This window comes from Cygnus olor, chromosome 18 (genome assembly GCF_009769625.2).
Source record: "Cygnus olor isolate bCygOlo1 chromosome 18, bCygOlo1.pri.v2, whole genome shotgun sequence".
Taxonomy (NCBI): domain Eukaryota; kingdom Metazoa; phylum Chordata; class Aves; order Anseriformes; family Anatidae; genus Cygnus; species Cygnus olor.
This window is the reverse complement of record NC_049186.1, coordinates 3,116,499-3,258,212: the sequence shown is the minus strand read 5'-3', so window position 1 is coordinate 3,258,212 and position 141,714 is coordinate 3,116,499. Positions and strand designations below refer to the sequence as shown.

Genomic DNA, 141,714 nt, shown 5'->3' with positions numbered 1-141,714 from the left:
TGGTCGGAGATGTCTTTCCAGCTGGGAGGTTGACCCCCGGTCATGCTTTGCTTTGTGGTGTGTCACCTCTGACAACCAGTGAGGATGATGGCTGCGTCTCGCACCTCAGTTTTAGTGCTATCCCTACAAACCAACCCGGGAGAATCAAGGTTTGCCTTCCTTGGGGCCATCCTGACTCCAGTTTGCTTTTGGGATGGGGTTCTTTTGGGTCCTTCCTATGAGGCTGGAGGACAGGGAGGGTGTCAGGGGAAAGTCTGCACCCGACTTATCCAGCCTTCTCTCTCTGCTGGCTAAATCCAGGCAATAAATATTTGGCTGATGTTGTCACAACAAGCAAAAACAAAGATTGACTGCCAAGCTCTGAGCACCTTTCCACTCTGAATTTAGCTTTCAATTCTCCCTTAATTTATTATTTGCAGTTAATTTAATCCATGTTGAGCTGCCTCAAAGAGAAAAAAGCTCTAGATTTGGTGAAAAATAATCTATTTTTAATTATTTCTGATGTAGAACACTAGCCCATAAATAAATTCCACTGCTACCCAGTGGTTTTTTTGTCGTCAGAACTGTCTTGCTGGAATCAATAAACAGTTGATTAAAAACCTTGTTATTTAATATATTCAGTAACCCTAATCTATTCATTAGAAACTTAATCACTTTCATGTCACCAGCTGCTGTGATGGAGAAAAGAGCTGTAGCTAATTATTAGCAATTTTACAAAGCTAATATTGAATTTCTAATGGGTCCTCTGTGGCCTCTATTTCAAGCGGTTTGTATATCCCACAAACATGTGTTCTGGCTCTGGGCAGGGCCAAGCATCTCAACCTCGCAGCCTTGCAGATCAGCTCGAGACCTACCAACCAAACCTCCCGTCAACTTGCGAAAGCCACACGTGCACAGTGCTGGCCCCGGACAGCTTCACCCTGGGAGCCTCCGGATGCTCCTCTTTGAAGCTCCAGATGCTCCTCCACAGCTCCAGATCCTCCTTTCCACAGGGGCTGGCGAGGGGACCAGGGGCCACTGTCCCCAGCACCCTTGCCACCAGTACCAGGGAGCGACTGGGCTCTGCAAGCAGGAGCCGTGGGGGCACGGGTGGGAATTTGGTGCCATGCGTGTTGCTGACCCCTCTGCCAAGAGCTTGGTTTTATTCCTCTTTGGTTGATTTTGGGCTTTTGTCTTAGAGCGAGCCACTGGTTTGGCTAACGTGGCCTTGGGAAGCAGCGAGGACACTCCGAATGAGGCCGAGTTGGGATGTTCCTTTGGGCTGGGTGAACTCGAAAGCTGCTCATCTGGGCTCGATGCATGCGCTATTGCTGGAATTTCATCCTTATTACCTGTGTTGTTAGGAGCACTACTCTTACTTCTGTTGGGCAGCAGCTCAGGTGTTTTTTGTCGTACCAGGCAGGGTCTGGGTGTGCAGTGAAAAGATGGCATCTCCCATGGGTGCTTGTGTGGGACGCAGGGTGTGGAGCCCAGGGCAGGGAGTGCTTCAGCGCAGCCCCAGTGCGAGGCTAAAGGAGGTGTGGCTACAGGGGCTTGTGCTGCTCTGAGCTGGTTGAATTGTTAAAGAATAAATAAAAGTCATAAAACGTTTGTTGAACCAGCCAGAGCTTCCTATAGATGATGGGAAAAAGTCCTTGGCTGGTTTGTGCGGGGATGAGCATTGCTGTACTCAGTGCTTGGGGTGGGGCACGTCAGAGCAAGTGACAGGCTCAGGCACAGGGGGCTTAGGAGGCTTTTCCCTGAAAAAAAGGTGGGTGTTTTGTACCTGTCTCCTGGGGGTTCCCTGCCCTCTTTGTGGTTATAGGAGCTGATATATGGGCTGGATCAGGCCTTGGACATCCATCAGTCTGGCTGCTCCTGGTGTAGCTGCCCTTGGGTGCCTCCTAGGATTTTCCAGGTTTCTTGTCTTTGCAGCACTTTCAGCATTGGGACATAATTAAGTATGCTCTAGGGTCATAGCCTGAGAGATTTAATACGCTGGCGTCCTTTGCCTTCCTCTTCCTGCCCTGTTTTGCTATGGGATGACTGCCCATGTGAGCTCTTGGCCAGGTTCAGTTCAGCATGTGCAGCACCAGCACGGGGCTGGGGGTGTCCTGAGCCTCAGGACACCGTGGCCATAAGAGCACATCCCGTGTTGCCTTTCTGGCACCTCCAGCCTCAAGCTCTCACGGGGCAGAGCCCATCCACATGCAGGTACCTTACTGAGGTGCTCAGGTCTGGAAGGGTTTACAGGTGTGTTTGTGGGTCGGGAGCCTGTGGTGGTGTCCTTCCTCTGCAGAGCTCCTTCAAGCAGCCTTAAGGGGAGAGAAAGGCTTGAAATGTGCTGGGGTTTTAGCACCTTGAAAGCCTGCGAAGCTGCCTCAGTGGTACGCTGGAACCAGCTGCCCTTGAGGTCTTCACCCAGCAGACAGCTCAAGGTGCTGTTTTCCTCTGAGTGCCATCAAAAGCAACAGCATCTTCTCATCCTCTCTGCAGTTAGAAGTGGTGCGTGAATGTGCTCTAGCCAGGGGGCTGACAGCAATCCTGCTTCGGGAGGGCGTTGCTGAGAGGTGGCTGCATGCTAAAGCTTCCTCCCTTGGGCATCAGCTCTCTGCCTTGGGTGAGAATTGGCCAGATGGAAGGAAACAAATGCACAAACATATACGTAAACTCTTCCAAAATGGCTTCGTGTTCTCGTTTTCAAAAATATGTGATTGAGCTTGTTTTATGGGCTTGGCGAACTTCTGGCGGCATCTGGCTGAGCTAAATATTATACTTAATAGCCCAAGACAGCAGTGATTGCAGAGAGCTGTCTGCTTTTCATGTGTGTTTACAAATGTGCCATAGTAATTCCAGGGAAATTAGCATAGAGCCTTAACAACAGAACAGGGGATGGAGAACAAAGGGAAATGTCTCCCTGCCTCTCTCCTGGCTATGTGTGAACCGGTCCGTGGGCCAATGTCCTTGTGCACAGCACAATCTCTGCAAATCTGTCTGTTATCGGTGATTTTTCCACCCCAGTCTCCCCAAACGGCTTTTTCGTACACATCAGATATTGGCCAGAAGCAGCGTTGGCAAAGAGGTCGTACCTGGTTTCTTTTAAGGGAGTCTGTAACATGAGGTTTTTTTACCCTCCTGTATGACATTGATCTATGGAGCTGCTTAGTAGTAACACTTAAAAAAAAAATATTTAGGGGATGGAATTTGCCGTTTTGCCAAAGGGTCTGGTTAGTGAGGATGTTTCCGATTTCAGAGGTCTGAGGGAACCTCTTGAGGTCCTCGCAGTCTCTGCCCAGGAGCCTGGGGCTGTTGGGCCGTGGCCGCAGCCCACAGCAGCTCTCCTGCGCTGCCTCTGTTCTCTTGGGCAGGGAATTTCAACCAGCTGAGTTGTTCGCTTGAGTCTGAATGATAAGAAAAGGGGGACTGAAACCCTCTACAAAACAAAGTTGCGTTCCTCTAGACAGCTCTGATCGATGTAACACGAAGTGAGATTTGCCCTCGGTGTGAAATGCCCCCCCTGTGAAATGTCCGCCGGTATCGGCTGCAGCAGAGCTGGGCTCCGACACGCTTTGTGCGGGGCCGGTAGCAGCTTCAGGGGCTGGGGGATCCGAGCGTTTTGCAGGGTGGTGGCAGGGCTGCCCGTGGCAGGTAGGCTGGGGAAACTGGGGAGACATGGGGAAACTTTTTCCTACAACACAGCCCATGCTGAGAAGGGTGGTGGAAACGCACCACCGCAGCAGACTGTGTTTTCCCATCTGGGTTTTTCTGCCAGGAGCCATAAGGCTGTTTTGGGGTTATTTTAAGTGCTCTGCAGCGTGACACAGACGTACAGGGCACCCTGTGGTGTGACGCAGGGAGCATGGCAGTGTCACCAGCTGACCTCAGGTTCCCAGCCTCCGTGATCCGCAAGCAACGGGCTGTGCCTGGGGCAGCACCGGGCGATAGGGACGGTGGCAGCTGGCCAGCGTACCCTGCCCAGGCAGGTGGGCTGCCTCGGCTGCCCCGGGCCGATGGCACGGAGGAGCTTGGGGGCTGTTCAGTCCTGTGCTGGAAGCTGTCCCAGATTGCAGCTAGCCCAAAGCTGGGGAGGAGCCATCAGAGGAGTTATTTAGGTGTGCACCCACACCCCGTGCGCAATTAAACGCACCTGGCCCAGATCATCAGCTCATGTAAATAGGCAAAGCTCCATACCAATCTTCTGAGTCTTTGCATCTGCAGATGATGTATTATTGAATTATGCTTGATTAGCTGTTTTTCTGTTGCTTAACAGAAAGCAAATCTCAGCATAAATGAAATTAGTGTGTGCCCTCCATGTATGCCAGCTCTTGCTCCCAAGAATTTTAACATTCTTAATAGAATGATTTTTTTAAAGGAAGAGGGGAAAAAGGAGTCTGTGAGGCCCTGTTTCATTTGTCAGATTATCCGAACATTAAATTAAGCAAGTATGGAAATTCAAAATATAGCTGTTCTACAACATGTGCTGACACTGGCATAACAATATCAGTAATCCCCCTTGACAGCCATTACAGCTTAATGCTCTAAGAAAATGAACTACTTATTTTCTTTACCCCACATACACAGTGTCTCAAAATCTTTCCCTGTCTCCCAGCCAAGATGACTCTTTGAATTAATCTCCTCCAGGTACCAGCTGTGTTTGTCTCATCCTGCTGAGCAGCACCGATTGCTTTGAGGCTGTGTCACCTTGACAGCTCCGAAAATCCCCGGCTGCTCTTGAGGACTTCATTGCACTGGGTGTTGTCGTGTGAGAGAGGTTCGTAGACACCCTGAACTCTGGTTCGTGCTAGGGACACCCACTGCATCTTGGAGGTCTTGCCCCATCGTCTCCTTGTGCCTCAGTGCAGCTGAAGGAGGTGTGGAATCCACAGTCAAAAAGCTCGTAGGCATTTTCAAGCATAGAAGTGCTCCTCTTCTGCCTGTTTTAAACCCTTCAAGAAACCACAGGATTTGGTCTCTGAGTGATGTTAATCTGCAGCTGTGATTGTGAAAGCCTTCTGTTGAACTGAGCGTTGAAAGCAGCATTGCGTAAGGGTTGGGGAAAAGACAAGTTGTGTTCGTTGGAGGTGGCAGCTGAACCTGTTGCTTGTGCTGAAGTTTGTATCCTTGTCTTGTCTTCTCTTCTTCAGTAAAAAAAGGTTGTACTTCCTTCCAGCACCTCATCCTGGGTGCCTTTGGGAAGGATCTGGAGGACTTGCTTAGAGGCCTCTTTTGGATTTATAAGGGCAATTCAGCAATTTCTTAGCCAGGTCTCTGGATCCCAGCAGGTCTTTGGCCCTCCGGAATGGGATAGGTCTGGGAAATCCTGGGAACTTCTGTTAGGAAGTGAGCAGACCAAAGAGAGGTCACTTGAGAGCCTTAAGGGCTTCTAGGAATAAGCGGCTGTGGATACAGTGACTTTCAGATGTGCTTTCATGAGAGGAGGTGCTGAAATTCCCCCAAAGTCCAGTTTGTGATGCCGAATGTGTTTTTCCAGCATACACCACTAGGCTCAGATTTACCAAGACATTTAGGCACCTGAAGGCACAGCTGGGCGCCGGCTGGGCTTCCTGAAAGCCTCTCGGAGAGCTGGGCTCCAACAGTGGCCCAGGGCATTTGGAGCAGCCTGCGGACACAGGTTATATGGAGACCTAACTCTGAGCCATATTAGGCCATAAAAAGGTCTTCAATAATAGTCTCTTCTATCAAAATTTTACTAAACAGTATCACTTCTCAGCAAAAGGCTATCTATTGGAGTTGAAGGCGGCACGTCAGCTTTAATGGGCCTGATCTCAGCCAGTGTAAACTAATTTCCCTCCTTTGAATAAGGCAGAGCCCTGGTGATGTGCATGAGGACTTACCCCTTTATCATCAGGTGCGTTTTACAGCTAATTCATAACGAGAAGAGAATTTCCACTGTCAGATCATTGTGCCGCTGAGCAAAATTGGAGCAGCTGCCTTGTAAAATGTGAAATGGCATCAATATACTGCGCTGCGTCTCGGAGCATGTGACTGGGAAGGTGATTGCGCTCGTTAATAATGAGCCACTAAATTGGATGCAATTGCAATAGCTCATCATCGGTATAGAAATATTATGCTTTATAGGTACATTACTGGGCTGTATTTTATAAGGCTGTTAAGCTTACGCACTTTCTCTTGCAGTAAATGTCAGCAAGGTTACAATAAAATTTAATACAATATTATTAAAGCTGAAGTGCATCAGTATGGAATGATCATGTACACACACTAAAAATTCTTTATTATTGCTTCCCTAACCTTCTTAAGGAACTGCTTGTTTTAAAATACGGCCATGAAAAGGATCAAAGCTTGGAGGTCTCTCTGTCCATCCAAAGGTTCATTAGTATTTCCAGCCTAGATGGGAATTTTGTGACCCATTAGTTCAAGTAAATTAAACATTAAAATTTCAGCTCTGCCAGGAAAATTTCAATACAGCTGCGTATTATAATACAGGTGGCGAGGTCTCCTCGCGTTCACCTTAGCTTTCATGGGGTGGAACTGACTGGCAGATCGCTGCCCTCCGCAGCAGCAAGGCATGCCCTCGACAGCGTGGTGGTGGCCAGGGCTGGCATGCCTAACGTGCTGCCGGGCTTTTGGGTTCTGCCATTACCATGACAATGCAGGCATCCCTCCCCTTCAGAAGAAATCGATAGGCTGCGGGTCTCCGAAAACAATTTCCCTGACCCCCCGAGGTTGTCAAAAGCAAGGTCAGGCAGCAAAGATCAAAGGCCCAGTGGAAACAGGCATCGCCCCCTGACCTGCTGGCTTGGGAGAGGGATCGGACGTACCTTGAATTATTTTCTTAATTTAAGAAGCTGGTGGTGTTTGCACACACTCTAGCCAGAGGAAATCAGAATTAATCCTGGTGAAATCTGAGGCATTGTGTCCCAGCTGATTAGGTTTTGAGTCATGTTTTAGGGTGGCTCTCGTGGCGAGAAGCAGCTTGTGGCACCAAAGGGTGGCGTGGCTCTGGTTGGGTTTCGGTGCAGAAGGGGAATGCAAAGGCTCAGCTGGGGAGGTCTGAGAAAGCACGAGTGCTTAAAGCCATTCTTTTGGTGCCTGCAAAGCTAATCCGTAAGTATTTGGAGAGAGCAAAGTAGACCTTGGCTACGTGAATTTTGCTGACAGCTTCTTCAGACTTGTCTGGTACAAGTAGCTGATGTGAAAAATGGATTGTCAGATAGTCTTATCTGGTGTCTTATCTGTAACCTGCAGGCAGACGGATCTCAGGGGCTCCTCCAGCAATCACCCTGCTCCTGGGCTGCACCGGCGCTGGGACTGGCTCGGGCGGTCTGCGCTGTGTTTGCCTTCTCATTAGGCGCTCTCAGTCTTGAAAATTGCTTCTTAATTTCCTTTGTCATGAAATGGGTTTGGATTCTTATCAAAGTATATTTGCAGCTCACAGATACTCGCGGACACTGATCATTCAGCAGTTTATTAGTGGGTTGTAAGGCTCTGGCTGAGGTGGGTGGAAGAGATTTAGCACTACGTTGGGTGTTCCCATGGCCTGGTTGGCTTTGTGCAGCGGGGTTAGCACCACAACTCTCCCTGGTCCTTGGGAACGTGTCCGTCACCCGTCCTCGCTGCAGAAGGGCCTTACCATGCCCGGGGGCAGTGGCCCAGCACCTGCGGCCGTGCTGGGTTGGGGCCAGCTCTGCAGAAAGCCTCGCTTCATCCAGGCAGCTCTGATGAACCGCCAAGGGTGAGCAGCATCTGTGTCCCCAAGGGCCTTGTGTGCGACCCTGTGCCGGTGCCATTCACCATTCAAGGGGAAAATAGGGACTTCTGGTGCTTGAGAGCTCCCAAAGAGGGTGGATTTCAGGGAAGTGCCTTCTTGGTGCTCGCTGGAAATCTGGTCCTCGCGGAGGTCTCAAAGCAGCAGCCCTGGAAATGCTGTTTGGGTTCACGGGCTCCCTTCCTTTCCAAGCTGCCTCTCCCAACTCCTGGAAGTGGCAGTTTGCTTGGGTGAGTTAGGTTCCCATCTCTGCCATTTCTGCTTTTGGTAATGCTTTTAAATCATAGTTTAAGAGTCGGAGACTTCATCTCCAGAAATGTATGAGGCGCTGTTGCCTTCCACACGGACACGATTTCACCATGGCCCCACTGCAGAGCCCCGTCCCTCCGGCAGCCCTGTGCTGCAGCGGGCTCTGCTGCGTCCCCGCGGCTGTGGATGATGCTGGAGGAGAGCAACGGTCCTGGAAGGAAGCGGTGACAGCTTCTCGTGGAGGTGAAGGGACCTGCACCTGTGCGGCGAGGCCAGCAGGCAGCGGAAGGAAAGCAGGAGGTGTCACAATGGGGCGGTGAGACCTCGGTGCCGCGTGTCACAGTCTGCATGCAAATGCCACTTGTGCAGCTCAGGCGTGTCTGCACACACAGATCAGCGTGTGCACTTGGACGTGGAAGCACGTGTAAAACTCGCTCCCTCTAGCAGTGCTATTTCAGATAGTTGTGCCAGCCTTTTCAGCTTTTGGAGTGTAAACCTCCTGGAGGACACCTGGGTATGTAGTTGCTGCCCTTCCTGGCGTGGGCTGTGCGTTGTGGAAGGGCTCCCTTGGAAGGCAAGCACAGGTTTGGATGTCCTGCAAAGTCTGTCAGTCCTTCTTGTGTGCAGAGCTTGTGCTAGCGGCCACCTTGTGTTGGTGGCATCAGCGTGCGGTGGTGATGGGAGGGTCGGAGGGGCATGGTGGGTGTGCTGGGGAAGGGCCTCGCTTTCCAAACAAAACATTTTGGTTTTCCTCCCTTCCCTCTTGCAGAGGGACCTCTGAAAAATGGCCCAAAAAAAAAAAAAAAGGGAACAAACTTGAGTGAGATCAAGCCCAGAAATCTTACTGTGAATGGATACAGGGCATCCTTTTGTTTCTTCACCTTGCTTGCCTGCACTGGCCACTTTCCCCAGTCCCTCCTTTCTCCTTTCCAGGTCATCTCATCGACGTGTTACCAACGAGGCACATCCCTTTCTTGCCTGTGGCAGGGGCGTTCAGCGAGCAGTCGGCCGCCCGCCTCGCAGCGCTGCCCCGAGCCTCCCTCCAGCTCCTCGCTGCTCGTTCTCTCCTGCAGTGACCCTCCGCTTTCCCGTCCGTAACTACTTTCTTGAGGTTTATTTTCATCTCTGTGCGTGATGTGACCAAAGTACATAAGTCTGTGTCTATTGATTTCTGACAGCGGAGTCTGCGTGTTCTCCACTAATATTTCTAGCATCAGCATTCGTCTTCCCTTCCATCTAAAAGATCTGTCAGTACCACATCACTGCCGCCTCGGCTTTTCCCCCTGTCAGCACCGTTCTTTCCCTGATTCATAGCCATAAGTTGCTATGGGAAAAACTAAGCTTTTTGTCAAACCCTTGAACATTGTCAGTTCTTCCACACTTCCAGGAGGGAGGCCACAGCCGAGGAAGCTATTTCTAGTGATCTTTGTGAGATTTGGGTGGTGTCTCTTTGGTCTGGTGTCTGTGCCCCCATACGGTCGGTCATTAATTCCTTCGGTGTATGGACAGCTTGCATCCATAGGCACGGTCTGTTTTCGCCGTGCCTGAAGGCAGCCCATACTCACTGATAGCGTTTTTCTTTCTTTATACTAACCGACATTTCTGGGGGTTGTAGCGATGAGCCACGCGTCTGTCATTGTCATGTCTGGTGTAGGCTAAAAGGTGCCCGTCAGTGCCAGCTGCTTCCACTCCAGCCGGGGTTGTTGCAGGATAAATTCAGTGTTCGTGCTGCAGAGGCCTGGTGGCAGGGCACGTGTCACTTCTACCCAGTGCAAAACCCCTTGTTCACTGCTGCTGTTTATGCTACTGGTTTCTGTTTACAGTGAAAAATCACAATGAATTTGGTGAGATGCTCCTGGAGTTCCTTTATCTGCTGGCAGAGAGGGATGTATCAGATACTTTGAGCAGCTTGTGAAATGCACAACCAGTGGTTGCTGGAACTCTTATTTTTCCAGTGACATGAAGGATGTTTTTAATTTCCCCGTAGGTGCCTTTTCCATCTCAGGAACCAGCTGATGGTGGCATTAGTTCTGCTCCTATCATTTACTTCACACGCCTTGAATTATGCCACACTTGACCATCGGAGGGATGCTGCGATGGTTACACTGCTTCACGTGCCCCTGCTCTGGAACAGATGCACTGAATTGGCTGGCTGCTTTCCAACGTGCCTCTTTACAAATGTTTCATGTGAGAGAATACCACGATCACTGAGCACTTCAAACAATGCTGCTGACTGGCCTTGGTGCTTGGTGCCTTCCCAGGGCTCTTGTTCAAACTGGAGCAGTTTTTCCCGCACAGCTGACGGCTCCGAGATCTCTGCTTTGGGTGGTGACTGCTGCATGCACCAGTTGGGTCAGGGGTATCTCAGGTGGTGTTTGGGTCCTGCTTTTATGATCTTTTACTGTTTTCAATTGGAGGAGAATGCTTGCAGTAAGAAATGTGAGAGGTGTGACAAACCACTAGTGAAATGGCACAGATGGACAGCAGTGAATCTCTGACCTTCTCCCATGGAGAAGTGGAGAGGTACCACAGCAGAGCACAGGTAAAAGTAACCTCTGTAAAACATTTTGCAGGGGACTTGCAGGCAATGAAGTAGGGCGGTGAGCAGGCACTGCCTGGTAAGAAGAGCACAGCTGTGCTTTGGTGGTGCTGGACTCAGCTTTGGAGGAATTACGGTGCGTGGTTGGGAAGGCCAATTGCATTTGAAGCTCTGTAACTAGGTACTTGGAGCTGTTGTTGGGAAAATGATGAAGGGACGCTTGCTCCCTGTCCCCCTTCCTAGTGCTGTGTGAGCACTAAGCCCCGCACACAGCCGGGAGAGCCTTGAAGCGAGATGTGGTCATTTGGTGTCACCCTGCTGAAGCCCACACAGAGGTCGCAGCCCTGTCCCCGTGATGGAGCCGAGTGTAAGCGGCTGGAGGTGTAGGCAGCCTGCGGGGTTTTGAAGGCTCTGAAACATTTGACTGCAGGCTTCAGGAGTCTTAAAGGTCTGAAAGAAAATCCTAGACAGTCGTTGACTGAAGAAAGCCATGAAGAGCCCGATGCGGTGTGCTGTGCTGCAGCTCGGGGCTCTTTGCAGGGTCTCCAGAAGGGCACCGGGAAATCACCGACCACTTCCTAAACCCAGCGACAGGCATCTGCAGGGAATATGCACCCAGCTGCAGAGTCACCGCCGTGGAAAGGAAATTGTTCCCCTTTATTCAAGGGATATAGCTGCAGGACAAATAAAAAGTGAGTGCAAGTTTTAAGTGCTTGCACGGGGAGGGGTTAGAGGGGTCACTTGCATTTGCGAAATGTCCAGAGCCTCTCGTCCTCCCTGCAGCCAACAGATGGAAATCATTTCAGCTCAGGGGAGCACGAGCTGGGGTCAGCGAGGGAGAGAGGCAGAGCCTGTAAGGAACAACTCATTAATACCCTGGGGCCAAAGAACCACCTTCCTGAGCTGTTTTCTTTGTGTTGGTGTAAAACACAAAGGCGAGCAGGCAGACCTGTGAGCTGTAGGAGTTTAAATCAATGTGACAAAGCCATAATTACACAGCGACTTGGGAAGTGAGAACATCATGGGCTTCTAAGGAAAAACAAATTCCGGCGCAAAGATGCAAAGGTATAGATACAATCCAGGTATATATTTCAGGACGTAAAAGCATATTTATCTTATTTTGGGTATTGTGTATGTGAGTATTTTTTTTAATGCCTCTGATCATTCTGCCTAATTCATAAATCATAACAGGAGATGAAATGAAACGAATTAGGTGATCATTAAAGTGGCATGCACTGGATATATTTTTTCTTTCCTGTGTTGGTCTGAGAGCTCATTAAAGCTCACTTGCCTCTTGAAGTATCTTGACACTGAAGATGATGATAAATAGAGCTACAAAGAGCGTTAATAATTTGAAGTGCATTGTTAGAATCGCACGATGATGCTATAGGAGCGTGTTACAGTGGAGTTATTTGTTTGTTTTATTCAGTTATCCTCTGATTAACCAAGATTAGAAACAGAGCATTAAGCTGAGCAAGTATTTATTTTCTTCCTTGAAGGACATTTTAATTAAAAATAAGCCACTAAAAAGAAGTCTAAGCAGGTGAAAATTACCGGAATGACAGCATCATGGCCAAGTTCACCAAACCATGCTTAATTTCAATCCCTTGCCAGAGTCTCCTTTGCTTCCCATGCTTAAGTGTTTTGTTGGCTGGGGGACAGTTCCTAGCATGCTGAAACTTAAGCATGTGCTTAAGCGCTTTGCTGAGCCTGTCCCTCTGCAGCTGGAGCCATCTGCTTGTCCTCAGCGTGGGGGGCAGCAGGCGGACGCCCCCACTCCTTGCTGCTCTGCTCACCGCTCCTGTAGCACCGTTGACTGGGCTCTTACCGTGGGGGAGTTGCTTGTTTGCTCTCCTTGTAAAAAAATAAAAATAAGAATCTCTGTGAATGCTGATGGAAGGAGCTTCTGCTGCTGCTGGGAGGGGATTTCTCCTCCAGCCGGAGGAGTGGAGTTTGGCCCATCGAAGTGGCATTTCAAAGGAGTCAGGACAATGAGGGTCCCTGTGGACTGGTGCCATCTCCCCCTGTTTGAACCACTGAGACTCATCCTAATGGGGTTGTTTAATGTATTTAGGAGGCCTTGTCCTGGGGAGAGGCGGCATTTGCTCCAGGGAGCACAGAGGTAGCTGCATCCCTACGTAGAGGTGGCTGTGGTTTAGCCTCATGCACCCCAACAATAGCTTGGGACTTTGTCCCTTGGGGTTGGGCTGTGCAGGGGTCCAGGCCATTTAAATTCCTTAGGGTGCTCATTTCTAACAGCTCGAGTGTCTCCTGATGATGAGAAGCAAGTGCCTAAATCCCCAGTGCTCTGACTTCCAGCAGATTTGGGGTACTCGGAGAGGCAGCCGTGCTGCCCTTTGAGCGCTTCTCTTCCTCTCCCTTCCAGCCTCGCGTCCTGCAGCAGGGAGCCGGCGGCTGCCTCCCCGAAGCACATTATTCATGCCAGGCCAGCTCTTCATTTTCCTCCATCACTTGATGCTCTCAGATAGAGCATCCTGTAAATCATATTTAAAAATACATTAGTGTAATGTTTCTGGAGTTGATATTAAGCGAGCTTTGGGGACCCTGCTGGCTCCAAATTCCCCTGTCTCAGACTAATTTACAGTATATTTCACCAGGACAGGCATTTCCATACCCAAGGACCCGCCCCGATCCTTTTCTTTCTCTCTCTTTCTCTTTTTGTTCTATTATTCAGCTGTTTTTAGAGGATGATTGATGGCTTCTGATGTCGATGAAAGATTGCTCTTCTGTTTTCCCACCTACCACTGTAAAAGGGGAGGGAAAGAATAAAAGGGAAATGCATTGCACAGGGCGGGCGAAAGCGCCAGCTGATCCCCACCCGACGGTAGCTCCTTCGGGGAAGTGCCGCTCATGCAAGGGGCGTGAAGCATTCGGCAGGTGCAGTTTTTGGGGTTCAGGGCTGCTCTTTGCTGCTGTGTGGTGAAATGTGTTGGCAGGGATGGTTCGCCTGCTCCACACCCCAGCACTGGGAGCTGAACCAGAGTTTGGGGGCAGCCAGGGGCTCCAGGATGTGGGTACCAGCGGGGAGAGCTGGGCAATTCTGGGTCATGTTGTCAGGCAGGGATGTTGTTGGGCAGTTTCTGCATCCAAATGAAAGCTGTTTCAGCAAGAAAGTTAAAGCAATTTGGTTAGGGAGACAAGATTTCCCCCTCTGATGTGTGTGTGTGAGGAGTCAACACCCACGAGTCTGGCTAGAAATGCTGAAAGCTTAGGAAAGGTAACACAATAATACTGCTTTGCATTTATATAAAGCCTTTGCAGAATGGTTTCAAAGCGCTTTGCAAATAATACTGCCCTGAGCCTTGCAGTTCCCCTGTGGGACAGGATAGAAATTCATCAGGGCTTGGTGCTGCTAAGAGAAGCCTGCAGCAGGAAGGGGGCTGTGCTGCTCCGTTCCCTCTCCCAGACGTGTGCTCTGCTCCCTGGTGTGGCAGGGGGCAGCTAGGTTTCTGAATGTAAAGGCTGATCTTCAGCAGCAAGCATTAATCGGCCTGTCAGATGCTCAGACCATGAATCTGGGCAGTGCAACCACAGCCATTCTTCAGAAGAAATCCTTTTAAGGCACATGAGGTATTGGTGGACGGGCTGAAGGCTGAAGCCTGGTTTGCGAAATGTGCTTGCAACTTGGTCACAGTCATTGCCTTACCGAGTGCACGGATATCAGGCGTAATAGTGGTTCATGCTCCCCATCCCTTCATCCCTCTTGACTATCAGGCTATGCATTATTTAGAGAAAATACCTTAATATAGGTGAAAATCATGGTGAATTTGGTCTCTTTTTGATTTTCCTGGCTGTCCCTCTGTAAGACAAGCTTTTTACCCACTGAACCATCTGGGGGAAGGACAAGCCGAGCAGACGTTATTGCTTACGAATGCTCAGAGGAGGCCATGGCTTGTGTCAGAGAAGTCCTTGGAACTGTGGTCCCGGTGCCCCACGGTGCCTTTGGGCAGAGATGTGTTTTGGGGTGAAACAACAGCTCGGTGCATGCCCAGGTGGTCAGACCTTCATGGGACGCCCTCACACCTCATCTCACTTCTGCCCTATTGAATTTGAAGTCATCCCAGAACACATCAGGAGCCTGGGATGGTCACGTTGTTTCCACTCTGGTTTGGGGGCTGGCAGTAGAAGCACCACCATCCAAGGATGCTCTCCGGAGACAGAAAGCTGGCAAATCAGCCAAGCTCCCTGCTGGCAGGGCCCAAAGGCTGCTGCTTTTGCTTGGTCTCCACTGCAAGTGATTGGCTTTGAGTGAGCGATAGCTGCAGACTCTGCAACTTGATCCTGGAGTCGTGCACTGTGTGAGTAACCTTGAGATAGGGATAACTTATAGCCTTTACCTGACCCTGGCTGTGCATCTGCTGCAAACAGGAGCTCTTTGTCTGAGGTTTTGGAGCCATGGGAGGTATATTTAGCTTCCAGTCATGAATTGACGCTAAACATATGTGCCCGGAAGGCTGCTCCTTTGTTTAATCTATGAATAAGTATTGATTAATAGAGGTATAAATTTCTGCATGTATTGAATTGTTCTGTTGAGTTGGTACCATGCCATCAATAGGTCGGCTTGGTCTTCTTTAATAAAGTGAAGCGCTTCTTCTGAGGGAAGAGGCACTTTGGTCATTGTCAGGTGAGTGACGCAGCGAAGAAAACCAAGCGCAGCCCATGCCCTACGTGTTGTGAAACCATCCACAGATGGGCATTCATCTGGCACGTTTTGGACTTCTGAAACACCATGCAGATGAGGAATGCTTTGGTGGTGATGGGGTGTGCTGTGCCCATTATACGTGGCCAGGCTGTGGCAGGAAAACACTTGCTTTTGGGGAACAGGGGTAGTGTCAAACCTGTTGGGAGCCACAGCCATGTTAGGAGGTCAATGAAGTGCTGCAAGGCTGCCCTCCCAGGTGATCACCCAGCTCCTGTGGGAGGAGTGTTGATGGGTGTTCCTTGAAACGTTTGGTTTTAATCCAATTTAATCCAAATTTGATCTAATCAGGGCACGAGGACAAAGCATTTACGATTTGAAATTCCTCCTGGATCCTAGAGTTTCTCAGCAGGAGTGACTTCCTTAGCAGTGTCTGTGACAAATTCAGCTTCATCGGCTCTCTGCCTGTCTGAGCTCTTGAGCTTTTCTTCTGGAAGCGCAGCCTTGGGGCTCCCTGCTTCATGGGCAGCCTTGAAAGCCCCAGAGCGTGTGGGGGTGTCCTGGCCTTGGGCAAGGCCTTGGCCTGTCGCTGTGGTGGGTCTTCCTCTGAGCTGAGGGTGGCATGGCAGGAGGTAGCCCTGTGAGGGACAGAACCATATTGCTGGCAAAGGAAAACCCTGGTGTAAGATGTGAGTAAATGACATGAGCTGTGTTCCTGCTCACCTGCACCAAAATGCACGCAGAGTGCGTATCCACAGCCTGGGCCTGAGCTGAGCGTGCAAGTGGTGGGAGGACACAGACCGACTTGTCTAGAACTACAGGGAATGGCCTCAAGTTGTGCCAGGGGAGGTTCAGGTTGGAAATGAGGAGACATTTCGTCTCAAAAAGAGCGGTCAGGCATTGGAATGGGTTGTCCACGGAGGTGGTGGAGTCACCGTCCCTGGGGGTGTTCAAGGAAAGGTTGGACGTGGTGCTTGGGGACATGGTTTAGTGGGTGACATTCGTGGTAGGGGGGTGGTTGGACCAGATGATCTTGGAGGGCTTTTCCAACCTTAATAATTCTAGGATTAATGATTCTATGATTTATGATCTGACTTGGCATGGTTGCATGCACATGCCCACGTTGCTCTCTCTACAGCCACTGCAAACCAGTTGTCAAGGAAAGAAGCCAATATTAAACTAAATGTCAATGTTAAAATAAAATAAATATGTATAAATAGCCAATGTTAAACTAAATATCTAAACCGATATTAATCGGAGTAAAATTTTGAAACTGTCTCCTATTTTTTTTTTTTTGACAGTTTATGTTGTAGTCAGTTCAGGTCTCATAACACCTATCGGTTTCAGTTTCTGAGCTCCCAGACTGAAGGCCTGATGGTGCGCTGGTAGGTTAAAAATGGATTATCGCGGGTTTGTCTGCCTGATTTCCACATGTTGATACTTTTAATCCTTTGCGTCAGCCAACGGAATAAAAGACGGGGAAGAAAAACAATTTACATGAGCAAATACTGGGACTATATCCTATCCCTATTTTAAAACATCTCTGGGGAATGCAATGTTTTCTGTAAAAGGCAGGGTGCCTGGCTTCATAAACCCTGCTAAATTGCAACTTCACAACAGTCTCCAGCAGCTGTCCTAGTTCCCCAATTCTTCTTTTTTTTTTTCTTTTTTTTTTTTCATTTGAGAATTAACAAAATACAAAAGGCCAAACTCCCAGTGAATCCCACGCTGTGGGGAGGGGACACCCACCTTCTTCTGCCTAGGGAAAAGCTGACATCAGCCAGCCCTGGCAAGGAACAATAGGATTTGGGGAAGAGGGATTTGTTAAAGCAGCTTTAACTTGTGGAGCCTGTGTGTATGTGCATTTGCTTCCAGTGGAAACCAGTGGTGATACTAATGGAAAAAAAGCTAGCTTTAAAAATAGTCTAATGCTATCCACATAGGAGAAATACAGGAGGGGGATTAATGCAGAAGCAGGGAAATTGTCATGCAAAATGCCTCTCTTCTGCCAGCAATATTCTATATTTCCCTCTGCACTTTACTGAGTTTTGTCTGGGGAAAAAAGCTTAGCCTCTTCTACAAGTGGAAGCGTAATGGTGGGCAAGCATCAGGAGACGTGCAAGTGTGGTTGTTTTTCAGCTCAGTACATAGTAGGCCTGGCTCATGTCTTCATTTTGGATTAAACACAGAAGAGGTGTAGGAGATGCGCAGGTGCCTTCATCTACTTTCCAGCAATCCGTAAAAATCAAGCCTTTAAAAAATGCATCTCGTTTGCATGGTAACATGAAGTCATTTGGAAACATTAGGATCATTAATGAGGTTTAGCTATAGCATTTCTTTAATACTGTTTCGCTGCTGCTGCTCACAGGAGTTTGCCTTTAAAGTTGCCGTGTTGTTTCTGATTGTAGTTTTGCTTTTACCTGTGTGCTTCTTTGTAGGTATCGCCCCACCTGCCTGTATGCTGTCTAAGGGAGACTGCACCCTTTACAGTTGCTGATGTTGGTTGCCTCTAGTCTAACATAAAAGTTCGTCATGTTGAATATAGAGATGTAATGAAAAACATGACTGATTATCCAAGAAATAGAAAAGCTTGGTCTATGCTGAGTTCTGTATTAAAATGTATGAGTTCAGCTTTCCCATTAGAACAGGTCTTGTGTGCGGTCTGTGTTTGAGTTTCTGTGCTCCTTCCTGGTTTGCCTGTCATTAGCGGTATAATTAGCTGGATCAGAAGCTTAAATGTTCCCTGTATGATCACTGCCTGTAGTCCTTATATATATTCTCTTGTATTTAGCACCGACAGTATACTTTTTCAACAAATCACTGATGTTGAAAAACATCCTTTCCTAACAGCAGCTCCAGTAACTGACTGTGAGCAGTAATTGATTGCAGTGGGTCTCTGATGCTCGTAAGTATTTAGTCACTCACACTGTGCTCCTTGAATCAATAACCTCCTTTGGTCTGTAGCCTAATAGAGTTGCTTAATGGGTAGAATTTTGTTTGTGTTTCATCCAGTTATCTTTTTTGCTCTTTTGATAGATTTGCTCCATCAAAATAACTACTGAAAATGATCATGCACTTGTCATGTGCTTGTGACAATGCACATCGTCATATTTTCCCAAACATATTTCAGAGCGCTAGTGTTCTTTATTATAATCCAAGCTGGGATAAATATGCCCTCTGCAGAAAACCAGGGCCAGGTGGAAATCAGCAGCTGCTGCTGGGGCGTGGAAGCGGGGCTGGGAATGTCAGGTGCAGGACTGCTGCTGGGTAAACCTCTCCCTGTGTCTGTACGGGCACAAACCTGCTCTGCTCTGACGTAGGGCTTGATGGGACTGGACAGCCCGGTGTCTGTGCACGAAACGAGGTTATTCTCAATTAGCAGCCACATCACAGCAGAGCCCAAAGCTCTGTGCAGCACTGAGAGCATCCAACTTGTGGAACAGAGGGGATGGTTGTGTGCGTAGGTACTAACGGAGGAGGGCAGATGTGAAGATATAGAAAGCTGAATTTGGAGAAAATGAGAAAAAGAATGGGGTTTGGGCATGGCCAAAGGCTGTTTTTGATGAAAAGGAGCCAAAGGGCTAGATTCTGCTGACGTGGATGTTGGATACCTGGGCACAAATGTGGATGTTCAGGCATGAAGAGGTTAACCTGCTGCTCTTTTGTTTTGCTCTGCCTCTCCTTTCAGAAGAAGAATTGCCTATAAAGTTATTTTTAGATGCCTTGTGAGCAAGTTTTGTGGGAAGACAAGCAGCCAGCAGCCCCCGGCGAGCTGCTAAGCCCACCCATCTCAGCTTACAGCATGTAATTAGCAGATAATCATGCCAAAATCACAGACTCCAACAGGCTAATTTTATCACATGTGCTGACATCGGTACGCTTGTTGAGAGTAAGTTGTGGGTTGTTGGTTAAATGTGTTTCCTCGCTTGTTTATGAGCTTGTGTTCCTGCATTTACTGCATAAAGGCGAGATCAAATGCAGGTCTTGTCATTTAGCAGCCACTGGTGTTTTGATTAGGTTCGGTAACGTGGGGCTTTGCCCAGCATTAAAACTGTGTTTTATTAAGATGTGGTCGCTGCTAATCGCAATTCCAATAACGCTGTTGTGTTTTGCTGCAGGGGAGGCACGGAGAGTGTTTGAGCTTTGATTCAGCGATATATTCAAGCATGTGCTTTGAGGTGTGCTTATCCAGATAACGTAATCATACAGTTGTGAATGTATATATAAAAGACCATAAGTGCCTGCTGAAATTGAACTGTAATTTCCCGTGATCCGATCGGGACCTGGGCATGTACTCTTAAGCTGCATTTATACTCGTGAGTTTCCCTAATTTAGGGCCCTAGTAACTCTGGCAGTTTTCTTCAGTGAAGAAAAATATTGTGTGTCTGATGGTCGGGCTGAACAGACTTCAGGACCTGCATACCTCTCTTATTGATGTGATAAAATAAAGATACTTCTTAATAGAAAACACAGCCCAGAGTCATCCATCTGGGTACAATAAATCTGGGACAGGTAGATACAATAAAAACCATCACTGTTTCCTTCTCATAGTAGAAAGATTAAGTTGGCCGAGGTTATGGGGTCAAAAATAGGCTCAGTAACAGAATCTTTGGGAAAGATGGCCTGAAGAATGTGAGAAATGGGGCTGACCTGCTGGTGCCTGGTTCCCTCCCCCGGGCGGTGTTTGGATTGGAAAAGGCTTCGGGAGAGGTGCCAGTGGGCCCAGGATGGCCGGATTCCTGGGTTCACAGGGCTGCCTCTCATAGGATGGGTTTTCCTACTTGAGAGAGTTTTAAATAACTGTGGACAGCTGAAGGTGGCCAGAGGAAAGGTGGGGGACCTAAGAGGTCTCTTCCATTTCGGGGTGCCTCTGGTTTTGCACCAGGATTTTTCAGGACTGGCATCATCCACGGAGAAGCTGCCAGTGCCTGCCCAAGGCTCTTCCCCGTGACATTTTGGATTTGGCTTTATTGAAGCAGACGTCAGGAGAAGGAATCGGCCTCCCTCAGGTTTTAGTGTTTTATAGGACAGAATAGACCTTTGTAACCTGTTTTCATTTTCTGGGCACTTACAGTGACAAAAAGTGTTTGTAGCTGAATTGGACAGACCTTGAGGATTTGCTGCGATATTTATCCAAGTCTGCATGTCTCTTGGCTATAAGGTCTCGTACATAGTCTCACCTGTGAGCTCCAGATCTTTGTAGTCGTGTCTTGTGCTTTCGGGCTCTGTAGGAAAAGCAATGGGGCTGTAATAGCTCAAGCTGAAGCAATAAAAACCCAAAGTGACCCTTTGCTGATACGCCCGCAAATAAATGTTTGCCTAGGAGATAAACTTGATTCCTTTCTTTCTTTTCCATAATGGAAGCTGCATGCATAGAGGAAATAATGAAAGCAAGCCAAAGTCACTGGGCTCCAGGCACATTTAAGTAGTTTGTCTGCCTGTCATGGCAAATTAATTCAATGGCAGAATATGGCACCGTTGCCTCAAGCAGGCAAGTGCCATTCTGCGGGAAGCATAATTCATCCTAATAGCCACCTCGTGAGCAGCGTGTCGTAGCAGCAGTGAGGTAACACCCTGCATGCAGGAGCCAGGGCAGTAGCTCCAACAACGAGATTTGAGAGTCTGCTTCCATCACCAGTCCCCATTTTCCTACGCGTCCGTCCGAAGTTCACTTGAAAACAATCACACGGCTCCATCCGCTCAGACTCGGGCAGTTTGATTTCATGAATCTCCTCCAAGTCTCCTTAGACACTGGTTTTGTTTTCTAAAAGCTGCTTGCTGCTCTCTAAAGAGAGACAAAGCCCCGACAGTGGAAGCACATCACCTTCTCTTCTCTTGGGCAGGTACTGAACAGGGTGGGACAGTTACCAGGCAGGGCACGTGTCCCATAGCACCGTGGTGTGATGTCACTTGCTCCTTATTTGAACATACAGATAATTTTTTTTTTCCAGTTGCTTGTCAAAAAATTGACTTCTTCCATGGAAGAGGAAGGAGGGAGATGGGAGGAGAAAATCTCTCCCAGCACTCTCATGGGCGGCATTCAGGTTTGTTTCCAGAGTAGTTTTGGGGAACAGCACATCTGTCACGGTCGGAGTGCTGGTTTTGGTTGCGATCTAGCTCCGAGGAGAACCGCAGCTTCATTTTGCCATGACCCTGCCCTGGTGCAGCCACATTGTGTGTCCGGCTTGCTGCGGGGTGCTGGGTGCGGATGCTGTGATGCTGTGGGGTCCGGGGCAGGCTCTGGGGCAGAACTTGCTCAGTGGGGCACAGTGGGAGCCTTCGCTGCCACCCTTCGCTGAAGCTGAAGCCTCCCTGTTTGGAGAAAATGGAGAGCTTTGATAAGGAACAAGACTCATTAGAATTTTTCCAACTGGAACTATTTATTGCCCTGCTTTGTCAAGAATCACTAATTATTAAAAATTAATTACATTCACCCTTTTGACTTGGCTTCTACGTCAGATCTGAAGACAGACAGCGAAGCTACTGTTGGTGGTTCAGATCCTGCCAAAATCCTCATGAGAACCAGCTACTGAGATTTCTGTGTCTGAGCGCTGACAGATGGAAAAGGTATCTGATGCTTTCGCGTTCTTTAATTGAGCACTCAAAGGCATGACAAGGTCCAATGGCTGGAAACTGAAGCCAGAAAAATTCAAATTGGAAATAAGGTACAAATTTTTAACAGGGAGAGTAATTAACCTCTGGAACAGTTTACCGGGGAATGCGATGGATTCTCCATGGTTCGATCTCTTCAAATCAAGAATGCGTGTCTTCCTCAGAAATACCCCTAGCTCCAACAGCAGTCAAGGGGCTCGATACAGACTTTTATTGCTGTTGTGTGACCCGTGCTGCACAAGAGGTCAGACTATTGTATCCGAAGAGATAAAAATCTGTGAATCTGAACCCAAACAGGATCCCTTGATTCCAAGCCCCACATTTAAACTTAATCCGGACCTGAGTTCTCCCCCCCTTCATTCTGTCTGCTCCCAGAACAGAGGGAATTTGCTAAGGCAGTGATGTGGAGGGTTTAATGCAACCCTTTCTTCTCAGCCCAGGAAGGTCTGTGGGGATTTGAGCGGGGACTCTGAAGAGCCCGAGCAACTTCAGGCTGTACAGAACAGCTCTTTCTCAGCCCGGACCTCGGGTGGTTGTTAAAGACCCAGCTTTATGGGGTTATCCTAGAGCCGCCCTGTTGCCAGAGGTGTTGCTGAGCAGCTGGGCTTTTAGGAGCCAGGTATTCACTCCCCATTTCCTCGTGGTTCCAGGAACACCCCTCTCCCCTGTTTGTAATTATGGGGTTTTGCTCATCCTCGGAGTTACATTCATCTCTGTGTCGTGCGGCCCCTGTGTTCTCAGGAGTCAATTAGTGGCGTCGCAAAAGCTGCGTCATTAGGAGGGGTGCACGGGTTGGAAATGAACACGTCCGGCAGTGTTTCAGGCTGCTCCTTTTTGCCGAGGTTACACGTGCTATTTCCCCGGTTCCACTGTTTAATGGCACACTGTAACGACCGGTGTCTCAGCCACGGGGACGGGATGTTGCTGCCAAGAAAAACTGGCAGGACAGGAGGTGGAAGAGATCCATTAATTGGCTCCAAGTACCAATTTCTCTAGAGGGGCTTTTCTTAACAGAAAGAAACTGTTTGGCACTGCAGGGGCAAAGCATACCTGCAGAGCAAATGGCTTTTCTGGGTCTGAAGACATCTACAGACCGTGGTAATAACGCAGTAGAAATATCAGAGCTTGATTTTAAGGGACACCTGAGAATGCGAAGGAATTGCTCTTTTATTAAAAAGCGCGGACCAGAGTCTCTCCTGGTGCATATTGAATACAGATTCTTTCACGAGGATCCTTTCGCTGGAGCGGGGAGGAGGAGGCAGGGAGGGAATTTAACCCTTAAGGACCTTCCCATGGAAGCCCTGCTTTGTGGAGAAGTCACGGCCGGGGGCATATCCTCGCCCCCCAGTGGGTCCTTTGCGGGGTCTGCCGGGTGAGCCTTTTGCTGTCTGTGTTCCTGCAGAAGATCTGTGTGCCTGCCATTGGGCCCCGTTGGCGTGGGTCATCCTGTGGGTTGTGGGCTGGAGGGACATGGTACGGGACTCCGCTGGGCTTGGTCCTACAGGGCAGCCTGGGGACTTGTCATGTGTCACCTGCTTCTTGCCATGCCCAGAAGTACCTTACCTGGGGGGGGGCACTGCCTTCAGGGCCACTTCTGTAGGAATGCAGGTCCTTGTTCCTTTGGATGGTAGCCCAAAGGTTGGAGAAGCCAACAGGATTGGGTCCGGCCAAGCCACTGCTGCTGCGAGTGGGGTAGAGGGGCTGCAGGGTGGCACCAGGGGACTCCCAGCCCCAGCGGGTCACCTTTTGGGGATGCTCACTGAGTGTAGACATGCTTATAGGTGCCCATGGCTGGGCCTTTGGACGTTCTGGCTCTGAGCAGCACAACGTGGGGTTGGAAGAACTTGCCTTTTTTTAGTTCTTATGCTTCGGCTTTCATTTGCCCTCCACACCAGAGCTGCTTTCAGGCAGCGCAGCCGCCCCTCGTTCTGCAGGATTGTGGTTCTCCTACGAGCCAGTGAAACGGTCTTGAACGGTTCCCAATTATCATTCACAAATTCCTGCTCAAATTCTTTCTCCCAATTGTTTTGCTTTGTAATTATTTTCAGCTTTGTTAAGCTGGCACTTTAAATCATCAAGTAGATACATTACTCGTTTGGACTTTATTCTATTTGCACATAACAAATGTAATCAAATCAGTCTCTTGTACCTAAGCTGCTACTATATTTTTACATTCTGTCATCAGTTCCCCTTGATCTGTAAAAATGAGGCCTAATATAGAATTTCTTCTGTGTTAGATGCGATTGTTTTTGTGTCTGGATATTTTCAAGTGTGATTTTAGGAATTCCAAGCACATTTTTAGTATTTGCAGCACAAGGCTCCAACATATGGCTTTCAAAATGAAATCCCCATAGAAATGCAGCTATCTTTCTTGAGTGATATAATTAAGTTTACAATAGATCACTGCTATGCGAGAATGATAGTGCTGTTAGTAATATTGTACAGAATTTTGAAGAGTTCAATAAGTATTCCAATTTCTTACTTATGGGGAAAAACAAGATTGTGTGATCATGTTTTGTAACAATTAAAAAAGCACCACTTTTATATTGAAAGAATATTATATAGCAGCTCTTAATTAGAGATAATGAATACCAGCAAGTTCCAGCTGTGTGGAAGAAGTTTAGTTTAGTGCTGTTATTTTTTTAGGGGTAAACAAGGTGGCTCACATAACTACAGATTTTTCTGCCTGACATTAATCCTAGACAAAATAATGGAATTGCTGATAGTACATGTAATTAGTAAAGAATTAAAGGGATTAATGTAAGTAGTGTCAATCAATGTGGGCTTATGGAATATGGTTCTTGTCTAATTAGATTTTTTTTTTTTTTTTTCAGGAAGATTACAAGTTGCATTGATAAATGTAATAGTAGTGAGGTGATGAGCTTCTGTAGAGGGTCCTGAGTGTCCTGGTCCAGCCTTGTAGCTGACCCCGCCCTGGGCAGCGGGTTGGACTTGGAGGCCTCCTGAGGCCCCTTCCAGCCTGAATTACCCCCTGATCCCGAGGAAGTATTGGCTATGAGTAACATTTTATGTAGAACCGGAATGATAGAAAACCAATTAGGCACTTCTGAAATGGATAAAAAAAACCTGCTGTCACCTCAAATTTTAAATGGGAATTCATCAGCGAGTAGACGTGTTTCTAATGGAGTCCAGCAGTTAATGCTGATCTATCTTTGAGGTGAGGTCAAAACACAAAGAAGAGATAAATAAATTAAAAGGCAGATCTCTGGTGCAGAATGATTTAGATTCCATTAGTAACCTGGATGAAAAAAAGTGATGTGTTTTAATAGGGCCCGTATAATGCTGGGCTGTATTTTGAGAGCCGATGGTTCTGAAAACATGTGTGAAGCTGTGGGGACCGTTGGCCAAGTACCGACCCTGCCTGGGAGCATGCCAACCAAGGGAAGTGTCCTCTTTGGCTGGATAAAAGTGAGGAATATTTGAGACAAGGAGAAAGGTGCTGCTTCTGCCGACTCCAGTTGTGCCTGGTAGTTTGAGAAAGATGTTGATAAATTGGAGAGAATCGAGAAAAAGGTTTTAAGAATTATTCAATGATTGGAAAGCACGTCTTCCCACTGGAGGCTGCAGGAGCCTGGTTTGCATCGTCTAACAAAGAGGAGGGTGGCGGTGAGACTTGAATGCTCTGGTGGAGAGACATAAAACTGGTAAAAAAGTTGACTTCAGTCCAGCAGACAAACATGTAATAAAATCCAGTAGAGAGATACTGAAGGTACGTAAATTCAGATGAGAAATAAAACACATTTTCAACAGTGAGAGCAACGAGCCACTCACAACAGCACACCAAGAAACATGAACCTTTCTGTTTCACTGGAAACTTTTACATGTTTTTCTTTTCCTAAAATATCTGCGCTAGTTTTAGGAGGAATCAGTTCTGGGAAGTCTTACGGCTTGGGTTATCCAGGGGGTCAGGAGTGAAAATCACAGCGGTCTCTTCTGGTTTTGTAATCAATTAATCCAACAAGCCCTGACATTATGAGTGCTACCAGCACAGCTGCCTGCATTTTGCAGCGTAACACAAAAGGTTGTTTTGCAAAACTAGGCTGATCTAGAAGTGAATTAGGAGCTTTATTTATTTCTTACCAGCTTAGATCAGGGGTTCCGGAAGAACCAATGAACCCGGGACTGAATTTTCTGAAAACCTTGTTATTTATTAAGGCCTTCTAGATCCAGATTAATTCACTTGGCTTCATATTGATTCCTTCACCTGCCTGGAAATGAGAAAGGCAGATGCAGATGAATGGCTCAGTGGGCCGCCATGCGCCGCGGCCTCTCCTGGGAGCTCCTCATAGGGGAGATCTCCCAGCCATTTCTGCAGCATCTTAACTCCATTCAGAAACTTGTGGGGGATAAATCAACCCAAATCCCACCAGTGTGGACATCTTAAAATCAAGTTACGTGTCTTAAATCACTTGGGGCTTTATCTCTTCGTAATGTGGCTGGTTGCAGCAGTGTGCTGGGAGCAGCGGGGACTCTCGTGGCACACCTACCTGTGTGGTTTAAGCTCAGCTGTGCAGTGCAGATTTGCCCCCTGTCCACCCACACAGTCACCTGGAGGTAGCGATGCTTTCCCCTGATTAAGGAGACACCTGAGACTATTCAGAAGATTAAGTCAGGAGAGATGAACCCCTCCTGGGATACGTGCCTGCGGGATGCTGAGCCGATGAGTCCCCACTGGTGAGCTGATGTCCTCAGGGACCACTGTGGCTTTCCCTTTCCACCCCTAGGTGGCTGTTAGTTTGTGTTGTGATTTGGCCTGAAAGCCCAACGTGCTTTTAGACTCCTGAATAATTTGAAGTATTCATCTAGACACTTGGAAACAGTAGGGAAAAAACCAGGAGTGAATGGGATTAACAGGTCATGGTTGTTCACAGATCCTTCTCTTAAATATAATTAGTTCATTACAATACATCCATGGTACAGAACTTCTATAAACAAGCCTTAAAGTCTGTCTACTCAGACTCTTTATAGTGCAGATCTTGGAGGGGAAAAAAGATTTGGGATGGAGAAAAAATAGCAATTAGAGTTAAACGGCAAAATGGGGAGTTAATTAGTAGTGAGCACAACTCCTTTCGTGGAAAATGTTTTTTTATGTTAACTTTTGTAAGAAAACAGTTTTCCACACTTGTCAGGCCTGACAGTTAAAGTTAATGGTGTTAAAAAACAGAGTACTGAAAAATGTACCCTTCAGTGTAAAAGATTTATTCAATGAGAATTTGCTTGAAAAATTATTTTGGCTAACAGTGCTGGCTTTTGCCTGGCGCTGGGAACAAAGATCCTTGCTGTGTTACCAGGATGAGGACAGCCCCAGATTCATGATTTCCCAATTAAGATGACATGACGTATTTTCTTGTATCGTTGACCTACTGTTGACCCCTTTTAAAAAAGAATGCTACCCTTCAAATGATTTTTTTAAATCCCCTTCTGGAAAAACACAAAGCGAGCCCTGATTTGCTTCTGCTTGGAGCAAGACTTGGTACGCGCTGGGATGCTCGGGGACAGAAGCTGCGAGTTAAACTGCCCAGCAAGTTGTCTGAAAAAAGTGTGTTGAACATCTTTTACCTATTCCATGCTATTTTGTGAGGTCATTATTGGATGAAATTTCTTGTGCTGTATTTGCACAAGAAGTGCTGCCCGAGAGCAGAGCTGGCTGTCCCTGGGCACCAGGGTGAGCACAGGCACAAGTGGCAGCGGGGGCCTGCTCGGGGTTTGGGGGCTCTTTGGCCGCATGCTGGACCCCACCTTGTGCAGGGAGAGGATTTTCACAGCTGCCCACCCAACGTAGAGACATGAAGCTGTCTGAACTGACAACCAAGTTGCTCCTTACCCACCTCATTACTTGCTAAAAAAAAAAAATAATAAATTGACCCATATTATTGTAAAGCCTGATCCAAAGTGGATAGAAGTCAAGGGTAACTTTCCTCTTCCCCCTGAATGGCTGTCTCCTAAAGCTTTTGCTGGATTTTAACCTATTTATGACAGTGATAAACCATGCAATGAAGTGATATCAGTGTTCCTGGCACTGGGCTGCAGGGCCGTGAGTGTGGGTCTGGCCGCAGCCCACGTTCTTCTAGAGGTATGGCTCCAAAATCGGTCTCTTGAAATGTCTGCCTGTCACCTCCTTTACTCACCCTCCTGATTTAGTGCTGCTTTTTATAATCGGGAGAGATTGAAAGCACGTTAAACACTTTGACCTCTCAAAATCTCTAAATTCTACCTATTGAAAATCCTTGTAAATACAGAGTTCGTATGGATCGGCAGAGCTGCACTGGCCTCCATGAAATCTGGTTGGCACCATTTGGGAATCTAACCTGGTGCTTTGAATAAATCCATCAAGGCTTGCTCCATAGAGGCAGTGATTGGAATCAGTAGTGTTAAAGAGCTGGTTTGGAGCCCACCCACGTCAGCAATTATATTTTCTTGTGCTACCATGGAGCAAGGCTTCCTTGCATATCTTTTTCAGAAGAAAGGCAAAGGCTTCCTGAGATTTTTGTGCTCCCTGGGTGCACACGAGCACAAAAGCACCCCCACTTCTGGAATTGCGGCTCCCTCCAGCTCGCCCATTTGCTCCTGGAAACCTTGTTCTGTGTGCTGGGTGTTACAGAAACGACTCCTTGCTGCAGGATGGTCCTTGCTGCCTGATGTTCAGGCAGAGGATGCTGCCAAGTGCTGGCTGCTCTCTTGCCCCCAAGGCCTTTGCTCTTTTCCCACCTATACTCCGGCTCTTGGTGGCTCCTCCAGCTGCCCAGTGCTGGGATAGCACTGGTGTGGCTGCAGGTTGCTCGCTAGGAAAGCGTGCAAACAGAAAACAGATCCTGGAGTCCTCCCTGTAGAGCATCTGGGAACGCAGTGTGTGCTTGGCTGAAAAGTTTCCCAGTGATGTTTTTAATCCTTCAGTAAATCGAACCCCAAACACCACCCCTGTGACCCTGGTGCTGTTGAGGGGAAGCAATACCCTGCAGCTTCTGGATCTGGGGAGGTTAGGAATGGGCGTTTGCCTCTTCAGTGGCAGGTTTGTAAAGCAGAGTTGGAGCCTCCACCCCTCCTGCAGCTACGTCTCTTTGGAGGCATTGTGATGCTGCTGGGATGGATTCTGGGCTCTGCACCAGAGCAACAGATTAGACCTGGGGAAGAATGGTGATTATGTCCCCCTTCTTCACCTCTGTCCAAAAAAAGGCTTTGCTAACATTCCAACTGAGTCAGATTTCCCTGACCTGGGAGCTGCAGTTGTTTTTTCTGGAGGACATTCAGCGTTCCTCACGCTGTGAGCTCAGGAGCCACACTTACTCTGTGAGGGCCTGTGGAGAGCACGGAGCAGCAAGATCCATGCGGATCGAGGCGTTACCTTGCCGTTCTGACACACGCTGCCTGGAGAGCGGTGGGAGATTATCAGACGGACAGAGGATTCAGGCGAAAAGGTTCACAGCGTTGTTCCTCAATGGCTCCTAAGTCTACCTTTAGATCCTGTACGAGAGAAGGCCGATTTTTACTGGCACTGAAACCTGTGTCTTTGAGTTGCTTCTGGTGCAGAGAGCCTGAATGCCCAGAGATGGAGTCAGAGCCTCGCTTTGCGCTCCTATAACTCAAAGCCAGGCACCAGATGATCGTTTGCTGCAAACTACTTTGCGCGTGGATGTTTTTGCTGGGATGAAGCCTTGCTAGCAAGATTGATTTCAAGTTACCCTCCTACTTCTCCTCGGTGCCAGTAGCCCTTAGGACAAATAAAACAAACCCCGAAATGAACTAACTTCCTTGTCCATGCAGAGCTTTCAATTCGGTTCAGTTTATGTTTATGGATTTTGACTGATTATTATTGTGCCTGACTGGGTACGGAGCCATCTGCCTTGGATTGGGTTTCCACGGGCTGCCTCCTCAGACAGACTTCAGATGGCCGTTCTGGCAGGACAAGACCAGGTTCTCAGTTACATGCTAGCACCAAATGGATTTTTAAGTGGAAGGAAATTTTATTGTTATCTATTTGGAAGCAACACTGCAGTGCCCTGTGTGGGAAGGAAGAAGGTGCCCAACGTGTTTATCTTTATTATTATTATAACCTACCATTTTCTGTTGAAAGTAGAGGTGGCCTCTAAGGAGTCCAAACTGCAGGGAATTCAGCTTTTTTTTTCCTCTCTCCTAGAAATATGTTTGCTTTTAATGACATTTTCATCTATAAAAGTTAAAAATAACATGCCTCATTAAGTTCAAAGCACTCTGGGACCCAGCTTGCACGTTTTGGCTGAAAAGTTGAAATTTCCCCCGGAGAGGATCACATTTTCTGTTGGGTTCGGTGTTTTGTCTGCCTGCCTGCCACAATTTTGCGTGGCTGTGGAAAAGGCAGGGGAGCTGTGTAGCATAGCACCTTTCCCAAACCTTGGGCGTTACAGGAGCTGCAGTTTCATTCCCAAGCGGAGAGGAGTTGTTTCTGTCTGCTCTGCTTGCCAGGAGGAGGGTGAGTGATGCCAGCGTGGCTGACAGGAGCACTCGTGCCAATCACACCGGTCCATACCTGGGCTGTGTCCAAGCCTTTGGTTTCATCAGGAGATGTTTGTACCTGCAGTCTAACAGACGCCGCATTGCAAACATCAGCAAGAAAGCCTTTTCTTCTTGTTTTGATTTGGGAAGGGAGGGAATGGCTAAAAATACAGCTTTATCAAACGCCTGTGGCACTTCACTGCACAAAGCTGCCATTTGGTCCTCGGTATAGGCAAGAAGTGTCATTTCCTCTCTATATGATCTCATCCAGATTGCTCCTAGAACTATATCTGAATAGGAAAAGAGACACCGTGCAGCCCAGCCTGCTACGGCTTAGTGAACGGTGTTGCTTAATAAATGGTGTCAGCTGTGCGGGTGCAAGGAAGCCAGGATGGTGGCGAGCGGCCCAGCAGCGGCACCGAGGGCAGGGTGCCTGAGCGGCGGGCTGAGCGGGGGGCTGGGGGCTCGGAGAAGGGGTGATGGATGGAGCCTGCGAGGCTCCTACCCAGAGCAGTAAAGGCTGAGCTGATGGCCTGCAGAAAGGGCTCGGGCTGCGGGGCTCAGTGAGCTGGAGGCGAGGTTTTGTGTTGGCACTGGGTGAGCAGGTCAGCAGCAAGGAGGGTGCTGAACCACACTGCCCTGCTGCCACCTCCTGCCTCGGGAAAGGCTGAAAACTTAGCAAAAGCAGCGACAGCCGAGTGGGAAAGCTTGTGCAACTCTGGTAACGAGTTCTGCTGTGGCATTGTATGTGTGATGTTTCCAAGCAGGAGGTGAAAGCCATTGTGCTTAATGCTGTGTGTGCGGGTAGCAAGAGACATCATGCGTCCTGAGAAGTTCGCAGTCTAAGTGAAGCTTGCATCCTTCGATGCTCAATAATAGTTTTAGATTCATTGCAGCCAGTGTTACACTTGGGACCCAAGCTAGTGGCACAACAACACTCTAGAAATTGATGTATTTTGTGCTGGGGCACTGCTGGAGCTAGCACATCCTTAGTAGGACCACAGTGCCCAGCCACACCGATGCAGCTCCTCCAGATAAAAGCTTCTGCTTTTGTCCAGCTAGCATGGGGCGTGGGCAGACGGCATGCAATCTGCTGGCAATGCCTGCAGGACGTGGAGCTGGGACAAGCCCCTGCTGGGAGCCTTCATCTCGTCCTGAGCGGCGGCACTGTGGAGTCCCAGCTGGCTGCCGCGCAGCCGCAGAGGTGTGCACGTGCCTGCGCTGTGCAGCAGGCTGCTGCCAGGAGCTGTTCCTTCGTTGTAATTCATGGGGAATGCATTTGAAAGATCTGCAGTGAGACAGTGGGAGCTGCAACAGGCAAGACGTAGTATGTATGCACTAGTAGTGCGTATGCACTCAGTTTTAAATGCTCTTGTGTGGTTCGCTCCAGTGGCCTTTGAAAATGGATCACAAAAAAAAAAGGGGGATAGAAAGAATCTCGCTGGAGGGCTGCTCCAAGCAGATGATACCAGGGAACCACACCTGCAGTTCTGGGGCCTGAAGATGTACTCTGTGTGTGTTTTATTCCTGTGTGGTACTGGCTTTCTTTTTTTTTTTTTTTTTTTTTTTTTTTTTTGACTAACCAAAACCCTTTGCTAATGCTGGAAAATGTCACGCTCACATCCAGAGAAGGGCTGTGCTGAGCTGACCATGCCAGTTTAAATCCCCACCAGTTTCCATTAGGAAGCTTTGTCGCACACACCTGGGCTCGGACCACTCCAGATCAGGTGCTCCCACGTTACCGAGATGCAGTCGCGTCCATTTCTGAGTCTCCTCGTGACTGTTCGAAGACCCTCAGACACAGCCCGGGACGTCACCCATCTGCTGGACAGCAGGAAAAGGAGCTGTGCAAAAGCTGCGCCAGAGGAGGCTCAGGCTGGTCATTAGGAAAAATGTCTTTACCTTTTGGGTGGTCAGACACTGGAACAGGCTTCCTAGCAAGGTGCCCCAAGCCTGTCAGTGTTCAGGAGACATTTGGATAATGCCCTCAATAATGTGCTTAACTTTTAGTAACTTTTATGTAACTTTCATTAATGCTATTAATTAACTTTTGGTTATTCCTGAAGCGGTCTGGCAGTGGGACTCGATGATCTTTGGAGGCTTCTTCCATCTGAGCTGTTCTGCTCTGTTCGCCGGTGAACTCTTAGCCCTTCCTTTTCCAGTGCAACAACCGAATGAGTTTTTAGGATGTTAAGACATTTTAAGCTGTCCGAAGTCAAATATTAATCATAATGGGGTTATTTTGCTATCGATGTGATCTCTGAAATATCCTTCCAGGATTTTCTCTGCTTTCAGTGTTTCTTGCTACATTTTTTCCAGCCCCATGGGGAATGCAAGTCTTTCTCAGCACTGCCCCGAAGCAGTGAGGTGTCTACATGCCGATCTGTTGAAAGCTGCACATGGTGACTAGACAGAGAAATGCCAAATAAATAGCCGGGGAGGTTTGTGAGGGACGTCTGCCAGGTAGCAGGTGGTTGCTGGTGGCATTGTGTGACACCGCCGCCGGTGTAACTGGGCTCTTGTTGGCCTGGCGAGCCCTGCAGCCCTTTCCCCTTTTTCTGAAAGGCTGTGCTTGGGTTTGTAGTGTTTTTGCAGCTGACCTAACTGCAATACCATCAGGTTAAAGGAAAGGAAAAGCCATGTTTGTTGGTTTGTGGTTTCCAGATCCTTCATCTTCTCGAGCAGGTAGGGAGGGGAAGGGAGAGAGGATTGTGACTGGAGCAATCCATCTCGCTGCGGCTCGGGCACCGTCATCACAGGATGACGGTGAGCTATGAACAGGGCTTTAATGTTTTTCTACTCTCTTGTCTTGTGCAGGAGCAAAGACAGATCTTCTCTGCTATAAACTGTCATTGTTCCGTGGGAGCTGATGGTCTGTCAGTCTTTCCGTGTTGTCTCTGGGTGCCGTGAATAATGGTGCGGGCCTCCTGCAGCAGGAGGGGTGCTGGGCAGGAGGTGCACAGCAAGGTCCAGAGTCATCCTCGCCGCTGGCTGCCCGTGAGCAAGAGGCTGAGCTGAAGTCACTGAGGTTCCTCTTGTGAGTTCATGGTTCAGCTGCGGAGAAAAGCACGTCGAGCCGTACAAAGCCACAGCTGTTTCCCAAGAAGTGGGGTCCTTCCCTGCCTGCTCCGCGTGGCGTCAGATGACTCCCCCGGCCTGCTGCCAGATGGCAGGAGCCGAGGAAGGAAACCCCCCCTCAGGCTGCTTCCTCCCAGCCTGCACATAGGTTCCCACCACTGCACAACTCTTTAAATCAAATATTTGCTGCACGTTTGGCCTATGGTTCATGTTACCTTCTTGGTCAACTGAACTCTGACAGGTGCTGGTCAGCCGTGCACAAGGGCTCCTCGTGGTCCTCTTAGTTTTGGTGGGGTCGGTTGTTGTGTTGGATGGGGACGTGAAGAGAGCTGGGGTTGGGGGCCATACGAGTGGATGTACCCATCGGTGGCAGGGAGAGGAGCTGCTGGAGCCTCCAGAAACACCACGCGGATGTTGGGCAGCCAGCCTCCTGCTGCCAGGGAAGGGGTCGATGAGTTAAATCAGGCTTCCTCTACGGACCATTTACAGCCACGCATTGCTTCGGGAGGATTTTTACCCCGTTCAGAGTGAATATTGCACGGTCGTTCAGTTTGCAAGTAGGTGGAGGAGAAAATTATGTTTGCGGCGCTGAGGGCTGAACAGTAGATCTGATTGCTCAGCTGGGTCTTGTTCTTTGCCTGTCTCTAAATGTGGGTGGTTAGAGCTTTCCCCAGTTTGGACTGTGACTGCCGCAGTGCGATGGCGTCTGCTCAAATGCCACCCTCTTCAGCCATTCCATAATTCAAGATTGCTGAAGCCTGCTGCTAACATACAAGCTGCCTCCTTCCCTCTAATCTCCTTTGTCCCCTGAAGCTGCCCTTATCTCCAGCTTTCATCCAAACCCAGACAAAACCTTCTACGAGGTCTTAAGCAGCCTTGGGAATGTTCCTCCAGGTGATTTTCATTTCCACTTGTCTCTGCTCTTCTCCAATCTAATCAGGAGCTGAAGTTTCAAAATACCTTGAGGAAAAGCTATTCTTGTGGTTTTTCTACATGCTGCGGAGAAAGAAGTGTGGAATGTTTCTCAAGGGCCTGGCTTTTGGGGGATTTTGTCTCATTTTCCAGATCTTGCAGCTTTAGATGAATTATCAAAATGTAGATGCTGAACTGAATCAGAGACAGTTTTGAAGTTTCCTGTCACTAATAATACACTTGGTCATCAAACTTGGGATTGCTATTTTTTTTTCTTTTTGAAGGCTGTTTCTGGGTTACAGGTTTCTGTAACAACACGGGGTGGTCACAGCTCAAGGTGGTGGTGAGCATGGGGTGAGCAAGCGGCCTCAGCCTGTCTCAGCTCCGGCGGCCCCTGGAAGCCAGGGGACAGATGTCATTCAGAGGTGAACTCAAGTCAGTCCCGGGCACATTCAGAGCTCCTAACCACAGCTAAGCCAGCTGTAACTTTCCTGCCAAAACTTTCCTTTGATTTAAAACAAATTAAAAAAAAAAAAAGAAATACAAATTTCTCTGGAATGTGTCTGCTGTTTTCTAAAACCGTCCATGCTGTATCAGTAACTCGAAGCTAGGCCATCATGGCTGAACAAAACTATTTACATTTGAAAGCTTTTCAGCTGAAAATGTGTGTGTTTTGGAATTGAAAATGCCTTTTTATGGCTTTCATTTTTATGGGAACACTGGAAAATTTCTGCTTTGGGAAGGCCTATTCTGACTGGTAAGCTTTTTGTTCTCAGAAGCCAAGTGGTATTTTCTCAAACAGACATTTCTACGTTTTTTTTCCTCATGTTTTTTCCTCTTTTTTGCTGCTCAGACCTTTTCCCACAACTTGCCTAACTCCACTTGCAAACCAACAACGAGAAACGAGGCTTTGTGCTGCAGGCCTTGTCACCTGGCTCCCTGTTCTGGGCCTGCTCAGCACTCATCCTAGATGGCACTCAGGACTCATTGCCGCCACAAAAATGCAAGTATTACAGGGTAAGCTATTTGAAAGGTTATTTTTCAGGCCTGAGATACACGCCAGCACTTCATCCACCTGAGCCCAGCCTCAGCTGAGTGATAAGGTGCTGTGGGCAGGGCAAGTCCCAGTGTTTTTAATCTAAGCGGGCACGAAAAGATGAGAAGCCAAATGCCGAGTGGGTTTAATCATCTGACAAGTGCAATGAATAACCTTAAAGGTTTCCTATTCAGTCCCAGGGTGGAACTTCTGCATAGAAATAAGGCGATTGGCCACCGGCACATATTTGCTGGCTGCCACGGTTGTGATGTGAGCAGGCAGTGAGGAAGTTCTGGCCGTGCGTAAAGCTGCGAGGGGTGACAGATGATGAGTTGTTAAAGAGCTGCACAACTCGTCAGGCAAGGGAAGGTGCTTCCAGCATGAAGTGTGACTTCCCTGTCCCTGGAGTGGGCTGGGGACACGACCGCTCTCCGGGAATTGTGCGATTTCACATGGTGGTGTTGCTGCATCCACAGCCTGCCTTGCTCTTGGCAAGCCAGGGGTGTCTCCCTGCTGCCCTCTGCTCCTCTCCCTTGGCACCTGCTGCTTAAGAGGCTTTTTTGTTTTGTTTTGTTTTTTTGTTTTCTATTTATTTATTTTCAGAAATGTGAGCTGGCTATTTGTGCAGCGAAGGAAAGGCTCAAGGTGAGAAGGCAGAACCAGATTGCACCCTGGTGCGGGGCGTTTGGGTCCTGGATCCATTGCATTTCCCACAAAGCTGAACTTCCAACCCAGAGCAGGGAGCGAGCTCAATTCCCAGGTGACTTCAGTAGTGTCACACAGCCTCATCTCCCAGCCTGAGTTGGGCACAGTGAGAGGCTTCCAGTTGTGCTGGAGGGTGGACTGAGATGGGACACGTCCTCATCTGAGTCGCAGCGGGAGGGCTCGGTTTCAGGAGGCTGGTGCAGGGAGGAGGGCTTGGTCGTGGGGTTTGGTGAGTGACGGTTCCTGCCTCCGTTCTCTTTTCACTGGGTTTAAGCTGTGTGCACTAGGTCTGATGCAAGTGTGAAGGTGTGGCTTCAAATTTCTACCGAAGGTGTTATTTTGATGCCGTTGACACAGCAGATCCTGCTCGCCTTGTATGCCAAGGCAATTTAGAAGTGGCTCCAGAGAAGGAGAGGTGAGCTTGTATGAGCTGGCTGCCAGCAAGGGGAGAACAGGCTCCAAGGCTGTGTTAAGCTTCTAGGGTCACAAATGATGCCAAATGCAGCAGGAAAATAGTATGTGATTAGCTGATGAGGTGGCATGGCTATTTCCTTGCGTTTGAATGCTCGATGTTTTAAGCTTAATAATGGTATTCTAATATACACTTTCTGTGAGGGAAATATGTTATTTGTGTATGCACCTCACAGCTTAAACTTTAGTATGGGAAAGGTATTTCTTCTCTCCACCTCTGGATGGTTAGCTGTATAATAATAATAGTTAGCATTAAAAGTTCATAACATTTTATCTTTAATAGCAAGACATTTACCTTTTACCTGGAACACTGCTAAAATTGCACATTTCATACCCGAGTGCAATGCTGATGATGTTAGAAAATGCTAGCCTGGCTTGAACCAAATTATACACTTCTCCCCAAGCCTTTAGCTTGTTTCCTCTGCATCAGAGGTGGCAAAAAGTAACATAAACACAGGAGAAAGAGAAGAAAGAACAGATCAGAGGCAACATACAGTACGTAAGTTTGCGTGAAATACTGGTATTCGAGCTACAGCAGTTTAATGGATGTTCATTTAGTTTCTGTATTAACCCAGTAACTTGTTAGTGTTAATCAAATCCGTCTCATGTTGAGCTTCTACAAGTGTGGATGTGAGGAGGTGTCAGTGTGGGGACGAGGAGCTCCATGGGTGAGGATGGTCGTCCTGGCACAGCACCGCTCGGCAAACACCCGCACCTCGGCCTGGCGGTGCTCAGCGTTTGGCAGACAATGCGAGGAAAGCTTGACCAACGTGATTTGTTGGAGCAAGAACTGCAGAAAATCTGGGCCACAAAAAGTTTAAGCCTGATGCTGATTATTGATGGTGTGCGGGGATTTCCTGGTGAGGCATTTCAGGAGCGCTGTGTGAGCTGCCTCGGTTAAAGACCTTCACGCAGCAGCATCGATGAGCTCCTCTAAATCCTGAGGAGGATGAAAAAATCTGAACTCTGATGGTGCCCTGGAGGCTGGAGTTGCATCCCCTGGCCTGGGGACCATGTCCCTGTCCAGAGCTGGGGAAAGGAAGACAGCCAGTACGAGGCAGGCTCTGCCACCATGCAGTGGGATGGAAGGGTGGAAATGGCTTTATTTAAAAGATAAAGCACATTGTCCAAATCCTAAAAAAGACGACTATTCTGCCAAACCTGTGCTGGCCATATTGAGTCTGGAAACCTGGCTGCAGCCATCCTGAACTGAGTTCATCGAATGCCTCTCCTCGATGGCTGGGCTCAAGCACCCCGCGCCTGTAAGGAGCCTGCGGGGTGACGGATGCGCTGGGCTTTCCCTGCCTGATCACAAAATGCTCCTCTTCACCACCTCCCTGAGAACCAGCCGTCGCTGCCTCTATGTGACAGGAGGAAAGTATGTTTTAAAAGCAATATGAATAATAATAGCAACATTAAAGCGTGCGGAAGGATTACAAAGGTAATTCTGAGATCTCGCTCACTAATGCAGGCTATTAACAAAAGATAATCACCTTTAAGTCAGTCACCTTTAGCCCTGGAGTAAAATGGAGGTGCAATTATTCAATTCAGTACAAAAGACATTTAAATAGAGATGGATGAACCTCTGGCTCTCACGTCTTGCTTGGGAAACCAGCCAGGGCCAGGTTCTAAGGGAGGAAAACGTGATGTGAAAAGGGCAGCAATAAGCAAAAAACTCCTGGTGTTCTCTCCCTTTTTCCACCACACCCCAAATCATTCACCCTTTGGAGTGTGAAAAAGGGAAAGGGAGAAAAAAATAGGACAAACAAGTTGGAAAGCAGCTCTTTGTGTTCCTTTTGTGAGTAGCATTCGGAGGCTCTTACGCTCCGGGCTGCCCTAAGAAGTCCAGGTCCATGCCTGGAGTCAGAGCGCATTTTTGTTGTTGCTCCTGTGCCCTCGTGTCGGTGCCTGGGGAGCAGCCTGGGCATGGCCCCGGGGTTTACTTATGTGCCTAGGAAACTTTTCTCTGCTGAAAACCGAAGTCTCTTTTTTGCTGCAAGTGCTTTGTAATCCCTTCCCTTGTGCTTGGAGCCCGCGCTCTTCCCTGAAAGCAGCCTGTTGTTGCTGGAGCACAGGGCTTATTTTTGTAGGGTTGCTTCTGAGCGCTACGCTGCTGGTTTTCTTGTTTAATAGGGTCATTGGCGTATTAGATTGGGAAGGAGGAGAGAACAGGGACTCTGGAAGCTTGTGTGAGATTGCAGAAGTGACTTTGAAAGCCTTTTGGGCTGCACAGATGAGCAGTCGGGGCCCTTGGAAATGCCACACTGACTTACCAGCTCAGCTCGCCTTCAGCATCCTCCTAAAATGCCCAATGCTTTTTCTCCCCCCTGAAGCACCGGAACTGAAGCATCCAAATGCCATTGCCTTTGCCCTATCCCTGTGCGCGTCGTCATCATCACTGGCAGCAGGGAGCCTGGCACACAGCGGCTCCACGAGCCTCACGGCACGTGGCTCGGGACGTCCGGGAGAGATCAGCAGGTATGAGAAATTACAAACAGAAACGAGTTTTTGGAAACAAAACTGAGAGTTGTCATGAGAGGTGTCATTAGTGGCTGCTAATCCACCGGGTGGGGAGAGGAGAAGCCCCAGTCCGGCCCAGTACAGAGTGGAATGAATTCCCCGTCTCTGTTTTACGTCCTGTCTGTGCAAGCGAGGGGCCTCTTGCGCGCCTTCCTGCTCCGCTCCCGTGTGGCTCCGTCTGGATGGCTGCCTGCTTTGGCTCTATAAACAACGTGGTAGGAGCTCGGTGTGTGATTATCCTCAGAGATATAACCGCAGCGTTAGCTCCAGTCGCTCGTTTTCCACTGCAGGGCTCATGCACAGGCTTCCGCGCTGGTGGCTTGCCTGGATGTAGCCTGTGCGGTTGGGCAGCCCCAAATCTTGGTTTGTAGGGCGCCGCTTCTGGGGGCAGCCCGCTGTGCCCCAGGGGCTCGTGTGGGAGCAGCGCTGTTGGGAGAGACCTTTGGAAGACCTTTAAGGATGTGGGAGGGCCCATGAGCGCCCACCAAGGGACTCCTCGTGTCACAATGGGGGCTGTCACAAACAAGACCTCGCCCTGCAGTGGGGAGTGGGGAGCAGGAGGCGGCAGGGAGCTGCGAGCAGCTCTTTCAGCTGGACGCCTCTGAGGGCAGTGGTGCTGCCTTTGGGTTTCCTCCGTGTGTTTGGAGGCCTCTGGGCGAGACCGGAGGCTAGCGAGGGGTAAGGCCGCAGGCGGAGGGAGGCTGGGCTCTGTCTGCCTGCTGCACGGCTCCGTAAATCAGGGCGGGCTGTGCTGCTGTCGGGATTCCTGCGCCGTCTGGAAATTCTCTGTGTGTCCATCAGCACCTGCACCGTCGGGGAGGCTGAACCTGGGGCTCCAAGCGGAGAGGTAAACATTTCGGACCCCAAACCAGGATGACAATAACCAGAGCAGAAACCTTTCCATCCCGTTGCAGGTCAAACCTGGTTTAGGCATTTCAACCCAGAATTTCTCTCCAGGGTTAATCGGAGAGAGCGAGCTGCCTGCTCGTGGCCCTTCACTTAGCCCCATAAAACCCTGCTCACGCACTCTGTCTCTGTCCACCCCCTCCTTCACATTCACATTCGAGACCCTGGTGGAGAACACCTTGAAAAGGTAGACAAATTAGCCTTGTAAAAGCCAGACTAAATTGACAGTGTGTTTATTGCAGTGCTCTGATGTTAACCCCTGCTGAGCTGTGCCGGGACAAGCTTCGTGCTCCAGCGATGCGTTGTAGTAGCAGTGGAATAGGTGGCACTGGTTTGTGCTGGGCACTGTGCTGGGGAGCCCTGCTGGTCCCTGGGGGTGGACGAGCTAAACCAGTGCCTGGACGGCTGGTGTCAGCCTTCCTGCTGGGTGAACACGAGGGGCTGGAGGTCTGGGCAGGGCCTCGTGTGGGCTGTTTGGGTACCACATCCCTGCTGAGACCAGTACGGGTTCGGGGAAGGAAGAAAAGTGAAGCAGCTGAAAATCAACTCCTTGTGCTTTGTTCGTCTGAAGCCCTGAGTAATTTGTGAATTCTGTTTCGGTATCTTTCTGTTAAAGCAGACCTTTTCCCATAGAAACTACTCACAGGTTCTTGATCAGCTGAGGTAGGCACAACGCCTTCCCTTGTCAGATAGCCCCACTTCGGCTTAAACCTGATGCTGGGAAAGGAGGAAGGAGGCTTCTCCCCTGCTTCTCAGCAGCACAGAGAGAGGAGAGAGACGTCCAGGGAGCGCTGAGCCTGGCGCTGGGCAGGTTTGTCCTTCAAGTTCCCGTTTGGTTCGTGGTGGGTGAGCCGAAGGAGCTGCAGACCGAACGGGGCCCTGGAGGAGTTTAGCTCTTCTGCATTCAGCTAAGCCGAATGAGATAACCACGTCTCGTGTCACTCACGTTTTAGTGGAGGAAAAAGTGTTTTCCCCTTTCAGGAGCCCTAGAAGAGTTGGGGCGGTGTCTGCCCTGTGCAAGGTGCAAACACATCGGTGTTAGCAAGTCCCAGCCACTGCCTGCCCCTCCTTGTCTGGGAGCCAGGACTGCTTAAAACTGCTAAGGGCTGGCTCACAGCATTCATTCTTTACCACGACAGATTGAGCATCACCAACTGCTGGTGACCAAAACACCATGAATCAAGGCCTCAGCTCAAGAGGCAGCTTGGAAGAAAAAGTTAAAAAAATATTAACGCTGAACTTTTTGTTCTGCTTTTGTTAGCCTTACAGTTCTTGTTTTCAAGCCTTCCTCTGCAACCACAACATTTAGAAGAGCATTTAAAAAAAAATCAGAGCTGAGATACTCTTAAAATCACGTTTCCAGACGATGGGGACTTCAGAGTAAAGCTGTAGATATAATCCTGAGATTTGGCAGTGCTCTTTGTATCATATTAAGTGATGGTCTACAGCACTCGTTAATTACTGCAGGCTGAAAAACAATTCTGCCTCCCGACAGAGGTCTTCTGCTCATTCTCAGCATAGAAGTTTTTCCAGTTCTTGTGGGTCAGAGGGAAATATCACTTTCCAAAGGGCGTAGGTACAAAATTATGCAGTGAGGTAACCTTCTGAGTTGGGATTTAACAGTGTTTTTTATACTTCAACAGAATGAACCAGCATCAATTTTATTCAAAGAGAGAAATTTGAGCATATTGGACTGAAATGATCTCCCTTCAAAGCTATTTCTGAATAATCGTGCAGGTAATTTTGTATTTCTAAGCTCCCGTGTCTAATCCAAAGCCTCTTGAAGGCCAGCAGAGGAGGGTGGGCTGCTGCTTGGAAGCAGACGGCAGGGGCAGTGATCTGGGCTTTACGGATGGACACATCCAGGATCAACCTGCCCTTCCCCTGCCAAAGCTGGGCTTTGTGCAGGCGCCCGGGATGTGTGGTATTCCCTGGCAGTTCTCAGCATGCAGCAAGGTAAAGCTGGGCTCTGCTCCTTCCCCAGCCAGCTCCCAGCCAAAGCCCTGAGTGTTTTACGAGCATCCTCCACCTGCTCCTGGGCCTGGCTCCACAGTGCCAAGGATCTGCACTTGCCATCCTTCGTAGCCGAGCGTCGATCCCTGCCCGTAGGTGTTGCCTTCTGCTTTTAGACAGCATGTGAGGGAGTAGCAAGCTCAAAGAAAGGCAAGAAGCCTTTTGGTCCCAGGGCTGATGCACTGGGAGAGCATCGGGGGCCACCTCTTCTCCCCTGGGTCATCCCTGGAGCTTTTAACACTGCAGAAGCAGCAGCAGCAGCTCACTGCGGTGCTGGGGGTGCAGTGTGGGGCGAGCCCCTTTCAAAAAGCTGCAGAAAAAAGGCTGCTTTTCTTGAATGGGGCTGGGACGAGAGCTGGGGACCTGTCCCCGTTCATCGTTCCTGCCCTTATGCCCCCGGCAGCGGGCGGGTTCAGGGCTTTGTCTCTGAGCACTGAGCTCCAGCAAGCTGCCGCACAAACACAAACATCAAAGCGCTGGCATGTGTGTTTTCTGAAGCAGCTTTCTAGGTTTTACTGGGCTATAAAATACAGCGACGAGGATATAAAAACAAAGCTGTGATGGACTTAGCAGAGAGCCAAAGCAAGCGGGGAGAGAAATGATGAAAATGAGAAAAAGGGTTATGAGCAAGGAATGATGTATCAGCTCCGTGTCAGGAGGAACAGATTTTGGAATAACTGTGAAGAGCATAAAACTGGTTTAGTCGTTAAGGGAAAAAAAAAAAAAAAAAGAAAAAAAGGAAAGGAGAAAAAAGCCTGATAAAAATGAATAAAGGAGGGAACTTCAAAGCATAAATTTCCTGACTGCATGACACTGATGTTTTGAACAGTTGTTCTGTGTGAGATAGCAGCAGTGATTTTAATGAACTTTAAAGAGCAGTATAAATAGGAACAAACAATGAAAGGCGATCGCATTAGCACACAGCTAGGCAGTGAGATAATTGCCTGAACAGGATTTAAAAGGCAGTTTATTATTTTTTATTTATGTGTATAAACCTATTTTTCTATTTGAGCTTAAGAAAATAGAATGAAATAAACTCGAGCATCTCAATTTGGATTTTCAAGGGAACCAAATTCAGGCTTTATTTCCGTGAAGTACTTGAGCTGCTGAGCCAAAGGGCAGCGAAATGGGTGCAGCAGAGAAAGGGGAAGTCTTTTGTCAGCCTATAAGGGGGTGGGTGGGAAGAAGAATTTATTTGAGTTTGATGCACAAGCTCTCTCTGATGTTTCAAATGGATTTCACAGTGCAGATGCATAGGGACTCAGAGGATCAGAACCATCAGAAATGGGAAAGAACAGGGCACCTTGTAGCTGCACTGGGTCAACTTATTCTCACCGTGGGCTACAGCGGTTTTTCTTATGCTTTGGATTTTCAGATTAGAGCGTTTGTTTGTACTCGGTCCTGCTTCTTGCTTTTCTGTGTGCTGCAGCACAGGGCTGGATGCCCCGCTGCAGCTGGCAGCAGGTGTGCAGCAGTGCCTTCAAGGGGCCACGCTTGCTCTGCTGAGGAACCCCTATACGTAGGTGCTGGAAGACGTTTGTGGGGTCAGATAGTGAGCCCCAGAATACCAATTTCTGGTTCCTGGCCCAACTGGCATCTTTTTTGGTCCCTTCAAAATCTGCTGCGATTAACGGGACGATCTGCAAATGCAGCAAAATCACTTATAATGCTTGCAGGAACCCTGTTGTGATAACGTGGCTGTAGGAGACACGAGAGCCAGATAATACCATCAATGCCTCCTTTCCTTGCTTGATACACTCACCTGTAAGATATTCAGCTGTGCCATGGACTGGATTCACTTTCAGGCCACACATGTCTAGTTGAACCTCTCTCACCTGTTCTGTGCTTGGCGGACAAAGCCACTGCTGTGGTCTGTGGAGCTGGGCAAAGGGAGCCAGCCCTGCATGTCTGCAATGTGGAAAGCCTCCTGACATGTATAATAAGAGGGTTGTCTTGTTAGAGAAATTTGTGGTCCTTCAAGAACTGCTAAGGAAGTTAATTAAAATTTCTAATCTCTAATTGGGTACATGACTTGCAAGCCAATGTCCCGTGTACCAGAGGGGCAGAGTAATACAAATTCAGATTGCAATCACTGCTTTCTAATTCCCATCCTCACTTCCCCCATGAAGACTTCAACATTTTGACCCACCTCAGGCATTAATGAGCTCATCAGCTCTCCCCGAGGCCCATCATCAGCCCGCTGCGTATGAACCAGATTGTGTCAGAATGGGGAAGGAGCTCATACGGCGCGGCCACCACTCGCAGCACCGCATGTCGCCCTGCAGTGCAGCCAGCCTGTCCTTCACGTGCCACCTCTCCCTGGGAGAGGTACTTGCCATGCAGGGTGTTGCTGGGCTGACCTGACCCCCTGTGATCCTTAGATTATTTGCCAAAGCACCACAGCTGAAGGAGGAATTGTCTCACTGATACGGGCAGAGCCCAGCCTGGCCCCATCAGCTCTCCCCACCACCCCCATTGGCGCTCTTATCATCAGATTAAAGAGCAACATGGGTTCAGATCCCCCCACCAAACCCAGCCTTCGATGGCAAGGTGATTAATCCTCAGTTGACTCCCTCCTTGTTTTAAATTAAAATTCTGGAGCAGTCCGCGTGCTTTTTCTCTGTTCTGGCTCACCGCAATGGGACTGGCCCAGGATGGACATTTCTGAGCTGCGCAGGTGGCCACGGATTAGCGCAATTACAACGATCAGTGCTGACATTAAGGGGTCTGGGTTAGGAAAAGAGGGAATGGGGGAAGAAAAAAGCAGGAGCAGGGTAGAGGGAGAAAGGAAAAATCCTTCAGTACGTTCCCTTGCAGCCAGAAGCAGCTTGCCTTTCGCAGTCCATTAGCTCCTTTGCCTGTCTTGTTTCCAGAGCCCATCGACTCCGAGACAACAAGGAGCCCTCTAAAGTGCACACAGGGTTGGAGAAACGAGCCGGCTTAACGCAGAAGGGAGGGAGGCCCTCCAGTTTTGCCAACTTATAGAAGGCAGCCTCAGTTGAGTGCTTGCTGGAGGTTGCCGAGGGTTCAGGGAATGCAAAAGCTCCGGCGGCGCAGTTTGCAGAGCTTTAACGGGCCGGGCTGTGCGTTTTGGCTGGCTGCACGGCGCTTTTCTGAGCCAGGCGCTCCGACTTCTTTAGTGCCAGACTCCTGATCCAGTCAATGGGGCTGACTTTTGGGAAGTGTCTGGCCTTGCCTGGCTTCAAGCTGTTGATCCCCCTCCGAATGTTTCAGGAGGGTCGCAGAGGATGGGGACATTGCGGATCCCTTCTGTGGAGCTGAGCCCGGGCGCGCTTTTGTCTGTGGAGCCTGGCAGCTTCCCACCGCTGGTCCTCCTTGTTCCAGCCCATGTTGCACCTTGGTGCTTGTGGCCTGGGTTTTCTCATTCATGCCAGCAGCGAGGATCAGTTTGATACGGGTTTATTCACAAGGACTGAACACCTTTCCTCCATGTGCCTGCCCGGTGGTGCTCAGCCTTTGCTCTTACCTGATCTCGCTGCCATTCAGTGTAGGACTATTCGGAGCTCCCTAGCACTTCCCTCTCCTGTGGTAGCAGGCACAAAGGTCTTTTTACGCTGAGCTGAAGGGCAGCGAGCTGAAACCAAGTGGTTTGTACCAGGAGTACCAGTCCACCCTCAGGCAGCTGCGCTGCCCTGCTCTGCTCCCGGCTGGGGAAGGGCCAGCTCCGCGCACTGAGGTTTCTGCGAGCGGAGGTATTTCTGAGCCTCTGCAAACTCAGACTTCACAAAAGCTTGTAAATTTGCCCACATTTTCTCAAGGACGACCACAGAGACACCCCCAATAAAATGCCTGCTCCGAAGTGTGAAAGGCAGCGAGGAATTTTTAAGGGAAAAGTTGCTCAAACAGTTTCACTTAGCTGGAGAATGTTATTTTTGTTTCTGTCTTCATCTCAGAAAGGGGTAGGTCATTTGAGATATAAATTAAAAAAAAAATGTCGCTGGAGGCAGGTTATTCACCTGTAAAATCCCATCTCAAATCGTTAAAGTTTGGCAAAGTTGTGTAACCAAGTGAGAGCAAAAAGCATTCAGCAGCTTTAAAACTTGATAGTATACTGCAAATATTCACAGGCAATTACATCAAAATAACAAGTTTCAAAGATATTAAGAAAATTTATGATAAGACCAGGCCAGAACTTAAGTCGTTGCCTTGTAAACGTACACGATTGCCTTTCTTTTCATGGTCACCCACTAATTTTTTCAGATACCCCATCAGAATATTGTCAGGTATTCCGTGGTTAGACGTGACCAGCCTGGGTGAAGGATGTGCTATCAGATGTTTGTGCTGCTCCTAGAAACACTCCATCGTTCACTGACTGTAGTATCTTGGGACTCTTTATCAGAAATGTAATAAGCCAGGTATATGGTAAAATTCAAAACATATTTGGTTTGGGCCTCTGAGATCTGGAGCTCTGCTAGTCACTGCCAAAGCAAAGCTGTCCCAAAATTGACCTGAAGAAACTCTGCACATTCTGGTGAAGTCCTGGAGGTTCAGAAGATCAGAGGTGAGAAGTTTGCATTTGCTAAATGGTCTGTGCTTTCCTCCCTGCCCCCTCTTCCCTCTCCTCCTCCCCCCCGCCCCCCCCCCCCCCCCAAAAAAGCAAACCATGACATGAATACTGAACCTGATGAATTCTGAACGACTTCATTGTTTCTTGCTCTTTTTTTATTCCTTTCCACTCATTATGATCCTTTTTGTCCCATGAAGACTGGGTCTGTTCCACTTGTCAAAATAAAGCAGTTCTGTGTTATTCTGACAGCAAAAACATAATAATGAAGTGAACTGAAATCAGATTTTCTTCAGTGGATTACCAAGAGGCAAATTTAAAATGATATTACAAATAATACCTCGTAATTACAATGGGAATGATGAGCACCCTTAATCATGCCTCGCAGATATGTTTGTTAATAAGAAAGCAGTGTAGAGCAGTGTTGTGACATTTTTCTTATTATTTTTAACGTAGTCTTCGGTTTTCAGGCCAGATTTTAAGATGGAGCAAGTAGCCTTCATTGCCTCCAATACAAATAGGCTGCTTTACCCCGGCCAAGTCTCTGACTTTGTTTTGCTTTAAAAAAAGCTCTTTATCCCCCAGAAGTCTTGCAGTAGGGAAGGAGAAGCGGATCTGCAGAATCCTGGTTCATTTCAATTAAAACTCTGTGCATTAATCATATGTTTGACACACTAAATGTTTCCAATTAACATCCAGCTTAAAACCACATGTGCTCCAGCCCATGTTCAAACGATCGAGCTGCACAGGTAACCTCAGGAAAACCATTAACAGATGGCCGCACCAGAAATCAGGCGAGGTTTTTGTCTGCGTTAGGCAAAGCAGAAGCCCGAGTAGCAGCTGTGACTGAAGGCTGCCGTCAGGGCCATGTCCTGGTGCTCTGGGGACAGCCAAGTGCATCGCGACGGGCATGAGGGCCACCGCGGACCTCTCCCCTTGCCTGGGTGCTTGGCTGGAGGAGGGGTGCTCGTGGCCAACGCGGCTTGAACAGATGCAGCAGTGAGCCCTGAGTTTTCTGTGAGGATGGGAGGGATGTTACAGTAGCCAGCAATGGGATGAGTGACATCAGCAAGGGTGGGTTTGTGAATATTTTATTGGAAACTGCCAAAAGTTTCCCTCTCTTCGCTCTCTAAAATAGAGTTTGCTTGCAGTCAGGCTCGTAGCTTTGCTGGGCATCGCCGCCTCCAGTAGCAAAGTCTGCCTTGCATCCTTTTAATGCTTTTAGTGCTGTTCCTGGAACTGCAGTGTCTGGGGAAAAGCATTTGAAAATTGCACATCATTAGCATGCTGAAGAGGAGGTAATGTATGTAAAGCATTTGACCTCCCTCTGGCTCCTGTGGCTGGGACAAATTCTGATCTCATTTGCAGCAACGCAAATCCAGAGTATCTACATTAAGCACATTAAGTTTAGTGGAGTTACTCTGAATTTATACTACCGCACCTGGTAAATGGAAGATGTCACTAACAGCCTTTTTGTGACCCAAGGGAAGGAAGTAATGAAGGCAACCTGCAAATGCAAGGATGAAAACAGTTCCCGACAACAGGACTTTTGCAGGGGTGTGAAATTTATTGGGAGCTGCTGCGTGCTCAGCATTTTTTAAAACCAGCTCACGTTTTTTGGTGCTTAAGCATGGAATTAGGAGCCTTACTCTAGGCATCGAGTTTTTAAAACATGTCAAAGGCTACCTGGGGCCTACCTGGAGGAGAAGTGGATTATGGATTGACAGAGCGGTCTGAAAAAACTTGCGGTATGGGGAAGGTTGAATTCTTCATTTCTCATTTCCCCTCCTTTTTCCAAGAAGGAAGAGAAGAGGATAGAGAAGAGTTTAAAAAGAAAACCAGAAAAAGAGGAGGGAATGAAAACTAAAGCCAGTTTCACGCAAAATTAGTTGGAGGGATTAAATATCCCACAAAATAACAATTGCCACATTTTTTATTCTCTCCCTGGATGAGTAAAACACCCGTGAAACATCCACCATGCATTTCCGTTTGGCTAATCCCCCCCATACACACTCCAAATCCAATATCACCAACTATTCTTGGTGTTAAAGAGTCGTTTTACTTTTTCCAAATACATGGAAAATTCAAAACATCTGGGAACGAAGGATTTCTTTGTGTGCAAGTCCGAGTCCCAGCAAACTGGGGAGCCTGGCGGTGGACGCAGTGCAGAGAGACGATGAACGCAGCAGAGGAGCCCAGCGTGGTGCTGGAGGCGCCTCGGAGCCACTTGTTTCTTCCTCACTTTTCCATGGGAGAGGACAAACTGTGCTGTGCCAGCTTTCTCAGAAGAAACATACTCAGTCTGTTGCCTGCACGTGGTGGATGTTAATATGTAGATGATCGACTGTGAAAATAGTTCAGGTTCCAGCGTGGGCCCTTATCATTACGAGCGCTGCGGAGAAGGACCTGGGGGTCCTGGTGGACGACAGGTAGGCCATGAGCCAGCAGTGTGCCCTGGTGGCCAAGAAGGCCAATGGGGTCCTGGGGTGCATTAAAAGGAGTGTGGCCAGCAGGTCAAGGGAGGTGATCCTCCCCCTCTACTCTGCCCTGGCCAGGCCTCACCTGGAGTACTGTGTCTAGTTCTGGGCTCCCCGGTACAAAAATGATAGGGATCTCCTGGAAAGAGTCCAGTGGAGGGCCACAAAGATGATACGGGGCCTGGAGCATCTTCCCTGTAACGAAAGGCTGAGAGACCTGGGTCTGTTCAGCCTTGAGAAGAGAAGACTGAGAGGGGATCTTATTAATGTTTACAAATATCTTAAGTGTGGGAGACAGAGGGATGTGGCCAACCTGCTTTCAGTGGTTTGTGGGGACAGGACAAGGGGCAATGGCCACAAAATAGAGCCCAGGAAGTTCCACACTAACATGCAAAAGAACTTCTTCATGGTGAGGGTGACGGAGCACTGGGACAGGCTGCCCAGGGAGGTTGTGGGGTCTCCTTCTCTGGAGATATTCAAGGCCGGTCTGGGCGCCTACCTGGGCAGCCTGCTCTAGGGAACCTGCTTTGGCAGGGCGGTTGGACCCGATGATCTCTTGAGGTCCCTTCCAACCCCTACAATTCTGTGATTCTGTGATCATCCATGCAGAGAGGCAAGAAGAGACCTGTGGCTCCTGGGCAGGGTTTCTCCATCCCGCTGGATCCCAGCTGCCTCGTGCGGAGGACGAGGGAAGAGCTGCTGAGCAGGGTGGTGGTGCAGAGGCAGCTCCTCGCTCTTCATGGTGTCCCTCTGGCTTGGGCTCAGACGGCCGGACACGTGCAGACCCTTCACCACGTCCCTGGGCAGCCCTGCCTCTGCCAGGCGCACGTGGAGTGGCAAAAGAAACTGCCTTTTAATTTGTGATGGGAGGATGTGATTCCTCATCTCCTAGGGTGGATGCCTGAAGTAAGCAGATATCGGTCCTTAAAGTGCCCATTTTTCAATTTCATGGCTCTGTTTTCTTCCAGGTGGTGCCAGTGGCTCAGCTGCTGTGTGTTGGTTTTCTCCTCTGCTTGTTGTCCCGGGGGGTTTGGTGTCGGGGCAGGCTGACGCCTCCACTGCTCTCTGCATGCTGTCTCATTCCACAGGTGCATAGCACCCCACATTTGTTGTTACTAGACTTAATTTGAACAAAAATCCCACAGATTGGATCTTCCTCACAGGACCCAGTCATCAAATAGTTTTAACTCACAAAGCAGTCACCTTACTTGAGACTCTTAGAAAATCCATACTGTGCCTCACCACTCGGTAAGTTGGGAACATGCACTGGGATTTTCACGTGTTTTTCATTCTTTTTCCCGTGTATTTTTCATTCTTGCTCTCTCTGCAGGAGGAAGTCTGTAGCTGGTGAAAATCAGAGGTTACATTTATGAGAAAACTCTGCAGCTCAGCCTGCGTTTCCTTGTAGTGGCCGCAGGTAAGAAGGGTCCAGCTGAAAGCGATGCAGGTGTGGAGAGAGAAAAGGGGGGTGACTGAAAATAATTCCTGAGTGCAAATATAGAAATGGTTCACACTGGGCAGCACAATTCTGCGTCCCATGGGATGCCTTGCCATGGGCTGGTGGAGCACTCTTTGGCGTGCACAGTGATGGGAGAAGCTGACCTCATGAAGGAGGGAAATCACATTAATTTGCAATAATCAAGTGTATGAAAATTAGCAGGCATTTACTGTACAAGTGTTGTTATACTGAATTTCCTCTACAAGTGAACTCGACAAGCCTGAAAGACAGTATTACACAGAAGTGCTTCTGTTTGCTCCCTGCGCAGCTATTTGCAGCAGCTGCCAAAGACCTGCCAAGCTCTGGGCATGGCTAAATTTCTTCCACGTGCTGGTTTGTCAGGTCTCATACTGCGGGACATGTCAGGAACCAGCAGCTGCCCACTGGAGAAGGGGCTTGGTGGCTCCTGTGTGCCGTCAATGGGCATTTAATGTAATGCTCGGAGAAGTGAGGTGTGTCTAGGCTGGCCCTCCTGTGACCAGTCCTTTGTATTTTTTTACCAGGCTGATGTAATGCAACTCCCACTCCCTAATTGATTGAGACGATCACGTTTCCTTGCAAAGAAACAAAAGAAAACAGTCAGTAGTGCTGAATAAAGGACAATTTACCAACAGCCTTCTAATGTTTAGCTGTTCCATCCCAGGGGTCTGGAGCAGCTTTACAACACTGAGCCCATGGGCTCTTACAAGAGGTGAGAGGGCTCTTCATCAGAAGATAGAGCTGTCTGCTGCCCTGGGTGCATGGCTGAGGACCCGGCCAACTACCTGCCTGTGACAAACAGGGAACAACTCTGCAGGTTGGAGGCAGGTACAGGCCAGGCTGTACCCACAGGCTCTGTAATTTTAGGAACCGAATTTATCACCAGATGTTTTAATGCAAGCTGTATAAGGAAGAATGAAATCTGAGATCTTGGAACGGGTTGCCCAGGGAGGTGGTGGGGTCACCATCCCTGGGGTGTTCAAGGAAAGGTTGGACGTGGTGCTTGGGAACATGGTTTAGTGGGTGACATTGGTGGTAGGGGGATGGTTGGACCAAATGGTCTTGGAGGGCTTTTCCAACCTTTATGATTCTAGGATTCTGTGATTCTATGATTCTGTGATCTTGTTGCACTGCTGCCAGGAGGTCACAAGTTACTTCTGAGCTTCTGTGAAAGCCGCAGCCGCCAGGACTTGGTTTAAGCAGTTACGTGAAGGAAGTCATTCGCTCTTTCCTACCTGTGCCTGGCCCAAACTCACAAAAGAGGATGAAGAGGTGGGTGATTGTGACTTTTTATTAGCTCTCCCTTTTTGTACTCCTTGTGGATTAGCTTGGGTTAGACAAAGTGGCACGAGGGACCGAGCCTCTCCCTGTGTGCAGACGGCATTGTTAGGAGGGGCTCCAACGCTGACTAGCAGCAGACTGAAGAGGCTGAGCTTCTGCTGATACCCAATTAGCTGATTATCCCAAAGGGAATTGGAAATGAAGGTTATCTTTCAACTTGTGATGAGCTTCCAAATAAATATTCAACATGCATTTAATAAGACAGTTTTATGCATTATTTAAGTATCAATTGATGGGTAGGAGACGAAACACTACTCTAGTGATGCTGAGGTCTGAAAGGCAAGGGCAGAAATCTGGTGAATGAGTCATTAAAGGAGATTTGTATCACTCATTTTACTGGATTATTATTTATACAGTAATCATGAAGAGAATGTTAGCAAGAGTTCATTTCTGCCTGTTGGTTGTTTGGGGGATCTTTTGTTTTTGTTTTTGAAGCACGAGATAAGGAAGGATACAAAATGAATGAGAGCATTAGGGAAAAAAGGATGTCAAGGCAAGGTGGTCCAGCCTCCAGCTGGGGCAAGATTAGATCTCCTTAAAACACCCATTGGTCCATGGCACCAGGGAGTCACTTTGTCCCTTGGTGGGGTTTTGTACTTGCTTCAGAGAGAGTAACTATTTTGTGTCAGGAGCTAGATCTCTTTCCTTGAACTAAGAGGGTTTGTTCTCCTCTTGCTCTCGCTTCTGGCACATTTCAGGATGGACACTGCTGGGGGCAAGAACCCTCTCTGAGATGTGAGTTTGCTCATGAAGGATAGTTGAGCTCCATGTGCCCAGTGAGAATTTTTAATTCTGTAGAGACTCAAGGGAAGTCTTGACTGTTACCTCGTTCAAGCTCTTGATGGGTTGATCTTGCAAGGTTCAGAGCAATAATGTGCCTGGTTCATGCAAGAGGAGTCCGGTGTGTGCTGCCCCAAGGTTTGATCCCTCTGTTAGGGAGGATCCAGTGAGCAAAAAGTTGAGTGCAGTCACTGGAAACCTTCATAACAGTTCTTCATTTTCTCAGGGCTAGGACGGACTTGGATGGAGTTCAACGGAGATTCACGCCAGGGTCCGCCTGTAATACTGGACACCATGGGCACAGTGCTGGGCTGGCAGCTCCCTGCCTTCTTGTAACCTTCCCTGGGATCTAAGCTAGAAGCTGCTTTGATCTGTCCCACTGTAATCATTCTTGTATGGGCAGAGGTGTAAATGCCTCTAAAACATCCTGATCCCTATATACCAGCTTGTGCAACCCCCAAATCCCCAAATAGGGCGATTCAGAATCCAACCCCAAACCTGACAGCAGTGCCCATTTTTGACCCGTACTTTTCCCTTCCTAATATTTTCACTCCTCCAGGTTACCTGAAACCTCTGTCCCATTCCTGCCAGAAACACAGGACTGGGGCGATGCCATTGAATCTCCTTTGGTGTGATAACCGAGAGCAGAATGAGTCCTGGGAGACACCACTTGGTTAATTAAATAAACCGGCTACCTCTGAGCCAGGAGTGAAAACAAGAAAGAAAGGAGGAGAGTGGGTTTTTTCCCTGCCGCACCTCTGCTCTCCGGTGCTTTGGTCCTTCAGCTGCCCAGCGGAGCTGATCTCCTCCTGGCAGCTCGGGGTAGGCTCTGTTTTCCCTAACACCCAGTGGTATTCCAAATATTATTTTATGCATTTCTTTTATTTAAAGAAAAGGTGCTAAAATAAAAACAGTGCTAAAATAAAAACAGAGGGTCCGTCCTGATTTGTGGTACTTCCTTTTTCAGCTCTCTCTGTTAACAAATTTATTAATCTAGTTGGGATTATTTGTCTTTCCTCTTATAAAATGCCTTTCCTCCAAAAGGAAAAACTGCCAATGTATTATTAAAGGAAGGTCAAATCCCAGTGCCCTTTTCCCTGTTGATTCAGAGTTTGGAAGGAAAACTTAACTTTTTTTTTTTTTTTTTTAAAGGACGCTGTTGAGAAATAAGAACTGGAGTTCAATTTGCCTTTTGCTTTTAATTTTCCACTTTTCCTTCTCTCTTTCATTCAGTGGAACATGACCTGTTTTCTGTATATATGTGGTTTCCCAGCCTAGTTTCTCTAGTACTGAGTATTTGCACTTGCTTTACTTTTAAGAAAGATTGCATCTTCATTATAATTGAAAAAAATCACCTGTTTTATTAGAAATATAAACAATTGTTAAATGTTTTCACTGATTTTTATGGAGATTTGTTTTAAGTGCAGCCTTCATTTTGCATCTATTATTTTGATGCTCCCTTTAATTTAGTGCACATGGCTATGCTTCTTAATATCTTTGAAACATCTCAAGCGTATCAGAAAGGTAGATTTTTCAAAAGAGTTCAGCACTAGATCTCTGAATAATTGATTTTTTACTTTTGGTTGTTAAACTAAAAAATGTTTCGTTCTGATCGTGCTAAGAGGAAGATTATTTAGCAATATAAATAGAATACCCTAAATGTTTAGTTTGATTCATTTTTGCTTCAACTGCATACTCTAAAACCATTTAAAACCCTCTTTAAAAATTAAATGTTGATGATTTTTTGAAACAAATGTACTTAGGAAAGAGAACTAAACATTTCAAAACATCTTCAAAATGTTAAGTAGTAACATTATTTCTTTTCCCAGATAAACACGTTTTTTCTGCCTTAAAGAAGCCATGGCCTCACTCTTACCATACAGTAGCTGCTATGGGATGGCTCCATCCCTAGTTCCTGTAGGCTCCCTAAAAATCAGCAGAGAAAAAGGGACGCTTCCGCAAGGTGATTCAACCCTTCTGCCTTTCTCTAATAGCTATAGGGGTAGCACTCCTAAATTATGTTCTTTCATTTGTTTAAGGTCAGAGGGGACAAACCTGAGCCCGTGGATGTACTAGGTTAAGTGCCACATATATTGTGAAATGCTTCAACAGGCTCCCCTGCAAGTTTGGGTTGTAAAGACGTTGTGATATACTGCAGAGGCATTGCAAAATGGTGGGGTTCATAAGTGAAGGGCATTAACATCCTGAGCGATATGCAGATTAGTCTATATTAGCAACCACATTCATTTCGAAGAGGTTGATGAGCCAGCTTGGGAGATTCCTCTGCGGAGCGAGTGTTGCACCAGTGACCTTGGTGGGGGCAGGAGAGGTCATACTGTGAAATATGTCCTACTGCTAACGGCTCTCAGTGCACCTAAGGTGATACAGGTATATATTAAAACCAATGCTTCATTAAAGTCTAAGCAGGGTTATTCCATCCTTCTTACTTCAATGCCTTTTGTTGTTTCCCCTGGGCACCCTAAAATAGCGTTCTGTTTGGTGCAGGCAGTTTAGGAGGGGGCGAACTGATTCTTTTAGGGAATATTTAGCCCTGAGGATACTCCAAGGCACGATGGAAAGTATTTAAACCCAAGGTGTCGTATTTTTATCGCGGGATCTTTGTGTAAGTGTCTGAAAAATGTGAGCTTGCTGCTTATTTTGGGAGGAGGGCTAACAGTGTTTTTGTTATCTCTGAGCATGCTAAGCTGAGTCAGTGCAATGTAATTAATGAGGCCATCTCCCATTAGAGGACAGTGGTAGGAGCTATTGCTAATTACTTTGCAGGCATCAAAGAAACAGTGCTGAAAGAGGAGCTCTCAGCGCCCAGAAGATGGTGTAGGAAGATGCTGATTCTTCGCAGGTGGCCGGCTGCAGTATCGCCTGCTCCCAGTGCTGCAGCAGAAACTGCACTTTGGTGGTGACTGAGCGAGCACAAAGCGAGCAGCTGAAGCCACGGCTGCCTGCACGGATATGGGTCCCAAAGGACTTCGGTGGCTCAAGGAGCAGATAGGTGCTCACACCAAAATAACCTCCCTCCACTGCCAGTGTTTCCTTCGAAGGATACCTGGGCTGTGGGAGCAGCTTTTGCCATTCGCAGAACCTGGGCTCAAGCCTTTGCTCCAAAGTAAAGATATGTTTGGTGGGCAGTTTTGTTCTTTGTAAGGGAGACTGGGAGGTCAGCGCTGATAACCTTATCCAGAAAGCGCTGAGGTGGCATTGAACACGGAGATTGGTACTGGCTTCCCTCCACGTCAAACGCAGGAGAAAACGCTACTGTTCTGTAAATGTTCCCCAACTTTCCCATAATTGAGCTTATGAATAGGGCGGCTTGGAAGAGACTCTTTATTATTCCCTCATCCATTTGTTCAGAGATATGGACATATTAGTGCCGGAAACATCTAAGGCCTTATCTAGCCTGACCTTTTGAAGAGCAGACTATAAAATTTTGTCCATTAACCTCACCACTGAGCCCACTAACTCATTGCTGGCTAAAACGTATCTGCCACTCTTGGTCTGAGGAGCACACACAGTGGATAATCCACCATTTCCCTTAATCGTTTCTTTTAATGGCCAGACTGTCTCTCCGTTTAAAGCAGTAATGATCCCTGCTGCTCCTGCAATGTCGCTGATTCACGGCTTGCTGGAGTTTGTGGTGTGCATGCGGGAAGGCCGGGATGAAGCGGGGAGGTTGCTGAAGGTTAGGAGGGAGGTGACACGGCGGCTTTGGGTAGAGGGGCACGGTTTATGGGGAGAGCAAGATCTAAGGTTCAGGTCTCAGGAGGCTGTGTTTTGATGGTAGCCATAAGTGCTGGGGTTTAGGAGGGATTTGCTTTGGGTGTTGGCAGAGCTGGATGGGATCTCAGAGGAATTGCTGGGGGCCCACAGAGAACGTCTGCTTGCTGCTTCTGCTATGCATGGCTCCGGGGCTGAATCAGCAGCTCCTTGCAGGGTTGCCTTGGTCAAACCAGATGAAAAACTCCAGTGTTCCCCCATGCCCTGTCTGTCTGCAGCACTTTTCCATCTTTGTTATCACAAGCCCTAAATTCACTTTCAAAATCATTCAGCTCCTTGTTTGTCTGCTTGCTTAGGTTCCATAATTACAGCTGCTGCTGAGAGAGCAAAGCCTGCTCTGGGAGACCACCGGCACAGCCTGTGGGGAGCATCGAGCCCCCTCTGTGTCGGGATGTGCTTGCCGTGGGGCGGCCGTGTGAGTCGAGGGGTAGCTCTGCCTTTCTCCGGACTGAACAAATAGAGCAAGGCACAGCCTGCTCCCCGCTTCTGTAGCGCTGCCTTCACAAGCGAGCAGCAGCCTGCTGGGTCCAGCAAGGTGAGCAATATTTTACTGGGGAAAAACTGGGGGCGAGTGTTGTGACAGGCAGCCTGGCAGCTGGAGTTTGCTTCCTGAGCGACTTTGGATTGACCATCTCTGTTTGCAGAAGGCATTTTTTCGGGGCTTGTCATTTTTAAGGGCATTGATTTTAACATATTTTCTTTGGACGGAGGCTCAACAGTGGAGGAATCGTCTCCAGGAAGGAACAGCATCGGCTGGAATGCCTTGACTGGAAACTCTGCTTGTCAGCAGTACCTGGAGCGGGGTTTGTTGATAAAAACCCTTCCTTGGATCCCTCCCCTGCATGTGCCTAATGAATGAGCCATTTGTTTGCAGAGTTGTCGCCTTCCCTATGGACAGGTGCCATTTTCAGTGAAACCATCTCAAAGAGCACGTGCGACTCACGGAAGTTACATAGCACCAGGGCAGAGAACAGACTTGCGGGCTGATGAATCCGTAGCATCAGGAAATGTTTGCAACTGCTCGTGAAAGCCTCTGAGGAGCTCTGGAGCCTGTGCCTCCCTTCCTCCTGACACGTGCAGTTTGTGCAGGTAGGTGTTGGCAGCTGGCGCGGTTCCACTGGGGGATGCTGGCAAAGGACAAAGCTCATGACCTTACAAATGGCATGATGGCTTTTGTTTTCTTCTTGAATACATGCTGAAGGATACCTCAACTGTAGTGGGGTGAGCCAAGGTCTGGAGCTACAGGGGCAGGCAGGCTTAAGGAGCTCAGCCTGTTTGGCTCACTGAAGAGAAAGTTCAGAAGCTCAGCCTGTTTGGCTCACTGAAGAGAAAGTTCAGAAGCAATGTGATTGCGGTAGGTAATTCCCTGCACCAGGAGAGAATTTCGGATGTGTTACAGGACGGAGGTTGAACTCAGGTTGAAAATAAGACAACTGGGGAGTAACATGGTAATTACCCAGTGGAGCGGCTGACCAAGGCAAGGGGAAAGTTCGTTCTGGCTTGGATGCCTCACCTTGAACCTGGATATCCTCCTGGAAGGGATGCTCTAGTTCAGCCATGTGTGAGCTGGATAACGTTAGCACTGGTGGGAAAAAGAAACTGAAAAAAATATATATATGGTGTCCTGGATCTTTTCACATACTGGGCAGCTTTCCCTTGTGTTACTGAGCTCTCTGTACAAATAGTTATTTCACCATTGAAAGGCAGTAGCTGCTCTGGGCTCCACACCTTTATAAAGTTACTTTAATTGTGATGCAGAGGACTAGATCTTCAGACTTAAATAGGGAAAGCTGCTTACCCGTCACAAGGACAATTCAGAACACTTCAGTTTGATGCTATAAGTAGACACATTCAGCCTTTCCCCAACAAGTTACAGAATAGCTGTGGGAAATACAGATATCTGAGGTAGTTGGCCAACTCGGAAATCATTAAAGAAAGTGTGTTCATGCTAAACAGAAAACTTGCTGCTTTTTTTATCCTGGATAAAAATATAATACTGGGACAACTGAAATCTTTCACTTTTCCTAAAAACAATTCAGGGGTTATTTCTGACACACATTCAACCATTTTTCTTTACAATATCAGTTTTTAGACAAGGAACAAAAATGTCACTTTGAAACAAAACAGTGGAAAGTCTGGTTCTGAAAACTGGCAAAACGGTCTGGCTGTCAGCTCGGTGCCAGGGATCACCTTCTCTCTCCCCCAGCTGTCTGTACAGTGAAGGCTGCTTACGGCTGTTGATAAAGATGTCAGCACATCCAAGGCAGCAATGCTCCCCAGGGGATCGATGCCATGGTTTCTGCTGCACATATTTTAAGGCTGTAGCAAAACTCGGGGAGTACAGGCAGCGTTGTGTGGCTGTGCAGGTACCACCAGTGCACCCAGCGGTTGTAGCTGTACCTTCCTGGTGTTAGCAAGTGTTGGTTTGGTGAGGCTGGACTGTCTACAAGCCCATGTTGCAGTTGTATGAGGATGCAGAACTGCACACAATGTCCATTTTTGTACAGGATGTGTAGTGTTCTCCTCCTGAGTGGCTTAGCTATGATAAGGCAAGGTGGAATGGGACATAAATCACAGTCAAATAGCTATGGCATGATGCTGTTTTTCCTCTTTCTCTTTGCGATATTCCTCTCAGTTCATCAGTTTTATAGCAGGGGATTGGAACAGCTCTGTGCCTGATTCTTGTTAAAAGTTGCAGATATCTGTTAATGTGGGGCAGCTGCCGTGGCTGTCGTAGCATTTCTGGGCTGCAGGTCAGTGTAAAGGGATTTGGATAGCGCAGTTCCATCTGAAAGGCTGTCTTGTTAATTCGGGTGTGTTGGATGACTCCTGGAAGCAGTTTTCCTGAGCTATCATAAGGGTTTGTAATAAATCTTAATGAGACATCCCTGCTATGATAAATCATTTGTTTCTCTAGTAGGAGCTTGGATTATGGCCTCCGGGGAAAATGGGAGGAACCTCAAACCCTGCTTCGGGACAGTGTCAGCAGTTACCTGGCTGTTTACCATCCAGCCAGAAAACATTAGAGCAGTCACCCAAAAGCCTCAGAGCATTGTCTGCTGTTTGTAAAAGTCAATGCTTGCCTCCCAAGGCAAGCTGCTCTCAAATTAGATGCTTTGTTTCCACCCAAGCCCATGAGATATAGAGAGAGACTTCTCCCTCCCTACCTCTTGTGTTAAAAAGCATCCAGAAGGGATTTACAACCAAATCAAGAGAAAAGAGGACCAAGCCAGAAGTAAATCCCACCAGTGAAATCATTTTATTGCTTTCATTTTGTTGGTGTCTAAATGCTCTGCTTGAGCACTGGTGCCACTGGGGTGAGATTTGGAAAACACGTGAAAGGCAGTGGCTGTCCTCTTGGGGAGCTTAAAGGCTGCACTGAAGACCAAAGCAAGCTGAAGACCAGAGGTGACTAGTTTCCCAAAGGTGCATGATAGATTAGGCCGGCCATGAACCTTCACCACAGCCCCTTTTCCCTTCTATTCCATACTTTGGAGTATTTTCTTTTTTTTTTTTTTTGCTATCAGCAGTAAGCAGACACTTGAAAACATCCTAATCTGGGGAGATTTCTAGGCGAGGAAGTACTGGAAGCAGGAGGCAATGGGCATGTCCCAAGGGCACGGAGACATCCATAGGAGCTGTGACAGGTGTGAATTAATATCTTTGCTAATTTGCCTTTCTCTCAACAGAGATGGCAAAATTCCCGGTGTCAGTCACGAGTATGGTGGAAGATATCCTATCAGAATCATCTCTACATCATCTGGTTGGCCAAGACACCTGCAGGTTAGTTTCTAATTCAGTAATGCATAACCTCTTGATTAAAGCATTTATATAGTTTGTAACTAAAAAAGAGTCCTAAAGGATCAGACCTCAAACCTGCTGAAATGTACCTAAATCTTTAATTGTTTGCAGTAAGCTCTGGATTGAGTCTTGAATAACTGTTAATTAGGAATCCTCTAAAGTGATGCTGTAAGTGCTGTGCTGGTAAAATGCAGGTTGCACAAAGGTGATGGGGTGGTAAATCCCGAGGAGAAGTTAGGTTACAGTGATCTGCAATGCTTAGTGAAATGGATTCAAGCCAGCAAAATTGTCTTAATCCAGGCAATTGCTTTTGTGTAATCCTGTAATTGGGTTAAACTTGTAGCCTGGGACACTCTGCGAAATGTTCGTCCTGTTCAACCTGGGGACTTAACTGTGGTATGTAAGGCAGTGTCATCGCCCTCAATAGTGGGCAGAAATAGGGATGGCCAGAGGGTGACCCAGATCTTGGTGGTCTTGCTGCCTTGGTGAGTGCTTTTTCTCTCTCTGGATGAAGAGAGCTGAGGGAAGTGCCTGCTGTTTGGTGGGGACAATCTGGATCTACAACTTGGGGGGATGGAAGCTGGAAAGAACCTGGGAAATACTGTAGACATTGCTGTTGGTAGGAATTCCCAGTGAATGGTGTCTACTGTGACTACAAGGGACAGGGTTCCCTTGGAGACTGGTTAGGGGAGTTATTTTAAGATGAAGCCTGATAGGTTTGTGAAAGGAATTGTATGACAAATCAGCAATTCCTAGGACCTGAAAAAGCTTTGATATGAGTCCTTGCATAGCTAATCCGTTGATATCCCCAACAGGGATAAAAGAGATCAGATCACTCTTTATTTATACCATATTTGTACAACTTCACTGTTCCAAGGCTGCTTCCACTCACCTTTGAGATCAGGAAGGAAAGTTTTTCTTCCTCAATACATGATTTGGCTTCTGGTGGGTTGGGGGAGCTCTTCCAGGTCTGAGCAGCCTCGGAGCCTGCAGCACGGGAGGAGGTAAGCAGCTCCCTTCTGGTGGCATCTCATCCTCTCCAGTGCCTGATCGTTGCACTCAGTCTCCAGACCTGAGGTCAAGAGGGAATTTTCCCTCCGGGTTCATTTGGTGAGGACTGCAGGAGGTTGTTGGGTGGTGGTAGTTACGGCATATCTTTCTTTTTGTTTGGTCGTATTTGTTTTGCCCTTCTACACAACAAGATCTGCTTGCCATGTTCCTCTGGGAGTTATATTTAACAAATTCCCTGCTAATGTCCTCCTCGTGTTTCCTCAGTCTGAGGAGGAGCCTCAGGGGAGAGGACCTCTGCCATGCCATATCTGCCAGACTTTGTGAAAGATAGGAAAAGAGATTGGGGGGGTTGATGGTAAATAAGACCTATTTTGAGTGGGAAATGGAGTGCAGGCCTGGGGAGAGACAGACACAACTCATACTACTGGAATGCAATTGCTGATGGACCGGTTAAATTCAAAAGGCAATGGCCCAGGCCCAGATGTTTAAGAACTTCAGCATGGCTTGAAATTGGCATAACAATAAAAGGGCTCTTGTTTGGAAATAGTTTCTTTGAGGTTAAAAAAAAGAGAAAAAAAAAGAAAAAAGCTCTTTAAAGGGAGCTGCTCCATCTGGCATTGAGATCCTTGTGTCCTGGGCATGGAGATCCAGCGACATGGCTGTGGAGTGCCACCATCACTCACGAGTGCCAGGTCTCCTGCCACTGTCCAGCACCAAGAGGGATGTAGCTCCTCCGTGAAAGGGGTGAGTGTACGTATGCTGCTGTGGCTGTAGGGCAGCTTGTGAGGTGCTGCAGGAGAGGAAAGGGGAGCAGTGGTCCCCATAGGGCAGTAGTTAATGAAGAGGGGTGACAGCCAAAAGCTCTGGCACCCCCTAACTTCAGACAACCACCTGATAGACACGGAGAGCCTGTGGCCATCCCACCTGTACCCCTTGCTCGTTGTCAGGTCCAAACCACACCCCAGGAATGGTCCCGTAGGTGCCAGTGGAACACCTTTGGTGATACTGCAGTAGGACTGTGGGACCAGGCTCGTGAATTTGGTTGCAGATAAATGAAACTGCAAGAGAAGAGGCAGAGCAAGTCAGACCCACCTGCTGCCGTTTGCCACAGATCTGCTGGCTTAGCCCAGCAGATCCACTTCAGCAGTCAGCAAACTGCATTTTGAAACCGCAGCCTCACCACGGTGAGTGGCAATATTCCCCGGTCTTCTGGGGACAGCACTTTGCCCCCACGCTTTCTAATGTGCAGCTGGATCTTTCCCAGTGATCCCATTAAGGCTCTTCAGGGAACTGCAGGGAAATTACGTTAAGAAGATAATTATAGGGTAGCCTTGGTAAAAAGGCAGGTCAAGAACAATTTGAAGAGTTGGGGAATGAGTTCAGTTAGCTGAAGAAGTGTCGTGAGGTGTCCATTCCCTCTAAGATGTTTTCTCACTGCCTCAGATGAAACCTTGGTTGCAGCTTTGTAAATGCTCTTCTGGTTTGCAGTATGTCCCTGGCACAGAAAACTCTCCTTGCTGTATGGATACCAGGTACTGCCAGAGCTAGAGTTAGCTGAGAACAGTTGGATTATAGGATTTAGAGACAGATGGGACCTTTTTCATTATATTTTTTTATGATTAGCTCACAACATAACATGTGAGGCAGTCACGTATTTCATATTCACACAACAAATTATGCATCTAGTATGAAATAGCTCTCGTTTCCTTCTCTGAAATAGGGTATGAATTTCCATCTGGAATATATAATGTGGTTTCCATATGTAGAAACAGAGACTTGTAACAAGTATCAAAGCAGTAAGAACATTTTGGATGCTAATATGCTGTGGAAGTGTCTGTCCAGTGAATGTACGAGAGCTGTCGGTTGATTCATGAATTCTAAGACAGATGTAACTCAGGAGTGGGGCTTAAGCCCAGTAGGATCTTTGAACGCAGTCTTCTGGTTAAGGATACTGAATTTAGGGCATCTGTGCTGGAGGGGGCTGCAGTGCACTTGGTTCTGCCTGAAGTCCTGTCTACCCTGACCATATGAAGAAGAAGTCAAGCCAGCTTTCAGGTCAGGAAAATACTTGTTCCACAGTTTTCAGAGCTCAGCGTAGGTGGGTGCTGAGTGCCTGCTTGCACATAGATGCTAAGTGTGTCCTGGAGGTTCTTGCTCTCACCTTAACCGCCTTCCGATGTACCCTTCCCATTCTAGGGCCAGTCCACCAGGACTGTCTGGAACAAGCTGCTACGAAGTGCCGGGATCGGCCTGTTTTGGGCAAGACTGTTGGGTTGACAACCATGAGATTTGGTATTTTCAGTGTGACTGGAGTTTGTGCAGTGTGGCGGCTACTGAGGATTTTTGCTTTTGCTGCCTCCCCCGTGTCAGACAGGCAGTCTGGCCCCATGACAAGCCGAAGGTGCCCTGCTACCAATTCAACATCTCAGTTTCTGGTTAGTTTCCACTACACATAGAGCATGTCAGAGTTTTCACTTTTTTTTTTTTTTTCTTTTCTTTAACTTATCATATCCTCAAAGCCTGTTTCTGAAGGGTGAATGGATTATTTATTGCACAGTGCAGTTTGGTGAATATGGATGGAAGTGGCATCTGGTCTCCAAATGGAGACCTTCTTCCCCTCCAGGTCCTTAAGAGAACATGACAGTAATTGAGCAATAATGAAATGTTTCAGGAGGAGTGTTGGAAAGTTCAGAGTGGTATGGGGGAGTTATAAATCTGGGCTGCATTTGGCTTGAGGAAGAAACCCCGTTATAAACTTATTAGCTGCTGACACCGTGCTTCTCTCACCTTGCACAAGATGTAAAGCTTGCCTCAACGCCGTCACACCGCCTTTCACTTGCACCTGACTCAAGGTGCTGCCGGCTCAGGCACCACTCTTTGCTTCCCAGGAGATCAGTAGCAGAGATCAGGCACACACTCTGATCTGATGCCTTTGAAATGCTCTGGCCAGACCCCTCTGTGGTGCTCCTACAGACCTTAGCCTTCTTCTCCACCACTCCTGCAGTTATCCACTCAAAATGGCTGCAGATGGTATCCAGCATCGCTGGGTCTGCCCAGGAGGTCTTCTGATTGCTCGGCACCAGGAGAAACCTTCTTGCCATGGAGGTAGAGCTTGGGTTAGTGACTGCTGCAGTAACAATGTGGGCCAAATAGGGCCATTTTAAAGGTTCTGTCCGTACGTTTCCCTTTTGCAGTCATTTGTCCCAGCAAAATACTGAAGCCTTAGCTTCAGTTTTGTTCAGACTAGCTTTTGGGTACCTAAATGGAGACTTCTTTCAGCTTTGTAGTCTTCCGTTAATTATTCATGCTGTTTCTAATTTGTGTGTCTCAGACAAGATTGTTCTTTTTCTTTCCTCTCCAGAAAAAATTGTTCCATGTTCCAAGCTGGGATTCTTTTTAGCACTCAAAAGCTATTTCTGACCTGTCACATTCAGCTCTTAGCTTGGACTAAGTTGTCCCCAGCTTTCAATCTAAAATGTGGTGGGAAGTAGGCACTTCCAGGGGGTAACTCATGGCCCCTATTTCAGCTACCTCTCAGGGTAGGATGAGGGTGGTTGACAGAGGTGTCTGGGTGATGGGTTCACGTTAGACACCACTCTGAGACTGTGAGGATGGACTTCACCTGAACAGATACAATGATTTGCAGCATAGACATCTGTACATGAGCAGATATCAAGCTCTCTATCACCCATGCAGAGAAATAGGTACTTGTAAGGTACAATTTTTGAGGTTTGTTTAGCTCAGATGGAGAAGAGCATGCAAATATTTATTGACTGCTGTTGCTTAATAATGATTTTTTCTGACATTGTTTTGTGACATTGTCATCAGCCGAGGTTTGCGTCCTGATTAATTTTTGATGTCTATTGTGCAGTCATTTCTTGATCCAGGTGATGTGCTAGGAGCTAGTGGAGGACCCTTATCAGAATATTTTTTGTTAGTATATAAAATGGCTGGTAAAAGCCTATGTACCTGACAGCTTTGCAATCAATCAAAGCTGTGATCCTATCAAGGAATAGAATCAGGTCTTCTTGACATTAGAAGGAAAATAATATGGTGCATCGCTTCCTAACGGGTACTTATCTCGGCTGAATGCAGGATCGCTAACTCAGAGACGTGTACGGAAGGGAGCTAAAAATATTGGACTGACTGAAGAATATTTTTCGCATCCGGCTTTGTGAATCTTGTGAACTCTTGTTCCTACAGTCACTGGTTACAAAATACTGCTAAGTGTCTTTTGGAGAGAGTTGTGAAAGGAGTGCACATTTAATTAATAATGGTTACATATGTCTAAATAAATTCCTGCAAAAAGTGACATTTTTAAGGAGATCTTATGATAAAACCGCTCTGGAGGCAAAGTTAGACTTTCCCAGTTTCACATTTAATTAACTTAGTCTGACTTTTATAGGGCTTTGTGTTATGCATTTCGTTCTTCAGTAAACAAATGGCAGAAAATTAAAGCAGAGCAACTGCCAATGAACAGTAAATTTAATTGAAAAATAATGAGTTGCCATGGGGTGCCGTAGGGTTCTGCAAAGATAACGTTATTTGTCTTGGAAAATTTCCACTTGCATTTGTCAATATGTGATATATAAAAGGAACAAAAGGAAGAAATATGACATTACATAGGAAAGGGCTAAAGCCTGATTCCTCATGGTGAATTTGGGACTGGAGTTAGGTGGAGTGAAAAACTGATTTCCTGCGCTCCACGGCAGCTCAGTACAATTTCCATCTGATGCATCACTAAGTGAAATGTTGTGTCAGGAGGAGAAGTCAAGTGGCTGGAATTCGTAAGGTCCAGATGAGCAGGAAGGAAGATGAGCATCAGTGTCACAGGAGGGGAGAAACGTGTGAAGTGATCTCGGTTCTTTCATGGTGAAACAAAGGCAAGCTCTGGATGCTCTCTGGTTTCACATAGATTTCAAGGGAAATTAAGTGTCTGGAAAACAGAAGAAGTGAGCCCTTGAACAAAGGTGCTGGATTAAGACAGACACAAGATGTCTTCTTTTTGGGTTAAAATAATAGATCTGCATCACTAGGTTTGGTTCTCTTTGGGAAATACTTGAAATTCGTTCTGATTGAATAACTTTCTGGGCAGTGAGTAGCAAGAGCAAATTTGCAGACATTGACTGACAGTGAACTGTTAACCCAGTTGACAGAGTAGGCAGAGTTACTCTGAATTTGCAGCCGTGTAATAGATCCACAGCCCTGGGTACCTCCCTGTGGGTGAAGGCGATGTCCTGGGCATGCCAAGCCCTTCCTGCTAAACTGTGCTCTGCAGGTGAGACCCCTTTCACCCGACGCATGCCTCTTTGATTGCCAGCGTATGAAATGCGACGTGTAGCAGTTCGTTTTTGCAACATCTGCTTTCCAAGCTCATCATTTCCCAGCAGTTCCCACTATGCAGCAAAACCCACCTTATTTACAGCCTTCACATTTGGAGGGCTCAGCAGAGCCCAGATTTGGCTGACATTTGCAAGGTTCCTGCTTTTCATTTTGACCCATTCTTGCTTTATTTTTAGCTGTTTTAAAATGACACATGTTTCTGTCTTTTAGGTAATGAGATGCCTTCCACTTAATTCAATCACTAGTTAATTTGATCCTCTATTTAATTTGTTCCAAACGTCTGGAAGCAAAATTCTGTATCGTAAGTACATGTATGTATTACATATATAGCTTCCACCCTTTGCTCTGATCATTCTGCTTGCTCTAAACAAGGCTTATAATTCAATCTTGGGCTATTGAAACCTGCCATTTAATTAATAAGAAAAGCCAAAATCAAAGGAAGACAGAAGGCAAAGAAAAGGTTTAAGGAGTCCTGGTAATAAAAGATGACTATGACTGAAAGTTGCATCGTGGAGTACCTGCTGTTGGCTAAGAGCTCAGCTATGGGCTATCAAATCTGTGAGCGTGGGGCTGAGGGTGGGGGAGAACTGATGGAGAGCGAAACCTTTCAGGGAAATGTTAGGAGTAAACGTGAGTGGCCCCTTGCATGGAACAAGGTTCAGGGCTCATTGTGATAAAACGGAACATAAAACCAAAAATGTTGCGTAGCAGAGTTTCATCAGTCACCCGGGGCCTTTGGAGCCTGGAAATCAGATGGCAAGGGAAGAACGCCGCTGCAGCCCGTGCCAAATCTGTGTCGTCTCCAGCGCTGTCAGGAGCACCTGCCAACACTCCATAAAGCTTTCACTTTCATCTCCAACAGATCCCCCCCAAACCCTCACCGACCCGAGTTAATCAAACACTCACCTCGGTGCTCAGCCTCTCTGCTCACCTTTCTGGCTGCAGCATCAGCAGATCGGCCCGCGGGAGCGTCGTGTCCAGCTGGTGGTTGGGGCGTGGATTGTGTAATGCTTCCTGGTACCCTGCTCTTGTGATCACCTCATGGGGTTTGCAAAGGCAGTGGAGAGCAGGTGTGCTGGGAACCTGGGGCTTTGCAGCCCTTGGGCCATGTGGGTTGTGGGCACAGGGGGATTTGTGTGTGTCCTGGTCTGAGCAGCATAGCTGTGGGCCAGCAGAAGTCCTTGTCAGTCTCTCTGTGCAGCTCAGTTATTTCCATGGTGCTTTGCTTTTCAGAGACGCTGAGTTTGTGCCTGGGTGTGAGCTCGGCTTGGGTGTCCCCTGTCTGAGCAGTGGCCAGTGTCTGGGTGCCCCTGCGAAGAGTCGGCTACCAGAGCGCTGGAGGACATGGGACGAAGCCCATGAGACACACCGAGCCTTGTCAGGGAACCCAGCTTTCGCTTATTTTCCATTGAGAGGTGAAGGCAAATAAAAGCCGAGTCAGCAGGTGGCCCCACAAATACCGGGGGGATTGAACTAAATGGAAAGCATCTCATTTCCACTGCACGCATGCCCCTTTCCTGCTTTCTGCTGTGAAAGTGTGCTCTTCACCGAGGAGGCACAGCAGTGCTGTGAGGTCTGCTAGGGGGTTTCTGGCACGGCGAAGCCTGCAGGGCTGGCTGCAGCGGGGCTCCTTGTGCGGGTGCTGCTGGTGCTGGCCGAGAAGGTTCGGTGCACAAAGCTCTGGGTGACTTCCCTGTGCCAGCAGTATGGCCCCGCGTGGTGCTGTGGGTTACCTGTGCTACACCGCTGCAAGAAGCGGAGCACACAGATGTGAGACAATTGCAGCGATGGTGGCAATGCCAGGAGAAGGTGGAAAGGGACGTTGCATGCGGCCGAGAGGTGAACCGTCCAACAGGCGGCCAAGATGTGGGGAGGCAGCGAGTCCGCAGATCGGCACAGCGAGCAGTGACCAAGCCTTGGCTGGGCTTCAGTTCCCCCACGAGATGGAGACAGCGCTGCTAGTTTCAGTTACTTCCCAAATGTGGCGCAGGAATGATTTTTCTTAATAAATTGCGAGGAGTAATGAAATAAGACAGAGCTCTCGAGAGGGCGTGAGGATTTTTATGGGAGCTGCGGGGTGAATATTAACGAGCAGCTCATGTCATTATTGCTTACTCTTGGTTTCTGACCTGAGCTCCATCGCCCTTTGTGACCTCTGTGCCCCAAACTCCAGGCTGATGCTCTCGGATCTCTAAGGACCGTTTTCATCTGCAGTGTCCATGGGTTATGTCATGGATCCTTCCTCTCTCGGATGTTGGGGTATGTCTTGCTGTAGCTTTGACTGTCGGGGCTGTGCTCCTCGTGGTGTGCAGCCCCGTGGAGGTCCTCACCATGTCCCATCACAGCGTGGAGGTGAGCTGATCCATCTTATCATGCAGTCACCTAGGGAAGCGTGCTGGAAGTGTGAGAATCAGCAAAACGTAACTCCTATCAGAGAGAGGAGACTTTTTCCTCCTTCAAAGAAATAAAAGCATCGTTTGTGTTCTTTCCTAAAGCAAAATGCTCCAGCCTTTCTCCTGTGCCACTGCCAGATGCTGGGAGGGGACTGTCAGGGGGTGGTTGTTCCTCCTTGCCCTGAGGCAGGACAGGGGGAGCAAATGCTCCCTGCTCTCTTGCTTGGTGCCTGTGTGCACAGTCTCCTGCTGCAGCCGCAGACGCAGCCCCACGCCTGTGACTCCAGGTAGAGAAACGGGTGCGTGAGCAGAGATCAGAGCAAAACCAGGTGACTTGGGTCAAAAAAACCCTGAGTCCCACTTCCAAGAGCTGAGACCCTGTGGCTGGGGACATACCCTGCTGGGCCAGCTCAGGACACCCTAGAGAGTGCAGTCTCGAGAGCCCAAACATTTTACCTGCCTCTGCCACTGCTCTCCCCTGTGGCCTTGGTCATGTCGCTTCCCCTGTGTGAAGAGGGGCCATGCCTTGCTGTGCTGCTCAGACCAGCCCAGGGAGGCTGTCCTTGTAATGCTGCTGGTGGGGGACTGGGTTTGCTGGATGCTTGGCATCACATCACCTTCATGGGGCAAGTGTCTGGAGAATCAGGGAAGCATCAGAGGTGTGGGATCAATGTCAAACGTTGCCTGCAGCGAAGGGCAGTGTGCTGAGACACACACACGAATGCCGCCGCTTCGGGCCTTTGTTCACAGCAGTGGCCAGTCACAGTAACCAACTTGATCTCATTCTCGCCTGTTTCTTTGTCTTAATTTCAGTATTTTTTCTGCAAAAAAATGTGTTGTGTACTTGAGAATCGTAATGAGTAGCTCCTTGGGGACTAGTCCTGCATCACCCATACCCGTGGGGCTCACAACTGTAAGTGCAATGGGTGCAAGAGGAGATCCCTCATAAGCACAGAGCCTTCTGTTTTGTCTCCCCTGGCTTCCAGACCAATCTCATCTGCTTTTACCTGAACCTCAGTCTCCCCCCTCTTCCCACCCCTGATGGAAAGCAAGCCTAATAGAAAGAGTGGTGCTAATGATCACGACCCCACTACTATTTTATTTCCAATTGGCAGCCCATGCAAGCAGCCCTATTTTCTTTTCTAATAGGAAACTTTATGATATACCAAATTACCCTGTAATAGTCTGTGCTGAGCTGCCTCCTGAAAGGTAAACGATTTTGATTTTTTATGATCGGTTATTATTACTTTTTTTTTTTTTTTGCCTATTCCATAAAAAGAGGGGGATTGCATTAAAGAGCCCCCAGGTTGCAGAGCAGGGCCAGGTGGTGCCATTGGAGCGCTGCAGGTGCAGGGCAGCGCGGGTGGCTCCGCACCTCACCTCCCGGGGGGCTTGGTGCAAACACGGTTGCTGATGGCCTGCGGGGATGCTGATGGGTGGCAGAAGCTGCTCACAGGCACACAAGGGAGGTCCTGGGGGCCTGCGAAGCCCAGGCACAATTCTGCATGATGTGGAGTGCCATCTCCTGGCTCGATAGGAATTAACTGGGCTCTGGCAGCGCTTGTCTGGTCCACGGGGCAGGGAGCCTGGGGCAGCTGCTCCCTTCGGGCTGGGGTCGGGAAATGATCCAGAGAGAATGGCAGCAGCAGGGGATGGGAACGCTTAATCCAGAGCTGCTCTCCCGAGCTAGTCGGGGAGAGCTCGTTTCCTGATAACAGCTTCGTTTTAATTAGAGGATCTGAGCCCTCACGCCACCCGAGCTGGAACTGAAGTTGACGCCGCTCTGGGAAGTCGTGGTGGTGTTTTCCTCCGCATTTTGCAGTAGAGAAGCAGCAGGGAGATGTGGGACGAGATCCAAGGAGTGATTAGGCAGGAAACGTCCCATAGGCATCGCTTTTATTTTAGCTAAAATGAGGTGCCTAAATATCTTCCTGGCTCTGCGGGAAGACGACTGCAGAGACCACACTTAAATCACTGTAATGTCTGCTTGTATTTGTGAAAATATGTGACTGGGGCTTTTTGTAGCTGGATCTGGCTACAGATTTAGAAGAACTGGAGCATGAGAGGTGAAGTCCTACCTGGTCGCAGTTTGTCCTGTCCCCTGGTACAGTAGGGCTGGGGAAGTGCTGTCACAGGTTGGTCTATATCGGGTGCTTTTAATTGCTGCCTGTATCCATCACATTTCCATCAGTTGGTGTCAATTCTGATAAATCTGACTGCAAAATAAGGAACCACTTAATGAAAAAGATTTTAGCGCGGTCCACTGAACACACTTTCCATTTTTTCAGTGTGCATGTTTTTCCAGTAACTAAAAATTGTTTGAAAAAATCTGTATCTATTACCAGTGACTTCAGTAGAAAAAGGAAATCTGTAATGGTGAAAAAACAGCAACGATTTTGTGAACAAATAATCACACACTTTCCACTGAAGTGCTCGGTGAAACCTGTGATTAAAAATACTCCATACAATTTGGCAGCAACATCTTTGGTTGAAAAATGACATTTAAACACGCCTATCTTTAGGAACTAAAACCATGTTTAGAAGTTTGAGCCTCGTTGCCAGCTGCAGGTGGGTAACAATGGGATTTTGGTGCTGCTGTTTGTTTTGTCCAGTAACAGCCCCAGACAGGGCAGCATTGACTGGTGCCTGCCACTCGACTCAGTGCCCCTTGTGCGCGCATCCGTGGAGGAGAGCGAGCTCCAAGCCAGCTCCAGACGTTTGAATAAAGGGGGATTTAATGGAGCTGCATGTGTATTTATAGCAGCTTCTGTCGCTTGCCTGTCTCAATAGACTGTCACTGCGATCCAACGGCAAATCAGACTGCAGGTGTGCTTTTTGGCACAGAGGCACCCATGGGTCGGGTGCCCGCTGGGTTGCTGAGCGCAGCCGCCGGTGGCCTCCAGGCTGGGACAGGGACCTGGCAGCGCTGTGTCCAGGGCTGGTGGTGGCCGGGGCACGGCTGCAGGGCAGGCTGCGAGTTGTACCCTGGGGGCTACCCGCAGGGTCTCCAAGAGGCGGCAGGGGACAGCTGGCCCACTCCTGCCCTGCTTGCCAAGGGTGCCCACCTCTGCTCAGAAAGCCTTTGGGGTGGCCAGTGGAAATATTTCCGAACCTCGATGCTGGCGGGCTCCCAGGCTGGTTGCCCTGATGCGTCTCAAGCAAGCATCCCTTTTCCATGTTCCACCTGCAGACCTTCGGTTTTGCCCATCCAAGACTGTGTGTGGGAGGTGAGGAGCTCCTTCTGTCTGTCTGACTAATCCCAAGGTAGCCCATGGGAACCAGTGCCCCTCAGAGAACCTGAGCGTCCATTTCAGCTTCTCTGGCTTGAAAACCTCTGCCCTGGCTGGAGCTGCCAGCCTGTGTCTGCCTGCCTCACATCGGTGGTTTTGGGGGGCTGTTGCCCGCGGGGACATCCTCCTTCACCTCCATCAGGGTGCGCGCAGAGCCAAGGCAAGGTGTTCTCCTCCCCCAGGGAGACCAAAGGAATCTCGCAGCAGAAAGAAATAGGAAGCAGATTCTTGGACTTCTGCACTTTAGTGCTGAGGGTGGTGAAAGAAAGGGCAATAATTCTTTTGGATTTACTTACCGTCCAACTCTGAGACAAGATTATGCGCTCTTTCCCTGTAGAGAGCAGAAAGGAACAGCAGTTCAGGCAATTTCCACCCCGACGTGGCTGTGTAACAGGAATGAGCATCTCTTTGCAGCTATGGCTGGGCACTTCTAAGACACATCCCCCTGGGTTCAAAGACAGAGGGGCAGAAAGCAGAACAGGCTGGGAGCTGAGCCCCCTGCACTCAACGGTACCTTCACCCATTTTTAACTCATCTCTTTCCTTAGCTCTTTACACCTACCAACACCCTGCTTTGGTTTCTTTGAAAGCCGTCTTTTTATTATATGTGGGTGAAATCTGGTCATGCTCTACTGTTTATTAGTCCAAAACTGAGGTCAGGCAGGTTGGATTTCTTTCCCGAGTGCTTTTATAATATTTGTGTTAGCCGGGCAGCTAAGTGCTGTCAGATGTAGCAGCAATGGAGCTTGCTGCTGTTGAAATTTTTATGGTTTCATGCATTTTACAGCATCACCTGTCAGACTCCAGCAATCATGATGTCACCTGTAGTGGAATATATAAATTTGAACAGCGGAGACTGGAGCTGGGGGAGTTCTTCAGTAATCTGTGCTCCCTTCTCCCCTCCTCCTCCGCAGGGGAGGCCGGGAGGTCTAAGGCATGGCGAAAGAAAAGAAGCAGGCTTTTCTTCTCCCCTGGGCTTTCCCGCAGCCGTTCTGCATGATCTGGGCAAAATCGCTACCTTCGCTCCGGGCTGCAGTTTCCATACTGCCTCTTTGTTTCAATCACTACTCCTCTGGGGAGGAGATCTCCCGTATTCATCCCGAGGCATGGGAAAGGCTCAGGCGGTGCTGGGGAGTCTCCGGTAGCTGTGCAGAGTGCGATGCCCTGTGGGGTGGGATGGGGACGGCAGAGCTGGAGGCAGGTGCCGTGGGGCTGGGAGCGAGGGGTGGCGGGAGGGGTGACCTACCCAGCACAGAGGTTTATTGAGCGCAGTTGGTTTATTGAGGGTGGTCAGCACATAGCACAGGCATGAGCTGTGTGGCAGGGGGCAGGAGTCACTGCTGTGCTTGTGGCATTGGGCTCTGGGATAGATGTGGCTCTGTGAATCGTGTGGTTGTATCCTCAGCTCACCCACCGTCCACATGCTCCAGCCAGGCAGGCATTCAGAAATTAACTAAAGATCTGACAACACATCAAGTAGCAGTGCTCATTTGTGTTTTTGGAAGCAGGAAAACGACTGTGTTTTGTCCTCCTTCTCATGGGTTGGTGTAACCTTTTCCCTGTAAACACTACCTAATCAAGTATCAAATGAGCATTAAGATGATATTCCATGTGGCTTAGCAACCCTAAATGAAGACATGTAGCTCTACTGCTGGGCTGTAAACCCTCAGTAAAAATGGCTTAAGAACATTCCGATCGGGTTTTAAGAGCTGTGTAACTGATACGCATCTTATGGTATCGTTAGGCCTCAATAAATGTGTTTCTAATAATCGCTATTTACTGAGGTTTCGCAACTATGCCAGAGGTACATATCTGTTACCTTGTGGTCCAGCCTCAATAAATGTGTTTTTAATAATCAATTGGTACTTCAATAATAAACAATAATTGCTTTATTAAATATGAATTTGAACATGTTCTGCGTTTCAGTTGCACTGAATTCACCATCTATGTTTTGTTATTCCGAAGGAGCTTTTACTGACCGCCTGTTCGTCCTAGCATGCATCAGATATTGCTGCTCCTGTAGAGCATCGCTGACTTCTGATTTATAACTCATGACAAGTATCTCACTGCTTTGTTTCTACTCTAGCCTAAGCAGTCTATCTGTTGCTTCCATGTAGTCTTCCTCTGAGAAATGTTGCGATCTCTCTTATGGATCATTAACTGGAAATGAACTTGGGACCCTCGGCTCTAAACACACAGCCTGCTGCCATACAGCCTAGCAGACCAGCACTGGTAGTTGGCAGTACAAGTAATAGCAGCTTGGGACTCTAATCTTTTACACAGTAACTGAAGAGGAAAGTTGGTTTCTTGCAGTGCCATTGAGAAGGCTTTATTGTTTTTCAGGGCATGGGTTTCACCATGGGTCTTCAGTGCCTGGTGCTCCCCACAGCGCAGATGTCCCAGCTCATCTGCCACTGACTGCCCTCCTGTGCCACTTCTGCTTGGAAGGCTGGGGAGGTTTGTCTCCTTCTCATCAGTTTCTGAAGAAAGTTTTCTTCCCAGGGCTGGTTCAGCTGTTCTGGATTCTGCTGAGTCATTCATGGTGTGTCCCCTGACCTAGCGGCCAGTCCTGGACAGGAGGTGAGGAACACAAGTAGTATCCTTGATTCACATCACTGCACCCCGTAGGTTCATCTTGTGTCCTAAATCTTCTCTGATTTGAGATCTTTACAATCTTCTCTACCCTCATACTCAGAAATATCCTGCACTCCAAAGGCACAGCAACTGGTTGTTCCTGTCCCTAGGAGACAGGAGAGAGACTGTTGGCCCTTCCCCCTCCATTTCACTTGAGGAAAGCTCTGAATCCCAGCCCCACCTTCTCAAATGACCTTTCAGCATTTCAGACCACACTCCTCTCCCCTAAACGGGACCTTCTGCACAATGCCTTGCCACGCAGAGCCGTGGGGCCGACTGAGCAGTTATCCCCCGCTTTGCCACCCCACGCAGCTCAGCCCAGCAGGACGAGCAGAGGAAGCGTGCTGCAGCTGGGACACCCCGCAGATGCCAAACCCCTCCGAGCAATGAGAACCGTATGTGCGCGTCTGCGTTCCTCGCCTATGTTGAATGTCACATTGGATTAAGGCACATCAAGCCATAACGGGTGCAGAGTTCGATGCCTTTAATTAGGCCAGTCAAAGGCAGGAATTCCCTTCTGCCAGGCGAGTCTGCTCCCATGACAAGAAGATTAGCGGCCTCAGTTTGTGATCGTCAAGCTCGGAGGTTTCCATCCCCCTTTAAGTCATTTACAATTTTCGCTTCCCCACACTGGTAGTTTGGAGGGGCTGTTTTCATTCCAGGAGGGCAGGGGTCAAAGCATTTTGGTGAATGTCCCTGGCATGTGTTTGGGTAAATTTGCTCCGTCCTGCACTGCATCTGGGCTAGACTTCTGTGTCTGTCTGGACCTAGCAGTAAGACCATCAGAGCACCAGGGCCTTGCTGGCGCTGACAGTGGATGTCTGGTGGACATCTACTGGCCCATGTTTTTGGGAGGTGCGCTAAGGGACACACCGAAGAATGGAAATCCTCTAAGGAATGGAAATCCTCCTGTCTGGTGGCACATGCCAACGACAAGATGCTTTGGAGGAGGAGGAGGTGTCCCCGTCCTTCAGCTGTATGCTGGAGGGTTGCTTGCTAGTAAAGCAGTTTGTACGTGCTTCTGTTTGAGCAGTCCCACTTTGCCATTTGTCCCTTCTCCCAATCAATCATGTTCAACCACCTCTCTGTCCACAGAGTTGGGAACACCCAAGGGCGGTGCTGTCGGGCAAGAGACCCACTGGGAGCTCCTCTGGGCTCCTGAAGCCTGCTGCTGGTCCCTGACAGCTAGTACTAGCTGTGCTGAATATGGATAAAGCCTTGAGGACCTGTGGTGCAGGCTAAATTGTCTAAAATGTCCATTTCTAGGATGTTACTGAAAGCTCCTGGCCTGTGTGGCTTTCTAGTTTATTTTTTTTTAATTTGAACTTTAAGAATTTTTATGCTGTTGCATGTCAGCTCATTACTGTAGTTAATATCAATAGACTGGAAATCTTAATTCTGCATTTTGTTTCTTCTTTTTATATTCCTTTGGCTTAAGCTAAACTCTTCAGGAGCTTGAGATTATTGTTTCTTTGTCAGAGCTGTAGAAAGGCTTTTGTGTCTGATTGCTTGTCCATTTTCTCAGCTGAGTACAATATTCCTCCCTTGACTCTTTGATGTCCTGAGACTATCTCTTGCCACAACAAAGCTATTAGACTTTCGACTTAAATGGATCTTTCCTTTGGTAACTTAATGCTGCCCTCTGAAAAATGAGTCCTACGCTTGCAAGCCACTTTAAAGCATCTCAATGGTCTACATGGAAGAGGGTCAGAGGTCTAATTAACAAATCTTATTCCTGACATCAGTAAACAAGAATAAGTTATTTGGGAGCACAGTAAATACTGTGGAAACACTTGAGAACTGGAGGTGCTTGGGTTATTGTTGGATTAGCTGTAGCAAACAGTTCTCTGGGTAGAATTTTGTATGAGAGATAAAATGATTGTTTGACAGAGCAACAGTCTTAAAATCTAAGAAATTCTTAGTGCTGGGAGCAGGATCTCAGCTGCTACAAATCTAAATTGCTGAGACCAGCAAGATCTTCCTCAAAACCATGCAAGTGAGATAAATGCTGGCTGCAGCTTCTGGTGAAGTCACAGAAAGCAAAACTTACGAGGTGTGAAGTCCTGAATTATGCTTCGGGTTTCTGGAACCCCTCATTTTGGCTAATTTTGGGGTAGCTCATAACCCCCAGGTTCTCACATGAGCTGAGGGGTTCTCATGTGGCCCCAGGGCCCTGTCGCCATGGCCACAGGGAGGATATGAGCACGGCCATGATGGACGCTTCCTGCCTGTGAGTATGGCTCCATCTGCAACAGTCAGAATTCAAGATTTAAGGTCAGGCAGGATGAATCGTTTTTGGAGCCTGGCAGGTTTCCAAGTCTCCCCCATCCTGGATATTACCCCCTCATAAAGACCACTGTGGTGTGTTGGGTCCTTCGGTTGGAACAGTATTTTGCTAGCAAATGACTCTGTGGTGCACCTGGGATGCAATGATTTATGAGACAGATTTGCATGAAGGATAAATGCTGCATGTATAAGGGGAAATCATACACGCTGCGAGCTGGAAGGGGCTGCAGAGGAGAGGAGAGGGGAGGTGGTGAAATCCTGCTCGAGCCATCCGGCCATCGCCGATGGGCCGAGTGTTTAGTCAGGTGCAGCCCAGCTCTTGTGCGTAACCCTCGTGTTATCTTACCTTAAATAAAACTTTACTAGGACGTGTCAGAAAGAAAGGCCTTGGCTCAGGCACCATGAAAGGGAAGTTTGTTTAAGTAATTACCAATGAGGCAGCGGGTGCTTCCTGAGAATTAATGACTGGTTGGCTTGATGGCCTTTGCGTGGTCCTCAGGAAACGTCCCAGGCTGCGGGTCTGCTGGTGTGTATGAAAGCACATGTGCACGGAGGGGTGTGATGTGTGGGTGACACCTGTTTGGAGGGGTGTGATGTGGGGGTGACACCCGTTTGGAGGGGTGCGATGTGAGAGTGACACCCATTTGGAGGGCTGTGATGTGAGGGTGACACCCATTTTGGTGACTCTGGGGAGGGTGGCTCAGCCGAACAGAGCAGAGATTCTTGCACAGCCTCAGGGGAATTCCTTGGCTCATTTAGTTGCAGTGAGTTTGAGCTTACTTCCCGAAAGGTCTTTGGAAAACTCTGCTTTAATATCCTCTGCCCTGGTCAGCGGGAGGTAGCCTGGGTTCTCCCCCAGCCCTGAACTCCAGGGGACCCGCACTGGCTTACTCAAGCAGAGGATTTGGCTTGGTTGTTTTGAGACTGATCTTGTTTGGTTTCCACAGCTCATTGCTGCTCGTCTCATGTTCTCACAGAGATTGCTTGATTTTATTCCTTTTCCTTTCTCAGTCCTATATGAAAAACCACTGAGCTTCCTAGCACTGTAATTGCCATCATTAATAATAATGCCTTTAAATTATCCTATTCGGCTTTTGTAAAATGTTTTCCTGACTGTCGTCTTCTTTGCCAATTGCTTTCCTTTGGTGTCCTGAGGAAACTTGCATTTTCTAGAAGCTGTGCCACGGAAGGACAGAGGAGCTGGCTCTGATATTTATACATTTTTCCTAAGCAGCCTTTACTAGTTGGTGGAGTTGAGATACAATTTTGATGGAGTTTCTTGAACCCAGAATGTGGAGACAAAGGCCCCAAAACACCGATATCACACCAGGGGAGTAAATACCTAGCCTGAGAAGGAGGTTGGAGCCAGCTCCTGCTGAGGAGGGTGCAGGTTAGGCCCTGCGCATAGAGAAAGCGGCCAAGTGGTGTAGAAGGCAATGGAGGATTCCCCATATAAGTGCTCTTTGCTTTGCCTCAGTCATGCAGAAGGATCTGGGAGCCCACACTGACAAGGCTGGGGTGTTGTGCAGGCATGTGACAGGGAAGGGACCTGTTTTGGGCTTGGGACAGGTGACCCTGCAGGCCTGGGTGGAGAAGCGCTGGCAGATGCAGTGCGGGGGGAGAAGTGCGTGGGACCAGTGAGGGGAGCTGTAGGCTTCATCTTAGCAGAGGTAGAGCAGGAGAATTTGGAGAAACCCTTTCCTTTAGCACCCAAAGCTGCATGAAGTCCCATTCATCTTGCCACACGCAGTGGCTGTTCCAGCTGCTTGTCTGACGGCTTTTCAATCCCAGCCATAAACCAGGCCTAGGAACCTCCTGCTCCTGTGTCCATCTAGCCTGTCCCAGTCACAGGTAAGTGGTGTTATTTTGGGCTTTTCAGCCCACCAGAAAGCCATCCCCTGTTCCCCCCCAGACCAGCAAAGTGTGGTTGATGATCAGGTGGTGGTGTTTTGTTTTTCATGTGGAGATGTGGCTCGTGAACAACTGATTAGTCGTGTCCAGGGAATCCGAATTAGGCCCGTTAGCTCCTCTGAGGTGATTTGGCAGTAGTCAGGAATAATCCAACCCCTTCCTTCTCTTGCGGAACCAGAGGGGTTGTTTCAGCATTGTACTCTTGTTTAAGGTCCTTCTTGGCCATGTGTCCTCAGCAGTGTCACTCAAGGACACTAACACTATTTAGAAGTCCACCCCAGGGTAGTTTGACAAAACCCGTGATTTCTGGAAAGCCAAGGGCGCCTGAGTTCCCCACGAGCCCCCAGGGGAGGTGGCACACAGCGAGGCAGGTGGGACACGTGTGGGCAGGCTCTGCTGGTGGAGCCCAAGCTTTTGTTTCACCGGGGGGTGACTGAAACCAAGGCATTTCTGTGGCACTTGGAGCTCGTGATCATTTTCTGATGAATTGTAATGAAATCTTCCAACTAGCTCTAAGCTTTGTTTTCACCTGGACCTTTTCTTCTCTGCCTGTCGCTGCCCATGGCTTTGCCTAGCCAGCAGCCTGCAGGGTGCCGTGAGATGGAGCAGAGGAATTGTTGGTGATCGGGGTGCCCTAAATGCCAACAGCAGATGCCGTGAAGAACTGTTCCTTTCCACTTGAAATGCCTGTTGCATTTGCCAGACAGCCAACACTGTAAATTCATTCTGACTATTTAAAAAGACCTTTTAAAGCTTTTGAATGGTTCCTGGCTCATTCTGTAGCAATAAAACCATAGTGCCTGAGAGCCAGACATTCAGGACCTTACCAAGTAGCTAAACACAAGATGCTTGGAAGCATTATCGAATGCTTAGGAACAAGGTAATTATACCGGCCCTTACACCATTGTGTGCATGCTCATAATCACTATCCTGGGATCCATCTGGTGACATTTTGGGTTACTGTGAAGCAAAGAAATCGGGTAGGGATTTGCAAAATGGGAATCCCACCTGCTGTGGGGTGGTGGAACTATTATGTGAAGAAAATGGGCAAAGGCAGCAAATAGGGTGGGGGGATTTCTGATTTTCTGATCCTGCTGCACAGAGCTAGGAGAGCAAACTCTGCCTGTCTGGCCTGGATTTGTAAGGATAGATTTCATCTCTCAGAAGAGACCACTCTCCTGAAGGGGACAACACACAGCTACCTGTTTTCTCTTCTGCTGTGGTTAGGGTGGGACCAGGGCTTGCTTCCTTCTCTTCCTGCAGCAGTTATTCGGGTCTGCAGGTGCCAAGCGCCCCTGCTAGCAGAATGCAGCTTTTCAGAAGGGTCAGTACTGTATGTGCATGCCACGTGTGCTATACTGATAACATTTTCTCTAGGCATGCTTGAAACCAACTAGGAGGCCCTGAAGAAAGTAGAGCCAGCATCTTTAGGCAGAGGCTGCAGGAGTCAGTATAGGCTTCCAGTCTGCAGCATGGTTTTGCCTCTTGAGACCCATTGAGATGGGAGCGCTGGGGACAGGCTGGTGGCCACAGAGAACATCCAAGTGCCTTGCTAGAAGGTGATTTTCCTCCAAGTGACTGAACACATGGTGTGCATGTATGCCACGGTAGCCAGTTTGCCAGATGGCTCTCTGGCACCTGATCAGGGCTTTTCCATGCAGCAGGGAAGAATTCAGTTGAGAAGGCTGATAAGTGGTCTGTGAAGATTTGTCTGGTACCATTTTGGTCTTCTGGGAATGAGGAGCTCATTGCAGATCAACTGTGTGATGTTTTACTGGCATAAGTCAGCATAACTCTACCAAAGTTAATGGAGTTGTGCTGATTTACACCAGCTGAATTTTTACCATCAAAAATCATTCATTTTCTCTGTCTCTTCTCCATTTTCCCCTCTCCTTGGATTAGAAACGAAGTCTATAAAGCTAATATGGTCCCTGCAGCAGCATAACTTCCACAGAGTATTTGCTTGAAGAGGTTAAAAGCTCTGTAAACTGCTTTACATTCTCTAATAATAGAATGCAGATGCAAAGGGGAAGGATTTGATGGTCAATTAATGTAGAAACTATCCAGTGCTTTGCATAGATCCTACTCCCTGGCTTTGAAATACAATGCCCAATTAAAACCTTACCCAGAACTATACCGAGATTAAAAAAGTAATAATAATCTGCAGCACTCTAGGTAGCATGCTGCAGTTTTCAGGGTGCCTCTGAGCTGTTTCTCATAAACTCTTGGATAAGATTTGTCTGGGTGTTTCCAATTGCAATTGCTCCTGGAGAAAAGCCGTGAAGTAGCAGTCAGCTGGCGAAGCTGGAGAGAGAGTTATTTTGCAGAGGAAAAGAGGAGGGGGTAAGAAAGTGTTGACAATCCCTTGTGCATTCTTCTGAAAGGAAATGATAGTTACTGTAAATGTTCTGCCCTTTGGCTGGGTTATACTGAGGCCTTGCTGCTGTGCTGGGCAAGGCAGTGCCCACAGAGTGGTTCTGTGGATGGATGGGCTGACACAGCTTCAGCATATTCCATTAAGCTATTTTGCAGTTGGGTTCGGTATCACTTGCTCCAGCTGCTATGGGCGGATGGTATTGATGACCTGTCAGGACGTCTCTGCATGCAATGGTGGCTCCAGAGAAATGGTGCAGTTTATGAGCAGACCTTATTTTGGTCTGCAGTGGTGTGGATGGGATCTGGGTTTAACAGTCCAGAAGGTGGAATGAAAGCCCTTCTCTTTCAGTAGTCTGCACCACAAGTAGGAGCTGAAAGGGGAGAAGGCAGCGGGCAGCAAGGAGCCCTGGCAGTAATTAATCAAGGTAACAGCCAACTCCTTCTTGGCTCTAGAGCCTACTCATTGGCAGAAGACAGCAATGTGGAAATATATCGCCTTCTTTTAAAGGCTGTTGTAATTTACTTGCCCGACAGAGCAACAGGAAGGTGGAGAAGCAGGGCTCTGTGCATCACTGAGCTACCTGAAGACTCTTTGGTCATGAACTTGAACATGGGCTGCATTTGCCAAAGCCACCTTCCCCCAGACTGCTAGGTTGTCTGGACCAAGTCTACTCCTTGGGCAGCTCTCGATGGCTAATGGGTCTCCTCTGCATGAATCAGCCAGAAGGAATGGGGATCACATCGCTTACCCGAGTCACCGAACACTCTGGTAACTCATACAGCTGTTTGAGTACTGACCACACAGGTCAGACTATCACTTCCAGGAAAGTTAATGCATATAATAGTACAGACCCAAGGAAGGCCAGTTCTTTTCTCATCAGGGTCTCCTCTGATGTGCACAGAGCAAGCTGGCAATGGAGCAAAGCCAGGGACTCGGGCAGGGATACGTGGTGGTGGCTTCCCCTGGGCCAGAGCAGGAGGCATGGCAAGTCCATCTGCGAGGCAGGAAAACCCTGATGGCAGCCCAGAATGTCTTGTTATTCTCTCTTTCTGCCTTGTTCTCCTTTTCATGGTTTCTAAAAAAGACTGGAATATACAAAGATTTAAAAAATATACATCCAAAACAACTAATAGAAAGAATAAATCTACCAGAGATTACCAAGAGGCCATTGGGGATGGGCTGGTCTTCAAATCCAGCTTCGGCTGAAGGATTCGATGTGTTTCTATCTGAGCTCATGCACCTTCTCCTGCCCCTGGATTTAGTCCCAGCTGTGTAAAATCTCAACACAGATTGCCAAGGTCAAGGGGAATTGCCCGAGTTTGGGAAACTAAAACTAAATGAGTGGAGCATGATATGAAAGCATAATGGGGTTGATTTTTTTATTGCAGGAAGGCCTCTCGACACCATTCTGACAGCATAAAGGGTCATTTACATCTATTTTAAGCAACGTGAAAGCTTGATCCTCATTTACACATGCTGAAAAGAAAATATAATATGTACCAAGACTAAGCCCCTTCCTACTGCCAAAGTGATGGAAAGAGACTTTAGTGTAAATAAGGTTCAGGCCTGTTTTCAGTTTCAGCGCCACGAACGTGCCGGCGCAGACGCAGGAAAGATGCCAAACGTATTTATTTTGGCCCGGCTGGGTGTTTCTTCAGTTTTCTGTCTGCAGAGGAAAGCGAACGCACACGTTTTGGCTCTGCCTTCCACGAGAGCCACTGGAAGTGTCACTTCCCCTCCTCCCAGGTGGGGACAGAGGACGCTGTCCCCAGGGCCGCGGCACACGGGGTGCTCTTGTTGGGCAGCACCCGGGGCACTGGTGCCTGCTGAATGGGCACCTTTGTGGTGAAGGTTGTGAGCTCTCTGCTTCCAGCTGCTCCCAAGGACCCCGCAGCAACTTTAAACCAAGCAGAAACCAAGGATGCACAAGCTGACAAACTTGGTTTGTGTCAAGGAAAGAAAAGCAGCTCGCTGCCGGCTGCCGGAAATGGGCTCCAGACCTTCTCCCGAGGTGGAGGAGACATGGAGTAACTGCTCAAAGATGTGAGTAGTTTCCTAAACAGGATGATGATGACAATTACGGGCTGATAGGAGCTCAGTATTTACATCTCCTTAACTAGTCAGACTTTCAACCCAATCAGAGCCCCAGAGAGCATTGCTCTTCCCCGCAAACATTGAAGGAGACTGTGATTTATCATGGGGCACCGGGGCAAGTGGCTGATACTCCACAGAGGTTCAATAATACAGACCATCTGCACGCAGATTGCGGTGCCGCCTCTCTCCGTCCTTTTTTTCTCTTCACGTAGAACAGGGGCAGCCCAGATCTGAAGGGAGGTGCAATTTTAAGCGGAGCTGACGTGCCTCTGTGCCAGTGTGGGATGGATTAGAATTAGTTTCTGCTAATTTGCACCACATGGAGCTTTCAGTTTGAATTCTGTCTCCTGAATTAACAGGCGGACCACCCTCTCGGTATCCTGCCTGCTGTATTTCCCATTGTGAAGGAAGAAGTTCTCATCCGTCCCACTTTTCCTGTGGTTCAGTCAGTGTCGTACTCGCTGCTCGAAGGGAAGGGGCATCTGTGGCTGCGTGCCTTCAGCCTGAGCCCATCCAAACCTGGGGGCAGCTGGTTTGGAAAACAGTGAACCTGACATCTAGGAGAAGGAAGGCTGTACAAACCAGTGATTATTACTTCCTGATTTTTTTTATGCCTGTCTGAATTACAAATCATTCCTATTTAGGAGGCAGTTCTTAGCTGTCTTGCTGCTCTTCTTAACAAAGAAGCCAAAATAAGCCTTGCAAAAAAAGATCCAGGGTCTCTGATTTCTTGCAAGTGCTCATGAAACCAACTGCTTTTGTAGAGTGGAATAAAAAAAAAAAAAAGCAGAAGGTCCTTTGGAAGTCCTTGTTCTACTAATGAAAACCACAGCTTCTCCTGATGGCCCAGGCCAGGGTGCAGCACAGGCTTTTAGTTAATTTGGCTGCGGGTGCTGCATGTACACTGCAGGAACACCAGAGCACTGTAGTGAGATGTGGGAAGTCCCTGCTCAGCCCATGAACTGGTGGGGCCCATCTGCCCCCCATGTAAAGGGCCACACACTGCATTTTGTAGGGCTTCACTCAGTCCAAGGAAAATGCTCTGAGACAGTTCATTCAGGCATCCGTTCAACCAGGCTTGCAGACAGCTGATTCTCCCTAAAGTTTGGCCTCTGCGTTCCCCTTCTGAGGCTCATCCAGCCAATTTATTCTTCCCTGTGTCACCTGATGAAATTTTCCGTTGACCTTAACAAGGAAGGGCAAGCTTCTGGGCTGGGCTTGGCCGGATCTGGTTTGATTTTGCTGTTGCATATTGACATCCTGTGAGCCTTTGCATGGGTTGATTCAGTCTCTTTGTGGTTAGGTTCTGACCTGAAAAAAGCTATTGATGTAATAACAATCCCTCATATATGATTTATGTCCAGAACAGCCTGGATAATTCTAGCTGGAGAAACATCTGTGCCCTATCTATGTATTTTCTCAACCAACGTCTGGACATTTTGGGTGGCTTCTGAATCAGAAAGATGCTGTTCACTTGCAGCCATATCTTCCAGATAACTTGCACTGACATCATGGAGCATTTCTAGGAGCTATTTAGATTTTCAGGAGCCCCGTACAAACCTCAGATAAAGCAGCTCTAGAACAAAGGCTTGCTGACCTTAATACAAGGCAGAACAAGGCTGAATGTCAAGCAGTGCCAGATACTTTGAGGGCAGGCAGTTGGGTACACAGTGTTGGTGTGAACCTGAAGCATTGCCATTAAGGGCTGAATTTTGCTCTGAGCCTCTCTACTATGTGTAAATCTGGAGCACCTTCACTGGGTGTGACTGAATAAACTCCAATGAATAAAGCTAAAGTTACTTTTACAGGTTTTCACATCTGCTTGAGAAACAGTAACATTTCTTTCTATTTCAGCTTTCGGAAGGCTTAATATTTCATCTTTGCTTTTTAAGATTTTTGTTACATTTTGATCCCAACCTTGGTGTAAGAGCTAACTTCGTGCGCCTGTGTTCTGACTATAATGAATGGTGTTTTGTGTGTTAAGTGTAGTGATGTGTTTGCAGGCAAGGACTGGGAGGAGGAGGAGGAACAGAGTTTCTCTGTTTGGGCTGTTCCAAGCTGGTGTGTTGCAGAGTCCTTCCTGGTTATGGTCTACATGAAATCCTACCGATGCATCTGCGGGGGTTTTATAAAACCTATCCACAAATTTACTACATCTTTTCAGCCAAGAAAGACTATCTCTAACATTTTTAAGTCAAAAGGTTTCATTTTGTCATTTCCAAGCTGGCACACTTCTCTTGGTTATTTCAAAACAGGTGTCTTAGAAATTTACCCACATTAATTTCTCAAAAGCCTTTTTCATGTCCCTAAAATGAAACTAGACAAATCTGGTGAAATACTTTGCTTGATATCTAAGCAACTATAAAACTTGTTTTTATTTCACGCGGGGTGAATTGATCCCTGTGTCTTTTTGCGAGGGCAACCTGAACTTATTCATCAGAGAAGCAAAGAAATCATTTATTCACCCAGTTCTGGGACTTACCTCTTTCCCAGGGCCCAGCAGTTAGCCAGTCTAGCCTTCAGCTCTTTTACCTCCGTTTGCCCTTCCTGCTAATTTTTATTACATAGCCTTAAAGTCAGTAAAACAGACTTTCTCAATGAGAGTATCTGAGCCTGGGTGTTTATTGCTCATTCACGATGACTGGCAGCAGGCATTCCTGTACGATGGGTCCAGCACAGAGGTGTCTTGGCAGATGACCATTTCCCCTGTGGTTTTCCCTCTTGCCTGCCTGCTGGAAACACGATGAAAATACACCTCTCACACGTACTTTGTCCTATATGGTATGCAAGAATTGGGATTGCTCCTTTGGAAGAGTAGAGCAGAGCGAGTCACCTGCAGAGCACCCATCCGTAGGACGGGGTGTGTGCTCGAGGGCTCTGAGCGTGGCGGTGTTGGACAAAGGCATGGGGGGAGCTGAGCCTGGCAGACTGGCACTGGGGCGAGCTCTCGCTGGAAATGCAGGCGGCTTGGCAAAACTGCTACACTTGGATGTCCTGTTCTTCCCAGACTTCTTTTAAGGAGCAGCTTGGGATTCGTTGTGTTCTCAGGGAGTGCTTGGCTGATAAAGTCCTTCCCTAGCTCTGGTCTATGACCTGGCCTCCTAACTCTGGGTTTTCTTGCTGAGAGTGGCTGGACAGTGGCGGCACATGGTAGCACGTTAGAGACCTGAGTCTTGTGGCTTTGTTCTACCACGGGCTGTCTGCTTGAATTCACTCTGCCTCCCTTCTCCATCTCTAGCTGGGCAGCATAACATTTCTTTTGTTTATTTTTTAGAGCACAAACAACTCATGCAAGCTGGAAAGCTTTACCAATAATTCCCAAATACGGAAATGTGTGCCTGCAATGTGGCACTTTGTAGAATAGCATCCACTCTGGATTTAAAGGTTTCAGATGGTGGAGAATCCATCACAGCCCGGGGTGAGTAATTCCAATGGCTCATTACTCTTTCAATTACAAACTGGCACCTTCCTTGCAGTTCAAATTTGTCTAATTTTGGCTTCCAGCCATTAGAGCTTGATATGCTGTTGCTGTTGTCTGTTAGATTAAAAAGAGTTCTGCTGTAGAGATCGCCTCTTTAGTAGGTGTTCTTTATTGTTAATAAGTTGCTTCTTCCTCTTCTATAAGCTAACTTATTAAGCACCTTAAATAGCTCCGTGTGAGCAGCCCCTTTCTACCCCATAGCCCTCAAACTGTAATTGCAGTTCCCTTCTTAATTCCTACTCAAGTACCATTCAGTTCCCTGATAAGCACATTGTGCCATCTGAGACACTTGTGTGGAACTGGCAGACCTGCTGCCACATCTGCGGTGGCACTGGGTGCAGGTGCCTGCATTTAGACACCTGGATCAAGCACTTGAACCCAGAAGCAGGGTGCGACATCCATCTCACCTAACTTGAACCACCTATAGGTTTAGCAGTAGACCAGACTTATCACTTGGTCTCCTGAGGGCATTTTGCTTAGGCAAAGTGTTTATGTGGTTTTCTGGTGACTAAGTCAGCACTCATGGAGCTGCAATTGCCCAAAGGATGCCTCTGGAAGTAGTGTGCCTCTTCTGCCACCCATTGCATCAGCTGTGGAGCGCCTGGTATGGCTGTGAGGTCCTACTGGAGGGCAGCTGGGAAAGCTGACATCTTCCAAAGAAGACCATCCAGTCTACCATCTGTTTTACTTCCGTGTGTTTGGGCAAAGGTGCCACACTCATCACGTGTACCCATGTCCTGCTGGCCAGTTAAATCTAGCAGGGGTAGGTTGTTGATGGTGATTGTTACAGCCTCAGAGACAGCGTGTGGTGTCATCTTCTGTTGTTTGGTCCTGGGCATCTGAGAAATTGCCCCCATCCTTGTGTTGTGCTGTAGACATTGGCAGGGAACTCTCAAGGAGAGCCATCGCCCTTGGTCTCCTCTGCCCATGAGTCTGCCCGAGGGGACACTGAAGAACAACGCCAGTACACTCGTGGCTCTTCAGAGCTGTGACTGGAGTCGGCCTCTGTTTTACTGATGGTTTAGAGCTGTTTGACAGTATCCTGGCTTTTCTTAGTGTAATTTGGGTTTATATACAGTGACTGATCATGTGCCAGGAGTTTTATTATGGACAACAAATCTCATTCAATCAACAGCAGAGACCAAACAACCATTGTTTAAGCTCACTACTTAGGACGACGCTGGAGGACTCCAGGCACACCAGATGGGACCTACCACCCCCACGCTGCTCTCTCCGAGTAATCAGCAAGTGGATGGGCTGCAGATTTCCTTGGGAACTGTGCTGGGTAGTAGCTTGTTTCAGGCCCAGCTAGAGAGCCCTGCTGTTTGCTACAGGATGCTAACTTGGGAGGTCTCTGGTGCAGTCTCTGGTGAGTTGGTCAAAGTGGGACTTCACATTGAGTCTTTGCCATCAGGCAGCCATCGGAGTGCAGCAGCTAAGCAGAGCAACTTGGTATTTCATGAGACCATATTTTTTGCTGTGCCGAAGGTGTTTGCAATTGATCCAGCTGTAGAGAGGTTGTTTGCTCTTTGGGGCCTGTGAATCAAAGGCTCTAGATCTCTCCCTTGTGTTCCGTTGATGAACTAGTCTGTCTTCTCTACCTTAGCCTGAGGCTCAGAAGGGCGTTTTGGAGATACTCGGCTTGCAAACTCCCATTTCATGGACAGCTCTGCGGAGCACATTTAGTGAATGCACGACTGAGACACAGACAGCCCGATTGTAGCAGGGTGAAACATGGGTTCATTGCTCAGGTAAGAAGGAAGTGCGGCAGAGCGCTGCGAGAGTCTGAGAGAACAAGCACGTGTGTGTATAACCCATGGTGTGAAACCAGTGCTATAAATAACGGGCTGATGGAAACCAGATCTGTTCAGCGTATGCTTCCCATTTCTCCTCCAAAGCAAGAAAGTTGTTTGCAGTGAAACGCTCATACATGGCCATGTTTTGGCCTCTGTTCCTTCCCTCAAGGCATGTGCTGGTCCTTCGGAGACCTTTAAAAGGAGGTTCTGGGCGTGACCTGGGAAAGGAATGTGCAGATCTCAGGAAAGATTTCCTATTGACCACTGCATGTGGGGGTAGGCTAGCATCATTCAGTTCATAACAGAAATTATCTTTCTCACTTGTTCCTTCGTTTACAAAAGAAAAATGTTGGGGGGCAAAGTAACTTGTCTGAGTGCAGAAGATGCTGTAAACAAGCTTTTCTGATAGCACCATCCAAGGCTCCCCTATTAATATTTAGTGTGTTGGCCTCTTCAAGCTGCCAGTCAAGTGAAGTGGAGGAGGCAGGAACTGCCACATATAAATGTCCTCGGTGCTAAATCCTGTGAGCCACCGGAGGATATAGGTTTGTTTCTCTCTTACCTTGTATTCAAGTGAAACACCAAGGTCAGTGGGATTAAGCTTACGTCAGGCCGGCGTGAGCGGGAAGCAGCGGTACCTCTGGCTTCGGGGAACATGGAGAGCTGAAACTTGGCTACCAGTTTTCAGGGAGTTAAGGAGAAGGAAGCATATCCCCAAGGCAAACAGCACAGACCCATTTGGAATAAATCTACTTGCTGGCTGCACTCCTCAATCTGGCAGTCAGCTCATTTACGATTCAGGCCAAGTTTTGCACTATGGTCAGCTTTAACTAATAAAGATCTAGCATGGTACCTTGCTAATCTCATTAGATGGAGAGGTATGTTTTGGTAGTGGTTTCTGGGGGAGGACAAAGAGAGAAATACATTTAGCAATCCCAGCTCGAGCCATTTCTGTCAGATTTTTTTTAAAGTATATATATATATGTATACATAGCATATGTGCTATATGTGTGTGTGTTCCTACTAACCGTTTCTATTTAAATATCCCACTGAAAATAGCAGTACCAGAGGCTCGAATTACCTGTCCTCAGGGAGAACTGCATTCCAGGCTGCAGGGACCTAGAAGCTCCATCAGCCTTGTTGCATGTGGCTGAGAACTAATCCGCAGGGGTCTTGGTAAGGTCTCTTTGTACCTTACCTGGAGTTACATGTGCTTAACTCCTCTGCGTTGGCAGCACACAGGCAGCACCCCTTCTGAACATCAAAGTCCAGGAGAAGCTGTGATGTTAAAGCCTGCTGCTTTCAATGGCTTGCCCAGTGCCTCACTGTCAAGTTTATTTTCAGTGACGCCAATAGTTTTTTTTTTCCCCCTCTGAACTAGACTTTAAAAAAATCAGGAACAGGGCCAGCATTAATAAATGGCAGTTCTTTCACTTGGAGTACGAGGCATCATCACCCCACCCTGCTGAGCCGGCTCCTTGCAGGAGGGGAAAAACAGCAAAACCTGGATCTTTCTGCTTTTCTTTTTTCATTCCCAGGCCACTGGGGCTCTGTGTGGCTTGTGTTAGTTTTGAAGTGCTCTCTGGGTCGGTTGATGCTGTTCCTTGGGACGTCTCTGCAGGCTGTGCTCCTCACGCTTTCCTGATGCCCTCCATGGCAAAGTTTGTGAGGGACAGCTCAGCTCTGGGTTTGACACAGGCCCTCAGCTGTACGTGTCATTGCTGTCCTCCACATTTAGATGCTGTAACTAATGCAAAGAAGGAAGCGTATTGACACTGTGGGATACACTTGATTAATCAATTGGTCAAGGCGGTAGCGTGGGGGCTTTGTTGCGCCTTACGAGGTTTGTTCCTTCCCCGTCCCTGTGTCACAACAAGGACGTGGTTGTGTTTTGCTGAATCCTTCCTTGCTTGGGGCCAGTCATTTATCAAAAGAGATTTCCATCTTGGACTAATAATTCATCTCTTATTGCGGCTCTCACTGCTCTGAGGGCCCATTTGTTTCTTCTTATCACAGTCTAATTATTTGGGGAAGGAAAATTTCTGCCTATCATGGGGACAGTGGCTGAGAGTTCAGGAGAACCTGGCCTCCAGGTAGGGACGAGCTGGTGAGCATAGGAGAGGGGGCTCCTGGGGTCAGGCCTCCCCCGAGGGACCTGCGGAAATGAGGAGGGTGCTGGAGTCTGGTGGGCTTGACATGAAATGCCAAGGCTCCCCCTTTGGTTTTAACTCTCCCTTTGTGCTTTTTTCACAAACCAACGCTCATACACACGTCGCACCCACGCAGCTCCCACCACCCACTCGCTCACTTTCTCACGCATGGACACACTCACTCTCAAACATACAAATAAGAAATCCTATAAATCAAGGAGTTCCCCATACCCCACACCCCAGAAAACTGGGAGCAAAAAGAGAGTAAGAATTTGTATTCATACGTACTTGGCCAGTGCTGGGATTATAGCAGGGAGGATGGGTGGATGGATGAACAGATAGTAATCACAGCAGCGTAATTAATAATAATGACAGCAAGGCATCCTGCTCCTATTAATAGTGCATGCACAGCTTTAATCAGCTCTGTCCCCCATCCGATGGGAGACTCAAACTGAATCAATTGCTTGTTTCTGTCAGAAAGCTTGTTCTGACCAGATTGATGGAGGGATCCCCTTGGATCTTTATTTCAAAAAAAGGAGAAAATATTTCATTATTTATTTCTTTATCTGCTTAAAGGACCCAGGACGATTTCTTTGTTTTCGTTAATGCCCCCGGTTCAGCTCGGGGGCCGCAGGGGACGTGTCAGGGACGGAGCCACTCACAGGGGCAGCACCGCTGCCTCTGCAGCCACGGTGCCACTGCTGGCTTCATACCAGGCTCCTGCACCTGAAGCATAAAATCAAACTCCATTTCATTCAGTCTTGCAGCCTTTCCCCTGCTCTGAAGGCAGCAGTAAATTCGGCTGGGCTGGTAATGACCACTTGTACCACTTTGGAAATTTTCTTTAAGGAGAAGATCTAAAATCTTGTTGGTTTGTTAAGCATATCATACATATAAATTGTCCGTCCATGTATTGCATGCGAAAGGCACAGCGAATGTAGTAATAACCTTTTCCAACATTTCATTTTGAAGCCCCATTTACCTGAAACCGAGCTGCTTCCAATAAATATTTCACAACATGTTTCTCCACAAGTGCGCTTACAACTTATGAAGCAAACACAAATGTTTTAATTCTGACAAAATGAGTATTTTTCATGCACCAGCCTCTGTTCAGCACGTAGTTCTGTGGCAGAATGGCTTTCTGATTATCATGTCCCAGGATATTACTTCAACTGAAGTGATATGAAATGTCATTAAAAAGTAATGTTCCTCTGCTTTGACAATCATATTAGTAAACATTGTAGGCTCTGCAGGTTATATGTCAGGCGGGCCGACACTAATGGGTTTATTAACATACACAGTAGCACTTTGTCAAACCTTCTTGTTAATCTAAATTTGCAGGTGACAAAAAGAAAGGGAGGGGGAGCCAGAAGATGGTATTTAAATGCTGCAAAGGTTAGGCCATGAGTGAAAGAAGCGGGGAAATCCCAGCAAGGTGGGCTGCTCCCCGGAGCTCATCCCAGCCCCTGCTCCCCGTGGGGCGAGGCATCCCCTTCCGATGGGCACAGACCCCGTCCTGAGCAGATTTGTTTTCAGGTTGGGGATGAAAGGCCAAATCCCTGTCCGAGCCAGAGTGTTTATGGTGCAGGAGCAGCCTGGCATTTGCTGGGCACCGTGTGGAAGTCAGGGTACCCGGAGAGCAAATGCAAGAGAAAATATGGGGTCTGAGGGATGCTGGGGCCACAGGGACATCTGCTCCCAAGCGTGTGTTTCAGCTGCCTATAAACTAATCCCTGGGAGTGCCCCAGCAGTGGTGCTGTGCGTCCTGGGGCATAGCACCAAGTAACTGGAGTCTGTGGCTTTTTAGTGTTGATGAAGGGCTGACACCAGATTTCTGCTGGGGTGCAGATAGATGAACGTCTGACGCATGGACATCTGAAGCTGCAAAGGGGGCTGTACGCTCTGGGTGTCCCAAAGGAGCTGCCCCAAGGGGATCTTCGGGGAAAGCCCAAAATGAATTGCATCCCCATGCCTGCTGCCTCCTTTTTGCAGCTGGCTGGGCTTTGGGAGGGGCAAAACTTGGTGTAGTGAAGTGAGTCTCAGAGCTGCCCAGACACCCGGCTTGCTCCGACCATGGGGAGGTGGCCCTGAGCGTGCAGGTGTTTAAAGTCCTCTCCTGAGATAGCTGGGAAGAAGGGAAGTGGGAAGTCTGCTGCTGAAGTTTGGGCACATGGAGCTGCCCCATGGGCACTGGAGCATGGAGGGACCTGCTGGTACAGGTCTGTCTTGGCCGTTGGGATCCCTCATGTATTTTTCCCAGCAGAGTGGGACGAGGTAGGGCTTCGTGTGGCACACTTGCCAGGTGTGACTGTAGGGATGCTCTAAAGCAGCAATTCTGCCCCTCGCCAAAAAGAGAAAGAGAAAGAGAAAGAGAAAGAAAAAGAAAAAGAAAAAGAAAAAGAAAAAGAAAAAGAAAAAGAAAAAGAAAAAGCTAAGGCTTCTTGTAGGGACCACGGGGGTCCCAGTGCTGTGTTCCTCTTTTGGTTCTGCATTAGGAGGAGGGAACGGCTGAGGTGTTCCCAGCTCTGCATGATCCCCACAGGGTAAGCAAAGTCAATGACTTGCCGTGGTTTTTATTTTGGGAGCTGGGAAGTGTAAGTACAGTGGGACCTATTCTTGTCCGAATGACTAAGCCTCCACCAGCCCAGAGCTCTTCATCTTGGCAAACAGATGGTGCGTGGAGTAAAAGAGATGCTATTCAGTGCTATGAAAGGCCTTTTCTTTCTGGAGCAGCGCCTTAAAGGTACAATGGTTTGTTTTATGGGTTCGGCTGCCTTTCGGGGAGTGACACGAGTGTGGATTGCAGGGCAGGGCAGGGCTGCAGAGCCAGCCTGGGGCATTCTCAGAGGGCTCTGCCCCAGGGGACAGAAGGGCCACGTCCTCTGCTGGTGCAAAGCCGCTTCACCCGGCTGCAGGCAGCTGTTCCTTTCCTATCTCTTGAGCTCTGCCTGGTGGCAGCATTTTTGGATCTGCCACCACTGCCTGCGTCCCTTGAGCTGCTTCAGTGGCAGGTGAAGCAGCGGCTCTGGACCTGCTGGTTCCTCTGCTGTGGGGAGTAGCAGAGGAGTGGAGCAGGGAGCATCACCCCAGAGAGCATCTCCCCGCTGCTCCCCTCCCTCCAGCCCACAACCTCCCCTGCACTCCTCTTTCCCTCGCGGTTTCTTTTATGACTCCAAAAATAGGTTGGTTGTGCTGCTGCGACACATTACCTGCCACTTCTGCAGCTCCGGCAGATAATTACGGCACAGAAAAAAAAAAAGTGTTTGCTAAAAGCAGGAACTTGAAGGGTTTTGTAAAGGATGCTTGATGCAGGCAGATGCTGGAGCTGATAAAGTCTGTGCTTAAGTGGTATCTCAGTCTGGGCTCCGTAAAGGTCTGTAACACTCCGAGTCCTGCCTGGATGGGAATTTGGGGCTGGCATTCAGGATTACTGTGCTAAAGCTCCATGGAGAGCTGTGGGGATGCAAAAGGTAGTGAGGACTCGGGGCTGGGTGGGAGCAGCTCCTGAGCTTCCCTGCTCACGTTGAAGTCGGAGCTGATCAGGCACGGCTGTTGTTGCGTGCCAGCCGGGGAGCGTGGCTGCAGGCAAGCAGCACGATTTCACGCCGATCGGATCCATGTTTTGCACCAGCACTGCCAACTCCCAGAGGTTTTCTGTTGTGGGGATCGTTATTGTGAAGTGCTTGCTGCATTTGTCTTCATATGAGCTCTTCCAGCTCAAAGGTCAGCAAGAGGCAGTAGCGGAGCACTCCGGGGATGGAGGTGGTGCTTGGAGTTTTCAGTCCCACGCTCTCACACCTGCCTGTGCGTCCTGGCACCCAGCTGAGACGGGGGTGTGGGTGCTGACACGTGCCCTCCCAGCCCTAAAACTGTGGCCCCAGCACTGCTCACTTGGTACACCAGGAACCGCTGCCTGTAGATACTGAAGTCATATCTGATGCTTATGAGCTCTGGATTTCTTGGTTTAGCACAAGGGCAGTGCCTGAAGAGCTGCTGAATGGGTGGTGTGTCTGGGGGAGGAGAGGGAATTCTTCCCCCCTGCCCCCTTTTTTTTTCTGCCCTTCCTTCTTCCAGTAATGTCAGTAGGGAAGGAAAAAAGTTTTAAAAAAGGGCAGAAGGGCCTGGGTGCAACAGGTTGGAACACAAACACCAGAAGAATGAGAAATAGTTCTTTGGGGAAGAGAGTTATTTGTTTAACATCCAACTTCTTTTATTTTTTTGAATTTTTTAAGAAAATGGAAAAAATAATTTTCTCAGAATGTCCCATTTTTTTTTTCATTTAAAAACTATAGACAAACTTTTCGTGTTGCCTCTGCTCAGGATGGAGTTTGCCATTTAATAACCCTGTTGTGTTACAAAGCCTGAGACTTCACGACTCCTGCACTCGTCCATCTGCCAGGCAGAGAGCATTTCTTGACCTTTTAAAGAAAGCTGGAGATAATGAACCCGTTGGGCTGGAGGATGCCCGAACTGCTTGGAATAAAAACAGTGTTGCTGCGAATTTTGGAGAGGAGAAATCTTGCAGCTCCGAGCCAGCAGTGCAGACTGAGAGCTTGCAGTGATTTCCGACTGAAGTAGCAACCACAAGCTCCCTTTAAAACAATTAATAAATTAGAAGACATGGGCAGAGTGAGATCTGGGCTTCACGAGTACTTTAGAAAACATCTCAAAAGGTCCAGAGAGGGAAGATCGGACTGGCTGCTGTTGCGTTTGAGCTTGTAACTAACGATCTTCTCCTTCAGAGATCTCATCAGCTGATAAATGCAGATACTGAAGAAGCTGATGCTTGTTGCGGAGGGCTGGATGTCCAAGCTGCTTTCTCTGTTACTGTTGGAGTTGGAAATATGCAGCACGTACCCCGCATTTTGCACAGCAGATGTTGAAGGCACAAAGGTAGAAGACACTGCTCTCATCAGTATTTTCTGTGGCGAATTTTAGTTCTTCGAAAATGGAAACCCAAATTAGTGCAGCTTCAGCAGTGTTGTCCCAGACCAGGTGTCTTGCCGTAGGTTAGAAACGACACCCTGTTAGTGACGGGACCCTTGTGCATCCCAAAATGGGGCTGTGGGCCACCGCAGCAGCACCTCAGCCAGGCATTGCCTGGCCCATCAGGGGTCATCACCCTGTAGGCTCGGTGCTGAGCTGGGCTCTGGGGAGAGGAACCTGGGGCTGTGATCCCTCCTGGGGCCAGCAGGTGCTCCTGGATGGTCCCTCCTGTGTCTGCCTCACCGGGGGAGAGCACCACGGCTGGGGTTTTGCTGCCTCCTGCACCTGGTCACACGCCCACCCAGCACAGGATGGGCTGGCACGGGTGCTGCTTCTGTGATCCCCTTTCCACTGCATCCAGCTGGCTCTGTGGTTCCAGCAGAAAGCACACAGAAAACTTTTCGGGTGAAGCAGAAGGGATGGCTAACACGCTCCAGTCCTTGCCTCACTGGTGCCACGGAGCAATGCATGATTAATTTGCTTAAAACTTTTCTGAGGATACGTGTGTTCTTCCTGTGCTGTGAAACCAGAGCCAGAGCCTTGGTCTGTAATTCTTTTAAGGAAAGATGACATAGTTGGTCTTGATTAAAGCATTAGGTTAACGCTGATTAAACCATGGTTAAATTATTCATGTGTCTAGCTATTCATATGATACATAAGGAATTTATTTTAATGGGATGGGTTGCCATGTCTAGTATTAAAACCCGCTGCTGTGCTCGCTAGCAACTGGCATGGCAAAAAGAAGTAAATAGGATGGCAGGGGAAGGATTTTCTGCATTAACACTGTAATATATGTGGAGCTGTCCTTAAAACTGAAATAGCCTTAGGTTCGTGGTGAATTTTAGCCACAGAGCTCGTGTCATGTCCCACTTCCCTGCCAAGGAAACGTGGGCAGGCGTGCTGCTGTCTAACGGGGGATCCCGAAGCGCTGTGGAGTGTGGCCACCACCGCAGTGGTGGCGGGCAGCCAGGCAGGACGAGCGCTCCGTGCCATAATAAGCAGTCATCGGGCTGAGGGAAACATCCAAAGTCAACGCTCACGAGGGAAGTCCTGGGACTCTTTCAGTGTCTGGCAGAGCGGATGAAATCAGGCTGAGGGGATTCCTTCCAGAGGTCTCCCGCTGTCTGTATGGTGTTGGGTTTTTCCTTCAATGTCCAAAAACTTGAGGCACACAAAATGTACCCCATGTGAATGGAGGCCTCTTTGTACTGGTCACTGGAGGGTCTTTTTGTTGCCCTCGTCTCCAGAAATAAATTGTGGACATGAGAAACAGCTGCATGTGGGTCTGCCCTGATGGTTTCAGAGCCAGGCTCGTGGGTGGCCAGGTGAGAGCCAGCACCGAGGATCCCGTGGGATGGAGCCACCCTTGTGTTCACCTGCGGCTCCCTCGTTGGCCACCCAAAGGCTGAGGGCAGGAAGAGAAGTAGCCAAGACCTCCTGGTCCTCCCTATCCTGCTCTGGCAGCCTCTGGGGAAGCTGCAGAACTGTAATCAGGCCCCAGATCCTGCAGTTTTGATGTGTTGCCGCAGAGCCCTGCTCCTCGCTCCCTTGGGCTCCCCGCTGCCGTTACCATCCCGGGCTGCAGCCCCGAGAGGCTCAGGCTCGTCGGGGGACTCCTAAACACAACCAAGGTGGGGGGTGGAAACCAGACCACAGCTTTCATAGAACATCCCAACAGCCTTGCCAACATGCAGCAATCCTCTGGGATTTGTTCAAACTCTGTAACTCTTCCAGGAGGAAAAACGGAGGCGGGATGTGCCCAGTGCAGCTCTGCCTCCGTGGCTACCCCTTGACACTGGTTCCTGACACTCCTGCAGGTTGGATGTGGTTCTGCTGTCCTTGTGTCCAGATGGGGCATTCAGACCACTAGATCTGGTGGAAGGGTGTCATGAGACACACATGGGCCATGGTTTAACTTCACCCAACCGTGGTAGGCTTTTAGCAGGAGGCGTTTGCCAAAATCTGTTCATTGGGCCTGGTGGGGGCTCAGGCCCCTTCCCCCTGCCCAGCCGTCACCCAGCAAGCTGCGGCTGCGATGGGCTCAGCATGCCTCTACAGGACAAGTTTTGTCCAATTTCTTTTTTTTCTGGGGGGGGGGAAAGCAGAATCAGGACTCAAGTAGCATTTCAGTTCCCAGTAACATTTCTCCCCGGCTGCTGGGGCTGCGTTTCCTTGCTTGCATCCCTGCGGGAGAAAACTCCTGACCCCAAAGCTCGTACTCGAGTGCAGACAGACAGAGCTGTGGTCCCTGGGGACGGTATGGGGCTGACGAAGCCCCAGTGTGTCCCTTTGACCATCGCTGTGGGTGGAAGGACGTTAACTCAGCTCTGGCGCGGCCGCCTGCGATAGGAGCAGTGCCTGAGGAGGCATTTGGTCCTCATTAGCAGAAGCTCGGTAGCTGTTTTGTCATTTTTCTTGTTTGTCATAAAAAATAAATACAGTTTAATAGATGATCTTACAGAGCAGGTTTTGGCAACAAAATAGACCGTGTCCCATTATAAACTTGATGTGTATAATTTAAAGCAAGATGGAATATAAAACCATTTCCAGCTCAGATGAAGGAGAGGGAGACACAGATTTAGGTCCTGATTGTGCTGAAATGAAAAACAGCACATTCTCAGATAGTGTATTAAATCAGGCATTCTCTTTCATGAAGTCCAAACTATAAACAGCCTTTTTCAGAATAATTAATCACATTGTTTATTTTTTAGGAAGGGAATTTCTTTCATTTCTGTGTTTATTTTTTAGGGCTATCGTATGTAGAAGAGCAGCCCTAAACACTGTAGAAGATTATCTGGAGACAAGGGAGGAATTTAAGGGGACATTCCTGACAAAACCCTGTCCGCTAGCAGAGATTTAAGAAATGGCCTGAGGAGCCCTAAGGGAATGACAAGTCTGGTGGGGACAGCTCGGCTCCGGAGCGGAGCAGGGCACTGGGAAGGTGGGCAGAGGGGGCAGCAATGCAGGCGGTGATGCAGTAAGCATCTTGTTGGCACCAGCCAGCATCAGGAGCAGGTGAGGGTCTGGGGGCTCGTGGGATGTCCATCAGCAGGGCTGCCTCTTCTCAGACCCCCTCACCGGCAGTGTGCTTGCCTTCCATCCTCTTGTTTAAACTGGAAGGCTCGTTCTTACTGGGATCAGAAGTGGGGCAGAAGCCCCTATCCCCCAGCACAGTAAATCAGCACAGCTCTGCTCGAGCTGGAACAGGGCTGCCGATGTGTGCCAAGGAGAGACAGGGATCCAAAGCGCGTTTCCTAGATTCTCCGGTTGTGTAAAGCAATACAGCGCCTCTGGTTTCTGCGCGGTGGGGCTGGCTCGCCTCAGTCTGCTCTGTCTGCTCAATTCTGATTTCAGCAGAGCCAGTGTAAATCCAAAACAGCTCTAGGGAAGTCAGGCAAGTTACTCGAGACTCAAATAGGCCAGAGGAGATAGAAAACTATTCACAGCTTGTATGTAGCTGTCGACATACTATATAAAAAGCTGGCTGAGTGCAGCAACAATGTGTTATAAGCAGGGCGCTAATCTTTGTTGTTATTAAGTTTCCTGACATTTCCCATTATCGGAGCTTCGTTACGGTTGTTTATAGGACCACCAAACTTTAATCTTTCAGGTGGAAGCACATCACCCATCGCCATCCATGGGAGGTGTCACCTCCAGGTGAAGGTTTGCTTCTTCTCGATTCTGTTACAAGCTGGGAAGCTGCACAAAGCCCAGCTGTACTAAAAATAGGAAAAATAGGATAAAGCTGCCAAATCTTGGAACCTGGGGGACATCAAGCCAGAGTTCCTCCTGCCTGAGCAACCTTTGCTTGTGCCATGCCCTGGGTGTGGGTACAGATTGTAACCCCTGGTTGCATGCTGCTTCCCTGTGGGACCCTACCGCCCTCTTGGTCAGCAGGAGCCACATCGAGGTAAGGTTTTGGGGGGTTTAAAAGTCGTGGTGTTGGAGGCAGGACCCCAGTCAGCATCTTGTCTTAACTATGATTTGTGGCTTCCTCCCCCTACTCGTCCCTGGCAGCAAAGAACCTACCAGGCCCTATAGGAAACCTACCCTGCTGCTATAGGGTGGAGGCTATACGCCAACGTGCATGTGCCAAGAGGTAAAGCAACCTTTTTTTGAGCTGGAAAGTGGCGTATTTTACTGGAAAACCCAACCAGTTTGCTTTGGCTGTGCTGCCGTACATCCTCAGGGCAGCTGTGCTCCTGCTGCCATTCCCTGGTTGGGGTCCTTCATGCTGGAGGTGTTGTGGCAGTGTGTTGGAGCTGGAACGTATCGGCCTCCTGCCAAAATAATTCACTTAGGGTTGTTTGGCTTTTTTTTTTCCGATGAAAAATCAAAATTTCCTGTGCAAGATGAGACATGATTTCAGTGGGGTGGGGGAGGATGGAGTGGTGGTGCAGGGAGAGGAAATACTTTTTTTAATAAAAAAAAAAAAACACCCTAAAAATTATTTTTCCTTTGCAAAATAAATTTTATGACACATTTTCTACCAGCCCTAATTTTGAACAGTATTAGTAGCTTGGTGCCAGCCTGATGAGTGCTGGAGCAGCTTACATTCGTTTAGGAAAGAGGGATAAATCCTGGCACCAAATTGCCCAAATCTGTAGCTTGTGATGGGCTTCTCTCACTGGGGCCCTGTGGATGCAGATACCCCAGTGTGGAGGCAGGAGAGAAGCCCATTGCAGTAGGGTCAGTGCACAAAGCTGGGCTTTTCTCATAGATATATTAGAAATATAAATCCTATGATGAACTGTTCAAATATAGAAGAGCATTTTGGCTATCAGGTGAGTGATAAAATAACTGTGAATAGGCAGCTGGGCTTGTGATGGGATGAGATAACAATCTCATTTGGAGAGAAATTGTTCCTAAAGGCTCTGGTTTGGGCTTCCCATGTTGTGTTGCAAAGCCCCACGGTGTCGCGTTGTATTTGCCCTGCACTGGCCACCTCCTGCCACCAAAGATGAACGAGGGGCTGCAGGACGGTGCCTTATGGGGAAGGGCACCTTGCATTTCTGATACCTACAAGACTTGAAGTCAGGTCCCGGGCCAACACCATTGTTTCTCTTGCCCATGTTTGCCTCTTTGTGCTGCCAGCAAGGCAAGGAGCAACCGTGGTGTCCGGGGTGGGACCTCCTTGGACCCGTTTGTGTTTTATTAATAAGCCACAGAGAGCTTCAGGCTGTGTGTGCCACTGCTGCTGATGGATGGGGTCGGGGTGCGTGTGAGCTCCGAGCCTCCGCGAGCTCTGCCGTTTGTCATCCCCAAACCCAAAGAGGAAAAACTGCAATTTTCAGGACATAAAGAGCAGGGGAAAAAAAATTTCACCACTCACTGGTTTGCTTGAAGCAAACGGATCAATAACACTTGATACATACCTAAATAAAACTGAGCCAGACCCCAGCCTGCTGCATCTCCAGGGATATATTTTGTGGCTGAAAAGGTGAAAAGGTGGCTTTTCTCCTTGGAAATGGCACATTGCTGTTTTCCCCGTTTTATGAGTATTAAGAGAAATAAACGGCAGCTTTTCTATTCTTTCTGGCTCTATATGGCTTTTGTGGAGAACACCCCAAATGCTGGTTCTCAGCACCCAAGCTCCTGCCCCTTAGCAAGGTCTGTGCAGTCTCACTGTGGCTGTTGGTCCAGGGGCAGATTTGATCCAGTGCAGTGGCTGCGGATGGGGGATTTGCCATTTGCCTCGCAGAAAAAACAGCTGCTGGTTCACTGCATTCCCGAGAGGAATTTGTGGGGAGAAAGGGGGTATTGAGGAGGTGTCTTCTGCAGTGGGGTGTCTTGCAAAATTGAGTTTTCCCAGTGTAATATATATATATATGTTTTTTTTTCTTTTGTAGAGCTTTTCTTTTCTTTTTCTTTCCTTTTTGAAACATTTTGTGGAGTTTTGGGCCACTGACCAGCCTTTCTCCACCACTGTAGGACCGCTTTTCTTGATCAAAAAAATCTGATTTTCCTTTGTGTTGCTCCTTCTCAAAATACCACCTAGATCATGGCTTTCTCTTCAAACTGTGCAATGGCATCCTGGTGGAAAACAGCATCCTACAGCTTCAGCAGCAAAAAGGGCCAAGGTTTCTTGTGCAACTGCTCCCATCCTGGTGGATGAGGAGACCTTCCCGGTGTGATGGCGCTTCCAACCTTCCCAGCTAGCAGGGCTGTGGTGGCTCAGCACATCCCCAGGCACCGGCTCCGTCTCCTCCCCGCCTCGCCAGCACCACGCTAAGCAGGGATCTGAGTGCTCTGTGATGAGGGAGACCTCTTGTTTGTTCTCCCTTCCTGCCGGTGAGCCGTGCGTAGCCCAAGGAGCAGAGCAGGAGCCAGCAGCTGGTGGGAGCCGAGTGGCTGAGCTGAAGCAACGGCAAGCGCTGGTGTATGAGCTCTGAGGAGCTCCTGTGATGTGCTCTGCCACCAGAATGAGTAAATAAAAGCCTCCTCATTTATTTATGATGCAAATAGCAACTGTGCATTCAGCTCTAGGACTTGTTGATTATTTATTTAGAGCCTTCTGTCTCGGAGGCACTGGCTGTTTGCGTGCAAGAGGCATCTGTCTGAGATTATTATCCACAAACAGACATTTTGCTTCTTGGGCTGTGCTGGTCAATATTCTTGAAAGCCTGCTGTGGAACTGGAAATCCTTCCAGGGAGACACACGTCCCCTGGTCCTTCCTTTTCGGAGTCAGTAGCAGCTCGTGGTCCTGCCTTCCCTGCTCCCACCAGACCTCTGAAAAGCCCAGGGGCTCGTATCCTGCTCCTAGGGAGCAACTGAGCACCCTCTGCACCTGAAGGTTTCCACGGTAGTAGCACTGGGGGGTCACGGCTGTAATCTGGTTGCTGTAGATCCTTGGCCTGAAAAAGATGAAGGGAAGGTGGGGAGGAGATGGATGCAGCTGGGTATGAAAACAGTGGGACAGTATTTGGGCTGGTGTACCCATGATGGTTGCGTGGGGATCCCCTTCCTCCCCCCCATTATCTCATTACCCACCGAGTTGTTCCGTACTGAAATGTCTGTCTTTAATTATCCCATGCAGGAATCCCTGCTTTGTAAAACGATGCCACAGTTTTAGAGGAGAGGGCTGATTTTTCTGAGATTTCTCTTTTCAAAAAGCTCTATTTACCCCTTTTATTTAACTGCCTGTCTTGCAGTCTGAGGGCCCATGGGCAGGAATTACTTTCTCAGCACCCCTGTGGTGGTTTTTGCAGGGTAAACTTATTTACAACCATTCAATCTTAGATCTGTGGGGCAGAAATTGAAGAATTAATTCATACTCCATAGTACAGCTGGCCGACCTTCATCAGAGGAAGATTAAATCCAGCCTTAGACGTCCAAGCTAAGCACCTACGTGAGTGACTGAAGGCTCTGACCCAAGCTCAGATCCTGTAGGTCTTGGCTCTCCTTGCTTACAGACTGAGGAAAGGTTGCTGCTAAGCCAGATAGATTTTGCTTGGCTCCTCCACCCGTGGCAGGATTTCCAGGGTTTTCCAGGACTTCAGCCATTCTCATGGGTCTTCTCTGAATGTTCCTCCAGTTTTTCAGCCTGCGTCTCAAGGTGTGGAGCTGCCTAGGACATCACAGACAGGAGCCAGCCTAAATTTTGGATGCCTTGTGCAGCAAGCCCAGTCGGTGACTTAACTCCCACACAAAGTTGAGGGAGGAAAGAAGATGCCTTCGGATGCCTGTAAAAAAAAAAATTGCTGTGTCTGGGCACATAGAACTGGCTATCTGGGGAAATGAGAGACTTCAGATGTGTCAGGTGCATTCCCTTTGGGGGGCACTGCCTCCAGAAGGAGCTTAGCTCAGCCACAGATGTCCCATGGGGCACCAACTGAAGTTGGGGTGAGTCCTTCCAGCCATACTTGTTTGCACTCAAGGTATCAAAAGCCCTGGGACAACTACAAATGGTTTGGAAAGCCTACAAAACATCTGGGGGATGGTTCAAAAAGCAAACTGCTTAACTCCATCAGATTCCCACTTCTGGCATGTAATCACTAGAGGTGGAGAAACTTGATTTCAGTCCAGTCCCTGGCTAGTGGTGCAAAGTCTTAGAGCAGGCAAAGCCGAGAAACCAGGAGACATCCAGGAGCTCCTGGGCTTGGAGAAGGCATTTGAGATTCGATGCAGGTAGAGATAAACATCAGTGTGGTAAATATTGGCCCTGCTCTCTGAGTGTGTCAGCAGAGGCGTGCAAACCCTTGCAGACTTGAAGAAATTCTGCAGCACCAAACCCGAGCACCAGGGTGCTGAGCGCACCAATCTTCAAACAAGACCGTATGTACAGCGAGCCTGCTGCCAAAAGGTAGCAGAAAATTTGATGTAGAAACAGAAATATGCTTCAGTTGCCTTGGAATATGATATCCTTCTGAGCTCGCTTGCATATCGCTTTACAAAGATCAGCTGTCCACCGAACTACCAATACCTCCCAAACTTGGCTGTGTTTCAGTGCTTGTGGGATGCAGTATAAAAAGAAAAGGAGGATGATTGAGTGTCTCTGTTTCCAATTGCCCGTGGTGCAAAGTGCCTAAATCTAAGCCTGAGGATGGAGCTACGTCTTCTGTGCATGGATGGCTGGGGGGGGGCTCGATGTCGTTTCTGGTTGGAGATGGGTGCGGGGGTGCTGGGAAGGAAGGAGAGCTTGGGAAAGGAGTTTCCAACTGGAAGCGACCAAAGGAAACCGATAGTTTTTATGCTGATAAATTGAAGCAGGGATTAAAGAGGTACAGAGCAATCCTTATGCTCTGAAGCTCAGTCATTTGAACTCAGTCGTGGAAATCCCCCAAACCCACATCTGACGGAGCTGGCCGGTTTTTCAACCGAGCAGAGGGCGCGGGCAGCTCCGAGCGGCGACATGCGGGGTGTGATGGCTGCTGCTTGCGGTGCCTGGGGGTGCTGGGGGGGTGGGAGGGCTGGGCTGGGGGATCTGTGCTGCTCCAAGGCCGAGCTGGGGATGGAGCAGAGAGCCGGGCTGTGAAGGACTGACAGCACAGCGACAAGAGCAAGCCCTGTAGGAACAGCTGCCGCGCTCCAGTTTTTTGGTGTCTCCCCACCTGCAGCTCCTTGAACCTTCCCTTCCATTCCTTCGGTCTTTATTTCATTCAACTAATAAAAAGCCCTTTCCCCCTCTCAGCAGAGATACTGGAGCACAGCCCACGGGCTGGGAGGGGAAAGCTGCAGCTTGGCTTCTCCTCCCCGACCAGCAGCCAGCTCTGTATCTCTGGACGGATCCAGCAGGAGCACGGGAGCCTGCCTCCGAGAAGCCCCCGCGCTCTGCCAGGGCCACACAGGTAGCAGCGAACCTGATACCAAGTCAAGTGCAACAGCTGGGAGTCCTTTTCATCCTCTCGCCTCCCCTGTATTTCAGAGCAGTAGCTCTCAGATGTCCAAAGCTCCAGATGCTCCAGATTCTTGCACCAACACATGGGCAGGCGCATGCCCGTGTCTCTGCAGGCATGGAGCACAGCGGCTGGCCGGGGGCAACGTGCCCACTGGGTGCGCTGCAGCACCGAGGGTGCCCAATTCTGTCCTCTTCTGGGGTATTCAGGAAGAAAAGTGCAGAATCCCCTCTTTGTGCCACAGAGGGGCTCATACAGGGCTTGGCTTCAGTCTGGGCACGGTCTCTGCATTCCGCTCTCGTGACGCTGCTGGTAACAGCAGGCGGCTGCCACCGGGTGAACATAGCCGGGGGCGTCACGCGTGGATTTGAGGCAAGCAGTTTAAAGCTTGTACCTGGCTGCTGTGTGGCTTGGCATTTATTTTTTACCGGTGCTCTTCCTCTTCCCGGCCTTACTTTGCAAGATTTATCCTGACCTTTGGTGGCTGTTCTCAGGGCTGGTTATGGAGATGACTAAATAGTGTTTAAAAGCCCAGATCTGCGACTGTTTTCATGAATATAATCAAAAAGTAGGCTGTAGTGATTGCAAACTGCTAGCAATAAATGCTGGTTAAAGAAATGAGCACGTGCCCCAGACCTGATGAATTTTAGAAGGGACAGCCAGTCATCCAAAGTGCACTCAGTAAAGTATGCTAGGAACTGTTTTGTCCCTTTTGCTCCTTAAGACATTTGTTCTCCAGCCTGGGAACGGGCGTATCGCCACGTGCCTTGTCTGAGTAACCACCAGCACCATAACAGCATAAACAAATTGCATAAACAGAGAAGTCCCTGACAGCAGGACTAGCAAATTACGGCCCTGTGAGCTGTCCAGTGGAGAGAGTGAGAGAAGTAAAAAGAAATTGTATCAGGAATTAATTGTAAACAGAGAGGGAGTCCAGCACCAATGGTGCAGGTGGGGTCTCCATCCCCTAGGAAAAAAAAGACAAAAAAGGGACAAGAAAACTACAGGAAAATATGCTTTGAACATTCACAGAAGAAACGCGAATGCAGGCATTTGTTCAGTGAGGGTGACTCTGGATTTTTCCTAATGAACTCTAATGCAAAGAGGAAATTAAAGAGCTCTGTTTCCCACTCCGTCCAGTTGCAAAGCATCTGCACTGGGAGCAGGGCTGGTGTCAGGGACGGATGCTTTAATGCACTCTGGGGATCAGAGGAGGCCAAGAAAGAAAGCTTCTGCGCTCAGGCTGACAAATGGCACTGCTCAGGATTTTCTGACAGAGTATTCTTAGTTTTGTTAACAAAAACAAACAAGTAATTCAACATAACTTAAAGTTTAAGCAGGAGAAGATCAGCCTGGATAAATTTCCCAGCTGAGTGGTTTTTTTGTTTTGTTGTTCTTTTATTTTCTGAAAGGATGTTCCAAGATTGTCCAATATGTGAGACCATTTATTTTTTGAAATAGAAACATCCATCTTTCTAGTCCGTAATACTTTGAATTGTAAGTTAAGTATTGCATGAATGGGGCTGCTTCTTTGCTGAAGGTTTGGGAGAATTGAAACCAAATGTTTAAAAATTATCTATCCAAAATGCTTGGCTTGACTGAACTCAAGCGACTGTTGTTTTTTTTTAAGCTATAAACAATATTGAGATTCTGACTGTTTATCCCCATATGCCTTGAAAAGTGTTTACAATTTTCAGACATTCTTCAGGAACTCAAAACCTGTTTCTGATGTATATTTATGCTGGCAGCTGGTATCTAAAGGACAGCTCAGCTCCTCGAAAAGTGGAAGCACATGACAGTTTTCCCTTTCGGAAAGCTGGTACGAAACGGGATGTCAGAGCAGGACGAGCCCCGAGCTGTGTCAGAGTCCCTGCAGCATCCCATCGTGTTGGCAGGGCTGGCTCCTGCTGTCCTCCCTGCCGTAACCTCCTCTGAGGCAGTGAAAGCCCGGACGTGTGGTTTTGGTCCTGCTGACGGATGCGGTGATGCAGATGCTCAGTCTCGCTATTCCAGCAGCATCCTCCAGACCCCCCCTAACACCAGGATCTGCTCAGGAAGATGTGGCTCGTGCCAGCCAGGGCCAGGTTGAGCTCATGTGGCACCTCTTGCTCGTGGAGAGCTACATCAGAGAGATCCCATTTACCTGGGCTGATTTGGCCATGTCCTGAGCGAGCCAGCCCTGCCAGCAGCTCGCATGGGTAGCCACATGAGTAATTTCTTTATTTAAGCATGAATCTTCTCAGTGTGTAAAGTGGAGCACTTGGGCCTCAGACCAACACTGGTTTTGAATTAAATGGAACCAAAGTATGTTTTTTTTTGTTTTGTTTGTTTGTTTGTTTTTTTAATCATGTCTTGGTGATGCTCTTGGTTCTCTCGTCTGTAATACCCGTGGCAGGCGGTGAGAGGCATGTCTGGGGATCCTTGGCTGTGGCTTCACTTGGGGCAACCTCGCTGAGCTTAGCTGAAATGCTCTTTTGGTCAAAGTAGTTGTTTAAAAAACAAACAAAAAAAAATGTGTAGAAAACATCTGGAATTCCAGCAAATAGCGGGATGCTGCTGAACTGGTGATGTGGTCCCCATCACGGGTGGAGGCTGTTCCCATTGCGGGGGGCTGGCACTCACAGCCCCCAGCCCCGCATGCTGCTGTGGCCCCCGGGGAGCAGAGGCAGGGATGCTGAGGGCAGAGCACCCCGAGATTCATCGGCTGGTCTGTGCTGTGCAAGCAGACGGCTCAAATAGCAGTCACCCCCTCCTGCAGGTGGCAGCTGGTCTGTCTGGGAGTGGAGCCTGACGCGCTCAAAGGTTGCTCCAGCCTTGGGGGGTCACTGTGCTGATGGCGCTTGGACTGGAGCAGGCAGACAGGAGCTGTTCACGGAGCCGTGCCCTTCGCCAGCCAGCCCTGTGCAGGAGGCCACGTCTGGAGGAAATGACCCTGGGGGCTGCGTGCCATTAGCTCAGCTACAGCCTGGCTGGGAGGCGGAGGAGTGCTGCGAAGTGTCCCCAGACCACAGCCAGACGGACACTGCCCGTCCCGGGGGTGCCATCAGCGATAAGTGCCCCGCGGCATTTGTTGTAGGCACTGAGAGCATTATAAACCTGTGGCTGCCTCCCTTATCTCCCCTCTGAGTGCTGAACAAGCCTCCTTTTGCTTGGGAGGTGAAATGCAGCGTGGTAAAAGCACAAACACCGGTGCACACCTCGAAGCTGGCTGCCCTGGGACCCCTGGGACGTGCAGAGAGGCCAGGAATTAGCTCAGTGACTGCGTCTGCCCAGTCAATACGGTACATTCAGCCCTGCTCCTCTGTGCTCCTAAACTTGTCCTTCTTGGGAGAATTGTTTTACTCAGCTGCCTTCCCTTCTGTGCCCCGCCGTAGGGGGGTCTCTGGCAGCGAGCAGTGTAGCAAATGTATTGATTCTGCTCCAAAAGCCCCGTACGCAGGGAGGTAAGTGCTCCCCAGCCAATACCTTTCAGTCATTTCCTTCAGATGTTGCTCACATGCCCTAAATCACAGCTGTTGAGGAAAGAACAAAAGGAATGAGCTGAAGAAACTGTGACCGAGCAGGGCTAATCCTGTCTAAAACACGGCCGTTACCCGGTGCTGATGGAGGAAACCACGGAGGCCAGGTGCTGGGTGTCGGTGAAGAAGGACCTTCCACCAACAGGAGTGCTCTGGTTGCAGGTTTTAAGCTTCCAGACAAAATATCAGCAGCCGTAACACCAGCCTGGGCTTCTGGGCAGGGACAGGAGGCTTGGAGGGGCCCGTACGTGGCTGCACGGCAGCTCTTCAGTGACATCAAATGTATTTCTTGGATAATTTGCTTCGTTCTTCTAACGAGGCCCACAAATTAGGGCCTGCGACTGCTGTAGAGAGGAAATAGCAAGGAAGTTTGGCACGGGAACACGTACTTGTGGCTGATAAGCTGCTTTTAAAGTTCCTCTGCTGTGCGAATGACCTCAGGTAATGCTCTGAGCAAGGACTTCGCCCTCCAGAAATCACCCAGTTGTCCTAAGAACCATCAGATGATTATTACCATTATTATTAGTATTTAACGATGCTGAAAGGCAGGTGCTGAGTCTTTTCTGAAAGCTCTGCTTGGCTTCCAGCACCTTCATCCCGTCCATAGGGTGCTGCTCGCTTGTCGGGCTCCTCGAAGGTCCCGGGCTGAGCACCCAGCTGGGTGGTGCACCCAAGGGTGGTCGCAGCAAGTGATGCTGAGCTGTAGCACAGCGTCAGAGCTGACTTAAGGAGAGTTTTCCCCACGGAGCAGCGAGCCGTGCTGCCTGCACGATGGAGCAAGCAGGAGCCGTGCTCCAGCCGCCGTGCAGCGGTGAGGACAGGCACTAAGATGAAGGAGGTCTGATTTTTTTTTTTCAAGAACGTTGCTGGCCAATGTCTTAGGTAATAAATGCTGTGGATGGAGGAATGCAGCCTTGTTATTGCCTGGCTAAGGGGAATTCGTTCTACACATTGGCTTTCCCAGAGTTTTCCACCCCGGCGTCGTTGACTCCTTACCACCACATAGATATTTCTGTATTTCAGCAAAATTCCCCACTTCTAATCTGGATAGTCCTGGCTGGGTGGAGTGCAAAACCCACATTGTTAACTCCGGATAACAGTAATTAAAAGAAAATAAAATCAAAGGTGCTCAGAAAAGAAATGGAACATTTTTCTCTGGAAGCCAAAAGATTATATTAAACTTCGTCGGTTTAATAAAATATTATGAACTTTGGGAGCGTATTTTCCCTGGGACTTAATCTGTTTATACATCTAAAAAAGTAAATAGAATATCGCTTTACTTGACCACACAGAAAACCTGATCTACGGGGGCTGCCGTGCCGTGTGTATTTCTTGGTGCATTGCTTCCACCTCGGGGTTCGCGCGGCATGAGCTGGGGCCACTCCTCGGCGCGGTCGGGGGGAGCAGGAATTCGGCAAAGCCGGTGCCAAAGTGCCATGGACATGGCAGGGCTAAGGGGGAATAGCGGGGAGAGCTGCGAGGACCTGACTTCTCAAGGTGTTTGGCTGTCTCAAGGCAGTAGTAAGACCTGGAGAAGCCTGAAGTGGAAGATAAGGCTGGGGAAACGATGCCAACAAGGCCGGGAGCCGAGCTGGGGAGTTCAAGCCAGGCAGAACCCCCCCAGCTTGATCGGTTTTGCAAGCTGAACCTGATGTGAGTGGCTAATTCTATGTTTTCCCCTCTTTTCACAAACCTCCCCGCTCTTTCCAGGTTGCTGCTGCCAGCAAAAAGAGAGCACAGCCTCTCAGTACCCGTAAACTTTATTAAATGTGTGCTTTTTCATTCTTAAATTAAATTAAAATCAGTCTGTTTCATACTGAAATAGCACCAAAGGGAGAAAGATGACAGTATCACAGAGCAGAGGGAAGGGAGGAGAGAAAACCCAGAAACTGTTATATATGAACAAGAATTTTTTTAATGGTTAAGAAAGTGGGCATTTTTTTTCCCCAGATCTGGAGACCTAACATTGTATCTGCTAGTGTGTGTGTGCGAGAGAACCGAGGAGGCTAAGAAGGAAGAGCGTCAAGACCACTAAGTGCAGGTTGGCATCGCCAAATGCGCTGGCCATTGGGCTTTGCACCCCAAAGCCCACCCCAAATACCACTTGGAGGAGCCTCCTTCGCTGATCTCCATGGCATATTGGCCTTTATATTCCTTTTAGCTGTATAAATTCTCAGGTGGCAGCTTTCTGGTGGGAGTCGATGACGTTCACAACATGAACACAGCTCGCTGCGACGTGGCCACAGCCCGTCCTCGCCCTTCCCAAAATCCCAGCACCAGGAGCCACAGCAGAGGCTGGGATGCATCCTGCCAAACTGCACCAGCAAAGGAAAACCCAAGTTGTCTGAAACATTCAGGGTGTTTTATGTTTTTTTTTTCTTTTAAAACAAATGTTCTAAAAATCCAAATGTTACGTGGTTTATAATAAGCATAAGCTTTATCAGTGCCTAATGGCACACTGGATTATTGAAACCAGAAGGACTTCAGTATACCTGATTAGTTTCTTATCACTAAAGTATTGATTTTTCTGCCTTTTTTTTTTTTAAAGCACACTATAGGTCACTTTCATTTTTATTTATAGCTGCTTTTGCTTTCTCCTCCTAATAAGATGCTCGATTCTGTGGGCCTAGGAGGGTTGCAGGTTTTGACAGTTTACTTCCAATTCTTCTTAGGTTAAAATAATCTAAACTTCATGGCTGGATTTTAAAATAAGCCTAAAGAGTTTAGAGGCTTAAATGTTATTAGAGTTCAAAGGGATTTGATTGCATGACCTCTTTTTAAAAGCCATTGTTCATACGTGGAGGGATTTTCAAAAAATACTTATGGCCCAGATCAAAAAAATCAGTTACAGCCTCTGATCCCCAAATAGTTTTACTAGGTGTGCATTGAGGGAGTCAAAGCCTCAGAAATTAATGGAAGTAAAGCATCTGAGCGTTTTTGGGAAAGTGTGCCCATGGAGTTGAGTCCAGTGTGCTGGGCAGTGTTTTAAAGGCACGTGTGATAGTTGGGCCTGTGTACACACCGAAACTATCTGGGTTTAATGGCAGTGATTTGGTGGCAGTTGCAGAATCTCATTTGTAGGAAGGTACTTCATATCGCTAGAGCTAGTTCAATATGGGAAGAACAATCTCTAGTGCTATAAAGCAGCTTTATACTAGTCTAAATGTGACCATAGGAGAGACAGTGGCAATATAATTATATTGATTTTTTTTAAATCATACTCAAGTGATATTTATACTTGTCAAAAGCCTGTGCAGTTTAGCCCACCCCAAGTCTCCTTGAAACACCACAGGAGCTACCTGCTTGACACTTCTGTTCAGCTTGGAAAGCCTCTGGCTTTGTGCCTTGGCTGATGATGGTGGGAAGGGGTGGCGAAAGGTGGGAAGGGATGGTGGGAAGGTTTTGTGCCTCAGGGACAGTACAGTGGTTGTCCCAGGACTCCGCGTCCTCAGGAGCAGAGGGATGGGAGGGAAGGGAAGGCTCCAGACAGCCAGGATGGGCTGTGGCTCATCACATGAGGTGGCAGTGGGTGCCACGAGGTTGTCCTGGTCCTCAGTTGTTTTCCTAACCCATCAAGGTGGATGGCCAAGGTGGAAATGACTCTTTTGGGTTGAATGGCATTTTCTGATACATGGTCTGTGTCTTAGCCCTGGTTATCCTACAATACTCCTTGGATTCCTTGAAATCTGTGCTGTGATTGCATTAAGATGTTGCCTGGTGTGCCAACAGCCAGTGGGCAGGGACCCCAGGCTTCTTCCTCACCAGATTTACCAGCTGATCCCCACTTAGTCTGCTCTACCCCATCAGTGGCTTTTTAAAGTTAAACTCAAATGAGGGAACATAATTGTGTTACGCAGCACCAAGCAATAATTAGGTGCTCCTCTAGTCCAGCAAATGCTGAAGATAAAGAGCCAGCAGATAAGGAGCCCGCGGTAATACAAGATCCTGCTTCACTAATAGATTTTTGTCTCTGAGCCATTTCTGCTGGCCAAAAAAAAGGTGATAATGATCAAAGAAAGGAATTTAAAGCTCCTGGTTATGCCAAACAGAAGATTTGTTTTGCCTGACAGTTTTTAAAGCCCTGCACAGCCAGTGCTCTTGTTCCTGCTTCCCCCTCGGTTCTCCTTTAGGAAAGGACAATTAACCTTCCATCTACTTCTCCTCATTCTCCCCCCTTTCTGGATGTGATTTTTGTTCATTTTTTTCCCAAACAACCCTTTCCCCACCATTTGTCTTTTCAGACTGACCCAACCCAGCACATTCTTCATTATGGCTTAAATATCATCCACCAGACACAGTAAACTTGTTTCCTGTGTACGAGTGGTGGGATAGCGGGTCTCCCATCACCTCCCAGAGAGATGTACCACGTTCATCTCAGTGTGGACCCTTCCCTGCCCATCACCCAGCTCCCTTCAGATGGGCCCCACTGGGAGAAGCGCTCTGTGGTCAGCCTGGTGTGAGGGGTGCACGTTCCTGGGGATGGGGAGCGCAGGTTTGGAGCCAGCTCCCGTGAATGAGGTCTTTTGACTACCTGGCAGTTTGCATCGGAAAGTTAAAAGAATCATTAGTTTTATTACACTTTTGGTGACCAAATATTTTTGTCAAAACAAACCGAAGGAACATTGGTTTTGGCTTCTATAAGATGAAAAATAAGTTTGGTTGATGAAAAGAGCTTGATTTAGTGGAGGGGCAACAGTCAAACAAAATTTGGATAAATGAAAAATTCTCAAAGGTTTCATACAATAAAAAATATCCTAAGGTAAGGTTTTGAAAACCAAATTAAATATTACATTGCCGTTTTTTTCATTGTCAAGCGTGACAAGGTCTGGTCTAAAACGGTGTTTGCAAGCCAAAATGTGGCTGATGTGCCAGTACAGCTCTGAGCTCCTGCATGCACCCCGCTCACCTCTGAGGGTGGACCTGAAGACATCGAAAAATTCTACACCTGAATGTTTTTTTTTTTTTTTTTTTTTACAGAGCCAGTGCAAATCCTCGGGCCCACTGAAGGAAGCAACCAAGCCTCAGGGATGTCAACAGGACCAGGTTGCAGTTCACAGCCTCTTTCTGTGGTGGGACACATCACCACCCCTCTGGGAGAAGAAAGAAACCAAGGCAGTGTCAAAAGAAAAAAAATCAGAATGAAACATGTTTCAGCACAACTATTATTTTTTTTCTGTATTTTCCCCCTTTCTACTGATATGTAAAAAAAATATATATTATATTATATTTTCCTTTTCTTAAATTATTTTTTTTTCAGCCTCAGTCCCAGCCGAAGTCCTGCCCCGTCATCTGGTAGAACTTCATGTTGAAAGGCCGGTAGAAGTCCCGCAGCCTCTGCACCACCTCCTGGTCAATGTCGGGGTGGGTCCTGCCTTTCGTTTTCCCCAGGCAGTGGGGTTTGCTGCTGCCCTCCGCCTTCTTCAGGCAGGGGAAGCCCTTGGTTTTGTTGAAGTAGAAGTGTTTGTCGGTGATGATCCTCTTGAGGCCCAGAAAGTCCTGGACCCTGCCCAGCTCCCCCGCGGGGTCGCTGATCAGCCTCTCCCCGCTGACGAAGAGGATCTGCCCGATGGGGAAGTAGAGGAGCCAGTTCTCCAGGTGCTTGGCGTAGATGCCGATCTGGATGGCGCTCCACGAGGTGTCGATCAGGCCCGTAGTCCTGTTTTTGAAGGTCAGGCTCTCAAAGGTGGGGATATCGGGCTTCTTGGAGAGCGTCTGGGTGTAGTCCGAGATGGCTCTGGTCACGGGGTCCCGCACCACCACGATGAGCTTCGTGCCCTTGGACATGGAGGAGATGCGGGCCGGGGCCTCCTTGGTGACAAAGTAGCTGGGGGTCTTCTCCATGGTGATCTGCCCCTCCAGGGTCCTGGGCATGAGGTCCCTGAGAGAGGGGGGCAGAGGGACACATTAGTGCCGAACGCACCTGGGTGCAGGCTCTGGGGGGTCCCAGGTGCAGGTTCTCAGGTTCTGGGGGGTCCCAGGTGCCATGGCCGGGATGTCCCCATGCCTCACACCCCCAGCCCAGCTGGCTTCCCTCCTAGCACACGTATTCAGGAGGCCCATAATACTCTAACTCAGCAAAGCATCTAAGCAAACACCTAATTAGACCTAATTCTGCCTATTTAAGACCTCTAAGGGGCTTCTTGAGATGAATCCCACCTCTCTTCTTGCCCTGACACTGGCATAACAGAGCAAAACTCCACAATCCTAACATCCTACCCCTTTAAATTCCTGCCTGCCCACGCTGGGTTTCCTGCACATTGGCTTAAATTCCCCAGAATAACAGAGAATTTCTTGAGTAACAACTCTTCCTTCCTGCAGGGCATGAGGAATTTTTCAAGGGGAAGGGTGTAAGACTCCATCTTTTGGTATTTTCAAGGTGGCAGCAAGCTGATGTCATGTAAAAATGTGCAATAGCAGCCCCCTGACCTCAGCAATTTCCTTCTTCCACCCAAAGAAACCCTACATGGCAGGCTGAGCTGGGCAGCTCTCAGGGTGGGCTCAGGCCAGGGGCCCCTTGAGAATTCAAAGCTCTTCTGAGCCAGGCATTGGGTGCGATTTGGTGAAGGACTGCAAGATTTGGCCACAGGATAACCCGTGTTCAACAAGGCAAGCCTGAAAGGTGTAGGAGCCACCTGAGCCGCCTCTCATCGGCTCCTCCTGGATGCGCCGTCTCGTCTCTGTGCTGCTCCTTGCCTGCTGCACGGACACACCATGGCAGATCCCTCAGATTTGCCTCACCCCGTTATCATCCCAAAATGGGAGCCAATATCTGCAAAGTGCCAGTGGCTCCTTGGTTGCACAAACCCATCCCACCTCCCAGCACTTCTCCTGTCCGCAGCGCGTCCCCTCCCAGTCCCTCACAGGGGACTGGAGACGGATGGGAGGTGGCACGGCCATGCCACCAGCAGTTCTGATGGCAGCTGTGGCCCTGTGTTCCCCGGAGCAGGTCCCCATGTCCCCCTCACCCTGACCCCTCTCTGTGACTGTGACGCCTGGGACCGTCTCGGGCAGCAACGTCTGGTTTGCAAACCTGTGCAATATGCCAGCAAAATTAAACTCATCTATCAAAAAAGCAACAATGCAAAGGCAGCAATTGCTAAAAGCACCAATAACAACCAAACCCCAGGCTGAGTCGTTCTGTTACAAATGAGGCAGCGAGGACCGACCCTTCCTAGAGCAATTCTTTCTGTTCGAAGCCGTGTTACGGAGAGGCTGAGTAGAGACGTGGTCCTAGGGAAGCCAAACCTTTGCTGTTTGCTGCTGAGGGTTTCTGGGGGGAAAAAGACCCGAAGACATAAAGGCAGGCACTTTGGGCAATAGGGATGTGGATGGATTCAGAACCGGCACCGGGGAGACCTTTGCTAAGGAGACATAGTTCTGTGGTGGGATTTAACATCATCCAGCATTGCAAAGACCAGAGTGTAAATGGTTCTGAGACAGCCTGGCCACATTTCTGGTGGATGAAATCAATTGGTGGCGCTGGAATGTGAGAGCCTCATGGTCACTGCAGCCTTGGGGTGGGTGTCCCCAGCCCTGGTCACGCTCAGCGTGGTGGAGATAGCAGAAGGACCCCTGCAAATTACTGCCTTTTTTATACTGTCTGCCACCTGGGCGAAGGTACTGGGCTGGCCGGCTGTGGTCAGGCTTAGTGAGGCCATTTGTGGGCTTCTGGGCCCACCAAGCACCTGCACCAGCCCCCGGTTTGCAGCCAGGGGCAGCGTGCGTCCCCACGGCCCTGGGCGCAGGGGGGCAGCAGGGGCTCAGTGGGGAGAGCACAGGGAGAAGGTGTTTGGAGCAGCCAAGGGACTGTAGCAACCTGAGGCAAAAGGGAAAGCATCTGGATTTTGAGCTACATTTTAATGGGAATTGAGTTAATGAGAAGATTGTGTCTCTCCCTCCATTCCAGCTGTATCTGCTGTACCATGAGGAGCTACCAGAGCATTGCCCAGTGCTGAAATTCGCCTCCTCCCTGCTGCTGGGCACTAGGACAGTGCCACAACCGCCCTTACTGAACAGGGCCACGTCCACCTTACCCTGGATTTGGTAAGGTTTGGTCTGGTGGCCCCTACAACAACACACCCTCTCCGAAATGGGACTAAAACTGGAATGGACATCCGTGGGGAGGGATCCCTGGGGTGCCCGGTCCCCAGCTCCATCCCCAGCCTCTTGCACGTGCTGTGCCGTGGAGCAAGGAGCCCTTGCAGTGGCAGCGGGAAGGCACCCGAGCTCTGTGTGTGCTTTGGTAAGTGTTGAAATCTCCGCTGCATCTCCCCAAGGAGCAGGTTAACCCCTTCTGCGGGGAGGCCGCAGCACAAAGGCTTCCTTCAGCGCAGGAATGAGCCCGCACCTCCGCTGCCAGGTCGGCGGGCAGGGACATGCCAGGAGACACCGGGAATGTGCTGCCACAGCGTTCAGGAGATTAATTAATTACAAAGGGCATCTTTCATGGACGTAAACAGTTGCCTGGAGGCCTCCCTGGACTAATGGCATCTGGGTTTTATTGCAAAAGAGCCACTTGAAAAGACAAGAACCACAAAAATGTTTTTGGCAAGAGCAGCCACCAGTGGGCCCTGCCAGAATAAATGGATTCTGTTATTTTAATTTTAGTAGAGCTCGGGGCTTTATTTAATTACTTAATAGGAGAGGAAGACTCTCCTCAAAGGGAGCATTTGGGATTTGCGTGCGTATTCACGGTTGGCCCTTTACAGGGCCGTGCTGTGCCCCAGCAGCGCTGCCCAAGGTGGCCGTGGCCGTGTCCCACCAAAGCAGGAGGCAGCGCTGGGGCTGCAGCCCCTTCCCCACCCCAAAGGTCTCCATGGGACAGGGATGTCCCCTTCCCTTTGGGGATTGGGGATTTTTCCCTTGCATCTGCTGCAGCACCCGGTTGGGGAGGGAGAGGCACAGGCACGATGTTGGTGATGCTGCACAGGGCTGAGCACCAGTGGTTACTGGTCCCAGCAGTGCACCAGGCACTGGGTTGGGTTTCCTGCTGGTGCAGTCACTGTGCTGCGAGGCCTTCACATCAGCACCTTCATGCTGGGGTCACGTCAGGACATCCCAGTAACTGGTCCCCAGCCCTCAAGCACTCCTGGTGCGGGAACCAACCTTTGATGTCGTGTTTATTATGGTTTTATATATCTTTATTGACTGTATAATGGTCCAAAATCTTGGCTTCATACATGTCCCAGGGGTGTTTCCAAGTGGGGTGTTGGCTTGACCCCAGACACAGAGATCAGAGTCCTTGGAGCCAGCACCTGATCTCAAGTCACTGCAGGAGCCCAGTTCTGGGGAATAAAGCACTGCTTTACGTCAGGAAACCAAAGCACCGCATCAGGCTCCATCCTTACATGACCGAAACCGGGAAACCTCTGGTGGGTGCAGCTCAGGCTCTGCATTGCACAGCCTGCAGGTTGCAGCGGGCGGTGAGACACAGAGGATGTGCGGGCATCGCTCACCCCCTGTATCTGGGCAGGGGCACCTGGCTCCAGCCTCCAGGTGCATTTTCCACCTTGCACTGGCCTAAGCTACTGCTCCAATCAGTGGGTGCAGGCAAAGAAACTGGGGAGGGGAAAGAGAAGCCCCCCAGCAGCTTTTAGGGCTTCCGAGGAGCCCTGGGAGGTTTCTGTGCACACTCTTGATGCGTGGCCAGCCCAAACCCACGCCGTGCGCTGCTGAGCCCTGCTTGGAGAGAGAAGGGGCAGAACGAGCACCCTGACCCCATTGCATCGTGCCACAGCCCTGGTCCCTTCCCCGGCCCATTTGTAACACTTTGCCCTGCTTGGCACCGCGTCCAGCTTCAAGCCTCCACAGGCTGGGTGTGCTCCTGATTCAACAGCCGCAGTTTGGGTGGGTTTTGGAGTGCCCAAAAAGCCAAGGACCTGAAAAGCCAGGCAGCGCCCGAGCTGGGCACTGGCGCTCATCAGTCCCTGATGCAGATCTCTGCCTCTCACTTGTGTGCTGCCGGTTCCATGTCAAGTGTTAAGAGGCTGGCAAGGATGCTGTGGCAGGGCTACGAGAACAGATCAGGGAGGGAAGATCACCCTAAGGGGCCAATTTCACCTCTCACCTCCGCACAGAAATACCGCCACAATTCCTGATGCCAGGATGGGGCCAGACACCGCGGTGACATGGATGTGTGTGGCTGTAGCACAGCCGACAGCCCCGGGGGAAGCACGGAGCCTGCTCTGGCCCAAAGCCATCGGATGAGGAGGGTGGGGAAACTGAGGCATGGTGAGCTCGATGCAGCCTCATGCCCCAGAGTGGTGCACACTCCTTCCTGTGCTACCGCAGCCACCAGCCGCTTGCTTCCTCCTCCTTCCCATCCCATTTCCCTTCCTCTTCCAAAGCACGTTAAGCATTTCTGCAGAAGAAATTTCTAAAAAAAAACCCCAACCCTGTGATCACACGTGATTGTCTTCCCCCACCCTCGGGCCCACGCTCCCAGGGGTGCCATTGCAGCCCCTACAGGAGATTGAAAAGAAAGATGCTCTGGCAGGAGTGACAACGTAACAGTAGTGTGCACGTATAAATAAATGAAAAAACAGCGCCTAAAGCAAGGAGGCTCCCTGGCCTTCCTGTTTGGTCTGACAGCTCTAGCAAAGCTCTGACGTGGCTTTGGTGGGCAGTGAGGGCATGGCTGAGTTATGGGAGCCTCCTGCTTGGTCTTCCTTTAGATGTCAGGGGAAGTCAATACGTGGAAAGACCCACTCCAGGAATCTGGTAATGCAAAAGAGATACCCAGAAAAAACTGTGGGAGTGAAGAAGCCGAAAAGAGTTTGGTAAATAATCAGAGGCATCCCTAAGAAAAGCTGAAAGGAGTTTGGTAAATAATCAGCGGCATCCCTAAGGAACAAGGGAAGCCAGGCATTGCTTTGTAGGACAAAACCCCAGCCCCAGCTGCCAGCAGTGTCAAAAGGGGACCTCCCAGGGCACAGGTTTATTCTCCCCAATATTCCGGAGGGGATATCAACGCATAAAGCCAGTGCCTGGTAGTGCTGACCTGTACTTAGATGAAAGGGCCCCAAGGTTCCCACTTCCTCTGCACTTCTACGTCCCCCAAAACCAGACCTGGGGGCCGGGCACGGCATGGGCACCTTCCCCCTGCCCTGTGCATGGGGGATGGCAGCAGGACGGGCAGGCAGGGAGCATGGTGTGTGGTGTTGCTCAGCTTCCTGCCTGGGTGAGATGCTCCCTCTGCGGCTCAGACCGCGTGGTGCTTGCTGACAGTCAGCGGTGGTGGCAGCTCCCGAGCTCATCCGTGCGGCGGTGCCGGCGTTTGTTTGAGCAAGCCTCGGTGTTTATGTATCTCGTTACATCTGCAGCCGGCAGCATCTGTTTCCACGCTGCATCTGTCAGGCGGCATCTGATCAGCGCCGCTGCCCTCCCCTCCTCTCCCTTCCCCTCGTGGATGAGGAACCCAAAATCCCTCCGGGCATGGCAGCCCCAAGGGGTGGCCGAATTCGGCTAAAACCAGCGCTGCTCTCACGTCTCCAGAAGCCACTCCAAGGCACTGGAGCACAACCGCTGCCGCTGGGGCACCTCCCGGACACTGGTTGTGGGCATCACCATGGCCAAGTCCTTCTCATGCTGCTCCTTTGCTTTTTCTCATTAATGCCTGGAGGACCAAATACTTAACAACTGTCCCAGTTTTTCAGAGACTAGCTGTGGCTGCAGGGTGTTTTCATCAGTTTACCTGTCACAGAATCACAGCTCCTGCCATAGCAAACTGCAGCAAAACAGTTTAGGAGAACAACACCAGCCTGACACAGCGTGAAACCAGCACCCTAATGTGGAACCTGGGGGGACGTGGGGAGCCCTGGGTCTCTGCCCCAGACCCCACCGGGCTGCTTCAGTGCCTGGATAAGGAAAATGCCACTTTGAAACTGGAGGTGTCCAGGGAGGCTCTGAGCTAAAAGTGCTGTCTGTGGCAAGGAGCAGCACGGCTGCCTGTGCCCGAAGCACTGCACCAGGGGGTCGGCTTTATTTGTAAAGAAAAATACATATTAAATAACTTATATATACAAAATACATTATATGTATATATTATTTTAATTTATAATAATTTTAATAAATTTTAATTTATTTTATACAAAGCAGTTTCCTTAGTTTGCACCCCTGCTGCATGCTGAGCACCACAGGCAGCTCCACAGGCCTGCCACCACTTCAACATTTAAGAAAATCTCTCCAGAAAGCGTCTCACTGCCCCCAAAGCAGGGACCTGGGCACTCAGCTGTCACTGCAGCGTCCGTGGGTGACAGCCCAGCGCCGAGCTGAGCACCAGGAAAAGCCTGCTTCCCTTCAGGGGAGCTGGGAAACCCATCAGAGGCGCGGCGCAGAGCGAGCGGCTCGTTTGCAAGGGCCCGTGGCTGATAATGCCGTGGGTGCACGTGCTCATTCCTGACTCTGGGGCCGTGAACTCACTCAGGAAGAGCAGGAGCAGGAGCGATACCTGGCCAAGGACTGGAGCTGCAGTGGGCTCCGGGCGTGGGGTCGCTGCACCCAGCTGCAGGCACACGCTAACGGGGGGCACGGGGGCTGCGGAGGGGCAGGGAGCAGCTGCACAGAGGGCTCTGTGCTCAGCAGCACGGTGCCCCCCAGTGCTGTCACTGCCCCCCGGGGCACACACTGATCCTAATTACAGCACACAAGCCCTCTGCCTAATTGCGCTGATTAATTAGTGATGGCCAGAACCCCTCTCAAGTGGTGCCGAGGGGCAATGCCAGCGTCCTGGTGCCCAGCACCTGTCTGGGAGAAGGACCCATGCCAAGGGGCTCCCGAGACGCGGCCGTGCTGGGACACATCTGGGACACACCTGGGCACCTCCCGCAGCCCAGCGGTGCCGAAGTGCCACCGACAGGCAGGAACACCCTGGTGCCATTGGCCCTGCAGGGCATCGGTCTCGGCTGGAACAAGGACCTCGTCCAAGCCGAGGCCACCCCAGGTGGCACAGCCATGCCCCAGGCTGCCCAGCTGGGCTTGCACCGGGGCTGTTTGTCATCTTCTGTCCCCTGGCACATTTCTGCACCCATTAACGAGGGCTGTGGGGTCCTGCCCGATAAATCCCATCTGCGATCCGCCCGCCCAGCAGATATGGATGACGGAGCTCCATGACCAAGCCCCCCAGCCCTCGGCCACAGACCCCTGCCCCACATTGCCAGCCTTTATGGGGATGGTAACACCAGCAGGCACCAGCTGAGGCAGCCTCCCCCCGTTGGCTTTGCCATGTCCTGCCTTAGCCACCCTACAGCAGAGGAGCCCAGCGGTGGCCTCCCCATGGAGGCCTCCCCATGGCCTCCCCCTGAGCCCCTTGCCCCTGCTCAGCACCCCTCCAGGCACTGCCTGCAGGCAGCGGGCGGGTTTGGGACACCCTGTGCTGGGGAGCCCAGACCCTGCCCGACCTCACCGCACCAGCACCCAGCACCCAGCACCCCTGGCAGTGACCCAAATGCACTTCTCCACCTTCCCATAGCCTCCCCAGCCCAACATTCCTGGCATGAGCTTAACAGCAGCAGCAGCCAGGGAATGGAGCTGCAGGCACGAGCTGCTCGCTGAACCCGCACAGCACCAGCATCCCCGCAGAGGAGCAAGGCAGGGACTCCCGTGATGTCCTAAAGTTTCTAGTGCAGCTCCCAACCGAGACATGGTTCCTTACTTCCCGGATGGATTCGCTTGGCTAAATCCAGCCTTGTGGCAGCTGGTTCTGGTGGCTTTTTGGTGCTGGTTTTACTCTAAGTGTGGTGCCTTGATGAAGGCTGACACCGGTTCTGCTCTCTGCTTCTATGATTGTGCAACCTGCTGGTTGCCCCAGATGACACCAAAGGAGGATTTTTCCCACTGAGACAATGGCAACGGAGGCAGTGCGTGGCTGACAGTGAATCCCATGAACCCAGCCCTCACCTAAAGCAAGACGCTTACTGCAAGGTGCGTGCCTCTTGCGCCGTGGGAAGGGAGCTCCACGCCTCCTCCCACCACACCTTGCGATGCAGAAGGGTCACAGCCTCTGTAGGGACCCACATGGACGTCAGCCTGTGCCTCGCCCTCCAATCTGATGGTAAAATGCCCCGTTTGGGGGCCTGCCTTGCCATTCTGAAGGCAGGCCACTTTTTTTGTTCATAGTAAAGCTGTGTCTATAGGAGCTGATCTTTAGGAGCCTCGTGTGTAAACAGAGCAGGAGATAGCACGTGCTCTGAAAAGCTGACTGAGTAAAAATACAGAGGGATGAGGAAAAAAAAGAATGGAAGAAAAGCCTAAGTGAGCCAATAGCAAAGTTGAGCCTGGTACAACAAAACCTCATGGCTGTTCTTCTTCCCTAAGAGCACCCCTGAAGTGCTGCACACTGACACTCCCAAGCACCCTGTGCATCATGCAAAGCCCCCCAGCATCTCCCCAGGGGTCCAGAGCAGCACCTTTCCTCGTCACTGCTGGTGAGCCCTCCTGGTGGGCTCAGCCTGGCCCCTGCAGCCCAAAGCAATAAGCAGCTCCTGTACAGATTGCCAGGACCATACGCCTCAAGTGCATCACCTAAAGGGGAAGGATAAGGAACTGTTTATTGTTGGGAATGTCTCCCTCTCTAGGTCTCATTTTTTGATAAATTAGCTTCAGCTTCATTACCCCATGATATATTTCCCTTGACATTTAATTATACTTACCCCAAACACATTAAGCCAATCAGTCTGAACAGCTTCTTATTAATATGCAAATTTCGCCTTCGAAAACCTGGGAATCTGAAAAATCTCTTTAGGCTTCAATTAGGGCTGATCAGGAAGTTGGGCACCCCAAGAAATGCCCTCCTGGTCTGAGGACAGAGGGGAGTGGTGTGGCCAGGGGGGCTGGACCCACCAACATAGTGCTACCTGATTCATGGTTGGGAGAAGGGGACGCGGCTGTTTATGGCACCTTGGCAGGCCTGCCCTCATGAACACAGAGGTCGGATCCTACAAACCATGGTGGTGTTGGTGGCCCATCCGCGTCCCAGCCCCAGCTGCCCCCAGCCCTGGGGACACAGTGATGCCGTGCTGGGCACCACCGAGCCCCCAGCTGCGGGGCAGCCTCACCTGCACACCGCAGAGGATGCAGCAAAATCTCAGCCCTGGTTTAGCAAAACAAACAGGAACCCGGCTCCCCGTAGTGATGTTTGAGCGGGATGTGATTTGCATTGGGCAAATAAACGGAACCATGCAATTAGCCATCTGCCCTGGAAGAGATTTGGGTTTTGCTTTCAAGCATCGCTTTCAGCCCCTCTGTTCTCATATCCCTGTGAACACCACGGGATTTTCTACTCAGAAACCAACGGGGAATAAATTCAATGAGTCCTTCCTGTAAGTAATTGGAGGGAGACACAGGCACGGGCACTACAGCTGTGGTAGCTGCTGGCCTCCCAGACGGGTTTCCCAGGAATTACGCCCATAGGAAAGCGCTGCCTGAAACCGCTTCCAGCCCTTGCAGGGTTTTCAGCTCACCCCAGAAACCTTTACTTGGTCAAGCTGTAAGATTTCCTGGGAGCTGCTGATGACCCCAGCGTCTTTTCAGGAAGAAGCTACTGGTTGCATTGTATTTCAGAATAGCTGGCAGTTTTTAAAAAACACGATTCGCTGTAATTCCTTTTATTCACTACGGTTAGACACTAAAACTGGAACTACACTGCAGTCAGCAAACTACATAAATAGTCCAATTTTGTAAAACAGCTCTCACGAGCAATAAAGAAACCCAATTTGCTATTCGCTATCATAAAAATATCTCTTTTAGTATGTAAATCAAAATAAAGTGAGCAGATAACAAAAAAAAATAAACTCAACCCCACTGCTCTCTGCCCGAGAGCACAGGCAGCCGGCCCTGGGGAAGGGCTCGCCTGCCCTGTATAAATACATGCAAGAGCAAATCTGCTAAAAATCGCAGCCTCCACTTTGTTTTCTGAAGGTCCCAGTTTATCCTTCGGCAGAAGAGGGAGGGCTGGGGAGAGGTCGGCAAGAAACACAATCCTTTCCTGTATAAACAGTATCGCTCGGGCTGATTTTAAGTGCATCATATGGCATATATTTCATGTGTGTATACAGAGGGAGAGAAGGAGAGATTTTTCAAGCCGGCTAGAGACGTAAAGTGATCTTATATCATCTAAAACCAACACCTCGCTCGGACTTCTGGCAGTTTCCCTTGCAGTCGTCCCTGCCACCACCACCCCTTCCCCCCGGCCACCGGCGCACGCTGCAGCCTCCCCCATTATTTTTCACAAAGGCTTATAAATCACTGTGGAAACTCTTATTATCTTATTTTCCCTCTGCTTCCCTCTTGTCTGTTTTGAGAAAAATTAATGCATTTGTCTCCAGAAAAATGTGCAGTCTCTATAATTCAGTTTTAAAACAAGCACAACTAGCAAATGGATAGACCTCGGTTAGGAGACTCATTTTTCATGTGAGTAATTGAACCTTTCCCTTCGATTTTTCCTTTGGGTGTTAAAGACAACTGATGCCTTCCTGGAATTTTCTGAGGTCTAAAAAAGATGGAAAGACAGACAGGCAGACAGAAAGGAAAAGCAGAGGGGAGAGAGAGAGAGAAAGAAAGAAGGGAAAAGAAAGAAGAAAAGGAAGAAGATGAGGGAAAAGGAAAAATAAGGAAGGAAGAAGGGAACAAGAAAGAAGAAGGAGAACAAGAGAAAAGAAGGAAAGAAAGAAGGAAAGGAAAAGAGGGGTAAGTCTGAAGCACATCTCAAAGCAGTGGTGGCCTCTGCAGAGCGAACTTTGGGGATCTCAAACACCTCAAACCCGGGGCACCCCTGCTGCCGACGGCACAGCCAGCTTTACCATAATCCATATCCATGCTGCGGGACTCCTGCACAGAGCAAGATGGTCCCGTGAGGAGCAGTAAGTAGGATGGTGGCTCTCAAACCACGCCACGGCAGCCCCACACCGTGTCCTGGTCCCCGAGCAGCCCTGAGGCTGGCACCGAGGAAGTCGGGGATAATTCCAGCAAAGCCACAATCAAGCGAGCACTCAGGCCAGCAAAGTCTATCGTTCCTTTGTCTTTCGCTGCATTATCTCTGTCCCCTGGGAGCTACATTATTGCCTGCAATATATAATGCGATTTGCTTGTTTTCCATGTCTGCCTCATTTTTCTTCGACACAAACACACTTCAGACATGCACGCTCACAGCAGCGCACGCATTCTTCATGGGAACAAAATGGCCCAGAAAACATCGCCGTGCGTTACAGATAGCGTTTGAAAATAAGCCTGCAGGGTCGGTGCAGTGAGGCTGGTGGGATCGGGTGCTGCGGGTCTGCAGAGCATCCCTGGGAATCCCTTGGATAGGAGAGGAGCTGGGTCAAGGAACTGGTTTCAGGAGTGTGGCTGCGCTTGGGAAGCTGCAGGCAACGTGAAGGAGGATGAAATGATGTCTGCAAATTGGAGGGATGTGGAAAATCACTGAATAGGGGTGATTTGGGAAAAAAAAGAGGTGTTCTCCCTCCTCCTTCCCTTGGGAGGGGGAGTCCCTTCATGTTTCACAGACCAAAATCAGCACCCGGTGAGTGCCCGAACTCAAGCAGCTGCACTAGAGCGGCCGAAGCCTGAGATGCATTGATAATACCTGAAATGGGAAGAGGATGGGGGCTGAGGGCCCTTGGGGGCTCTTGGAGCAGGGACAAGGCTGTCCCCTGTGCTGCAGGGACTCCGCGGGGCACAGCAGCAAGGTTCTGGGCTGTTTGGCTCCCAGTGGCAGCAGTGTAACGGGGGATGAGGCGCGCTGTCATGGAGGTAAAAGCATCCCCCAAGATGCTAGGGTGGAGTCCTAGGCAACTCAATAGCGATGATTTGGTTTTGGACTGTACTGCGATGTGCTCGTTACTGCTGGAGACACTGCAGGTATATTTGTGTGTGAGCTTTATGAGAGAGCCAGACACCTGAAAGGACCCCTGCTTTTGAGAACAGAGGTTGTTTCTTAAATTATGCTGAGAAGTGACTTCTTTATATATCACCACACACTTCCTCCTGCTGCAAGGCCAAAAAATCCTTTATCTGTATTATAAAATAGAGAGACTGACCTCAGGCTATGATCTAAAATATATGGAGTCACACAAGTTTACCCTTGCAGTCATTCTTCATCCTTCCCGTGCCAATTCTTTGTCCTTTTGCTAAATGAAACTTTAATGGCTAGGAAAGGGCTGCCTACTTTCATTCCTGGAGCAAAGCAGTCAAGTGCAAAGAGGGCAAAAGTCTCCAGAAAATAGAAAGCTTAAAAAGATTCCTTGTAGCCTGATTTGCAAGTTCTGGGCAAGGCAGGGGCCAGTGCTGGAGAAACCGTGCAGAGCAATCTCACCCTGGCCTCCTTCAGCCCCACAGTCTATTAAGGGATTTTAGCCACAGCTCAAAAGGTCGTGCATTAAGAGCTCTTTTCTATGCTCAGCTATTCCACCTCCTCCCAGGGAATGCATCACTGTCTCACCCGGTATCAAATAAAGCCATCTGACATATTTCAGGAATGTTCAGCTGATTGCAGATCTACATTTCATGAGCGCATTGTGCAGCAAGTGGGGGAAGAGGCAGAGCTGGAGCCCACCCGAGGTGGGTCTGGGCGTTCGCCCCAGGCTCCCTCCACATCCCCCACAGGGGCAGAGAAGGGATGCGGAAGATACCACTTGGGCATCAGCCTGACACCAAGGTTTCTGAGAGGCAATGTAAATGTAATGTTAATGTAAAACAAATAACAGTAATAGTAATAATAGTAATAATAATGGGCATTGATGAACTATGAATGGATGAAAATAAAACCAACTAGTGACCTGGGTTTTATGAACCAACTTGACTCATTCTGATAGAGGTCATTAAAGTCTCCTCTTCCCTGCTCAGCACCGAACTGAACCGGGCTGGAGGTGTCAGGTCAGCTCCCACAGGCACCCGCAGCCCTCGTCCTGCAGGGACGCTCAGAGGCTGCTCAGCAGGAGCCACCTCCTTCCCAGCACCGTGCAGGGACCCTGCAGCCCTTCGTCTGCTCTGCAGCCACTTCAGAAAGTCCAGCCAGGACCCCTGGAGATGAAGGTTTTGAAGCATGATCAAAGAGATGCACGGAGATAGCAAGGAGGATTAATGCTTTTCACAAAAGCTTCTTAGTTATCCCAGTGGGTCTTTTTTCAAAGGGGGCTAGGGGAGTTAGGCACTTAAATCTCACTCGGATCCTTTATTTAGCCTGCAAATCCTGTGCTGGAGCAGTGCAGGAGTGCAACCCATGAAGCACTGCTTCCCAGGCATGTCTGCCTGAGTGAAAAGCTGAATTGATTTGGGCTGGCTTGGTGGCCTCCTGCAGCTGCTCCTCCTAAGTAGCAGTGAGAACAAGCTTTCTGGTGGACACAGCTGAGGGTCCGATGTATTTAAAGAAATAAATACGGGCCCAACGACACACTGAAACTGCATGGGCTGTGTTTGAGTGCTCCAGCTCTGATTCACTGTGGCTAATGCTGGACGCAGAGCTCAGGGACACAACCTGCGGCAGAGCCACTTCCAGCCGGGCAAGTGATGGCAGAGTCAGACCCATGGAAGCACGGAATCACTTAGGCGGGAAAAGACCTCTAAGATCATCAAGTCCAACCTCTAACCAAGCACTGCCAAGCCTACCACTGACCCATGTCCCTAAGCACTGCCTCTACACACATTTTGAGTACCTCCAGGGTTGCTATTCTTCTCTGTTGGGTTTCTCCGCTCTCTCCAAAGAAGCTGCAGGAACCACTCATTTCATGGGTTTGGTTATATTTCACTCCTAATGTCTCCCTGTACATTTTTTCTCCATCACTAGCATTTTACAGCAAAAAAATGTATAAAGAAGACCTGGGAATTTTGTTCCCCAGATGGTTCATGGTGCCTTGTTCATTACAGCACCACTGCTCATGTTGTCCTGGAGAGTTGCAGCAGGAAAGCAACCCGGAAAGCAGGCACAAACAACAAACAAAGAACGGTTCTCATGCAAATGTCCCTTGGGACAGTAACAGCACTGATAAAAAGAAAAGGGCAGATGAGAACTGCACACCATGGTCCGGCCACAGGGGATGCTTTCCAAGCCTTCCCACCGGGTCCCCTGGCTTTCATTTCACGTCCCCGTCACCGCGATGTGGACACGGAGTCCATCCGCTGCACCCCAGCACAATGTGAGCGGGGCCGGTATTGTCGGGAGGCAGGGCGCACATGTGATGTGCTATTGTCCCTAATTTGATTAATGAAGCGATCACGCTAACGGAGCACTCCACACACCCCCCGCACCTTGTTACGAACCCACGCCAGGAAATTCCCATCAGAGCATTAATTCCCCGGTACTTGCCTTTCCCAACCTTGTCAGGTAATTGTTTATGAAAAGATGAATGTATACAATAATACCGGGTGAAGGGAGCTGATGTATGTGGTGTTAATGAATGAAATAATCAGTTTGGTAATAACTGGCATGTGTATTTGTCAAAGGGGAGCCAGCAGGACATTAGCATTCTGCAGCCACCAAACCTTTATCTCCTGGGCTTGTGTTTGACAACCGCCCCCAGATAGTCCATGAATAAAATACAGAGTAGTACCCAGACATAATTAAACTGCCAATGTGGATGTACCTAAATGAACTTGATATCTTAATGACACCAGATAGCATGCGAGGAAGGAAGGCGGCGTGGAAGGGCTGTGTGTAATGACCGCAGCCAGCCCAGCTGGGGGCTGCCCAGAGCACCCAGGAGCCCTGCTCCAAAAACCCTCCCGTGCCCCAGCATCTCTGCACCAAATCCTTACCGGAGCACCCGCTCCTCCAGAGACCTCCGGCATGCTATTGTGCAGCACAGATGGGATTTTAGGAGCACTTAACATGATTAAATTACCAGACATATCCCTCTTTATTTTTTTCTTTTTAAAAACTTTCAGCACAGAAACTGCATTGCAAGGAAAAGCCACTCACTGGGGACGAGCTGCTCAGAGGACGGGGACCACATCCTCAGGTAGCTCAGCGGCACGTGCAGAGCCACAACTCATCCTCATCTCCATCAGCTGCCGCCGGCAAGCCAGATGCTTCTGCTCCCAGTAGACATGGGGTGCAATCCTGCACCTGGACGCTGCTGAGCACCCTCCTGTGGGCACCACAGCTGTCCCGAATGAGCTGCCCTGCAGCTTTGTGCAGCTTGTGGGTGTTTGCTCCGAGAAGGCAGGGTTCAGCCCTCTCCTTCGGGGAGGCACCGCGCTCAGTTCACACGCTCAGGAGGTAATTGCCACTTATTGCTCTAATGGTTCCCATTTTAGCAGCAAATGAGCGATGTACAGTAAGTATCAGTCTTATTAAAGAAATCATAATGGGAAATTAGAGCACACACTATGGGGAAGGAACACTCCTCTGGTTACGCGGGATGCAGCCGTGCTGACATTTGACAGCAGCACAGTCCCTGCCCGCTGCTGCCCTAACTCCAATTTATCTGCACACAATACATTCAGTGCGTAGGAGAGCCACCGGCTGCACGCAGCTCGGCCTGGGCTGCAGGGACTGAACTGATGGGGCCACTCAGAAACTGCCCTGAACACATCCTGTCTCCCTCTAAGAGGAGACAAGGAAGCACCACTTAATGAAAAAGTATGGCAAGTTTTGGGGAAAACGTTTTTAAAATGGCCAAACAGTCTCGACCACGACAGGGAAAGCCAATGTGGAGAGCAACCTGCTGGAGTTAGCACGATGTAGGAGGATATATTGAGGTGTTAAAAAAGGTAACTCCTACTTGGGCCAGAAAAAGGGAAAAAGTGGCACCAGTGTGTCCCAGGGCTGCCAGGGGGACAGGAGGGACCTGCTCACCATGACACAGCTTGAGAAATGACACTTGCCCTTGGGAGGATGTCAGAGAGGCAGCAAAAGAGCTCCGGGTCCCTGCCAGGTAAACCCTTCATCTTGCTGCACCCTGCCCAGTTTCCCCTGCTGAATGCTCGGCCCTGGCTGCCAATTATTTAACCATTGCTTTCTTTCACGGGAAAGGCGTCCCCGTGGTGCACCCTCATTAGCCAGTAATGGTGATTTCATTAGATTAAGTAACTCCGATGATCCCCGGAGACCAACTGCACTTTAAACATAGAGCCGTGGAGTTAGAATTACTGTTATTTAACATTGATTAGATTACGAGGCAAATCCAATTTTTCCCCTAAACATATGATGGCTACGATTTGCTGAGCAGGAGACGTTCAGGCATTCCTGGAAATCCACGGCAGGGGGGCTGTGCCCAAGTCAGCAGTGCAGGACTCAGGCTGGAAGGACTCGCTCCGAAAACAGGAGCTGCAGTGTGCGGATGATGGGATCAGCTACAGTGAGATGCAGACAGACAGACTGACAGACAGACTGCGGTGAGTCTGCAAAACTCACCAGTCTGATAAACCTGGCTTTGTACTGGGGATGTGTATAGGAAAGGGAAGGCTCCATCTGGTTCCTGGCAGGGCAGGGTGGCCGTGAGGGTGACCAGGAGCAGAGTGGGACCCATCAGGGCACTCATCCAGGTCTGGCCATGGGGAATTTGGTAGAAGCTCCCAGGGCTGGAGGGGAAGAGAAGGAGCCATGTCCCCAGCAGCTTCAGCTGGCAAGACAATCAGTGCCTTCAGGGAGAACCAGCATCCCAGGCACAGACGCCAAGGGGAATCCAGATGGAGGGGAGAAAGGAACCTGAGGTGAAGCATGACATGGTGGCCCCTCTCACCTCTCCCCTGCATCCCTATAGAAACACCCTCTGCAGAGGAAACCCAACCCCGACGTGAGGCCAGGGGTCCCCAGGCAGCTCTGCCTGAGGCCGCCAGGGCTTTGGAGCTCAGCTGGGAGCCCCACATGTCCCCTGCTGCCCCCATCCCTCTGACGGGCTCCAGGGCCCTATTGCTCAGGTCCCCCATGAGGACAGGGTGGCTGTCACCTCCTCAACACCTCCATCCCTCGCAGCTGGCTGTCATTGGGGGAGAGTCCAAGCCGAATTCCTACAAGATGAATAGTAGGGTTTAAATTACACCTGGAGCAAGGGGGAGCAAGTGAAGCTCCTACTAGCTGTGGAGCAAAGAAGCTGAGCAGCCTGCTGTCCTGTACCTCCTCAAGATGTCCGGACTCCTCTACCCAACTGTCCCTGATGTCCCGGAGAGCCCCTAGGAGCAGCCAGGGCTCAGCAGGTCACACAGGCTCCTTCAGCCAGGTGTGGGCTTTTGCAGTGCTGCTGGGTTTGGCCAACACAGCCAAGGGGAGGCCAATGGCTGCTGCGTGGCTCCATCACTGCCGCAGCCCCTTGAGTCACCAGGCTGCACGGATGGGGGTCTGCAACGGGGACACATCTGGGCATCAGCTGCAGGCAGCAGGTTGCTATCGCTTGGCCGAGCACCCCACGTGTAATTAGGAAGCGATGAGCAGATGAATCCTATGAAAAGCAGAGGCACAGCCCCTGAAATCCACACCCAAAGGCTTTGCTTGCTGGGTGCTCACATGGGGCTGCTGCCCACATCCCACCAGGAGGGATGGGGCCCACACCCCTGGTGCTGGAGCCGGTCAGACTCATTTAACAGCTGTTGTCTGCATCTGAGTCAGGCTAGGAAGTCCTTTCCCCTTCTTGGCCCTTTTGGGGGCTCCCAGGCATGCACATCCCACTAAATCCCTTCTCTCTGAGTCCCTTCCTGTGGACTCCCTGCGGGAGGCAGAGCCCAGAGAAAGCAGGCGAGGTGGCATCATGGCACACTGCAATTGCAGTGCTGAAACTGAGCAGCTTTAGCAAAGATCTTGGTATTCTGTGAGCTAGCCGCTTCCACAGGCAGGGAAATCGAGGCTTGGGACAGACCTGGCCTTTGCTCACCATCACTCAGCCAGGTTGAGGGAGCTTCCCAAAGCCTGTCGAGATGCGAAGCAGGGACCTTCTCTCGCTAATCCTGTGCTGCAGGGGTCAGGACACAGGGCTTCCCTGCAGTGGAAAATCCAGGCACCTCCTTGCTTGTTTTACCTTGAGCAGAAACATGGGGATTTCTCCCCAGAAAAGGCCTTCCCAAACTTCTCAGGTCAGACAGTGCGAAGGCATTTCACTAATGTTGAAAGATGCTCATCTATGGTGCTAAATGTTACAATACAATAACATGAAAGTGAAAATGAAATGTTAATGACAAAATGCAACATTTTAGAGCTCAAAGATGCGCGTGTGAATGCACACACACATATAGACCATCAGATAAACACGGAAGTCAAAACAATTGGTTTTGATATTTTCCCATAAAAGGCTCCCCCAGCAAGCATAGGATCCAGGAGGGTGCCCTTTTCCAGCTGGAAATGTCAGAACAAATCACCCTGACTTTTTGAAATTTTCAGCAGAGAAATGTCCTGCCAGAGGAAAAAATAATAATAAAAACTGAGCAGCTTCAGACAGTGCAGGCGCCTTGGAAACTAAAGGTCTCTCCCCAGGGGAAGGCTGCGGACACGACTGCTCCCAGCCACCGGTCAGGGCAGGGGACACTGCTCCAGGAGGTGGCTCAGTGGGACCTAGCTGAAGCTGCTCCCTAGAGGGGATGACACCCATGTGAGGTTTTACACCCAGTGTCTCCTCCATCTCCCATGAGAAAGCAGGCAGCAGCCCTGAGTCCAGGGGAGTTCCAGTGGGGAGCTTTATCTCCGCAAGAGATGGCGTTGCAGCAGAAAGAGCAGGTCATGAATCTCCTCCAGGAAGCGAGAAGGATGGGCTTGCCATGCACGAAGGGCAGTGGTGATTACTTCTGCTGAGAGATTTCCTCCTGCAGAATCATGTTTGATGAAAGAAACACTGAGAATTATTCACTTCCTCGAGCATCTCTGTCTCTGTTCTCTCTGCGGACACTGTCCTGCTAACGCACCCCTTGGGGAATTGCAAGGGCTCAGCCGGGTGCAGCTTGGGGTGAGCATGTTTTACTCCAAACCACAAAAACCTGAGCTTCCTGGGCAGGGGACTGTGCAGGGACAGCAGCCAGGACACCGGGGTGGCCCTGGTCCTACAGACCCTGCACGAGCAGCCCCACTGACCCAACAGGGCACATCCTCCAGCCCTAGGAACGTAACTTTAACTGCAACCTAATCTGCTTCCCTTCCCTAATACCTGTGCGTAATGAGAATTTGCAGAGATTTATGGCCACAGCAACGGCCCCTGTTCCCCCTCGCCAGCCTCTTCTGTTTCACTGCGCAGGCAGTTTGGGTTACCTCAATGCACTCCAGGGGAAAAGCGTAATTAGCAGCTCAGGAGTCTTAATGCAGATGTCAGGGAGGGAGCACGGGGGGGTTATTCTCAGGTTTGTTGATCACTTGTTCGTTGCTCTGAACTCTTTGGAAAGGACCCAGCTCCCTTCCCCCTCCCCAGACCCAACTGCTCTTATTAGAGACTTCAAAAGGTCGGGGTGAAATCCTAGCTGGGCTGCGGTCAGCAGGCACATTGGTGGGGACGGCGCAGCGGTCCCGCACCCCAGACCTGACCTAATTACTGCCAGGAGCCCCCAAAGGCAGCGGAGCCGATGGCAGGAGGCAGGGCTGCCTGCTGGGCTGGGATTTGCAGGATCTGACCTTAAAGGAGGACTCGCAATTTATAAGCAGGGTGAATTCGCTGCTTCTCAGAACAGCATTGCAGTTTTTGCCATAAATGGGCTCTGGCCCCAGCCAGCTGGAGCCTCGCACTGCTTTTCACGAGGCACGGCTCTATGAATTTAACTGACAAAATCTTGGACAGTCGAGGCCATATTTTCAAGATTGCTCAGCACCAGCGGGCAGGGCTGGGGGAGACCCAGCTGCAAGGAGACCCAAGCACTCCAGGGCTTGGACAGAGCTGTGGGGTGGACGAGGACAGTGCCGTCCCCCTCCAGCCTCCTGCAACCAGACACCGGGGTGTGAAGATGTGCTGAGGAAGAGGACAGGGCCTACAGACTTCTGAACTTCCTCATGTAGACAATAGGATCTGCAGAGGAAAGAGTCCAGTAAAACATTAATGACTTATTTTGATGCTTGCTGATGGGAATGGGGTTGACTTCTCCCTGTACGCCAACAGGGGAACTCGTCCCATCATCAGGAATGGACACAGACCCTGGAAATGAACTTCTTCCCGACCAGAAAACAAAAGTAATACATATGGATGCAAAACACCTAAAAGCACCTCCAAAAATAACAACACTTTTGGGTTTATTTAAGTAATAAGAGGGGAAAGAGCCCAGCCCCAACTCTTTGCACTTTGATGTCACTGGGATGCCACGTCCAGACGGTGCAGGCATGTACACTAGATGGCACTCCGCCTTGCTGCGAGGGGTCGGTGAGCAGAGGCTGTCCTAAGGCTCCTAGACCATGAGATTAGTGGGGACATAGCCACTTAAAGCCACTTGTGACAGGGAAAGGTCCCTCTGTAGCTGCCTCCCTGGTGCTCTCATCACCTCAGAGCCATGGTACCACCTAGGTTGGAAAAGGCCTTCGAGGTCATCAAGCCCAACCATCAGTCTGACCTATGGCATCCCAGCACTACACGTCTTGTAAATACCTCCAGCAATGGGGACCCCACCGCCTCCCTGGGCAGCCCCTTCCAGTGCTTGCCCACTCTGTCCATGAAGAAATTCTCCCTGATATCCGATGTAACCCACCCCTGGTACAACTTGAGGCCGTGCCCTTGCATCCCGTCACTTGCCTCCTGAGGCCTGTGAGGCCTGCCCTCAGCCTCCTCCTCTCCAGACCGAACCACCCCAGTTCCCCCAGTGGCTCCCCCCCAGCTCCTCTCTGCCAGCCCCTTCGTGGCTGCGCCGCTCTCCTCTGCCCAGGCCTGAGCAGCTCAGTGCCCTTCTGGCGCTGAGGGGCCCAAATCTGAACGTGGTGCTGGAAGTGCAGGCTCACCGGTGCTGTGCACGAGGGCACAAGCCCTTCCCTGCTCTGCTGGCACTGAGGCCAGCTGGGGTGGCGCTGGCCTTCTTGGCCACCTGGGCATGCTGCTGGCCTGTGGGCTGCGGACCAGCACCCCCAGGGCACCTTTCCAGCCATGTCCCCGAGCCCGTGTTGCTGCACGGGGTGGTTGTGACCCAAGAGCGTGCTCTCAGCTGGCCAAACACAGCACAGAGTGTGACAGTCCCTGGCTGGACCGAGAGGAGCTGGGAGCTGCCAGTGAATCTGGCCCTAAACGTGGCTGTGTTCAGGCTTCAGGACCTCTGCCAGCAGGGCTGGTGGGCTTCATCTGCTTGGGGTGGTGTTTTACCAACAGAATAGCACAAGAAGCTCAGAGCCCAAATGCCATCTTATCTCTGGAAAGAGGTATCACAGACACACAACCCTGAAGCACAAGGCAATGACATCCCTTCCATTTTACAGATGGGCAAACTGAGGCACACCAAGACATCAGCCAAGCCATAGAGTGCAACCTTCAAACTATTTCAAACCTTTTACCAAAATGTCCTGGAGTATCTGAGTCCAGATCCCCCCCCAGAGGCAGCAGTGAAGCACGTGAGCATCAGAACCAGTTACAGTCCTTTTATAACAACTCTTTGGCCAGGAGACCAACGCTGTCTTTGCGCCTGTCTCAGCCTATCTCCACCTGTTGTTTACACTGAATTATCTCTGCTTTGGGGCCAAGACCATCTTTTGTTCCTTTTTTATACAGCACCTGGCACAATGAACTCAGTACAAGATATCTGATTACACAGTTAATAAATAAACAAGGACCTTGATCGTCTTTAGCATGTGGTTGTCCAAGGCTGCAATTTTCGGAGAAACTGCTGCAGGCTGCGCCCAACACTATTAGAAATTCAGATGTGTTTGGGAGACGCGATGTTCTCAGGACAAGGAGCAGGAGTTGCTCAACCAGAACTGCTTACAAGCAGGCGTGCACCTACCAGGGAGCAGAAAACCAAAACAACTCAAACTCAGTGTTGAATGGCACGAGCCACGTCCTGGGCAGGGCACATTCTGAATGCCCCACCAAAGACCTGGTGCTCCTTGCAGAGGCTGCAAGGCTGGGTGATAAGATCACTCCAAGGTGACTATTGCTACAGCAGCTCCCTCCCACAGATGTTTGCATCAAGGTCCTTTCTCCTAATGGCTGCTCTGCCGTTCATGAACTGTACTTGCTCCCCAAAGTCTCCTCTGCCACCATCCATGCCCTCCTGTCCCCCACGTCCATGCACCCCTGCTCACTTCCAGGAATACAAAGCACTCCCTGATGGTGCTGCTGAATTACGGGGACCACAAAGCCCCCTGGACCTCCAGGCCATCCACCACTGCAGGAGTGGTCCAACTCCTCTGTCCCCTGGGCTCCAATTTCACTGTGACTTGAGGCTGGGAAAGTGCACCAGAAGGTGGGATGCAGCTGCAAACAGCTGCTCCCCCTGCTCTCAAACGAACCTCCTTGTTCTCCATCCCAGACCTCTTCTGAGACATTCTCTGTTCCCTTTGACTCAGAAGCATCGCTGGTTGCCTAGACTAAAAAAAATGAAGGAAAAAAAAAAGCCTTGGAGAAAAATCCCAAGAGGACATTAATTAAGAGACAGAGAACTCCCCAGCTCTGCGAGCACCAGGGAGGAGCAATGCTTAAACTCCCAACCTGACGGGGTAACTTTGAAGCACCTTTCATCTCCCCCTGGATCGGGTGTAATCTAATGACATTAGCTTGGCTTTGCTCTGGTGGAATTGGCACTGGTGCTGCAGAGGCAGGGAGATTAAAACATATGAAATAAATGTTCCTGGGGTGACTGACAGTCTAATGACATTCCAACAGGCAGCTCAATCAGCACGAGACTAACAAAGGATCAGAGGGAACCAGCCAGACTTGCAATATCACCCACAAACACAGATTTTGTTTTTATTCCAGCCTTTTTTTTTTTTTTTTTCCCACTTGACTGGATTAGCCCCCATTCTGGAGTTGTCCCCAGGCTGTATACAGCCGTACATGGGGTGGGGGATGGCAGCTGAACACTGTTAAAACACATGCTCACCTGCTATTGAACTCTGGGAGCTCAATAGCCTTGTTCAGGGCTGAAGCAGCGATTTTAGTGCTGGGAAGTCAATGAGAGCATTGTGGGCTGCCCCCTCCCTCCTTTTGTCTCCGTACAAATAGGAGACTCACAACCCCGAAACAGAGAAAGCTGCTTTTGGCGCACAGCTTCCCTTGATATTCAACCCACACACGAGCACAGAGGTGTCACACTTACCAAATCAAATCACTCAGATTGTTTTTTTTTGAATCAGCATCTCTGTAGGACAGCTGCCTTCCTGCCCAGACACAATGCCAGCAAAAAGGCGAGCGATTATTCCACTTGATTAACGGACAGCACTGTCCATTGCTTTTGTGCACTGGGGCACCCCGGGACTCCCCCCGAGCCAAGCTCCCACCTCCATCCACCTCCAGGCACCGCCATCTAAATGGTGCTTCGGCAACACCGCGCTGCTGCTGCAGCCCTGGCTCATCGCCCCGGTCATCCCGCACCATGCACGGCATCCCACAGCTGGCACTGGGGATGCTCTTTTGTTTCCAGGAGGAACCGCAGTCCCCTTCATGCCCAAGATCCCATAGCCATGGCCTCGATGTCTGCAGGTGGCATCCCTGTGACAGCCCAGCCCCGTGCTCCTCAGGGACCTGCGACCAAACCTGGGGTCCCCGTCCCCACTGCTCAGTGTCAACCAGAGCGACCAGCCAACAAGCAACCTGTGTCACTGCAAACAGCCAGGAGCATTTTGTTCCCTTCGACAGGGCGCTCGCCGGCCGTGCCGGCTTCCTGCAGGCGCTGAAAGCAAACCCAAGTGTTTATACCTTGTAATGATGCTGTTTAGTCTGACTGCTGGGAAACAGAAAGGCACGTGAAACCTAAGACTCTGATGCCAAAGATAAGAAATCAGGACCCCTGGCAAACATCTGGTGATTTCCCCGGCACTGAACCCTCATCAAAGATTACAAAAAACCCATGGAGAGAGAGAGAGGTGGTTTTTTTTTTTTTTTTTTGAGTATTTACAACAGGCTGGTCACTGGTTACAGGCGGGCTGACACCGCAGCTCTGCCATCACGACGGGACTGTGTGCGTTAGCAAAGATTACTCATACAAGCAAAGCTGGCAAGGTTAGGTCTCAAAGGAATAATCCCATACAAAGAATTCACTGTACCTCAGCCTCCACAGGGCTAATAAAAAAATGGTGAAATTCAGTACATCAAATACCAGCACAAACAAACTGCAGCAATTAATGGGAGCACTCATGTACCAAATGCTAAAACATAATGATTACACAAACAGCCTGCAGGGCAGCACCTCGAATGAGTAAGAGCTGCAAGATCAAGACCAAACCTCTGGAAAATTAAAACCCCTGTGCTGAGGACCGCACTATGCGTTAAATGCCCGCGGCTCCTCCTCTGTCTAGGTCTGCTCTCCTCGCCCAGGCACCGATTCCTGACCCGATCGGGGCTATCCCACCCCTGCCTGCTCCCTGGGGCTTCGAGAGCATCCTCAATAAATGAGCTTCTCTGCATATCCACCATAAATTTCAGTAGATGCCACCCCAATGCCATGCGTTTATTTTTCAAAGTCAAGGCTTGATTAAAGTTCTTGAGGTTTGCAGATTCCTTTTAAACATTTCCTCTCTGATACAGGGTCAGCATGCGGAAATTGGATAAGTGTGCACTAAAAATATAATTCTGTAGACAGCTCCAGCCCACACAAAAGGAAATCTTTCCTCTTGGAGAACCCACACTCTGCTGCCTGCAGAAACCCGGCGCGTTCCTGACACTGGCGGATACACAAGGAGGCTCATCACTTCCACGTGTTAAGACTTTACATAAACACTCGGACTGTCAGTACTATCCTACTCCACATTTCAGTACTGTCACCACAAGCTGAGCCAAAATCAGCCTCTCTTCTCTGCTAATAGTGGGGCTTAACTTGAAAGCAAAACGAGCTCCAGGGGTACCCCAAATCCTCCCCTTTTTGCTTGCGCATTCACGAAAGCCACAAACATACACTCACTATGCACAAGAGCAGCTTCTCCCGCGCCCTAAGCAATCCTTTCCACAGGGATCTACCAGCATATGCTCCTCTTAACTTTAAAACACGCGAGGAAAACATCTGAACACCAATAATGACAATGCTGCCCCTTGGCCTTGCCGTTTGCTTTCTTTTAAAAGGGACACCTTTCTTTGGTTTAACCAAACACTGATTAATTGAAAGAAGAAGAAAAACCCCAGCTACTTTTTTTTTTTTTTTTTTTTTTTTTTTTTTTTTTTTAAGGCAGGTGAACACAGGGACTGTGCTCCTGGCACTGACAGCTTTGGTTACCCATAACAGGGCTGCCACAACATTTGCCTGGGAAATATGGGAAAGGTGCTTTTAGGGGCTGTGTCCGCAGGCTGCGGGTGGCAAGAGGCGGCAATAGGATGCTGTGCAAGGGGTGGCTCGGCTGGGACTCGGGCGACCAGCGGGTTTCCCAAATCCACAGACCCGAGGTTTGGGGCTTTTGTCCCAGCCCCCAGCATCCCCCTCACATCCCCGGGGCGAGGGGAGGATCCCCAGGCAGGAGCAACACTGGGGGCTGGGGACCGGGGGGAGAGGGGGGACTGGGGGTTTGGGGACCGGGGTGGCGGCGAGCAGGGAGCGGGATCTGGGGGGGGGGAGAAGCGGGCTCCGGGGGGATGCGGGGCTGGGGGAAGCGGGGAAAGGCTTGGGGTCGGGGCTGGGGGAAGGGGCCGGGAGGCTCGGCGGCCAGCGGGGGGCAGTGCTGGCTCGGGCATGGCCCGGCCCGGCCCCGCGGCACGGCTGCCAGCCCCGTCCCGTGCCGTGCCGTGCCGTACCTGTACCAGGCGAGGCCCCGCTCGTAGTTGCGGTCGAAGAAATGGGGCTCGGCGCCGACGGCGCGCACGTCGGGGTGCACCCGCAGGAACTCCAGCAGCGCCCGCGTCCCCCCCTTCTTCACGCCGATGATGACGGCCTGCGGCAGCCGCTTGCTGCCTTCCCCCAGCAGCGATGTCAGGGTGCCGGGGGTCCCCGCAGCGCTGCCCCCGCCGCCGCCGGAGCGCCCCGGGCGGCTCCTCCCGGCTCCGGGCATCGTCTCCGGGCCAGCCCCCGCCGCCTCCTGCCGCCGCCGCCGCTGCTGCTGCTTGAGCCGCTGCAGCAGCCGCTTCCTCCTCGCCGCAGCCGCCTGCCAGGGGGGCAGCTCGGCAGAGCCCCCCAGGTACCCCCCGCCGCCCCCTTCCTCCTCCTCCGAGGCGGCGCCGGCTGCGATGATGGGTCCGGGCAGGGTCTGGCAGCGGTCGGCCAGGCAGTAGAAGACGTAGAGGGACATGAGGAGGGAGCAGAGCATCACCAGGAACTTCTTGAAGATGCTGCGGGGCAGCGGCTCGGCGGCGGGGGCTGTCGCCGAGCTCCCGGCCATGCTCCCCCCGGGCGGCGGCCGGGCGCCCTGGCCATGCTCCGCCGCCGCCCCGCAGCGCTCAGCAGCGGCGACAGCGACAGCGGGGGGGGGGCCGAGCCCCGCAGCATCCCCGCCGCCTCCCGGGGCTCGCCGCGGAGCCGCTTCAAGGGGGGCATCCCCCGCTGGGGGGGGGAGAGGAAGAGGAGGAGGAAGGAAGGGGGGGTGGGGGGCTGCTGCTGCTGCTGGTGCCGCCGCCGCTCCCGGAGCCGGCCGGGGAAGCGCTGCCGGAGTGGGGGTCTCGGAGCGGGGCCCCCACGTGCGGTGCCGGCCGCGGCAAAGTTCGGCCGAGCCGGGAGCGGGGAGGGGAAGGGACGGGAGGGAGCCAAGGCCAATGGCATGGAGGGGGAGGGACCGGGAAACGCCCCCCCGGAGGGACGGGCAGAGGCGAGCCGAGCCGAGCCGAGCCGAGCCGGGTGGGGTGGGCGCGGGGAAGGGGCAAAGCCGGATGGGTCCCCCCGTGTCCTCCCCACCCATGTCACCGCCAGCCCCGGGGGTGTCCCCCCTTCCTTCCTCTCCCCCCCCCCCCCCGGTCACCGCCAGCCCCGCTCGGCAGCAGTGGGATGGAGTCAGGCTGTCCATCCATCCCTCCGTCCGTCTGTCCGTCCAGGTGCTCGGGCTGCCCCCGACCCAGCCC

The 141,714-nt window shown here is 49.6% G+C and overlaps 1 protein-coding gene and 2 long non-coding RNA genes across 7 annotated transcripts; 2 read left to right on the top strand and 1 right to left on the bottom strand.

Annotated features, from left to right (window-relative positions):
- Positions 1–39,663: 39,663 nt before the first annotated feature.
- Positions 39,664–51,054, top strand: LOC121057041. Its single transcript, XR_005813608.1, has 5 exons — positions 39,664–39,845; positions 41,548–41,641; positions 46,278–46,439; positions 50,250–50,336; positions 50,921–51,054. It is a non-coding gene; the product is annotated as an uncharacterized LOC121057041 (long non-coding RNA).
- A 393-nt stretch (positions 51,055–51,447) lies between these two features.
- On the top strand, positions 51,448–113,808 carry LOC121056936. Of its 5 annotated transcripts, none has more exons than XR_005813562.1 (10): positions 51,448–51,668; positions 53,077–53,339; positions 54,347–54,480; positions 55,302–56,844; positions 57,020–57,098; positions 57,184–57,398; positions 60,001–60,092; positions 74,490–74,726; positions 95,618–95,768; positions 99,472–99,777. It is a non-coding gene; the product is annotated as an uncharacterized LOC121056936 (long non-coding RNA). The 5 variants fall into 5 exon arrangements; XR_005813563.1 differs by having other exon boundaries at positions 56,954–57,098; XR_005813560.1 differs by having other exon boundaries at positions 55,302–57,098.
- Positions 110,612–141,290, bottom strand: HS3ST3A1 (heparan sulfate-glucosamine 3-sulfotransferase 3A1). Its single transcript, XM_040530480.1, has 2 exons — positions 140,461–141,290; positions 110,612–114,593 (listed from the first exon to the last, which is right to left on the bottom strand). Exons 1-2 carry the CDS (start codon positions 141,039–141,041, stop codon positions 113,975–113,977), a joined length of 1,200 nt encoding a protein of 399 aa, XP_040386414.1. The 5' UTR covers positions 141,042–141,290; the 3' UTR covers positions 110,612–113,974.
- Between the last annotated feature and the right edge of the window lie 424 nt (positions 141,291–141,714).

What these genes read in the sequence shown, in the direction of transcription:
- HS3ST3A1 (XM_040530480.1), bottom strand. Translation starts at nt 141,041, where the DNA reads ATGGCCGGGAGCTCGGCGACAGCCCCCGCCGCCGAGCCGCTGCCCCGC. An exon ending in CGGGGCCTCGCCTGGTACAG is followed by an intron (nt 114,594 to 140,460) that starts GTACGGCACGGC and finishes CCCCTCTCTCAG; the next exon opens with GGACCTCATGCCCAGGACCC.